At 41.3% G+C, this 144,179-nt stretch overlaps 3 protein-coding genes and 1 pseudogene across 5 annotated transcripts in view; 1 reads left to right on the top strand and 3 right to left on the bottom strand.

Annotated features, from left to right (window-relative positions):
- The first annotated feature begins 37,945 nt into the window (after positions 1–37,945).
- On the top strand, positions 37,946–61,621 carry sephs1 (selenophosphate synthetase 1). 2 transcript variants are annotated; one of them, XM_034176675.1, is made up of 10 exons: positions 37,946–38,011; positions 54,814–54,936; positions 55,042–55,138; positions 55,394–55,497; positions 55,665–55,772; positions 56,426–56,580; positions 56,699–56,789; positions 56,877–56,976; positions 58,621–58,833; positions 60,435–61,621. In XM_034176675.1, exons 2-10 carry the CDS (start codon positions 54,841–54,843, stop codon positions 60,647–60,649), a joined length of 1,179 nt encoding a protein of 392 aa, XP_034032566.1. In that variant the 5' UTR covers positions 37,946–38,011; positions 54,814–54,840; the 3' UTR covers positions 60,650–61,621. The 2 variants fall into 2 exon arrangements, with proteins under 2 accessions (XP_034032566.1, XP_034032568.1); XM_034176677.1 differs by lacking the exon at positions 37,946–38,011 and adding an exon at positions 38,052–38,131.
- Positions 61,622–72,489: 10,868 nt separating this feature from the next.
- Positions 72,490–116,041, bottom strand: cpt1b (carnitine palmitoyltransferase 1B (muscle)). The gene is made up of 19 exons (XM_034176674.1): positions 115,881–116,041; positions 113,331–113,471; positions 111,489–111,628; positions 109,053–109,224; positions 104,756–104,857; positions 98,489–98,626; positions 98,321–98,398; positions 92,230–92,337; positions 92,024–92,108; positions 89,662–89,857; positions 88,533–88,718; positions 88,349–88,454; positions 88,157–88,273; positions 85,078–85,242; positions 84,857–84,991; positions 82,470–82,622; positions 73,216–73,329; positions 73,035–73,127; positions 72,490–72,945 (listed from the first exon to the last, which is right to left on the bottom strand). The coding sequence occupies exons 2-19, from the start codon at positions 113,469–113,471 to the stop codon at positions 72,823–72,825; spliced, it is 2,352 nt and encodes a 783-aa protein (XP_034032565.1). The 5' UTR covers positions 115,881–116,041; the 3' UTR covers positions 72,490–72,822.
- Positions 116,042–122,006: 5,965 nt separating this feature from the next.
- Positions 122,007–127,005, bottom strand: LOC117515901 (annotated as a pseudogene).
- A 16,925-nt stretch (positions 127,006–143,930) lies between these two features.
- The window catches only part of LOC117515899 (kelch-like protein 42), a 5,880-nt gene continuing 5,631 nt past the window's right edge, over positions 143,931–144,179 (bottom strand). For both annotated transcript variants that reach the window (XM_034176672.1, XM_034176673.1), the window contains one exon: positions 143,931–144,179. This exon is cut by the window's right edge and continues 1,538 nt beyond it. The gene's annotated coding sequence lies outside the window, so the exon portion shown is untranslated.

Raw genomic sequence — 144,179 nt, 5'->3', positions numbered from 1 at the left:
ACAGTGGTACTACATAACTATGTGTTAACATACGTAGACCAGCCTAGTTTCCCAGCATGACTATTTCCTACCCAACCAGAACTATTAGACTTTATTTTACCATGCACCCAATATGGGTTTAAACAGATTTGGTAGGATGTGTCAGTTTATGACCCTGTAAATTTGTCCAATACCCCATAGATAATTGGAGATGCCTCAAGGTTAAAGGTAATTGTTCAACCTCTACCTGAAGAGCTGGGATTGATGATGCCTTGAAAGCTCCACAACATACACAGAGGGCCTGAGCTTGGATCACAGTGAGCTTTTGTAGATGAGATTTTGCAGTTGATCTGTATACAATACATGCATAATCAGATCTTATTCTGGCAGTATAGATTTACTTCAGAGACTTCATGCTACCTCCCCAGCTACTTCCTGCCAAATACCTCATTATATTTGCTGCCTTTTTACATCTTGTGACGAGTCTCTGGAGATGATTACCAAAGGTCAATTTACAATCCATCCAGACACCCAAAACCTGCACCCTTTGAACTTGCTTCACTGACTAAACTAAACTAATTAAAGATGAATTGGAATTGGTGGGTTATACACTTTTTGGAGAAACACATGGTCTGTGTTTTATCCACAAAAAACAAAACAAAACAAAACAAAAAAACAGAAACCCCACTTACTGTCCCATCTCTCCACTGTGCTGAGACCCACCTGAAGCTTTTTCCCAATAAATCAGAATCAGAATAGCTTTTATTCACCAAGTATCCACAGAATACAAGGAATCTGACTTTGGCTTGAGCTGCACGCTCTCTGTATGGCATGTATAAATATACATTAAACACTGAATAATTCACAGTAAAAAATGTGCAGTAACAGAAAAAAGAATGTGTGAAACAGACAACAGACTGAAGTTAAATTATACATGAGGTATATGAATTAGGGAGGTTTTTTTGGCAGATTAAATTGTTCATCAGTGTGATGGCATGTGGAAAGAAACTGTTCCTGTGTCTTGTTTTGAAGAACAGAGCTCTGTAACATTGACCACTACTGACCAGAGGGGAGGAGTTTAAACAATGTGTGTCCATGGTGTGAAGGGTCTGCAGAGATGTTACTAGCTTGCTTCCTCGCCCTGGACCAGTTTAAGTCCTGGATGACTGCACCATTTCAACCCTTAATCCACAATGCACTATCATCTGCATACAAAGACCGTCCAAGACTAACATCTACCTTTGAGAAAATATCATTCATCATGATGTTAAACGGTAAGGGACTGCACACACTTCTTTGTGGAACTCCACTGTCTATTGGATAAATCCTGGAGTGGGCGACTCCAACTCTTAATTCAATGGTTGTTCAAAAAAAAATATAATCCAGTTAAACATTCTCTCACCTATTCCCTTGGCTTCAAGCTTGATAAAGAAACAACATATCATACGCCTTTTCAACATCACAAGACTGCTCCTACCAGTTCCTTACTAGTTTGAGCTTTCATAAAAAAAAAAAAAAAAAAAACCCTCCAAGCACAGCACAGGATCCACGGTCGTCCTCCCTTTGAAAAAGCCACTCTGATTAGAACTGAGTAACCCTCCAGGAAAACAAAGTTGGAAAATAAATAAGAGACTGTCCCACTTATCTGACCAAAAATTGAATATAAAACAATTTTTTGGGAGGGGGTCAATTTTTTAACCACAATTAAGTTGTGTGTATTTTTGAAAATAAACAGACACTCAACACAAACACAAAGTAAATTAAATAGCACAGGTGTCGATGGCAGAGTTGGCTAAAAACAAATTATATTAAAACTAATGCTGGTGTGAGAGAGAGAGAGAAAATTTGAGGATAAAGTAGTGTTTATGTCATGTGAAAGAAACCCAAAAATTAACAACAAAAATAAACAGTTCCTATTGCCATTTATTTGTTTGTTTATTTATTACCTGAGTCCAAAATATGGCCGTGGGGTATTGCGAAGACTTTGCGTCTGTCTGTCCATCTGTCTGTACTCAGTATAAGTCTAGTCTTATTACCGCCAGGGTCTTCAAATTCACAGGGAACATTGTTGGGACATAGACCTTGGACAGGTTCAAAGATGGCTAACCTTGACCTATTCCAAGGGGTCAAAAGGTCACATTCTTTCTACTCTCTTTCATTGATTACATGCTCATACGGCTGAGGGCATTTTAGCATTGCATTATAGTTTTTAATGTGTGTCTTGAATCTTGAATCTTTCAATCACAAACAAAGATCAACACTTGCTGAATGGATCAAATCCCACTTTTATTGTCTCTGGTTGTTTTAACCAATGAGGCACTACAGGTTGGTTTGTCATCAGTCAGATCTGTTATTTTGTCAGATATTTTCCTGACAGAAACCCGATCACAGTACAGACACCACCAACAACACAAAGTCAGGATCTGTCAGTCTTAGATTCCATTTCCGTGTTAAACTGGCCTCCTGCTGTTATAGCTTTACTCGGAATCTTGATTCCTGTTTTTTCAAGTCTTCATCCATGCTCGCCTTCTGGGCTTCCAGTTTTTGGTGGAAGTTGGCCTCCTGATCCTTCAGATCTTGGTCATAATTGTTCCTCATGCCTTTAGTTCTTTCTTGAAGGTATTTTTTATGTCATCCAGCTCTTGCTGCAGATGTACTCGCTCTTCTTGAATCTTGAACAAGTCGTTGAGCTGAGCCTCTTCTAGGTCTTTGGTGGTTGTTGCTTTGTCATCCCTGGTCTTCTCGGGTTCCATGAGGACTTCAGGAGGACTTTGGCTCTTCTCTATTTCACCCGTCTGCTGTGGACCCACTGCCATCTCATTCTTTTGGACCTTCATTTCACAATGCTGTTAAAAACAAAAAGAAAATAAAAAATTAGCATGAAATGTTTCCAAGATTTACCAAAACATCCAGTCACACTGAAATGTTCAAAAATAAATTCTCAAACAAATATGCTATAATTTGACTTATGCACCACTTACCACTCAAAAAAAATTGTTTTTTTTTTATAGAAACTATGAAACAGAAACACGTCTGTAATGAACCAGTATTCCTGGATTCAAGTTAGGCTTCTGAAGGAGACAGTGAAACACTGCAGTGTTAAATCAAGCAGGAACAAAACCAGAGGATTAAAACTATCAAGCAAAATCACTCCATCATGCCAGAATGTTTCATAATGTTCAGTTCCGCCTCCTAAATTGTAATGCCATTTGTTCCAGCATGGAGAACCAGACTCACCGTCTCTGGATCCTGGTCCACAGTCTGCTACTCTGAAGGACACGAAGACACCTGGGCAGATTGGCTTCACTCTCCCACGATGACACCTGCCACCTGCGGATGCTTCACCCGTGACCTCTTTGGATGCCGTCCTTGACCAGAGAGCTGCTGATCAAAGGTCACCTTGGCCAAACTAGATGGGCGTGTCTGAGGAGGCGTGGCACTATGAGAAGTGGCTTCTGAAGGATTCAAACTGTGCTTGGGCTGCTTCACTCCATCACACTGAATTAAAAAAAAAAAAAAACAAAACATGGATTTATTTTTCGTCTGCTCTGTCGACAATCTGGTTTGTTTTTTTTAAATCTTGATAAATATGTAGAGTTTATTGATTCATTCATTTTCTAAATCCTCTTCACCCGCAGAGGAACCCACTCGATCACAGGAAGGACATGCAAAGTCCAGACAGAAAGGATCATGCTGGAAGATATCCCAGGGAGCCCCATATTGAACTGGCAAAATATGCTGGGCTTTACTTAATTTCGTTTTTTACAAGACCAAAATTTGTCCAGCAGATGGCAGTATTTAGTAGAAAATACAGGTTCGTCAGATGTATCAGGGAATCAAAAGGTGAAATTCGAAAACTTAGCTCTTTTATGAATCCCTGAGACATTTTGTCTGTTTGGTGATTTTCATAATTAATTTTAATAATAAATAGGTGATAAATACTGCACAAATGTTTTCTGAGATCCAAATCTAACATGTTTCTGCTGCGCAACACTGTGATATGTCCTTTGTTATCAATGAAGTAACAAACTTCCCCAAATCAAAATAAAGCAAAACACAGGAAGTAGCTTTTATATAACGGCTGAGTGGATCCTTGTCGTTTGATTGGTGCTTTGTATGTCACATGACATGGATTAATTCATCCCATTTGTGTTGCTTTGCATTTAGAGTGCGGCTTGGTTCCATTTAGAGTACAAATTTGGTTCCATACGTTTGGTACCATAGCACTCTGCACACAAACGCACGCCCGCACACTTGCACGTCCTCGTGCACGCGCACGCACATGTACGTGCACACACGTGCTTGTGCACACGCATGTACGTGCGCATGCTCACACACACACACACAAAATGCGCATGCACACACAAAACAAATCCACTGTGCTGTCTGGAGGCTGTTGGCAGGAAGTTGGAATGAAAAGCTGGACTAATTATGATGTGATTTTTTTTTCTCTGCACTGACGATGCACACAGTCTTCTTTTTGGTAGTACATGCGCGCAGAAGCGCCAACCAGGTTGCGTGTGCGCGCGCGTGCGGGGGACAACGACTCTACCGAGACATACTGGAAGCTGGAATGAAAAGCTGGACTCATTTCTGATGTGACTTTTTTTTTTTTTACTGCACTGAGAATGTACACGGTCTTTTTTTGGTAACAGTATTAAGCTGTGGTACCAGACTGAGATACAACTGTGTGTACATACAGTCAGATCCATAAGTATTTGGGCGGCAACACTGTATCTCACCTGTGTGTTTTTGCTATGAATTGAGGAACCCCAAAGCATAGGACTGGGGGATGAAGGTTTTTAATGACTCCATAATGTTTGCACGCCTCATTCAAAAGGTGTGACAGGAATGAATGATGAAAAGAGCCTTCTCTTATATCGATGAAGAATCTTCTTCTATGACAGAAGAGTTTTGTCAGGCCCTATCTTGAGTATTGTGTTCAGGCCTGGGCACCATATCTTGAGAAAGACATAAATGTGTTGGAAAAGGTTCAAAGAAGAGCCACTAAGCTGGTTCCCGAGTTGCAACATATGTCCTATATGGACAGACTTGCTGGACTCAGATTAACTGCTTTAGAAGAAAGACGCACTAGGGGTGATTTAATTGAAATGTACAAAATATTACACTGATATGAAAATGTTAATTTTGAAATTTGAAATGAGAAGATATGCTGGTCTTTGAGGCCATGGGCTGAACCTTGAAGTTGAAAGGTCAAGATTGAATATAAGAGAATTTTTTTCAGCAAGAGAGCTGTTGTGGAATAGTTTGTTTTGATATGTGGTTTCCTCACCAAGTAATGATGGTTTGTATTAAGGTAACACCACCAGGTTATATTATTTGTATAATATTTATATGTATGTATTTGTAAAATATAAACGCAACACTTTTGGTTTTGCTCCCATTTTGTATGAGATGAACTCAAAGATATAAAACGTTTTCCACATACACAATATCACCATTTCCCTCAAATATTGTTCACAAACCAGTCTAAATCTGTGATAGTGAGCACTTCTCCTTTGCTGAGATAATCCATCCCACCTCACAGGTGTGCCATACCAAGATGCTGATTAGACACCATGATTAGTGCACAGGTGTGCCTTAGACTGCCCACAATAAAAGGCCACTCTGAAAGGTGCAGTTTTATCACACAGCACAATGCCACAGATGTCGCAAGATTTGAGGGAGCGTGCAGTTGGCATGCTGACAGCAGGAATGTCAACCAGAGCTGTTGCTTGTGTATTGAATGTTCATTTCTCTACCATAAGCCGTCTCCAAAGGCGTTTCAGAGAATTTGGCAGTACATCCAACCAGCCTCACAACCGCAGACCACGTGTAACCACACCAGCCCAGGACCTCCACATCCAGCATGTTCACCTCCAAGATCGTCTGAGACCAGCCACTCGGACAGCTGCTGAAACAATCAGTTTGCATAACCAAAGAATTTTTGCACAAACTGTCAGAAACCGTCTCAGGGAAGCTCATCTGCATGCTCGTCGTCCTCATCGGGGTCTCGACCTGACTCCACTTTGTCGTCGTAACCGACTTGAGTGGGCAAATGCTCACATTCGCTGGTGTTTGGCACGTTGGAGAGGTGTTCTCTTCACGGATGAATCCCGGTTCACACTGTTCAGGGCAGATGGCAGACAGCGTGTGTGGCGTTGTGTGGGTGAGCGGTTTTCTGATGTCAATGTTGTGGATCGAGTGGCGGTGGGGTTATGGTATGGGCAGGCGTCTGTTATGGACGAAGAACACAGGTGCATTTTATTGATGGCATTTTGAATGCACAGAGATACCGTGACGAGATCCTGAGGCCCATTGTTGTGTCATACATCCAAGAATATCACATCATGTTGCAGCAGGATAATGCACGGCCCCATGTTGCAAGGATCTGTACACAATTCGTGGAAGCTGAAAATATCCCAGTTCTTGCATGGCCGGCATACTCACCGGACATGTCACCCATTAAGCATGTTTGGGATGCTCTGGACCGGCGTATACGACAGCGTGTACCAGTTCCTGCCAATATCCAGCAACTTCGCACAGCCATTGAAGAGGAGTGGACCAACATTCCACAGGCCACAATTGACAACCTGGTCAACTCTATGCGAAGGAGATGTGTTGCACTGCATGAGGCAAATGGTGGTCACACCAGATACTGACTGGTATCAACCCCCAATAAAACAAAACTGCACCTTTCAGAGTGGCCTTTTATTGTGGGCAGTCTAAGGCACACCTGTGCACTAATCATGGTGTCTAATCAGCATCTGGCTGGTTTGTGAACAATAATTGAGGGAAATGGTGATTTTGTGTATGTGGAAAAAGTTTTAGATCTTTTAGTTCATCTCATACAAAATGGGAGCAAACCAAAAGTGTTGCGTTATATTTTGTTGAGTGTTATTTTCACACAGTAAAATGAATTCTGAATGTTAACTGTAGAAATACAAACCCACCTCCCAGTGTCTGAATGTCTGAGGAAAAGGACAATCAAATCTTATGTCATCAGTTCAACTTCCTAAATTCTAATGTCATTGTTCCAGTATGGAGAACCAGACTCACCGTCTTTGGATCCTGGTCCACAGTCTGCTGTCTCTGAAGCTCATCAGTCTGTCTCTGATGTTCATCAGCATCTCACCATGTCATTTAGGTCCTGCAGACTTTATTCTGAGTAAATGCTTCAAGGGAGCATTAGCATGGCAAAAACCTTTCAGCTGCTGGGGTAGCTGCCCCCCCCCCCCCCCCCCGACCCCCGCCTTTTTAAGGATTTTTCTTTATTTGCCTGTCAAATGACTGGAAAAGCTCCTCGCCATCTAACCATGTCCTTTAGGTCCTTTAGACTTTTTCAGTAAAATTGTTCTTTGGAGCATGAGTATGACTAAAACCTTTCAGCTTCTGGGGGGCTCTGCCCCCTATACTCCCCACCTTTTTAAGCATTTTTCTTTTTTGGTTTTCAGCTGACACCCCAATTACAGCCATCTAGACCCCTGCCACTTTAAGCATTTTTTTTTAATTGTAGATGTATATTAATATTGACGTGGCTCGTCTTTAGTCTTCTCGGGATGTCTTCTTTTAGATAACACAAACTAACTGCAAGTGATATGCTAGAAAAGGACACAACACTTTAGAATAATTCAGCCTTAAGCAAGATAAAATGCACAGTTTTTAAGTTTATTTAAGCCTTCGACACAGAGCTTAGACAAACTGAGTCCTCTAGAGAGACTGAATAGGTGACAACCGCGCTCATCTATTTATTGGAGACCCGCGGGCATCGCTCCTCCTTCGACTTTTTTATTTATTTCATTCCCAAGACATGGTTTTCTATTGGAAGCGTCCTCTAGTGAACCCTAAGCAGGTGTTAGGCCATTATTTCAATGTGACAAACGCTCCCATTAAAACGTGAAGGATTTACAACTGATTTTTTTAAAAGACCTTCAGCCACAGGTGCAGCTGGCCTGAGGCCCCCCCCCCGCACGTGGCCTCAGCCACAGGTGCAGCTGGCCTGAGGCCCCCCCCGCACGTGGCCTCAGCCACAGGTGCAGCTGGCCTGAGGCCCCTGCACGTGGCCTGCGGGAAAGCACCTAAAAGGCCTTGGAAAGCCCCTGACAGACTGGATGACTAATAAAGCCCTTTTTTTGGGTTGAACACCTGCTAGTTCAACCAGAAGACATACAGTTCGGATCAGGACACTTGATAGTTTATCATAGTTCAAATAAGGACCTAAAAATTCTTCTACAGTCCCTCCTCTGGGACTCGAAAGAGTCCCATTACATCAATTATACTCTTGGGTTGTTTACTGACAAGACATCCTCATTTGTGCATTGCAATAAAAAAGAAAAACATATCACTCGAATTACTGATAACTCTGGTGCGGATATGAATATCAGTGATACTTCACACGGTAAATATATTGAAGTGCAGGTGAACCTACATACTAAGGCACAAGGTGATCAATTAGCTGGATTATATCAACGCAAGGTGACATTCAAACATTGAGTTTTGGTGTAATTCAAGGCACTTAAAATGGCCACATAAAACAAGTTACAGCAACCTCTTAATCATGGCAAAGTAAAGGCTTTACATTGACATCAGTGCAACCAATCATCTTCTGGCATCTATTGTCTCACTCAACCAGAGGCTCCAACCCATTATACTTGGTTCTACATATTATTTGTTAAAGAGGTCACACATTTATTACTTAAATGCATCAATAACCCCTACGTTACCACTATTTAGTCAACCAATCAAGAAACTATTCTAAGGTTAGCGCAGCTATGTCTAGTTAAATGATAAACACAATAAATGGTTTCCCTTCATGTCCGTCCTTAAGTCATTTGCCTTAGTCAATCATATAATGGTTTTCATTATAGGCCATTTCTCAACATTTTCCACTTTGTTTTTCTTCTTTTTCAGCTTGTTTTCTAATGCCCTTTTTGGCCAGACGCCAAATTTAGGCGATGCATGTCTCTTGAGGCATGCTATAATTTAAGAAAAAGGGGTCCCTATGGTGCATCTTTACTACTAAATCTACAAACACGCCGTGTAAGGGTCCCCTTTTTATAACTTTGCAATGTGATATCTATGTGTACGCATTTAGCTTTATCTGTGTTACGCAGATGATGGTAAGGACAGACATTACCCAACCTTCGTTACTAACATATATCCTTCTTTGTTTTTATTTACACTCAGATTTCTGAAACCAGTCCGCAATTCAAACTCAAGAACCAAGATCATAGTCCGTATTCAGTGCCATTACATCAGTCCGCGCTCCTCAGCATTTACTCAGCGTCTGAAGTTTTGGGAGAAGTTGGGGAATATGGGGAGGTTGGCCTTTCAGGGGTAGTGGGGGAAGGATCAGGAATTCTGGCTTTCAGACAGTCGTGCAGTTCTCTGATGGATCTTTCCAGCTCCTTGTGCTGCTTGGCCAGGTTGTACAGGGCCCCCAGAGAATTCTTGCCCACATTCAGGGTGGTGGTGGCCAGCCCTAGCTGTTCCCTCTCCATATGCTCCATCATACTGGCTAGCATGTCCATACTAGACTGAAGACCACACAGTTGAGTATGGAGGCCCTCCTGAGCACAAGAGATGTTGGCATTGTCACGGTGTATCCTGAACAGGTATGCAGCTGTCTGACTTAGTTGTGGCATGATTTCCTCAAATAGCTCATGGGGAATGTGATTTGTGAGGGGCAGGAGCTGCTCCAAGGTTTTTGGAACAGACTCTTGTGGAAGACGAAGCTCTCGAACCAAGATTGCCATGTCCTGTGGGGTGACCATGACCAGATTAAGGTTGTGCAGTCCAGGGGACAGGAAGTACAAGGGGGAGGCATTTCGTGTGTGGGGGGAGTATTGTTGATGTCGCACAGGCAAGTGGTTGGGACACTCTGGGCATTTAGCAGCCAGTACAAAGCTCCCCTCTGTCCTGGTGGGTGAGTTCGGCTAAGGTCCACCCCTGCTGATCCTCCTCCAGAGGTACTGGGCTGATCAGAATAACTCTCCTGCCTTGGGGGTGGAAAGCTGGGGACAGGTCCTAGCAGTGAATTGGGTCTAGGATGCACTCGGGCGGTTGCTGCATATGGCCGACCTTGGCTGCCTCCCCTGGAGGGTATCGTTGCCACTGGCACATGTGACTGTCTCCATGGCATCTGCGGAAGGGGTGTGTTCCTGAGTCCAAAGGGTCCTTCAGGTGATGGTGGAGTCCTTGGGCCGACTCTTGCTGCAGGCAGATTCTGTGAAGCCGTCATCGCCAGGTGCTGGAACGATGAAGATCCTTCTGTTGCCAACTGGTTTAGCTGCTGGATGGATGGCGGCTGTGGCGACCAATCATGTCTCGACCATCCCTCCTGTATATCCTCTTCTCCAAACAGTTCTGAGAGTCCAATCAGACTTGATAGAGGCAGATCAGGCATAGGTCCCTGATCAGGGGAGTCTGGTCTCTCAGCCATACTCCTGTGTCCTAGTAATATACATATACGTTCATTATTACAGCTCCATGTCATTCTTTCAGATATTGTCTATCCTATCCCTCATTTTTGTGGGTGCATGTGTGTGAATGTAAATGTGCGTGCATGTCTTCTTCCTCGTCTACAATATCACCAAGCACGGTCCATCCCAGTCCTCCCTATCTGAGGTATACGCCACAATATTAGGGAGCTGGGGGCTGTCGGGGAGGATAATTGGTATTTCATCCATTTCCATATATTCTGGTTCTCTGTCTGTTTCGTTTGAGCTTTCTTCTAGGGCTCGGATGGCTAACAGTGGGAGCTGTCCTACTGTGGATGAAATCAATTTATTGACCAGAAATTTTATCAAGGGAATACCACAACATATTACCAGCAAGACCGCCACCCCTGTTAGTGCCAAGACTACACCTATCTGGTATAACCAGTCTTTCCATGATATCCACCCTCTCCTTAGAGTCCCAAACAGTGAAAATAGTGGGCCAATATTCATTCCATTCCCTACAATGTATCCAGAATCGTCAGTTTCATTTCTCCCTCCTATGGAGTTACTTAACAGTTCCTGTTGCATCTCTTCAAGTGTGATTAAGAGCTCTGTCAAATTTCCGTCTTCCCCTGTACGCATGGGAATAGCTGTGCAACATTCGGTGGCTTTGATCATAATACAAACTCCTTGTTCATCAGCCATCATCATCTCGATAGCTAATCTATTTTGCATTGTCATTAGCGAGGTGGCGTGCAGTTGTTCGGTTAAGGCTCCTACTGCTGCCAATGTCCAGTTCAGGTATCTTTGCTGATTATACCACAAGTAATTAATCCACTGCACCTCCTGGAACCTAGAACGGATTTTTGGAGCAACCCCGAACAGAGCCAATGCCCATCCCCATTTATCCGCGTCTTCATCTGCTTTAACTCTGCTACTGTCTATGGCTTCTAACTGTCGGGGTATCCCTTCTGGTATCCCGTTTCTTACTGTGATGTTGTAGTCTGTTTTAAACGTCATTATTCCTCTTTTCTTACGAAGTTTCTGTGGCATGGGTTGTATTGAATTTGGCATTCAATTACTGTTATAGCTCCTGTGAGCATCACAGGAGCACAAAGGCCTTTCCAATTAGGGGACAGCGATGACAGGAGTTTCCTTCTTTGTCTGCATATCCAAAAGATGTCAGCTAAGGGTACCGTTCCCTTAGCTAAATTTGGAGTAGATACCCATGAAGCATGAGTGAGATTCAGTCCAATTACAGACCCCCCTGTGGCCGGTACTATTTGTTCACACTGTATGCCTGCTGCTGGCAGGGTGTGACAGACGGTAATGTTCCATGCTGTTTTGGCCGGTTTGTATTCTTGCTGCTTTTGCATACACTGTATGTGGTGTTTTGGCTGGGTCGTCCCTACCTGCCAATCGCTTATGTATTGTGCTACTAAGCCTTTAGATATACAGAATGGGTGTATCATCCCTTTCTCTATTTTAATCATAGGTGGAACAGTTCCTTCTGTACTTAGGGGCACTGGACAAAGTTTACTGTCGGCAGCATATTTTCATCACCTACTGCCATTTTCATAACACATTGTGTATAGCACTCTGCTTGGTCTGAGTTATGTTGGGGGCTCCTATAACAGTTGTTGATATCAGGTAGGGGTTTAGCCTGAGGTATCACACCTTTCCGGTGACAGGCTATGCAAGGCTTTTCACTGATCTGCCTAGCCGAAAATTTCAACCATTGGTAAAATAGATTTGTCTTCAACCCTTGTGTACGGGCTAGGTCTGTACTGGGATCCCATCTCCCTAAGTGACTGCTTGTTTCTAGGCTTCTAATTGTCCTCTTTTTCCTTGGTTTGATTTTTACCCATTTTGTGGCTTCATGTACTGTAACAGTTACGTCTTGCTTGGTTTCCCTGCATCCTCTTTTATCACAAATTACCTCTATGTTGAGTGTTCCCTCCTCTTCACATTTGATGCTAATGGCTTCGCCTAATATGTAATCCCCCAGCTTTCCCTGTATTCCTATGTTCTTGTAGGCTTTAGATTTAATGTATACCAAATTATATGTTTTTCCTGTGTTTAGAATGCCTTGTTTAGCTGCTATTGCGGCCATGGCCACGGCACAGTCCGTTGTATGTTTTGGATGTCTATTTTCTCCCATACTGACCACCAGTAGTATTGTCAATCCCTTGAATAATTCCTTAATCATTGTTCTGGTGACTGTTGAGATGTGCTACTAGATGTGCTACTGAGTGAGCCGTCACTAGATGAGCTGTCACTAGGGATGTGTGGTGTATCTGTGCTTTGTCTGGGTTGTACTTCCTGTGGTTCTTCTGTCGGTAAATCTACTAAGTTGCTGTCCGAGTCTGATGTCTCCTGTGGCCTGTCTATCTGTCGGTCTGTATTTCTGTCTGTCTGTTGGCCTGCGTCTCCAGTTGTTTCTGAGTCTGCATCTGAGTCTGTCACTGCTCTATCTGGCAGGGATCCACTACTCTCTGAAGCTGTGCGTCGTCTTTGTTCAATCAGTCTCTGTGAGCGCCTTGGCCGGTGTTCGCCTGGCTGCAGGGAGGCGTGGCCTTCCCTCGGTGCTTCTTCTGGCTGCAGGGAGGCGTGGCCGTCCCTCGGTGCTGCTGTAGGGTCTCTGGCTTCTCTTGCTTCCCCCCTTGGTCCGGCGGCTCTGCCAAGACGAGCTTGCCGAGGCCGCAGGGGCGCTGGGCCACCAACCCTACAGCAGTGGTTTAAATGAAACCAAGTGTCCTTACCGTCTACTTTGACTGCTGTACGTGAGGCAAGAATAACTTTGAAAGGACCTTCTCGGCGGGGCCTGTCCCACTTCTTTTTGAACACTTGACGTAAACCAGATCACCAGGCTGGATGCTCTGATTTTCGAGTGGAATCTCTGCTTCTCTGTCTTCTGTAGCACCTTTGACCTGCAAAAAGATAGTTTTGTGTATTTGGGTTAACTGTCTCAGATAATTATGCCATTCGTCTTGTAGCTGCTCCAGCGATGGTCCTTCGTAGGGTCCTCTCAGGTATGGAATAGGCATCGGCCGACCTGTAAGAGCTTCAAATGGTGTCAAATGGGTTAGTCGGTTAGTTTGTGAGCGCATTGACAATAAAGCAAGCGGCAACGCATCCAGCCAGGTTAGTTTGCCATTGCTGTCTGCTATGATTTTTGCTAGTTTGTTCTTTAAAATGCCATTAGCCCGTTCCACCGCCCCATTTGATTGAGGGTGATAAACACACCCAAACTTCTGTTTGATACCCAATTGTTTGAATGTTTCTTGTGTAACCTTGGCTACAAAAGCCCTACCGTTATCAGATGAGATAGTATCTGGAATGCCAAATCTTGGAAAGACATCTCGGCACAGAAATTTGGCTACCGTTTTATGGTCTTGATTTGCAGAGGCTACTGCCTCAATCCATCGGCTGAATCTGCATATCACTACCAAAACATATCTCATTCGTTTAACTCGGTTTTCAGCTCCCATGTCTATGAAATCCATCATAAGATGTCTAAATGGCCCATCAGGGTCCGGAATGTGGGCTAAAGGGGCTGTGAATGATTTCCGGACATTGTACTGTGCACATACCTCACACTCATTCAACAAACGGTCCACTGTAGCTGCCATATATGGTGACCACCAGACAGCTTTTAGTTTGTTCATAATTTGGACTCGCGAACAATGATCGGGTCCGTGGGCCCAAATGATTGCATGTTGTAATAAATTGGTGGGTAACACAAAATGTCCATGACTACTGCGCCACAGCTTGTCTGCTGGCCCCTGACTGCGTGTCTCAATAGCGCCTCGTTTAACCCACATTCGTTTTTCTTCTCCACTGGCCCTACTTTGAGCCACTATCAGTGCGTCAAGTGAAACCAGTGGGGCACAATCTTGGATGGTTAGCAGGGGAAACATATTTTCTCCTTGTGCTCCTTTGCGAGCTGCGTCATCTGCTAAGTTGTTACCTTGAGCTATGATGTTATTATTCTTTTGATGACCTGCACATTTAATGATGGCTACCTCAGATGGTAATTGGAGAGCTTGTAACAGTTGGGAAATCGCTTCTCCATGAGTGACAGGGGTGCCATCTGCTCTCAGGAATCCCCTTTGTTTCCAAATGTTCGCATGTACATGACATACGCCATAAGCGTAGGCTGAGTCTGTGTAGATATTAACACGTTGATCTTTAGCTATCTGGCAAGCCATAGTTAAGGCTTTGATTTCTGCCAGTTGGGCTGAACAAGGCTGATCAATTCCTTGGGACTCCAGTAATTCAAAGGTCTCGCCATCCGTGTTTAGTTTAACTATCCCCATACCCGCATGCAATCCCGCGGCATCCCGAAAGCATGAGCCGTCCACGAACAGGGTTAGATCTGCATCTATGGCGTGATTATACAAATGTTCTCTGGCTCTCAAAAATTTCTCTGTCTCTGCCACACAGTTATGTGGAGTACCATCTAACGGTGTGGTCAATTTGGTGGCAGGATTCACCGTGTGACAACGTTGTATTGTTATTTCTGGGGCGGACAACACAACTTCATATCCAGTGCGTCTAGCTTGTGTTAAGACAAAACGTTGACTGGTTAGCAGGGCATGTAACTGATGCGACGTGTACAACGTTACTGCATGTCCCATGATTATGGATGATGCTTTTTGAAATGCAAAGGCAGCTGCTGCTAGACCCTGATAGCATGGTGGCAATCCTGTTTCAATGTTGTCAAGCTTTGTACTATAATAGGCCAATGGTTGTTTTCCTTCATTTGTTTCCTGCATTAGTACAGCACATGCATATCCAGCTTTTTCAGTAACATACAAATGGAAAGGTTTCCCATAATCTGGGTTACCTAACGCGGGAGCAGATTGCATGTCTGTTTTTAGGGCCTCAAAAGCTCCCGTTGCCTCATCTGTCCAGACGAGGAGAGCTGCATTGCTTGTTTGCCCCACTGCTCTAATCATGGCACGCAAAGGTGCAGTTTTTATAGCATAATCACAAATCCACGGCCGACTGTACCCTGCCATCCCAAGGAATGAAAGCATCTGTCCCACTGTTTGGGGTTTGGGAGCCTTGATTATAGCCTCCACTTGGCTTGGGGCTATACATCGCGTGGTCCCACACAACTGTCTTCCCAAGTATTCTACTTGTTGTTTGCAGAACTGCAATTTGTCCTTACTTACTTTATGACCTCCATCTGCCAATGCATGCAATACAATTAATGAATCTTTTTCACACTGTTCTTGAGTCTCTGATGCAATAAGGAGATCATCCATATATTGCACCAATGTACTGGGTATGTCAAGGTGTTGTAAATCTTCAGCCAGGACTTTGTTAAAGATGGCTGGGGACAGGTTCAGTCCCTGAGGTAGCCGTGTATACGTTAGCTGTTGTCCCAGAAATGTGAATGCAAACAAATGTTGTGAGTCTGGGTGCACAGGCACACTGAAATAGGCTGAACACAGATCGATTACCGTGTACCATTTTGCTCCAGCAGGGATGCTTGATAGTATAGTATGCGGATCAGGTACTATAGGCGCATCCATTTCTATTATTGCATTGATAGGACGCAGATCATGTACCAGCCGATACTCTTCGGTATTGTTTTTAGGGATAGGGTAGATAGGAGTATTGCATGGGCTTGCAGTTTTTATTAAAACTCCAGCTGCCATTAGTCCCTTAATTACTGGTTTTATGCCTTCAATAGCCTGAGGTTTTAATGGATACTGCCTTTGGTGAGGCAGTTTTGCTCCCGGTTTTACTTTTATTTTTACTGGTAAGGCTGTTTTTACTAGTCCTACATCCGTTTTGCTTTTGGACCACACCACTGGTGGTATTTGCTCTAACAATTTCTCTTGTTGGGCCGATAACACCATCTGTCCCTCTGGTCTAGGATTGAGCTCCACTTTTTGAGCTATAGCCTCATCATTTACTTTTAAATTAATTCGTATAAACTGCTGGTCTTTTGACAGATGTACTTGTGGACTTTCCATGTTTTGCCATTCTTCAACTTCTGAGGCTGTCTTACCATTGGACCTAGGTCATGGGATTCGTACTTTTCTGAGACTAAAAGGGTCACATGAGGCGTGGCATTCGGCACTTGATACCATTGTTGTTCAGCTGAAGTTAGCTTGACAGAAGCTGCGGCCCCTTGGGGGCCTAAATAAATTTCTGTGGTGGTTATGTGAAACAGCCGTTGATTCATCAAAGCATCCCAGCAGCATGCATAGTCAGCCTGTTCTTGTTTGGCATCGAACATCAGAGTGACATGTAAAGGTAAACTAGGTGTATATACTGCTTCATAGTGTTGTTCTGCCCAGGGCTTCCATTTTTCCCATTCCAGTTGAAGATTTGAATTTTCTGGTTGTAACTTCAGCCAGTATACCATGGGTTGCACAGGTCGGCCCTTGTTTTCCATGTCCATAAGCACCATAATGTTGGCGAGTGCTTCGTCAGGAAAGTGTATTTGCAGTCCTTGATGGGTACACACTATCTGGGTTTGTAGCTTACATAAAATGTCTCTTCCCAGCAAATTCACAGGTGTATTTTGTGAGTATAACAGGGGTGCTTCAATTGTTTTTCCTGCAATCGTTACAGGAAGTGGGCGTGTAAAAGGTATTATTTGAGTCTTCCCAGAGAAGCCGATGGTCTTAATTACAGACCCAGAGAGGGGGAGATGAGCGCCCATTTTCCCTATGCAAGAGTATGTTGCCCCTGTATCCACCATGAAAGGGAAATCTCTGTTTTGTATATTAACGGTGACGGTTGGCTCTTCCTTAGGTATCATCGAAATAGCCAATGCCACCGTTTCCCCCTCTGTCTTCTCTAGGCCCCCCTATTGCCAATAGGCAGAGGGTCCAACCCAAGGTCGGGCCGGACAATTTCTCATTCGATGTCCAGGTTGTCCACAGCTCCAACACTCATTAGAGGGTTGATCCCCTATTGGGGGTGTTGATCCCATAGGCGGTCCCGCTTGACTGTTCCTGGGAGCTGAGTTTTGGAATCTGCTTCCAAATGAAGGTTGGCGAGATCCTCTTCGCCACCCTCCTCTTTGACCTTGAAAGTTCCGTAACTCTCCTCTCCACCCATGACTGTAGGTGGGTCCATTTCCGGGTGTGCCAGTGCTATGGTAGTGATAGTGATGCTCCACTGGTGCTGAGACTTCTCCTGTAGGAGTGCTTCCTGCTGCTCCTTGGGGGCTCTGTGTGGCTGTTACCACAGGTGCCTGTATGGTGGCAGCAGTGTTTGCCGTAAGGCCCGTGCTTGCCGGCTCAGAAGGAACAGGGGTCATCATTGGTGCCTGGGTCTTTGTTTTTTCTTTCTTAACTTTGGTTAGCTCTCCCAACTGCATCTGCACCAATTTTTTCGTCAGGGATTTTGCTGCATCTTCTTCTTTTTGTTTTTCTTTCTTGTAGATTTCAAGATGGTGACAAATATGCTCAGAGTATAAAGCCCAATTCATTTTTGATAGTCCCACGACTCCATCTAGGGCTTTCTGAACCTCATCTGGTAGAGCCTTTTTTACAGTTATTTTAAACAGGATTTCAGTTGCTGGAGAATGGTTCCATGCATTTCCTGTTTCCTCCGCCCATCTCTTCTGGAATCGGTGCAGGAACTTCTTTGGGCACTCTTCAGGTGTCCACTCCTCATCATCCAATTTAGAGGGATCCAAGACCTCAGGGTACTTTCTTCTCAGTCCTTCCCACATGGAGTTTCTATAGCGATTAAAGGGGACTTCATCATGTTGATTAGTGCCCATCATTTGTGTTAGTCCAACCTTTCCTGCTAATTCTTCAGTGTCATGTTTTTCCCATGACATGCATTAGCAAGGCTTTTATGTCACCTAAAGACAAGGTTACCCCTGCAGTGCCTTCTTCTAAGGCAGTTATCCATCTCCCAGCTCCTTGGGTGATGTCTGGCAGCCTGTTGGCCAGCCCCACCATGTCTGTCCAGCTCCATGGGGTATACACATGATGACCACCAATGGGCATATGAGGTCTTCGTCCTCCTCTTCTTCTGTGGGGGCTCCATACTGTCTTCCAGATCGAGTGCGACTGACTGGTTCCAGGCAGTCCATCCAGTTGGTTATATTCTGTTCTAAAGCCGCTATGTCTTTGGCTACACATTGTTGTCTTTGCCTGAGTCGGGCCTCTTTTGCACTCTCAATGATGATCTCACCAGACGTTTTTCGGGTGGGTGGCTCTATAATGTGATTCCCTTGATTGGGCGTCGATTGTTGTAATATTCTTCTTTCCTCGGCATCCCTATGTCTTTGTATTCTTTCCTTCGCTAGCCGAAGTTGCTCAGCTAGTTCTTCATTATCTCTTCTGGCCAGATCCAGTGTGTCACAGAAGCTCTTGTGCCACTCTTCGGAGCCTCTATAGCCTGTGAAGGTCCAGTCGGCTGACTTATGGTGGGAGGGGACGGTTTTCAGTGGACCTCGATGTGCAGGCGGAGCCTTCAGGTCTCTCTCTTTATCCTCGTCTGCCTCCGTGTCACTGTTATTTGTGGCCCCCCCTGCTGGTCGTGGTGAGCGACCACCTACTTTCGGACTTGGAGACCTTGTATGATCCATTTGACAGACTGAGGACCTGTCTCCTTGTGGCTCTCGAGCTTTTAGTGTCAGTGTGAATTTGCCCTCCACATCCATGCCTTGGTCCTCTTCACGAGTTCCTAATACAAATTGTCCAGCTGTCTTTCCCATATCATGACGTTTATATGGGGGTGGCTCTGCTTCCCAGCTCGGTGCACTGGCTTTAGTCTCTTTGGATCTTTCCTCTGTCATTTTTTCTCTTTTCTGCTGTAGCCTCTGTGCTTCCTGCTTGAACAAGGCCAAAACTTCTTTTTCTTCAGTGCGTTTTTTGTTGTTATTTACGTTCTTCTGCTGATCTGTAATTTCTTTTTTCTGTATTTCTACCGCAACTGCTTCACACATCACCGGATCAAATGATCCCTCCAAAGGCCATTGCCTGCCCCCATGTGACCTTTTGTGCCACTTTCTCATACATTGGTTGGCCTTAGTGCGTTTTCCTGGATATTTTCTTAGTACTAAGTCTAGCGGGGTACTTTCCCGACCTTGACCTTGAGAGTTACCCATGTAACCCTGACAAACACTATGTGAGGTGTTTCTATGGTGTTCTGGTAGTCCCTCAGGGGCTGTCCTGATCCAGACCAATAACTTGCTGGCTGTAACACCTGTTTTGTATTTTAAACCCTTAAAAGGATTAAATTTCCAACTGTTATGCCCGTCTTCTTTTTCTTTAACTAAATACGAAAATTTACCTGTTTCCCACCGAACCTTCCTTGGGACCACAGTCAGAGTCAACCTAGGAAACATTTCTTCACCTGGATCGGTTGGCAGTGTTATTAAATTATTTAATGGTATGCTAAGTTCTTTATTAGGATCAGCACAAAGCAGCTCCAGCCACGGGGTTAAACCCTGATGCCACAGACGTCTTATCAGCAGCTCCCAATTAATTAGAGGGAATTGTTCTTTCTTTTGCTTCAGATTGATTACCTTAGTAATCTGCCATAATTTCTGATTGATCTCTTGTTCGTCCTACCAATGTTCTGCTCCTACGGTGTCAAAATAGGTCCTTTCCAGCCAAAAATGTGTCCTGATTCCCTGGGTTTCGATGTCTCCGTCTGTCAAGTAATGTTCTGGGAGTATTATTTCATCATCACTTAAGTCTCCCATCAATGACTGTCCCAAGCATTGATCAGTCTGTCATCTTTTTCACTATAATCTAAGCTTTAACTCTTTTGATTTATAACCAACTTTATTTATTTAATCCTCTTACAACCCTAACACTTCCTAATGTCTTTGCTCCCGACTTTCTATTTTCCTTCTAATTTTTTAACTTTCTGCTTCTCGTCTTTTTCTGCTATGTTTGTTTATTAGTTTTCTTTCTTTGAAATAATATCTACCTTCTCTGTATTTACATAGCAGTCTCTTATCCTGTCTTTTTCTTCACTGTCTCTGTTTCACACTTTCCTTTCTGCCTGTCATGCTCCTCCCAAGTCCTTCTGTTGGGTCTAAACACCTCCTCCTCGTACTCTTTCACATTAATCTTGTATGTCAGCCAGCCTGCAAGCCCTCACAGCTTTACACAGATTACTCTCCACTCTCCCACACACCAATCTTCAAAAGCTTTATACACAAAAATTATTAAAAACAACTTTCTATATATCTCTATCTAGACTTCTGCCACTTTTCACTCCGCGGCTTTAAACAACCTTTTTAATCACTTAACACCAATGTGTTCTGTTTAAATATGTATCTCTTCTTCACGTTAGACAGCTTCTCCGGCGCTGCCAGCAACTTCATATATTATTTATTTACAAGCCCTCTTTGAGCGTACAATATTTCATTTACTTCTACGCCTTACCGCGCCTCGCGTGCGTATCCTGTGCTTAATATATTATTTTCACCAGCTCCTTTCTGAGCATACAATATTTCATTTATTTCTACGCCTTACCGCGCCTCGCATGCGTATCCTGTGCCTTTCTGCACTTTCTTCTACTTTTTTTTTTCACTTACTGAGCTCCTCGTGAGCTTAATGTGCCTTTGCACTGAAAATACTCTCTTTTTCTTTTCTTATAAAAAACTCATATTACTGTGTACTTAATTACTTATTCTTCTCCCACGCCCCACAAGTGTGTATTTGGTGCCTTACTGCACTATTTTCTGCTTCATTAATTCTCATGTATTCTGCACTAACTCTCTATTTATTTTATTTTTTTTTAATAGTTTTTCTCTTTTCTTAAAAAATGACGTCCTTTATTGAGCTCTTTTACTTACTGTCAGCTGTTCTACTTTGCACTTTTCTCTTTTTATCACGTACGGTATTTCTACTGCGCCCCCTCAGGCGCTTATCTTGTGCTTCCTCTGCACGTATTCTCTGTTAAACTCTTTTTCTCACTTATTTCACTTCAGTCTCTGTTAAACTCTTTAAATAACCTTGTATTACCTTGTATCTATTTGTCAGTATACTCCCCTAAATTAACCCCTACAGCGCATGCTATCAGCCGGCACGTTAGTAACGAATTTCAACACCAATTATTCCCCAAGCATCCAGGTTAATTCTCCACGCACTCTTTTCCGCACCAGAGTTCATGAACATTCCTGACCTTTCACTCACACAGACATTCTTTTTCCCGGGAACACACACACCTTCTGAGCATTTTATCTACAAGGCCTGATAATTTTCAATCTTATCTTTTTTTGGTCTCTTATCAATTTTCTTAGTCCAGGTTCTTTTGGGTAAGAGGCAATTAAAAATATCACCTGTCAACTTGGGCGGAAATCCCGACTCACTCCTCCAGATCGTGCAGAAGTTATAAAAGGTTTCTGCTTACCTTTTAGTCGTGATCACTGTTATTTACGGTCTGGAGGGATGAGCTGGACCGTCCCAGGCTGCCGGAATGCCCCTGGACCCTCCTGAAGCTGGCTCGCCAAGTTCTGACGTGGCTCGTCTTTAGTCTTCTCGGGATGTCTTCTTTTAGATAACACAAACTAATTGCAAGTGATATGCTAGAAAAGGACACAACACTTTAGAATAATTCAGCCTTAAGCAAGATAAAATGCACAGAGTTTTTAAGTTTATTTAAGCCTTCGACACAGAGCTTAGACAAACTGAGTCCTCTAGAGAGACTGAATAGGTGACAACCGCGCTCATCTATTTATTGGAGACCCGCGGGCATCGCTCCTCCTTCGACTTTTTTATTTATTTCATTCCCAAGACATGGTTTTCTATTGGAAGCGTCCTCTAGTGAACCCTAAGCAGGTGTTAGGCCATTATTTCAATGTGACAAACGCTCCCATTAAAACGTGAAGGATTTACAACTGATTTTTTTAAAAGACCTTCAGCCACAGGTGCAGCTGGCCTGAGGCCCCCCCCGCACGTGGCCTCAGCCACAGGTGCAGCTGGCCTGAGGCCCCTGCACGTGGCCTGCGGGAAAGCACCTAAAAGGCCTTGGAAAGCCCCTGACAGACTGAATGACTAATAAAGCCCTTTTTTTGGGTTGAACACCTGCTAGTTCAACCAGAGGACATACAGTTCGGATCAGGACACTTGATAGTTCATCATAGTTCAAATAAGGACCTAAAAATTCTTCTACAATATTCAGAGTTTTCAGCTAGTTGACAGTAGGGCTGTACAATATGGCCAAATTATCGTATCTCAATATTGTCCTATAAATTGTCATGTAAATGTCACTTATATACATGCTGTCCATATTGTTGAGCCACTTAGGTGGGTAAGGAGAGTTCCCATGGGATAAAAAAGCTTTTCAACCTACCATCCCTGGTTCTCAAGACCAGGCACCTAAGTAGCTCTACTGTCTCTCTCTCTTTTTTTTTTTTTTTTTTTTTTTTTTAAAGATATTTATACTCAACAAAAATATAAATGCAACACTTTTGGTTTTGCTCCCATTTTGTATGAGATGAACTCAAAGATCTAAAACTTTTTCCACATACACAATATCACCATTTCCCTCAAATATTGTTCACAAACCAGTCGAAATCTGTGATAGTGAGCACTTCTCCTTTGCTGAGATAATCCATCCCACCTCACAGGTGTGCCATACCAAGATGCTGATTAGACACCATGATTAGTGCACAGGTGTGCCTTAGACTGCCCACAATAAAAGGCCACTCTGAAAGGTGCAGTTTTGTTTTATTGGGGGGAGGGGGGGATACCAGTCAGTATCTGGTGTGACCACCATTTGCCTCATGCAGTGCAACACATCTCCTTCGCATCATCCGTGAAGAGAACACCTCTCCAACGTGCCAAACGCCAGCGAATGTGAGCATTTGCCCACTCAAGTCGGTTACGACGACGAACTGGAGTCAGGTTGAGACCCCGATGAGGATGATGAGCATGCAGATGAGCTTCCCTGAGACGGTTTCTGACAGTTTGTGCAGAAATTCTTTGGTTATGCAAACTGATTGTTTCAGCAGCTGTCCGAGTGGCTGGTCTCAGACGATGTTGGAGGTGAACATGCTGGATGTGGAGGTCCTGGGCTGGTGTGGTTACACGTGGTCTGTGGTTGTGAGGCTGGTTGGATGTACTGCCAAATTCTCTGAAACGCCTTTGGAGATGGCTTATGGTAGAGAAATCAACATTCAATACACGAGCAACAGCTCTGGCTGACATTCCTGCTGTCAGCATGCCAATTGCACGCTCCCTCAAATCTTGCGACATCTGTGGCATTGTGCTGTGTGATAAAACTGCACCTTTCAGAGTGGCCTTTTATTGTGGGCAGTCTAAGGCACACCTGTGAGATGGGATGGATTATTTCAGCAAAGGAGAAGTGCTCACTATCACAGATTTAGACTGGTTTGTGAACAATATTTGAGGGAAATGGTGATATTGTGTATGTGGAAAAAGTTTTAGATGTTTGAGTTCATCTCATACAAAATGGGAGCAAAACCAAAAGTGTTGCGTTTATATTTTTGTTGAGTATGTGTACCTTAGTAAACAATAGTAGAGTTCCACCTTAGATTTGGAATGTATAATAGAAGATATACCTTATTGAATTTTCATATCAATATGATATACAATATAACACGAAGTGCAGCAACAGTGAAAATTAAACATTCTTAAACAAAACAGTAATAATACCACACTCATTTTGCACTCATCATAAGGTTAGGATACTGTGCCCTCCAGAAGTATTAGAACACTTGGAATTTCACACGTTTTAATTTGTTTATGCCATTTTAAATACAAGAAATACAAAAAAAGAATTAAAATTTATAAAATTATCTTCCTCAAACTCAAACTGAAAACAAATCTCTACAACTTTTAAAACCTGTAAATAATAATCAGTTTTATTGCCAGTTTTCTTTAGACAAGTCAGGGGATAGAAACATGAACAATATGTCTTGGACTTTATTTACATCAATTATGAAGAAATACAAAAGTTTCTTTTACCAAAAAATCAAATGTTGACTTTCATCTGAAATGTACCCTCTGTCAAACTGTAGCTGAACTTACAGGTCTTCTTTTTAAGAAAATCCTCCTCTACACCACTTCATCAGGAAGCTAGATTTTATATTTTAATTCATTTATATCAAGTTGTAGAGATTTGCTTCCAGTTTAAGTTAAGGAAGATAATTTTAGGAAAAAAAATGTATTTGAAATAGAATAAACAAATTAAAATGTGTGAAATACCAAGTGTTCCAATACTTTTGAGGGCAATTGAGAAACACTGAGGAGCAGCATCTTACTTTTTATATATAGTGTAGCAGATAAGAGAATATTTAGAGTGGAATCATGCAAATGGTGATACAAACATCAAATGTGGCACAAATAATCCATAGACATGAACTCTTTAAAAAATAAATAAAACTGATTGGCCAATTGAATTTTCAATAGGCAGCCAGGTAGGGGGTCAACTGAAGAATTACACAGGGGTCAAAATCAGGGGTGGGCAACTTGTTCCAGAAAGGGTCAAGAGGGTGCAGGTTTTCTTTGCAGCCACTGACTCCACCAGGTGATTTCACTGATTAACTGATTCCATCTGCTCAAAGTGATATTAATCAGTGAAATCACCTGGTGGAGTCAGTGGCTGCAAAGAAAACCTGCACCCTCTTGGCCCTTTCTGGAACACGTTGCCCACCCCTGGTCTAAATTAAAAGATGCTCCAATCATATAGAAAACTACACATTATTTGTCTGATCATAAAGATTCCAAAAAAGGTATAGTTTGGTCTATCTGTGACTGAATGTTATGGAGTTATGAGGTAAAAGCAGTAAGAATGGTGGCAAAGCTCAGTTTCAGTTTGTACAGGGGTCAAAAGTTAAAGTTGCTCCATTAATTTTGCTCCAGCTGTATTTGTGCAGAATTTGATGCTTTATCATCATTCGAAGGATTGTTTCAGTTATCTGCTGCACTAATAAGCCAACATGAACAAGCTGCTGTCTTACTTTAAAAATGTGTACATAAGGCCACCCGAATTAAAGGAGAAATTGCTTTTAAAAACCTGGACCTCATTTCTGGCATAAAATACGGTCGTTTACTCATATAAGTTTGGTGTGATTAGAAGTCCAGAGTTCAAACGACATTTTCATTTCAAATCTGGAGCAAACATTTTCTTCTTCTAAGGTGGATTAGAACTTTTTGTGGTACACAGCACAAACTACTGGACAGGAGGAACCCAGCAGTCAATGTGACTCACTAATTTGAAAATGCAGCTCTTTCAACCAGACGTGTGGTGCCATGACATGTCAATCATCTGTGTCCAATCAGATTTCAGGAAAGTCCAGTGAAACCCCAGCCTCCGCTCTAGCTCCACCCATGCCAGGAAACGTTTGACATTTGAACATTTCCTGTTTCACTGGCCCAATCCAAATACCCACACTACACCCTATGCCCCTGTGTGAAGTGTACACTCAGAAGAAGTGTGCATTAGGGTTCGAGTGTGCAGGTCACGAGTGTCCAAAAATTGCAGGATTGGGACAGCGTGGGTTATGTCATATACCTGCGCCACTACGTCATTTCTGCGACATCCAACATGGCTGCACCGATCGCTATTTGCGCACTTTTGCTGCAAAAAATGTTTTTAAAACTGCAACAAGCAACAATTTCAATGCAGACAAAGCGCTCGAACCGAAGGAGATTCATACGGCAGACTCTTGCCGCCGGTCCAGAATCTGTTCGAACGGTAATTTTAAATATTAAGGCTATTAACTGCAGTGATGCTATTAATAACCCTGTAGTGTAGTCCAGTGGCGAGCCCGGAAAACCAAAAATATGTTTAAATCGGTGTGGCCAAATTATGTTGATGTATTTGGATGGAGAATATCTACAATTAAAGTATTTTCACTGTCACATATTTGTCAAATATGTCAGTTTTTGAATTCAATTTGAGCATTTCTTCCTATATAGCATGTATTAATTTAATGTTTAATCTACATGCATTTTAGACTGGAGGACTGCTCAGGTACACCAGGCTGAACAACACCATGCCAGCTCTTCAGGTGTATTTACATCCTGAGAAAGACCTGAAACCTGACTATCGCCTGTCAAGAGAGTCAATGAACGGCTTGATGAGGGTTTTGAAGAGGGACCAAGACCACGGCTGGGGGTATCCCCTGGAGATCTTAATTTTTGTTTATTGGCTTGCGCATGGCATCTCATACAGAGTTACAGCCAGGGCATTCTCTGTGCCAAAATCTACTGTTTGCCGGATTGTGCACAGAATTGCCCACTCAATAATGGACAGTGCACACAAGGTCATTTGCTATCCCAAACAGGACGAATTGGAGGACATTGGGAAGGGATTTGGACATTTGGCCCGCCACGAAGCCTTTGACAAAGCTGTAGGTGCGATTGATGGCTGTCTTATTCGAATTAAACCCCCAAATCAAAACAAAGAGGACTACTTCAGCTATAAGCAGTTCTACTCCATTCACATGCAAGCCATCTGTGACTCCAGCGGACGTTTTTTGAACATTTTTACTGGTTTTCCAGGCTCGGTTCATGACACCCGTGTTCTTAAAAACAGCCCAGTGTATGTAAATGCTGAATACCCACCACCTGGCTACTTTATTCTGGGTGATGGTGGATATTCCTGCATTCAGTGGCCCATAGCCATCATCACCCCTTACAAACTGCCTCTCCAGGGGCCGGGTTGAAGAAAGGTTCAACAAATGCCATTCACGTGCTCGTTCAATAATTGAACGAGCCTTTGGCATGATGAAAGCTCGCTGGCACACAACCATGTTTAAGGCAATAGAGGTTAAGGTTGCATTTTGCACTCAAGTGGTAACTGCATGTGCTTTCTTGCATAATGTCTGCGTGACCCACGATGATGTCCTTGAACCAGAAGATGTGGATGACCAACTCCCACTGCCACTGCCCCCAGGAGATGCATTTCAGGAAGCAAGTGGCAATATACTGCGAGCCAGACTCTCTGCCCAGGTGTCTGCACCACTTGCTTTACAAGCACACCTCTTTGAACATGATTACATTTAGTTAATTACATTAGTATTTCCTGTTAAATTTCATGATTTGAATTGTTCACTGTTATGTTTATGCATCAATATTGCAGATGAAGTATTAGGTCCATTTAGGGTTTGTTCTAGTGAGAATTTCAGTGTTTGAAGAAGCGCTTAGTTTACTTACTTAATTTAAAGTAAAAAAAGTAGCAACACATTTAGTCAAGTTCCAAAAGTATCATTAAATATGCACTTTAAAGTATTCACTTTAATATGGATTACACCAGGACTAAACCAGGTCCAGCTCTTTTGCAGATCTGAGGTTTTTGATTAGAAACATTTTTTTATTTATTATTTATTAATTAACTGGATTTAAATAAATAAAATATTAAATATGTAATAATTAAAACTTAACCCAATATGATAATCTGGATTACTACATAAAAAATATTACTTTTGCATGCTTTTAATTATTATGGCAGTGTTTATTATGCCTTGTTGTGACGTTGTTTTCTTTTGTTACTGAAGATATAAAAAATAAAGACATTTGATTTATTTATTCTGAAAGTGTTTGTTTTGTTTTTTTTTACAACAAAGAGCAAACATGCAAAAACATGTTGCTTACATTTTCAAGAACACAGAAAATGAATAGAAATGAACTTGTTTTAGTGCTGAAACTTAAGTCATCAACTGGACTGGGTTTATCGAGGTGAGGATGTTTCCCTTCTATCCACAGAATCTTTGACTGGTTTTTGTGGTCAGCAGTGACTAATAAAAAAAAAACTTTAAATAAAGTTAAACGTCATTTCATCTGTCCCTGTTGAATGAAAAAAACAATTGTTTAGGCAATGGCATCTTGACACACGTCTTCACAAATGTAAATTAGTGATTGGTCATTTATTTAAGGTAGTTGTTTAATTTTTTTAATTTAAAGGAGTGGGTAAATAACCGGTAAATGTTTTAAATAAATATTAATATTTTTATTTGGCTGTTAAATTGGTTGTTTTATGACATGACTACAAAAAGTAACGAAATTGTTTGCACGAATGTCCGTAAATACACATCAAAACATCATGGCAAAGCAAACGTCCATTGTAATTACACAAAGAATAAAATATTTACACTTGAAAAGACATTTTTTCGGCACATGAGCTCGATCGCCATCAATGTTTTTCCAATTTTCCGCCATTTTGTTCAAATACGTCACATGCAGCAATGAATTGTGGGTAATCGCCTTCGGCGAAGTTCGCATCGATGCGGACTTGGCCGAAGTGCAGACCAAGTACGGAAACGGGGCGGGGCGAACTCCTCTCCGGAGAATTGGGACACTTGAACCCCTAGCGGGAACGCGCATTTGAGGGGCACAAGGGTGGAAGTGTGGGTATTGGGACTGGGCCACTGTGAGTGAGAATTCGGCACTTCCTGTTTGTGTGAGCTTGCTACTGAGTTCCTGCGAGATTCCATGGGATCTCGTCTGTCAATCCAGGAAGTGTTTGACATTTGAACATTTCCTGTTTTACTGTGGATTTGAAAATTGGCACTTCCTGTTTAGGACGCCCCGTACCATGAGCGAGCTTCACGCCGCTGTGTGGCACTTTGCTCATATAAACAAACAGAAGTGATATTTTTAGTGTGTTTTGCTCTATTTCACCCATTAAACATTAATTCCTATATTGTAGGTATGAACTAAAAATAGCAGATTTTTGCCCTTGGATTTCACTCATACAATTAAACATTCATAAAGAAAATTTTCATGCAATGTTCCAATGATCTATGCATTGAATTTATGTGTGCCAGCCGTCTCTCTTTGTTTTTAATTACTTTGCAGTCTGAGGTGTGCCTTGCAGACAATTATGACGTGTTTATATCGAAGTCTCAGCTTGACTTCACTCTGGCAAACTATACACAGCAGCCTGCTTTTCCAGAAATTGGTTGGCATCTTTAACACAAACATCTGAGAGATATAGCCAGGGGCATGACTGAGAAATGGTATTAACCAACTGTACGTGTGAACTACACTGACTAAACATCAGCAGAACTTGACTTCCTATCTTCAGTGAACTATTCCAAAGTGTTGCTGTACAAAATAATAATAAGAAAAAAACTACAACCTGGCACATTTTTCTTAACTTTCAATCACCTGGCAAGAGTGGACAGATACAGACACATATTGGTTTTCTGGTGTCAACATATTTGTTCCAGTGTTACTGGTGATGCAGCAGGCAGATGGTGCTCTCTGTAGGCAACTTCAGTAACTTCCACAGAAGCCTATAACTCCTTCAGCGCCACCATGGGTGTCTTGCAAGGTCACTCAATCTTTGATAACTGTCTGCTTGACAGAATTAATGTTTTTACTTCTTGATGATTGATGTAAATGAAGACCAAAACACATTCAGTGACTTGGAAATGTTCTCAAGAAAACTGGCTGTACAAGTGATGATTTATTGCAAATTCATCGAAAGGTGCCATTAAGTCTATCAAGCACATGATTTATGTCTATATTGTTTTATTTCACTATATGAAAGCATTTTGTTCTACATTTTTGTTTGACCCTTCACATAAGTTACTGAGAAAAATGAAACACGAAAGTTGCAGTTTCCTCAGACTGGTTTGAGATTCAGAAGACACAACTTTTAAGCAACACAAAAAGCAACAAAAAGTTAATTGTGTTTTGTTTTGGCTGACATGCTTTGATGTCCTTAAAGGACATATAATCTTTTTCTCTTTTTTGTCAAAAATGTGTGCATAATGTAATTTAGATAAGTGTGAATGGACTAAATTTCTTGAGCGCTTTTTCCTTCTGTCACACTAACAGCGCTTTACAATGATACCTCACATCCACACTAGACACACACACACACACACACACACACACACACACACACACACACACACACACACACACACACACACACACACACACACTAGTCATGGCAATGAAAAAAAAAATCATAAATTACAAAGTTTACTGTAAACATACACCGAGCTAATGCATCAAATCTATTGTTAATTGGCATTAAAATGTTTGACGCCTTTCTTATTTCCTCTGCGTTTGCACATAAAATTGTAAAGACAACTTGATCAAACACAGAATACAGTTTGTAAATTATTGTTTGATTCATGAGCCTGAGCAGGTAATTTTAAAGTGTTACAGTGAAATCATAAGCTGAGGTGATCATTTATATCCAGTGGTGGCTCGTCAGGGCACAAAGTCATCCATCACTGAAACAGATGACCTTTAATTGAAGAATTTTCCTCAGTACTTTAATATGTGCTGGTGGAGCCTATGCTTCTTCTCTGAAAAGAAATGTGATGTCTAAGAGGATGCAATGGTGCCATATGTCACAGATAAGTGTCCCCCAGGCAGACAACCTGTTCATACCCATCTCCCATGTGACCTTTTCTACTTGTTAGTGTACTCAACACTGATGCATCTTCATGCTGGATCATGCCCAGAGAAATATGCCATGTTACTGAAATGTCTTAGCTCACGCTCTCGCTCAGTGAAAATGGCACACCCTAAAATTAACCGTTTGTTTGACTCAAACTAATTCTGGTGGCACCCATCGAGTTGTCACCTTTGGTCACTGATTAGCATACAGTCTCTCAATCATACAGCAAGACAAGAAGGACAAGGAACCTAAAAACTTGAACCTGTTCTCCTGCAAACATCAACAGAACAAAATACCTCTATCTAGTGGCCCATGGCTGTTTTTCAGGTTAGGTTTGATTGCTTAGTATGATAGCTGGGCATGATTATGTGACCTCAGAACTGTTGTTTGCAATGTTCAGTTGTGACTGCATTCGTCAATCCAAATTTTCAGCAAGCATTTACTTTACTCAGCAGATAATAGTTTCATTCACTGTCATGTAGGAAAATGACTGTTGCATTGTAATTACCTCACACCTTAAAGGACATGTCTCACGTTTTTTTAACATCCCAGTTAGTAAGACAGCATAAAGGTACTCATGATTGTAAGTGTCTCTGCACACTTATGGTAATAATTAGTGATCTCTGATGTATTTTATTCCTTTCGAAAGTGATGGCTCGGATTTACAGAGATGAGATGACAGGCTTCACCCTGAAACACTTAACTCTTCGGAGTGTCAGATTTTGGAATCTAAAGTGTGGTGACGTGCTGTTTGTGTGGATGCTGGTTCTGTACATGGATGTGGGGACATCTGACACTGTTTTTAACAGACTGCCTGGACATGGAGATGGATTTGTTACATTGGAAAAAGTCAGAATATATTATTTACAGGAATCAGTGGGTGTTATTTAACATGTCACAATCGTGAGAGAGGCTGGACCCAGCTTCGCGCGTGCATGTGCGCTGCTTTGTTCGTGTGGAGTTTACATTTGGAAAACAATATAACACGGTGAGTCTGGCATGTTCAGGATTTTACCTCTTTTGTGTTTTGTGGCAAGCTTCTTTTTTTTTTTTGCTTTGAGGAGCTGCTGTGTGTGTGTGTGTGTGTGTGTGCGTGCGCTGCTGCTGCTGCTGCTGTTGCTCGTTGCTCCTCTCAGGTCACTGCGAAAAGGAATGTCTCCAAGACGGTTTTTCCCCTGGCAGCAGATGTATTTTTTTTAGATTTTATTGATAATTAATCATGCACAAAGCTGCACCTGGAGTAGAGATGGTTATTGACAGGCTACGTTTATGACTCATGGCCATGCAGGTGCACAGAAACCTTCACAAAGCTGCAGCTTTTACTGTGACCACATCAAAATGAACAGTTTTCACTTAAAAATTAGTCGTCATAACACGACATCACACTTATGTAAACTTTGGAATGAATCTGTACTTGCATTCTTAACGTTATCAGCTACATTCCATTGAAGCGCACGCTGGGACGCTTCTAGTTGTGATGTCAGTTGTCGGAAACACCCGAGTCCTCACGAGTACTTTGTTTCCGGACATCTCCGTAGCTGTTTGCTGCAAATGCCGTACTTTGAAACCGGTCACGGAAGTGCACAAAGTAATCCTGGTGGATCATCAGATGGTCACTAACAGCCTAAATCTAAATTGTTATGATTTTGGTGCAACATGTCCTTTAAATAGAAGTCTACTTAATGTGTTTTAGACTATGTGTGAATTTGTGAATTCTCCCTAAGTATAGATCAACCATACTTGAGTCCACCTTTTCAAGTGTTGATCTCTGCTCAACTATGGTACACAGAGTTAAGACTACTGGACTTTAGTGTCAAGTGTATTTGACACTTAGGGGGCATGAAAGCCCCCTAAGATGAAGAAGCAAGTAAGGCACAGTGTTGATGTATGGGTTCTGGTTTACATAAATCTGCTTTCATGAAGAATGTAAGATGGCGGCGCGCATAGACACAGCGGCTCATGGCTCTCCACTCTTCGTGCTTTATTTAGTATGTTTGTATGTGTGTTGCTGGAAGAAGAGTACATTCAGTCGCCAGGATCTGCTGAGTCTGGGATTCCGCTGTGGAATGACAATCTCGATCACGTCGGACTACCAACGCTTTCACGACATACCGGAGGACATAGCCAGGACTCCGGGGTCTCCGTGGGTGGTCCTCCCAGACGGCAAGCCCAAGAGGAGGCGTAAACAAAGAAAGCAAAAGCGAGGCTGCAGGGCTGGCCCGCTAGCACGGCTTAAAAGACAACCACTGAAGCCGCCGCTCCCCAGCCTCTTCCTGTCCAACGCCAGATCCATTGTGAATAAGATCGATGAGCTGAGATTGCAGACTGAGGTAAACAAGTGTTTCCGGGACTGTTGTGTCACAATAATAACAGAGACTTGGCTGCAATCATCTGTACCGGACTCGGCTATTGAGTTAGCCAACCGCACGGCTCACCACTATGATAGGAACAGCGACTCTGGTAAGAGCAGAGGAGGGGGACTGTGCATCTATACCAATAACAGCTGGTGCAGAAATGCAGAGACTGTAGACAGCCATTGTTCCCCGGACTTGGAATATTTGACTGTGCGATGCAGACCCGTTTATCTTCCTCGCGAGTTTACCGTCGTCATGGTGATGGCCGTATACATTCCACCTGATGCTAATGCTAACTTAGCCCTGGAGGAGCTACATAGAGAGGTTAGCAGCCAGCAGAGCGCTTACCCTGAAGCCATGCACATCATAGCAGGGGACTTTAGCCATGCTGAACTTAAGTCAGTACTCCCTAGATTCCATCAGCATGTTAAATGTGCAACTAGGGGTGTAAAAACGCTGGACAAAATATATAGCAACATAAAGAAAGGCTATAGAGCAAGACCATTATCACATCTGGGACTGTCAGATCACTTGTCCATGCTGTTGATTCCTGCATACAGCCCCCTCAAGAGGAGAGCTCCCCCAACCATAAGGACTATAAAAACGTGGCCAGAGGGGGCATTACATCAGCTGCAGGAGTGTTTCGAGGGCACAGATTGGAGTGTGTTTGAACACCAGGACCTGGAGGAGTACACCACATCTGTGCTCTCTTACATCAGTTTTTGTGTTGACAATGTCACTGTTGACAAACGTTTCCGGGTGTATGCTAACCAGAAACCCTGGATGCCCTTACCAAAAAATAGTACTGATAAGTATATAAAAAGTAAACTAGAAGTATACTTCAAACATACTTGCATATACTACTTTTTGGTAAGGGTGACTAAAGAGGTCAAGGTACTACTGAGGCAACGTGATGTCGCTTTCAAGTCTGGGGATGGGGTGCAGCACAGCACAGCCAGAGCCAACCTTAAGAGAGGCATCAGAGAGGCCAGAACAACATACAAGATGAAGGTTGAGGACCACTTCAGCAATAACAACACACGCCAGGTGTGGCAGGGACTCCATCACCTCACCCCCTTTAACTCCAGCACTGCAATGGCGGAGGGTGGTGCTGTGCTAGCGGAGGAGCTGAAGGAGCTGAACCACTTCTTCGCACGCTTTGAGGTGGATAGACCTGAGGCAGCCGCAGATCGACTACTGAACAACAACAACAGCATCAGCCTCTTAGTGCAGGAACATGAGTTGAGGTGCACACTGAGAGCAGTGAACCCCAGGAAGGCCGCTGGACCAGATGGGGTGACCGGGAGGGTCCTCAGGGAGTGTGCAGATCAACTGGCTGGGGTCTTTACCAAGATCTTCAATGAGTCAATGTCTCAGTCTGTCATCCCACCATGCCTGAAGTCGGCCACAATCGTCCCACTGCCTAAAAAGACCACCATCAGCAGTCTAAATGATTACAGACCAGTTGCTCTGACACCTGTGGTCATGAAGTGTTTTGAGAAACTGGCCCGACGCCACATCATGCCCTGTCTCCCACCTACATTCGATCAATATCAGTTTGCATACAGAGCTAACAGATCGACAGAGGATGCCATCTGCACAGCACTCCATGCCACCATCTTCCATCTGGAATAGCAGGGGCGCTATGCCAGGAAGCTCTTTGTTGACTTTAGCTCTGCCTTTAACACCATACTCCCGGACAGACTGATAATTAAACTCATGGACATCGGGCTCCCTAACACCATCTGCTGCTGGATCAGGGACTTCCTCTCTGACCGTGTGCCGAGAGTCAGAGTCGGTAACCATCTCTCCATAGCCCTCAGCCTCAACATCGGCTCTCCACAGGGTTGTGTATTGAGTCCCCTGCTTTACACTCTGTACACCTACGACTGCATCAGCATCCACCCAGACAACGTCATCGTTAAATTTGCGGATGATACCACCTTATTGGGACTCATCTCGGAAGGAGACAAGACGGCGTACAGGGCGGGGGTTCAGAGGCTGGTCGCGTGGTGTGCAGAGAACAACTTGGTCCTCAACACCTCCAAGACAAAGGAGGTGATTGTGGACTTCAGGAGGAGAAAGACTGATCTGCAGCCCATCTGCATAAATGGAGAGTATGTGGAGAGGGTGCCCAGTTTCAAGTTCCTGGGTGTACAAGTAGATGCAGACCTCCAATGGAGATCTAACACCTCGGCGGTTGTGAAGAAGGCTCAACAGCGGCTCCACTTCCTGAGGATCCTCAAGAGGGTCAACTTGAAGGAGGAGCTGCTGACCGTCTTTTACCGCTGCTCCATTGAGAGTGTGCTGACCTACTGCATCTCTGTGTGGTTCTCCAGCTGCACCATGGCACACAGGAAAGCACTACAGAGAGTCATTAACACTGTGCAGAAGATTATTGGCCATCCCCTCCCCTCCCTACAAGATTTATACAGCACCCGCTGTCTCAGGAGAGCATGCAGCATTCTGGGAGATAACACACACCCCGGGCACGGGATCTTTCAGCTGCTGCCCTCAGGCAGACGGTTTGGGATGCTGAGGGCAAGGACAAATAGACTGAGGGACAGTTTCTATAACAGGGCCATCGCCCTGTTAAACAGAAATATCTGACATTGACATTATGTCACTCAATTACGGGCCAGGTGCAATTACAACCACACGTGCAATACATTTTTTAGAGTGCATTATTATCATTTTTATAGTATTAATATACAGTTTTGTTTTGTTTTATGTATGTTGTGTGTTATAGGTATGTATGTTGCACTGAGGAGAGGGCCGTGCCCCAATTTCGTTGTGCTGGTGTACACTGTATAACTGTGCAATGACAATAAGACTTTAAACTTAAACTTTAACTGGTGTCTGCTGAAGTAGTGGTGAATCTTCAGGTTGTGCTGTCACCACAACCACCACACCACAGAACTGAACTGGATCCTGGATGGCAACCACCCAAGCAAACAACTAGTTTATTAGTGTCCAAGTGTCACAACCATACAGTCAGACAGTAAGCAACAGGGCCCTAAAGACTTGGACTGTCTTTCTCTGATAAAGATACTGGCATCGGCAGGCAAACACCTCTGTACAATGACATCATAAGCTCTTCCAAGGCATTTCTCCCTTTCAAAGGCAGAGGACCCGGAGACATGAATATCACTGCCGAGATATGTGAATTGCTGTCCAAGTTCAACACTTTTGCTGCATACAGATACACTTCTGATGGCCTCGTCCAGGAAGTCACTGAAAGCACTCCTGAACGAGGATAATTACAACCCCAGTTCCAATGAAGTTGGGATGTTGTATGAAATGTAAATAAAAACAGAATACAATGATTTGCAAATCCTCTTCAACCTATATTCAATTGAATACACCACAAAGACAAGATATTTAATGTTCAACTGATAAACTTAATTGTTTTTGTGCAAATATTTGCTCATTTTGAAATGGATCCCTGCAACACATTTCAAAAAAGCTGGGACAGGGGCGACAAAAGACTGGGAAAGTTGATGAATGCTCAAAGAACACCTGTTTGGAACATTCCACAGGTGAACATGTTAATTGGAAACAGGTGAGGGTTATGATTGATTGGGTATAAAAGGAGCATCCCCAAAAGGCTCAGCCGTTCACAAGCAAAGATGGGGTGAGAATCACCACTTTGTGAACAACTGCGTGAAAAAAAATAATCCAACAGTTTAAGAAAAATGTTTCTCAGCGTTCAATTGCAAGGAATTTAGGGATTCCATCATCTACAGTCCATAATATAATCAGAAGATTCAGAGAATCTGGAGAACTTTCTACACGTAAACAGCAAGGCCGACAAACAGCATTGAATGCCCGTGACCTTCAATCCCTCGGGCAGCACTACATTAAAAAACGACATCATTGTGTAAAGGATCTTACAACGTGGGCTCAGGAACATGTCAGAAAACCATTGTCCGATAACACAGTTTGTCGCTACAACTAGTGCAAGTTAAAACTCTACCATGCAAAGCGAAAGCCATAGATCAACAACATTAAACGCAGCCGCCTTCTCTGGGCCCGAGCTCATTTGAAATCGACAGAAAAGTGTGCTGTGGTCTGATGAGTCCACATTTCAAATTATTTCAAAATTCACTGTGAAGAAATCAAAGACTGTCTGCACAATATTCCCTGTACTCCTGTATAGCCCGATTTATGTAAGCAATAAAATGAATAAAAACAAACAAAAAAAACACTCCCGCCATTTTTAAAAGATTCATTAATTTTCTGCCGAGTCCACTTAGATATTTACAATATAAAAAGTCAAATATACATTAAGGTGTACATATAAAAACGTGCTTCTTTTTACACTTGGAATCTCTTGGTTATGCACATGAGTGCAAATGGGAACTTTGCGTTTTTAATACTTTGCTTTTATTGTGCAGCTTTCATGAAAACACAATTGTAGCCACACTTAAATGTGGTTTCTTGGCACCTCTGAATTTTGTTTTAGCTCTAAAGCTCACCGTCAATACATGTTTAAGTCATGAGGTTTAAATATAAGATTATTCATGCCGCTTGGAGGGAAAACCTTAAATTAAAGGCACACACCATCGGAGAGATTTTGTTGCCAGACTTCAGCGCTCATTAAAGGGGATGTCAAAGCCGTCAGTGAGCACCCACAGGACCCTTTGCTATCTGGTGAGTTTCCTCTTCGCTTTTTAAATCCTACATCTTATTATGGAGTCGAAGTGGGACCTGATTCGTGTGATGGTTTAATTCTGTAGAACGCCACGTACTACTCTCGAATTATATCGTCTTGCTTTGAATTGTAAATCAAAGATATTTATGTTTTTTTCAGTCAGGCTTTCTCGAAGGACGCCCGATTATTGCCCCGTTGCATCCTGGTCTGTCCCCGCTCTTCTGTCAGGATCCGCCGCTAACGTGAAGCTGGTAAGCGCAATTAAAGGGGAAATGTTACAAGAATATAACTCTGCTTTGGTCCTAAAATCATCAGGAGAATGATTGTATGCGTTTTAGTTGCACCGCACGGTCACACAGCTCACATAACGTGTGCGTTTATTGTTGTTTTTGTCACATTAACTATGATGTTGCGCTCCTCGCGTGGCGCGAGACAACGAAGGGTTAATTTTTTCCGCCGCCGACATTTTTCGTTCGGCGCTCTTTTACTGCAACTTTTTTTTTTTTTTTTTTTTTTAACTGGCGTGTGCACTGAAGAAGCCACAGTTTGTTCCAGCCGTTTGATTAGTTGCAAAGTGTAACGTACATATTATGCGTTTTAATACGCGGTGATTCTGAGCTCTTTGTTGCGCAGAGAGCGAGCGGCTCGCGCACGAAGCCGCGTGTGCTAGACGGGGCTTGCAAGGAAACGTCTTCAGTTAAACAAAAGCAAAGGGTTAAGATGTGGTTGTTAATGTTTACAGTGTGACAACAGTTTGTACTGCAGTGTGCACTGCGTTTATTGGGCCACAACGGAAACAAGTGCATTTGTCGCTTTTTTGTGTTACCCTGTATTTTTTTTAGTATTTTTGTTTTTACATTTTATACAAGTCAAATCCAATTCAGAAAATATGTCTCGCTCGCTTGTCACATTAGCCATGATAATCTAAGGATCCAATGAGTTTGGCGGCATTTGTTGTCTTGAATGCTAACAGTGCATGCTTAAAAAAAACAACTCAGTTTGCATTATACTGTCACAATCCTGACGTTTGCAAATATGTGTTAACAGGTCCAGATTTTAACCTGTTAAAATTATAATTTCATTTTTAGCTTACGTTATTAATGTACCCCGAGCTGTGATACCATTTGTTTTGCAATTACTGCATTGCCCTCTTTCAATGAAAATACACTTTCCATCTGAGTATAGATTTCTCACATACAGTATTTCACACACTGATGTCAGGACCTTTACCTATTTAGTATCTTGGTGTGTATTGCCAATAATCAACTATTCATTAGTTAATGGACAGTGCACAAAAATCTTCAACACGTTATTGAATTTTATAGTGTTTCTTTCTATATGAATCTCAAAGCCCTTTCCAATGATACCCCACATTGTCCTGTTCACGGACATACTTAACATTGATGTTGCTGTGCTGAAAAGCAACGTGCTCAACTGCACATTGGTAGCAACTTTGGGATGAAGGACCCAAGGGCCCTTTGTGATTTTTTTTTTTTTTTTTACCTCCGCCAACGAAGTGTCGAAACCAAGTCTCAAAAAGCAATGGTTACCAATGTTCTTTGAAAATGATCTGAAAAAGAATTCAGAAACCAAAAATATTGGGGGGAAAAAAGCTGACACCACAAAAAACTTCGATTCAAGTACATGAACTAAATACATACTCCTGATATTTGATCACATCTAATTTAGCTTATGAAAAGCCACTTCTAACAGGACTTTGACCTTGAATTTTTTTTCCAAGGTAAAAAATTGTGGAATTGGAAACTAGTGTAAGCAGAGGTTTGCACTATATGAACGCAGTGCTCTAGTTTTTATTTATTTATTTTGGTCTGACAGGGATATTGAACAGAGGATCCTCTGGTCTCAAGCCCACTGTTTTAACACATCATCTCCCTGAAAATATGATGCCAAAATAATGGATAACTTCGAAGAAAATAACTAACAGTAAAGCATTAAAAACCAAATAAATGGCATCTGAGGGTATTCCATACCCTGCATTCACATATTTTAAGACCATACTTTCATAATTTCATGATGCCTTAAATATGACACAGTTTCACTTGTGCCATGTGTACACATGATTAGTTGATCCATATAATCTTTGGGTCATCACCCACCCTTTAAGTTGGACAATGTGATTTTTAAATAATTGAATTAATTTTTAATGATCTTGGCATTTCATTGATCTGCTTCAAAATGTAACCTTTCTGGACAAGTTTACCCAAGGAATATTCCTATCAATTTTGATAAAAATCTGTTCACCTATTTGAGTTATTTTGTACACAGGTACAGATAAGCGATTGTAATACCCTGCACCACCTGTTGTGCAGTTTAATAAATAAGTTCTTGTGAGTGCTTTATACATTTAAACTGAACTATTTTTAAGTCAGCCATCACATGATTTTCAAGAACATTATGCTACTCAGTTCATTAATCAGTGATTATTAGCCCCCAATTGTTGTGTTTGTGGAAACGTATTGGCCTGTAAACTTAGAAAGCATTTTTCTCAATCTGAAAAGGTTTGTCTTTGGCCTAAAGATTAGAGAAGCAGCCTTGTGATTCTGAGGTTGATAGGTTTTGATGACCAAATGGACAAAAATCAAGTGGGACAGTTGGGTAAAATAAAAACAGCAGTTTCTTTTGCAGTGTTCCTGAGCAAGATTCTTAATCCCCATATTGCTTGGGTGTGCATGGCATTTCATAATATCAGTTGGTGTGTTTATATGTTTTACATGGACAGTAATAATATGATTATTGCCCTTATTCCAAATAGGACCATAGCAAGTTGTTTATAAAAGTAAGTCCCTTCAGCTTCTGCCTTGTTTCACTCTGGCTCGCTACATTATATCCAAAAGGACATCATAGTCTGATTAAGGAGTGTGTGTGTGTGTGTGTACATGTCAGCACACTTCTGTAATCAGACTAAAACCAGAATTCTATACATATCTTAATTTGATGATTGCTTACTTGGATTATGATCTTATTAAGTTATCAGAAAATGCTGTTTACATGGCAGTGTCTTATTCAGAATATAGTTTTAATCGGGTTAAGCTTGTAATATTCTTGTCCATGTCAACGCAGCTATTGCAAAAGCACTTTGAATATCTGATCTCAAATCAATGTAGAAATATGGTCTATTTGTCACTCTTTAATAACACAATAGTCACCTAAAATAAATAACAGTGTCAAGTTTATGTAATCAAATGTTGGAATGGTGTTTACACCTTCAGCAGATTTTAAAATTGGGGCAAAAAATGGAAATGAGACTAGTTTCTTACTTTCCTCATACACTACTCTTATATGATATGGCTTTGGCTGGGATATATGAGGTGAGCATAAGCTGAGAAACCGTTGTACATTAAAGATGAACATTCCTGAATTTATGACTTAATAATCATATTGAAGCCTTATGAAATTGTGATCTTGTACTGCCTCTGGAATCTACATTTTTTATTATTATTATTTATTAGAGTTTGTACTGTTTTCATCACTTTGTCTATTTCAGAAATCAAATAATGGAGACAAACATTTCTTTACTGGCTATACAAAATATAGCCGAATGATGAAGTAAATTATTCCAATGGTGTAATCAACTCGCTGTTTTGATGTGTTGGGGTGGGGGGACTTTTCAGAGACAAAGATCTGATATCTCTGATTACCTCTGCCAAATCAATTATCTGATTGGATGTCTTATTATGGATTACATTATGAAACAAATGTACTCCATGCTAATATACAGTATACAGTTAGAATCGCAAGCTGTAGCTGCAGTGTTATTTCTTGCAATTTTATTTTATTTGTTCCATTTGTGAGGATATGGCCTTATGTAATCTTACACAATGCTGAATAAAAATTTTAACCATGTGTGGAAGATGGATGTGCTACGAGGTTGTATGTCCTGGTGTCAGATTAGCTGATACTCTTTGTTGGGAGTAGAAAAGTTACATGTCTATCCTTTGATAGAAGTGTTTACTGTGACTTTGTGAGTTTGCTTTTTGTCTTTAAAGGGCCTTTCACACCGAACTCGTTGGAAGCGTTAGAGGCATCACGAATCGGTCTAAAAAGCATTATTTTCAGTGAGACGCGTTGCTTTTTAGAGGTGTCAGAAACGTCACATCAAAAGCCGAACTAAACCGATGCTTCTGACGGGAGCGCGCATTGCCACTTGTTGACGGCCTGACATGGTCAAAGTTCAACCCAGTCCAGCTTTTGCCGGTCTGAGCTGTGACGTAGCTTCGTGCTGTCCAGTAGGAACGACGCGTCGGGCCAAAACACAGAGGACTAGTGGCAGAAACCACTGATCTCTACAAAGCAGATCAGTGCAGAAACAACTGATCGATACAAAACAAACGTGTCACAGGATTGCTCATTTATACAGCAGTTTTCTGAAGAAAAATCCTTGCAAATGTTTTTTTTACCTCAAAATTTCTGATTACTGTAAAAAATAAGTTGTAATTAAAATAGCTAAATAAATACATGGTTCTTTAGAAACCTTTCTTCATCTGTAAATTAAAACCACCTGTTATTTCAGATTAATTTCTTGTTTAACATAAGAAACCTTGGACATTTTATTTTTGGACAAATAAAATAACATGGAAATTTGTACATTTTTTTTTAAGTCTGGTAGATTGTTTATATCTCATTTCAACCAGAAACCAGACATTGTAAATAAATAGAAATGTTTATTATAAATGCAGCAGGAGATAATTTAACAATGACTGCAGTGTGATTGTAAAGTAGGATTTCTGTGACATAAACCTCATGATGAAATATTTTTTTTAATTGAGTCATTTCAACTTGTAATTACATCAAAATATGTGATTGCCTTTAATGTTGTGATCAGGACAGAGTCATTTCTAAAATATGAATTTGACTAGTGATTGTGAATGTTTTAAAATTGTGCACAATAAGGGGAGAGCTTCTACCAGTGCAAATGTCTTTTGACTTTGTTTTTGTGGACATTTTTAATGATACATTCATTTATTGTGAAAATATAAAATAAAACAGCTTTTTAAAAAAATAATAAAATAGTTGCTGTTTAAAGAGCCTTTTATTTAGAACCAGGTGATGTTATGCTGGATTCTTGGGACCATATGAAAATCTCTTCTGCAGCTTTGACCTCTGGTGTTGTTGAAGACACTTTTCTCCTATTTTGAAGAGCAGAGAGATGTTTCTTCTGACTGGACTTCATGGTGTTCAGCTCATCAATGGAAGTTTTTGAAGTGGATCTGTATTTAGGTTGTCTGCACAGCAAATGTGCCTGATTGGGACAAAGAAATATTTATTAAAATATAAAGAAACACTAAACAGTTTATATATATATATATATATATATATATATATATATATATATATATATATATATATATATGCAGTGGTGGGCACAGTTTCGCTAATCCGCTAATTAACGAAGCTGATGTTTTCATTATTGGATTAGCTTTTCAGATAACTTTGAAAACCATCATCAGACCAATTACCTTCCGATAAGTTTTGGTCTGATAATTTTTAAACCGCTAACATATTTTTGCAGGCGTGGTGAACAAAGCTTAACAGTTACAAACATCTATTAAGTCTAAAATCAGTTGAGTACCTACATGTTAAATGTTTTGTAGTATATGTACAATTATATCTTCTGCAAACAGAGAACTGGTTCCAAAACAAAATCGCTCTATCCTCTGTAGGCAAAGGAGAACTGGTCACAGAAAAGAAAAAAGCTAATTTCTTTTGACCACATCCTGTTACGCTGGCAATATCACCCAAGTCATCTAGAGGCATACAGTTTTAACTTATGGTTAAAATTTTAACCAAACTAATTTCGGACAAGTTATTTAAATTAACGTTATGGCTGAAATTTTATAAGGTGAAAATATCAGATACATGTTTTAGTTTTAAAGTAATGCACTAATTTTGAAGGTTTTAGTGTGGACATGCTGTGCCCAGGTGCATTATGGGTAATCTCTACATTCAAGACAGAAGAAATGCATTTGAGATGCTCTGATCAGGCTCCACAAGGACAACAGCATTAAACTCTTTTTATATTGAGCCTAAAATTCTCGTCAATATATTCTCTGGGTTTATAGACGTTGTTACTGTGTTTTATGTAAAAATGCCAGAAGAAGCCCAGGTTGCTTTTCCATTATTTTCAATTGGAATCATTGCAATTGATTCCTGTTTGGTATTTAGAGTCCTGTTTACTTCAAACACTGTCTGTCATCTTTGTTCCAGAGTAATATATATAATGTCTGAAATTCAGTTTGTGTTTATTAATTTCCACGCATTTTAAATGTAGCAGACACATATTATCTGGAATTTTGTTTTGGCAGGTTTTCACGGTCTCTACTGCCATCTACTGGCCAGTAGTGTTCGTGGCAGTATGAGCATCTGGGCGCCAGTAGATGGTGGTGTTCTATTTATTTTGACCCCGGTTATATCAGACGGTTGTCAAATCAGTTCACAACTTGACTTTTTGGCTTTTTGCAAATGGCTTTTTCTTTTTACCAATTAAAAAAAGGCATATTTTACAAAAGCACATTTATATGTAAACACCAACACACACATTAACGTGTTGGTTTTTACATAGAATGAATGAGTCAACCAGTCAGTGTTAGTGGAGGGACATTTTACCCATAATTCCTTTGGAATCTGTCTGTGTTTGTTACAAAACTTCAGAAATAGTGCATTATTTAAAATGAACAGATATGTTATATTTTAACTTTGTACAAATGACAGAATTGACATAAATGTAGTAATTCTATTGGTATTAATTTTATTTATAAATCAAAACCATAAGTCAGCACTGGTGGTTGGCTCTCACTGCGGTATTGTATCACTTCCTGTTCCGGAGCACAGCGGTGTTTTTCTGTATCTGTTAGCTGTTTAATCTGCGCAGTTAGATTGATCTAGTTATCTAGATTACGATTTGTTTCCCAGTGTAATCTTTACGTGCCTTAACTAAAGCACTCCTTCTGCTGAATCACCTCTAAATTATTTACACATTATTCACTTTGCGTGTTTTTAGGAATCCGCTAGCTTAGCGTAGCTACTAGCTCTTAGCCGATTTAGCATGGCGGCTTCTCCTGTCTCTCCCGCACTTTTCTGCTCTGGGTGTGAAATGTTTAGTTATTCCTCAGCCTCCTTTAGCAGTAACGGTACTTGTAATAAGTGTAGCTTATTCGTAGCTTTGGAGGCCAGGCTGGGCGAATTGGAGACTCGGCTCCGCACCGTGGAAAATTCTACAGCTAGCCAGGCCCCTGTAGTCGGTGCGGACCAAGGTAGCTTAGCCGCTGTTAGTTACCCCCTGGCAGATCCCGGGCAGTCGGGAAAGCAGGCTGACTGGGTGACTGTGAGGAGGAAGCGTAGCCCTAAACAGAAGCCCTGTGTACACCGCCAACCCGTTCACATCTCTAACCGTTTTTCCCCACTCGACGACACACCCGCCGAGGAACAAACTCTGGTTATTGGCGACTCTGTTTTGCAAAATGTGAAGTTAGCGACACCAGCAACCATAGTCAATTGTCTTCCGGGGGCCAGAGCAGGCGACATTGAAGGAAATTTGAAACTGCTGGCTAAGGCTAAGCGTAAATTTGGTAAGATTGTAATTCACGTCGGCAGTAATGACACCCGGTTACGCCAATCGGAGGTCACTAAAATTAACATTAAATCGGTGTGTAACTTTGCAAAAACAATGTCGGACTCTGTAGTTTTCTCTGGGCCCCTCCCCAATCAGGCCGGGAGTGACATGTTTAGCCGCATGTTCTCCCTGAATTGCTGGCTGTCTGAGTGGTGTCCAAAAAATGAGGTGGGCTTCATAGATAATTGGCAAAGCTTCTGGGGAAAACCTGGTCTTGTTAGGAGAGACGGCATCCATCCCACTTTGGATGGAGCAGCTCTCATTTCTAGAAATCTGGCCAATTTTCTTAAATCCTCCAAACCGTGACTATCCAGGGTTGGGACCAGGAAGCAGAGTTGTAGTCTTACACACCTCTCTGCAGCTTCTCTCCCCCTGCCATCCCCTCATTACCCCATCCCCGTAGAGACGGTGCCTGCTCCCAGACTACCAATAACCAGCAAAAATCTATTTAAGCATAAAAATTCAAAAAGAAAAAATAATATAGCACCTTCAACTGCACCACAGACTAAAACAGTTAAATGTGGTCTATTAAACATTAGGTCTCTCTCTTCTAAGTCCCTGTTGGTAAATGATATAATAATTGATCAACATATTGATTTATTCTGCCTTACAGAAACCTGGTTACAGCAGGATCAATATGGTAGTTTAAATGAGTCAACACCCCCGAGTCACACTAACTGTCAGAATGCTCGTAGCACGGGCCGGGGCGGAGGATTAGCAGCAATCTTCCATTCCAGCTTATTAATTAATCAAAAACCCAGACAGAGCTTTAATTCATTTGAAAGCTTGACTCTTAGTCTTGTCCATCCAAATTGGAAGTCCCAAAAACCAGTTTTATTTGTTATTATCTATCGTCCACCTGGTCGTTACTGTGAGTTTCTCTGTGAATTTTCAGACCTTTTGTCTGACTTAGTGCTTAGCTCAGATAAGATAATTATAGTGGGCAATTTTAACATCCACACAGATGCTGAGAATGACAGCCTCAACACTGCATTTAATCTATTATTAGACTCTATTGGCTTTGCTCAAAAAGTAAATGAGTCCACCCACCACTTTAATCATATCTTAGATCTTGTTCTGACTTATGGTATGGAAATAGAAGACTTAACAGTATTCCCTGAAAACTCCCTTCTGTCTGATCATTTCTTAATAACATTTACATTTACTCTGATGGACTACCCAGCAGTGGGGAATAAGTTTCATTACACTAGAAGTCTTTCAGAAAGCGCTGTAACTAGGTTTAAGGATATGATTCCTTCTTTATGTTCTCTAATGCCATATACCAACACAGTGCAGAGTAGCTACCTAAACTCTGTAAGTGAGATGGAGTATCTCGTCAATAGTTTTACATCCTCATTGAAGACAACTTTGGATGCTGTAGCTCCTCTAAAAAAGAGAGCTTTAAATCAGAAGTGCCTGACTCCGTGGTATAACTCACAAACTCGTAGCTTAAAGCAGATAACCCGTAAGTTGGAGAGGAAATGGCGTCTCACTAATTTCGAAGATCTTCACTTAGCCTGGAAAAAGAGTCTGTTGCTCTATAAAAAAGCCCTCCGTAAAGCTAGGACATCTTTCTACTCATCACTAATTGAAGAAAATAAGAACAACCCCAGGTTTCTTTTCAGCACTGTAGCCAGGCTGACAAAGAGTCAGAGCTCTATTGAGCTGAGTATTCCATTAACTTTAACTAGTAATGACTTCATGACTTTCTTTGCTAACAAAATTTTAACTATTAGAGAAAAAATGACTCATAACCATCCCAAAGACGTATCGTTATCTTTGGCTGCTTTCAGTGATGCCGGTATTTGGTTAGACTCTTTCTCTCCGATTGTTCTGTCTGAGTTATTTTCATTAGTTACTTCATCCAAACCATCAACATGTTTATTAGACCCCATTCCTACCAGGCTGCAGAAAGGAAGTCCTACCATTATTTAATGCTTCGATCTTAAATATGATCAATCTATCTTTGTTAGTTGGCTATGTACCACAGGCTTTTAAGGTGGCAGTAATTAAACCATTACTTAAAAAGCCATCACTTGACCCAGCTATCTTAGCTAATTATAGGCCAATCTCCAACCTTCCTTTTCTCTCAAAAATTCTTGAAAGGGTAGTTGTAAAACAGCTAACTGATCATCTGCAGAGGAATGGTCTATTTGAAGAGTTTCAGTCAGGTTTTAGAATTCATCATAGTACAGAAACAGCATTAGTGAAGGTTACAAATGATCTTCTTATGGCCTCGGACAGTGGACTCATCTCTGTGCTTGTTCTGTTAGACCTCAGTGCTGCTTTTGATACTGTTGACCATAAAATTTTATTACAGAGATTAGAGCATGCCATAGGTATTAAAGGCACTGCGCTGCGGTGGTTTGAATCATATTTGTCTAATAGATTACAATTTGTTCATGTAAATGGGGAATCTTCTTCACAGACTAAGGTTAATTATGGAGTTCCACAAGGTTCTGTGCTAGGACCAATTTTATTCACTTTATACATGCTTCCCTTAGGCAGTATTATTAGACGGTATTGCTTAAATTTTCATTGTTACGCAGATGATACCCAGCTTTATCTATCCATGAAGCCAGAGGACACACACCAATTAGCTAAACTGCAGGATTGTCTTACAGACATAAAGACATGGATGACCTCTAATTTCCTGCTTTTAAACTCAGATAAAACTGAAGTTATTGTACTTGGCCCCACAAATCTTAGAAACATGGTGTCTAACCAGATCCTGGTTCTGCTGGAGGTTTCTTCCTGTTAAAAGGGAGTTTTTCCTTCCCACTGTAGCCAAGTGCTTGCTCACAGGGGGTCGTTTTGACCGTTGGGGTTTTACATAATTATTGTATGGCCTTGCCTTACAATATAAAGCGCCTTGGGGCAACTGTTTGTTGTGATTTGGCGCTATATAAAAAAATTGATTGATTGATTGATTGATTTATTTTCCAAGACCTCCACCTCACGGCGACACTACTATTGAGTAGAGAGTTGAGCTTCGCTGCTCCTTTCACCTGCTTCACTGCTGCAAGTTATGTAGTAAACAGGAGCTTCCAGCAGTGGGCAGGGCGCACAAAGACAGAAGTGCCGACTCATTGTTTGGGTCTGTGGTCACCTTTGATGCTACAGAAGCAATCATGGTGTTAAAACTCAAAATCAGCTTGTTAGTAGTTGTAAGTGTGCCGTAGACAATACAGGAAGTTATCAGTTAGCTGTAGCTTCTGATAAATTTTTGGGTGGTTTATCGGTTCAGCTCTATAAAAGATAACTTTTCAGTTAGCTGATTATCTGTTATCAAAGCTAACTTTTTGGTTAGCTGTGCCCACCACTGTGGGTGTGTGTGTGTGCGCGCGTGTATATATATATATATATATATATATATATATATATATATATATATATATATATTAGGGATGTCCTGATCAGGTTTTTTTTGGCCCGATCCAATTCCGAGTCATCTGATTTTGAGTATCATACCGAGTCCCGATCCGATACTTTAAAAACTGAATGAACAATGAACAAATGCTAAATGTATAATATTTTCATCTTAATCACCTTATATTATTATTCATCACTTAAACAGTGCACTTCTCCTTGAGGTAGCTTGAACAATCAAGTAATAATCTACCAGACTTAAAAAAATGTACAAATTTCCATGTTATTTTACAACCCCTGGCAAAAATTATGGAATCACTGGCCTCGGAGGATGTTCATTCAGTTGTTTAATTTTGTAGAAAAAAAGCAGATCACAGACATGACACGAAACTAAAGTAATTTCAAATGGCAACTTTCTGGCTTTAAGAAACACTATAAGAAATCAGGAAAAAATAATTGTGGCAGTCACTAACTGTTACTTTTTTAGACCAAGCAGAGGGGGAAAAAATATGGAATCATTCAATTCTGAGGAAAAAATTATGGAATCATGAAAAACAAAAGAACGCTCCAACACATCACTAGTATTTTGTTGCACCACTTCTGGCTTTTATAACAGCTTGCAGTCTCTGAGGCATTGACTTAATGAGTGACAAACAGTACTCTTCATCAATCTGGCTCCAACTTTCTCTGATTGCTGTTGCCAGATCAGCTTTGCAGGTTGGAGCCTTGTCATGGACCATTTTCTTCAACTTCCACCAAAGATTTTCAATTGGATTAAGATCCGGACTATTTGCAGGCCATGACATTGACCCTATGTGTCTTTTTGCAAGGAATGTTTTCACAGTTTTTGCTCTATGGCAAGATGCATTATCTTCTTGAAAAATGATTTCATCATCCCCAAACATCCTTTCAATTGATGGGATAAGAAAAGTGTCCAAAATATCAACGTAAACTTGTGCATTTATTGATTATGTAATGACAGCCATCTCCCCAGTGCCTTTACCTGACATGCAGCCCCATATCATCAATGACTGTGGAAATTGAGGCAGTCATCTTTATAAATCTCATTGGAATGGCACCAAACAAAAGTTCCAGCATCATCACCTTGCCCAATGCGGATTCAAGATTCATCACTGAATATGACTTTCATCCAGTCATCCACAGTCCACGATTGCTTTTCCTTAGCCCATTGTAACCTTGTTTTTTTCTGTTTAGGTGTTAATGATGGCTTTCGTTTAGCTATTCTGTATGTAAATCCCATTTCCTTTAGGCGGTTTCTTACAGTTCGGTCACAAACGCTGACTCTAGTTTCCTCCCATTCATTCCTCATTTGTTTTGTTGTGCATTTTCAATTTTTGAGACATATTGCTTTAAGTTTTCTGTCTTGACGCTTTGATGTCTTCCTTGGTCTACCAGTATGTTTGCCTTTAACAACCTTCCCATGTTGTTTGTATTTGGTCCAGAGTTTAGACACAGCTGACTGTGAACAACCAACATCTTTTGCAACATTGCGTGATGATTTACCCTCTTTTAAGAGTTTGATAATCCTCTCCTTTGTTTCAATTGACATCTCTCGTGTTGGAGTCATGATTCATGTCAGTCCACTTGGTGCAACAGCTCTCCAAGGTGTGATCACTCCTTTTTAGATGCAGACTAACGAGCAGATCTGATTTGATGCAGGTGTTAGTTTTGGGGATGGAAATTTACTGGGTGATTCCATAATTTATTCCTCAGAATTGAGGGAGTCCATATTTTTTTTCCCTCTGCTAAACAACTGACTGAACATCCTCCGAGGCCGGTGATTCCATAATTTTTGCCAGGGGTTGTATTTGTCTAAAAATAAATGTCCAAGGTTCCTTATGTTAAACAAGAAATTATAGAGGTGGTTTTAATTTACAGATGAAAGGTTTCTAAAGAACCATTTATTGATTGACCTATTTTAATTACAAGTGTTCTAAACTTTAAACAGTAATCAAAAATTTTGAGGTAACAAACAACAAAAAACATTTCCAAAGATTTTTCTTCAGAAAACTGCTCTATAAATGAGCAGTCCTGTGACACGTTTCTGTTTTGTAGAAATCAGTGGTTTCTGCACCGATCTGTTTTGTAGAGATCAGTGGTTTTTGTCACTAGTCTTCCGTGTTTTGGCCTGACGCGTCGTTCCTACTGGACAGCGCAAAGCTACGTCACAGTTCAGAGCCTCGAAAGTTGGATTGGGTTGAACTTGTTATCTTTTTTCTTTTGTTCAATTAAAAAAAAAGATTGGGTTGAACTTTGACCGCATCAGCCTGCCGACAAGCGGCAATGCGCACTCCCGTCAGAAGCGTCGCTTTAGCTCAGCTTTTGACGCGACGCTTCTGACGCCATTAAAAAGCAAAGCGTTTCATTGAAAATAATGCTTTTTAGACCGATTCATGATGCCTCTGACACTTCCGACGCGTGAAAGGCCCATTAATCTGCAGTAATGAGCTTGAAATAGTGCTGATCAAAATAATGAGGATAAAATCTGTATCGGATTCCTGATCGGGATGCAGCGTCCGATTTCGATCAAGTCTGAAACCACGTGATCGAGCCTGATTTCCGATCACGTGATCGGATCAGGACGTCCCTTATTTTATATATATACACAGTGAGGAAAATAAGTATTTGAACACCCTGTGATTTTGCAAGTTCTCCCACTTAGAAATCATGGAGGGGTCTGAAATTTTCATCTTAGGTGCATGTCCACTGTGAGAGACATAATCTAAAAAAAATAAAATAAAATACGTAAATCACAATGTATGATTTTTTAAATAATTTATTTGTATGTTACTGCTGCAAATAAGCATTTGATCCCCTACCAACCAGCAAGAATTCTGGCTCACACAGAAGCCCTCTTATTCTGCACTCTTTAACTGTATTTAACTTTAACTGTTCTGATTATTTATTAGAAAGTGGGAGAAACACAAGATGACTGTCAATCTCCCTCGGTCTGGGATTCCACGCAAGATCACACTTTGTGGGGTAAGGATGATTCTGAGAAAGCTCAGAACTACACAGGAGGACCTGGTCAATGACCTGAAGAGAGCTGGGATCACAGTCACAAAGATTACATTAGTAACACATGATGCTGTCATGGTTTAAAATCCTGCAGGGCAGCAAGGTCCCCCTGCTCAAGCCAGAACATGTCCAGGCCTGTTTGAAGTTCACCAGTGACCATCTGGATGATCCAGAGGAGGCATGGGAGAAGGTCATGTGGTCAGATGAGACCAAAATAGAGCTTTATGGAATCAACTCCACTTACCATGTTTAGAGGATGAGAACAACCCCAAGAAAACCATCCCAAACATGAAGCATGGGGGTGGAAACATCATACTCTGGGGGTGCTCTTCTGCAAAGGGGACAGGACGACTGCACTGTACTGAATGGAGGATGGATGGGGTCATGTATTGCGAGATTTTGGCAAAGAACCTCCTTCCCTCAGTAAGAGCATTGAAGATGGGTCATGGCTGGGTCTTCCAGCATGACAATGACCCCAAACACACAGCCAGGGCAACTAAGGGGGGGGCTCCATAAGAAGCATTTCAAGGTCCTGGAGTGGCCTGGCCAGTCTCCAGACATGAACTCAATAGAAAATCTTTGGAGGGAGCTGAAACTCCAAACCTGAACGATTTGGAGAAGGTCTGTATGGATGAGTGGACCAAAATCCCTGCTGCAGTGTGTGCAAACCTGGTGAAAAACTACAGGAAACGTCAAACCTCTGTAATTACAAACAAAGGCTACTGTACCAAATATTAACATTGATTTTCACAGGTGTTCAAATACTTATTTGCAGCAGTAAGATACAAATAAATTATTAAAAAAAAATCATACATTGTGATTTCCGGATTTGATTTTTTTAGATTATGTCTCTCACAGTGGACATGCACCTAAGATGAAAATTTCAGACCCCTCCATGATTTCTGAGTGGGAGAACATGGAAAATCGCAGGGTGTTCAAATACTTTTTTCCCTTACTGTATGTATGTGTGTATATATATATATATATATATATATATATATATATATATATATATATATATGTGTGTGTATATATATATCAAATCAATTTCATTTATATAGCGCCAAATCACAACAAACAGTTGCTCCAAGGCGCTTCATATTGCAAGGCAAAGCCATACAATAATTACAGAAAAACCCCAACTGTCAAAACGACCCCCTGTGAGCAAGCACTTGGCGACAGTGGGAAGGAAAAACTCCCTTTTAACAGGAAGAAACCTCCAGCAGAACCAGGCTCAGGGAGGGGCAGTCTTCTGCTGGGACTGGTTGGGGCTGAGGGAGAGAACCAGGAAAAAGACATGCTGTGGAGGGGAGCAGAGATCAATCACAAATGATTAAATCCAGAGTGGTGCATACAGAGCAAAAAGAGAAAGAAACACTCAGTGCATCATGGGAACCCCCCAGCAGTCTAAGTCTATAGCAGCATAACTAAGGGATGGTTCAGGGTCACCTGATCCAGCCCTAACTATAAGCTTTAGCAAAAAGGAATGTTTTAAGCCTAATCTTAAAAGTAGAGAGGGTGTCTGTCTCCCTGATCCGAATTGGAGCTGGTTCCAGAGGAGAGGAGCCTGAAAGCTGAAGGCTCTGCCTCCCATTCTACTCTTACAAACCCTAGGAACTACAAGTAAGCCTGCAGTCTGAGAGCAAAGCGCTCTATTGGGGTGATATGGTACTATGAGGTCCCTAAGATAAGATGGGACCTGATTATTCAAAACCTTATAAGTAAGAAGAAGAATTTTAAATTCTATTCTAGAATTAACAGGAAGCCAATGAAGAGAGGCCAATATGGGTGAGATATGCTCTCTCCTTCTAGTCCCTGTCAGTACTCTAGCTGCAGCATTTTGAATTAACTGAAGGCTTTTCAGGGAACTTTTAGGACAACCTGATAATAATGAATTACAATAGTCCAGCCTAGAGGAAATAAATGCATGAATTAGTTTTTCAGCATCACTCTGAGACAAGACCTTTCTAATTTTAGAGATATTGAGCAAATGCAAAAAAGCAGTCCTACATATTTGTTTAATATGCGCATGGAATGACATATCCTGATGAAAAATGACTCCAAGATTTCTCACAGTATTACTAGAGGTCAGGGTAATGCCATCCAGAGTAAGGATCTGGTTAGACACCATGTTTCTAAGATTTGTGGGGCCAAGTACAATAACTTCAGCCTGAAAAAAGTTATAAATAATAATAATAATATATATAATAAAAAAGACTGAACCATTTACAAATTAAAGCATTCACTCAGATCAACTGTGCTAAAAGGCTAAGCTAACGTTAGCCGATCATTAAACCTTCACAGCAGTGCAGTAAATGTCACATTTTATTTTTATATTATTCTCACCTTGGTAAAGCTGCAGAACTAAGCTCCGTTGGTCAAACTGGGAGTTTGCATATATCCAATAAGTGGGAGATTTCGGAGTGAGTGGGTCTGCTCCATCACCCGGCTGCCTGCCTCACTCTGCCCAGGATGCCTGAACGCCGGCTTCTCCGTGCGGGTCGGCCCACTGTCGCAGTTCGATCAATATCCCACCAAGTTGTCAGTTCTCCCTCGGTCTGTGTCACTCCGAAAAGTAGCTGGAAAAAAGCTTCTCCCAGCAGGGTGAAGGGAGAATCGTTCTACTGTTGTTTTTTTAAAGCTTTTTTGTGGTGTAGGCGAAGCAAATTCAAGATGGTGATCGCTCAACTTTTTTCGGGTTGTGGAAACAAGCAATCTCCGCCCCCGGCCGCTTCAGAAGCGAAGCGTCGCATCTGACGTCACAACGCATTAGGAAGCATTGCCTGACGCGTGTAAAGTGCAATGTGAAAGGCCCATAAGACGTCTGTGAAACACCTGTCGACACATGCCAAATGTAACGTAAAATATTGTGGTATTGTTTCATCTAACAGACTTGTACTTGGGTTTTCGTACTTATTTTAAAGTTTGTTGTTATTATTTATTTATTTATTTAGGATTGTTACATTTGCATGTTGTAAGTCACACCTGCATTGTTTCTGGCTACTGCTGTTCTAGTGGCGAGGACCAGAACTTTCTCCAGACATGTCCGTGAGAGAGTCCTTTAACCCCGAAAGCTATGAGCTGGACAAAAACTTCAGGCTCACACGCTTTGCTGAGTTAAAGGGCACAGGCTGCAAGGTTGGTTTTCTTTGAGGACTGGTTCTTTTTTAACTATAGAAATAAATTGTTTTTCATTCATCAATAAGAATGTGTGGAAATGGGAGCTGCTGTTTTTGGCCTTAGGTGCCCCAAGATGTGTTACATAAGCTGCTGGAGTCTCTACAAGAGAACCACTTTCAAGAGGATGAACAGTTCCTCGGAGCAGTCATGCCTCGATTAGGTAATTTATAAGCTGTGTATAGCATTTAAAAATTGTTAATATAGCGTGTGCTTAAATGCACCAGCAGTGGCATAAGGGTGTAAAAGGTTGTGGTCATTTTCATTTTACAGCCTTGTAGACAAATTGTGTACATGTTGGTGCCACATGACAGGGGTTTGCTACTGGAACTTTTTTGTACAGGGTACTAAATCACATAGTTAATAAACCTAACTGCAGCCTTGAATTCCTGTAAAATATCACACTTGATTTTTCCAGGTATAGGTATGGACACTTGTGTGATCCCCCTCAGACACGGAGGCCTTTCTCTGGTCCAAACAACTGATTACATCTACCCTATTGTGGATGACCCCTACATGATGGTATGGTTCTTTGCTTTCCTGAACGTAGTGCTATCATTTGCAAATATGTATCAAGTAAATTGAAGCATGCACTGTATTATTTTGTTTTTCCTCTGCCTTCTTGATGTCTGATGTAGGCTAAATGCCAACATTTTATTTGCTTAGTTTTCATTGTTTTAATCTCGTAGGGTCGAATTGCATGTGCCAATGTTCTCAGTGACCTGTATGCGATGGGAGTGACGGAGTGTGACAATATGTTGATGCTTCTTGGAGTCAGCAACAAAATGTCAGAAAAGGTAAGATATATTTCAGTTTATATTTGGAAAAAATTACCTGAACAACTGAACTGTTTTTAATAAAATATTGTAAAATGTTGGACCTGGTGTGAAGATGTGTATTTTGACAAAGGTGATGTGTCCATTTTATAGTTATGTAGTTCACTTTTGAATCAGATGTGGATTGATAGAACACAGTAGGATTCCTGGAATGCCCAATCGTGGACTGCTGATCAGTTTTGTGCTTTTTCTAAAGGTTGCTTGTCTTGTCATATGCAATTAACATGGCGCTTATTGGAACATTTTACTGTCCATTAGAACCAGATTAATATTTTGTATACATAATTTGCAAATTCATATTTAATCCCTTATTTAAAGTCATCCCCTCCAACATTGGCTGTGTTTGAGGACAACTCAACACAATTAATGTGAACAGCATTGTAATTATGTCATGATATTGAGTTGTGGCAGCTGTATCGTGAGCTAGTGTATTGTTCCACTCCTACATAATAGCTTGTCACTGCAGCTGTCCTATTTCAAAATTTCTCAAAGGATTTAGGGATATGGCTAATCTGTTGCTAATGGTTACTGTTTTGCATGAAATGATCTCAATCAAAGGATACATATGGTTTTTGTCATAGTCAATATATGCTCTCTGTTGCTGCTATTTTCAGGAGAGAGACAAAGTCATGCCACTCATCATCCAAGGATTCAAAGATGCATCGGAGGAGGCGGGCACGTCTGTGACAGGAGGACAGACTGTACTCAACCCCTGGGTGGTGATGGGAGGAGTTGCCACCACTGTGTGTCAGCCCAATGAATTTATCATGTAAGAATAAGCTGCTGTAACATTTCACAAGCTTTGCTGTTGTTATGCCAGTCACAGCTGCTTCAAGACAAAAACTTTTAACACTAAAAAAGGTGATGATGACGCATTTTTGTCTCAGGCCAGACAATGCAGTGCCAGGAGATGTGTTGGTGTTGACCAAGCCCCTGGGAACACAAGTGGCTGTTGCAGTGCATCAGTGGCTTGATATTGTGAGTCTGCCTGCTCTCTCACAAGTGATTTTGGTTCAAGTTCTCATAATCTGATTCTGACTAATGCATCTGTTTTTAATAACTTAGCCTGAGAAGTGGAATAAGATCAAGTTGGTGGTAACCCAGGAGGATGTAGAGTTGGCTTACCACGAAGCCATGATGAACATGGCTCGGCTGAACAGGACAGGTAAAAATATTGTAAACTGGTGTGAAATCTTTGCCACATTTCCTAAGGATTAAGGTTTGGGGGGGTTGGTGTAGTTAAAGAAAGGCCAATGCTGATTTATAAAGTTGGGCTCCTATGATTACCTTTTTTGTGTAATTAGTGACAAAGTGGAGTTTAATTAAGATTCGCTATGAATACCTGCTTGTTTTTTGTAGGTCACTATATGTCTCAGTGGGACACATTCTTTAAACACAAGAATGTAGCTGAAACCTGGCCCCACTGACCAGTCATTAAAACATTTTGTCATGTGGCTTATTGCCACAAGTCTCATAGAATACAGGGTTCTCCCCAGAAATTTTTAGTATAGTGGTGCTGTTGGGAACTATCACCGCGCGCAACACTTCCACTCGGCGTCCTATCTGACCTTGTGTCCTGAAGCCCAAAGACGAAAATAAAAATCTTTTAGTACTGTTTCTGGTCTGATTCTGTGCTCAGTTGTTGATTAGTTAAATTAATCTAAAATGTTTGTGTTTCATTGACACACTGTATGTAACAAATGTTCAGTAAACTTATTTGAAAGAAAAAAATGTACAGAAAGACCATTTAAAATGTGGACAATTTCACACTTGTTTTTACACTTTTCCCCTGCATAGTTTTCAATTTGAAAAGTTTGAATTCCCAAGCCACAATATCACCAGGCTGGGGGCATTCACTTCAAAGTGTTAAAATTTTACCTTGTCCTTGTGGTTCAGATTTTGACACCCCTCTATACTGTCAAAAAATAGAAAAACAAAAGGTCCAGCTTTCCCCTCCGAGTCAGCAGGTGCATTTCTGGAAAACGTCTTATTACTCTGACTTTGGAAATCATAAGTGGATGACTGATCAGGTTTTTTTTTTTTCCTCCCTCAGTGGAGCTGGTAGGGTTTATTTTTAATTTACCTTGAAAGTCTGTCTTGATGTGAGACGAGTCATCATAACACCATAGCACACTTATATAAACTTTGTAATTAATCTGTGGTTTCGTTTTTAACGTTAGCAGCATTTCATTCGAGTACGCGGTTTCCTCTAGGAAACGCTGTCGGAAACACTCGGGAACGTTCTGATTTCTGTACATGTCCTTTAAAACATAGAAGAATGGAAATAATGCACGCAGCTGTCCAGCACCAAAATCTCACAGTGTGTCTCAGTACCGGAATAATTTCGAATTCCGTTCTGCTGTTTTCTTTATAAAAGCCTCCCTGTTCACTGTCACAGAGGCTGCAGCATCGTTCTTAGCCTCTGATCTGATCGATCCCACAGCAGACAGCGTTATCACGAACCAATAGATTAATGGATATTTCATGCTGCTGAATCACAACATGCCGTGAGATATGATTGCGTTGCTTGAGTCGGCTGTGCACCTGCCTCCGTGACGCTCTGTGCCGCTGTGCCTCCTCCCCAGACGGTCCGGGGATCGCTGCGTCCCCACCAAGACGAAACAAAACATGCGGGTGGAAATTTGCAGTACCAGGCGGGGCTGCCCACCATGGCTAGAACCCTGATATATATGTATGTCTGTGTTTATAAAACTATGTTCCTGCTTTAGATTAATTCAAAATTAATGTCATTTGCCTTTGTTAATGCACTGTTTTATCCTTAAGTAACGAAAACTCACTTCAATTGCAGCGGCTGGTCTCATGCACACCTTTAATGCCCACGCAGCCACTGACATCACAGGGTTTGGAATCCTTGGCCATGCTCAAACGTTGGCACGACAGCAGCGAAGTGAGGTGTCGTTTGTTATCCACAACCTCCCTGTGCTGGCCAAGATGGCTGCGGTGTCCAAGGCCTGTGGCAATATGTTTGGACTCATGCATGGCACGTGTCCCGAGACATCAGGTGTGTGTGTTTCCCAGCACGGTCCACGGTTCTTCCAAGTCTCTTGCTGTCCGTGAATATAACTTTTTATGTTGAGTTTATTGAAATTATTTTGTGCTACATTCTTATTAAAACAGTAAAAACTCAATAAAGGAGAAACTGGCTGTTCAGAAGCGAGGGGTCACAGACACCCCCAGCTCTGCAGTTTAGGTCAAGAGGAAGTCATTATCTCAGGATAGACAACCTCAATATGGAATAAGGTAGGGCTGCCTGAATCTGTTCCTGGAGGGCACTTGCCCATGTTTTTTGTTTGTTTTGTTTTTTTGCACTCTCCCGGCTCCACTCGTACGTCATTAACACTGATGGGGTGTCCACAGTCAATACGTTGCTGGAAAACACTAGAATTATATAATCGGGGGTGAGTAGAGCAGATAGACATGAACACATGCAGAGCAGGTGTTCTCCAGGAGCAGATTTGGGCAGCCCTGGTTTAAGGCATTGAGATGCTTAAGATGTTCAGTTAAATCTTAGAATTTGATCATGTCATCTACAGACACAATAAAATTTAGTTCATGAGAAATGTGAACATGAAAAACATGTAAAACGTAAAAGACAACTGTGTCAAATTGAATCAGAGCACCTTATGGCTGTGTCACTTTGCCTTTTTTAATGCCTCTGCACTCGGACATCTCACTCTGTTTTGATCATAAAGCCGTATTGAAAAATTTATTAAGTCAGTACTTTACGAATGATGATGATTGTTCCCGTTCATATCAGTAAAGTGGAATAATGCAGTTACTATCAATGGTGCTGCTGGGGTGAATATCATTGTAGAAGAAATGAGTTGCTTACTTACTGTACATGTACACAACTCTTAAATTTGTTGTTTTACTCATGTTGCCTTGGTCAAAATGGTTAACAGTTTTTTTTTTTTTTTTTTTAAGAAGATCCTGGTTTATGGTTACCATTTCAGTGTTGTGTAGTTGTACATATCTTAGCAGTAGCTGTACCATGGCTCTGCTTTTAAAGCTACAGTCACCTGCATAGACTTAGACTGCTGGGGGGTTCCCATGATGCACTGAGTGTTTCTTTCTCTTTTTGCACCACTCTGCATTTAATCATTAGTGATTGATCTCTGCTCCCCTCCACAGCATGTCTTTTTCCTGGTTCTCTCCCTCAGCCCCAACCAGTCCCAGCAGAAGACTGCCCCTCCCTGAGCCTGGTTCTGCTGGAGGTTTCTTCCTGTTAAAAGGGAGTTTTTCCTTCCTGCTGTCGCCAAGTGCTTGCTCACAGGGGGTCGTTTTGACTGTTGGGGTTTTTCCATAATTATTGTATGGCTTTGCCTTACAATATAAAGCGCCTTGGGGCAACTGTTTGTTGTGATTTGGCACTATATAAATAAAATTGATTTGATTTTGCAGGACTGGAATAACGCAACAAATGGCAAAATGCACAGACATTTTGAATAAAAGGCAGTCTTTTATTTAAACTTTTACATACATTTTTAGATCATTCAACTGCGAAACTTTGGATTTTAGTAAAACTGCCACAAACACCAACTCTCCAGCATGCATATTAAATTTGACACTCCTGTGACTAACCGGATCTCCTTTCACCTGTAGGGGGTCTGCTCATCTGTTTGCCTCGGGAACAGGCCGCCCGATTCTGTGCAGAGATAAAATCCCCCAAATACGGCGAGGGCCACCAGGCATGGATCATCGGGATTGTAGAGAAAGGAAACCGCACTGCTCGTATCATTGATAAACCACGGATCATTGAGGTGGCACCACAAGCCGCCACTCAGAATGTCAACCCAACTCCTGGTGCAACTTCATAATCTTCCTTTTGGTGCATCATAGACCAGAACGTAAAAATCGCTGCTGAGTGGTTTTTAGACACAACCTACCAAACCATCCCAGAGTGTTTAAATATATAAACATAATAGGTATGTACACAAAACAGACTGGGTCGACGTGTATCTACATGGAAAACAGTCCCACCCAGTGGTCCAGAGGGGCATCTTCTCACTGAGTGGACTCAGCCTACAGTGTCCCCATGGTAAAGATCAGTAAGAAATAGAACATATTTCAATTCATTTGCTGTTCTGTCTGCTGTCTCCTGTTACGTTAAATGTACTTGGATGGCAGGAAAATTCAGTTGAGAGTGTGAAGATGATACAGATTTAAAACCTGACACTGTTGATTCAGTTTGAAAGGATGTGTGGTGTCTGTTGCCTCATTGCCCTTTTTAAAAATTGCTCTAATGCAAATGATGATAGGATAGTGTTTTTTTTGTTGTTCTGTTCACTTTGTACAGTTATAAAGCTTTGTTTTTAGTTCATGACTTGATGCCTTGAAAGAAATTTAAGTGTGACTTCAATGGGTTGTTTTTTGTTTTTATTGCTTTGACTTTTTCTACAGTACCTATATGTAAATTAATACTCAAACAGAAGCTGGTTTGTTCCTGGCCATGGTTTTGGGGTGTTGCACCATTCAAAATCAGTCATTAAGAGGTTTCTTCTTTTTTAACATAGACTTGTCAGGTTTAGAGGTAAATCATTGATTTAAAAATATGAGAACCTGCTTCCATATTCCCAATCAAATGTCACAGTTAATCATTTTGGCAGAAAATGCTTCAAGCACTCATTACTGTTATAAAGCATCCACATAATTAAACTTGACCTTTTTTTGTTCATCTTGGTAGCTGCGATGAATGTTCATGTTGCCATATGGAAAGCCTTTGTAAATCTTCAAATGGGTAATGGAAACAAGATAACCCCCACCTATTCGAATAAATTTCTTACAACATATTGATTTTCTGTGTCTTTTTCAAGTTACAAAATTCATTGTAAACTGGAAGCACTAGGAGAGTGCAAACCTCCGCCAAGGCCATGGGGTCACTGACACCATAACATCTACACGCCGTGGAATCATTGAACCTAAAAAAGTCTAACGATGTTTGCTCAGTAGTAAAAAAAAAAAAAAGAAAGAGACAAAATTCAATTTATTATTCAACTAAACTGCAAATATATGAATTTTTTTAACATTTATGAAACACTATCCTGCAATGGTGAAGAATCCTTTAAAAAATTCCTGGATCCGGATCACCATTAAAATATAATCACTTGTTCCTCTTGTCATTTCCAACCACTCCACAAAATTTCATCAAAATCCGTTCAAAACCTTTTGAGTTATCCTGCTGACAGACAGACAAACAAACAAACTCGATCGAAAACATAACCTCCTTGGCGGAGGTAATAAATAACAGTAAATTCTGAAATAGAACTATTTTTAAGTGTTGCATGTGCTACACAAGGCCATAGGGTCACTGACCCTAAAGAGATTCCCTCCTTGGCACAGTGATCTATTCAACAATTCAGTGTTACAACCAAAACTATGATACATACACTTTTCTTTCCTTTATATTTGACATCCTTGACCATGAAAGCATACCACTAGAACTTGGAATCACTTTTATGTCTTTATTAGTTCAAAAGTTATTGTATAAAAACTATTTTTCGGTAATGGCGGTTTTCTTCTGGATCTAGCTCCATAACATTTGAAGCTACATCAAATCTGATGACACCTTACTGAATCAGTACAGATTCAGCTACAATTTGGTGTTAGTTGTGCACCTCTAGCTTCATTTGTCACCTCACACTGACACATTTTCTATTTTCCTTATATTTTTGCATTATTCTGGATCACCAGATCCGGAATCCGGAGCTGATCATCACCAAACTTTGAATGAATGAAAACTGTTTATTTCGAACATTTGATACAACAACAATTACAAGATAGATCAGTAAAGACAACAACAAAAAAATTCCTACTGTGTACCCAACATGTCCGAAAAGGGGTAGGGTGAAGCATCAGCTTATTTATCCCTACCCCTTCTTCCCCACAACCAGTAATACCCTTTGCCACATATACACATAGATTCCTACACACCTAAACCGATATCAATATATATATATATATACATACACATTCACATATATATATATATATACATATACATATATACACAAACATAAATATACACCTACACATACCTACTTACATACAAAATACTATATATTTACAAGCCGAAGCAAAAAACAAAAACACCCTAACCCTCATTACCCTTCCTCCTCCCCATACCTAGAAAAAAACATATTTTTGTACCGCTGTTTGAACTGGTTCATGCTTGGACATTGCTTGAGCCCCACTCCCAATCTGTTCCACATCCTCACCCCACAGACAGAAATACAGAAACCTTTTAATGTTGTTCGTGCCCACTGATGCTTTAAATTAAATTTCCCCCTCAGACTGCAATCCCCTGATCTGTTAAAAAACATATTTTTAATATTTGCTGGAAGTAAATTGTTTATTGCTTTATGCACAATTTGTACTGTTTGAAAATGAACCAAGTCTGTGAATTTTAAGAATTTGGATTGTAAAAATAGTGGATTTGTATGATCTCTATAGCCAGTATTATGAATAATTTTTATAGCTCTTTTCTGCATTACTGATAGTGATTGTGTTGTACCTTTATAAGTATTACCCCATACCTCTGCACAGTACTGTAAATATGGTAAAACCAGTGAGCAGTAAAGAATGCGGAGTGAGTTGTGGTCCAGAATATGTTTTGCTTTGTTTAGAACTGAAACGCTTCTTGACAGTTTACTTTGTATATGTTTTATATGAGTCTTCCAGTTTATCATCTATTATCACCCCCAGAAACTTATTTTCATGTACCCTTTCAATATCTACCCCCTCGACTTGTAACTGAACCTGTATGTCTGTATTACAATAGCCAAATAACATGTATTTTGTTTTACTTAAGTTTAATGATAATTTGTTTCTGTCAAACCATATTTTCAATTTTCCCATTTCTATACTGATCCTCCTCAGTAACTCCTGCAAATCCCCCCCTGAACATCTGCAAATAATACTAATTTTAATATTTTGGAAACATTGACAATATCATTTATATAAATTAGAAACAGTTTTGGACCCAATACTGACCCCTGTGGGACGCCACAAGCATTGTCCAAGCATGATGATGTATATTCCCCCAACTTCACAAACTGTTTTCTGTTACTTAAGTAGCTTCTCACCCAGTGCAACACCAACCCCCTAATCCCATACTGTTCAAGTTTATTGATTAATATGTCATGATTGATTGTATCAAAAGCCTTTTTAAGGTCTATAAATATTCCAACTGAATGTAATTTGTGGTCTATGGCGTTTGTAATCTCCTCAACTGATTCTATTAATGCAAGTGATGTTGAACTATGTACTCTGAATCCATATTGACTATCAGTAAGTAATTTATGTTTATTTATGAATTTGTCTAATCTATTATTGAATAACCTTTCTAATAATTTGGAAAATTGTGGAAGCAAAGAAACAGGTCTATAATTTGTGAAGTGGTGTCTATCCCCAGTCTTATACAGCAGCACAACCTTAGCTATTTTCATTTGATTGGGAAATTTACCGGTTTGAAATGATAAGTTACAGATATATGTTAATGGTTCTACAATCCATTCAATGACCTGTTTTACCACCACCATATCAATTTCATTTAAATCGGTAGATGTTTTATATTTACAATTATTCACAATGTCTATAATTTCTTTTCCATCCACTGCTGTGAGGAACATTGAACAGGGATTTCTTTCTATGAGATTATTATCCCAATCCTCAGGTTGGGAATCGGGAATTTGTTCTGCCAAGCTTGGTCCAATATTTACAAAAAAAATTATTAAAACCGTTGACTACCTCATCCTTATTTTCCTTCTTGACATTATTATCAATGAAATACTGAGGGTAACTCTGTTTTTTATTACCATTTTTGATAATGCTATTTAATATATCCCATATTCCTTTAATATTGTTTTTGTTATTATATAATATGTTACTATAATATTCCTTCCTACATACCCGTATAATATTAGTTAATCTATTTTTGTATTTCTTATATCTATTTTCTGCCTCTTTAGTCTTTAGTTTTATGAATTCTCTATACAGTGTATTTTTCTTATTACATGCATTTCGTAACCCTTTCGTCATCCATGGTCGAGCTTGGATTTTTTGTTTTCTGTAGTCTTGTTTAATTGGACAATTTTTATCATATAATGATGTAAATATTTGTAAAAAAGTTTCATATGCACTATCAACATCACTTTCACTGTATACCTTTTCCCAGTTTTGCTCCTGTAAATCCTTCTTTAGTGTGTTCATGTTTTCCTCTGTCCGCACTCGCCTGTATTTTATTTTCTCCTCTGGCTGATTCTGCCGATGGTTTCTATTATAAACAATGAAAACTGGTAGATGATCACTAATGTCATTGATTAATAATCCACTCAGTGTTATTCTCAATATCATTGCTGAATATATTATCAATTAAGGTAGCACTATGGGATGTAATTCTGCTTGGCCTGGTGATTTTTAGATATAAACTCATACTGTACATTATACTGATAAATTCATCTGTTATTTTATGCTTATTTGGATTGAGCAGATCAATATTTAAGTCACCACAAATTAACACAGTTTTTTGATTAGTTTTTGAGAACATTTTTCCCATACAGTCAGTGAATGTTTCAATACTAGATCCTGGTGCTCTATATATACAGCTGACTAATACATTTTTGCTTTTTTCTTCACATATTTCAATAGTTATACATTCTAATAAGTTATCAATCACAGTTGTCATACTGTCTACTATTTTATAATCCATGTTCTTATCCACATACACAGCCACTCCTCCTCCACTCTTATTCTTTCTGTTTACACAATTAAATTCATATCCATCCAGTTCAAAATCCATTCCTTTATCTTCATTGATCCATGTTTCTGATATAGCAATTATGTTAAATATTTTTTTAAACTGACTTAAATATTCTTTAATGTTGTTAAAGTTTGCATATAGACTTCTGCTGTTGAAATGGATTATTGATAATTTGTTATCCGTTTTAATGATCCGATTAAACTGTTCATCTGTATAATAGCAACAACTGTCATTGATATTTGAGAAGAAATTATTGTCCGGGTCTATATCGTGCTCCAAGTCCAGTACATTGTGGTCTGTGTATTTAAATGTTCTCAGTTCTACTTTTCCATGATCAGCAATCCTTTGAGTTATATCCTTCTTGTCTCCAGATGTAGATGATGTAATAGATGAATAGGTTCCTCTGGTCTGTGTCATGGTGTTGTGATGTGTTTGTGTCCTCATACCTTATTGGTCGTATTTGTCCAGTTCCTCGATGTTCCTGATTACCATAACCTTCGCTTGTTCTGGTGTTCCATTCAATTTGATAAATGTTTTGCAGTTGGATGTCCATGTCTGTTGAATTTTTCCCTGCTTTTTTAAGAAACGAGCTTTCCTGGCGATGTCTGCATTTCTTTTGGTCAGATGTTCATTGATGAATACGTTTGTTCCTTTAAGTTTCCGTCCCTGTTTTAACAATGCCATTTTATGTTTTCTGTTGACAAACCTCATTATAACTGCTCGCTTGTCTCCATCCTCTCTCCTGGGCAGGGGGTGGCACGCTTCAATGTTATTACAGTCCATTTGAATATCTTTAGATTGCAGGAAGTCAGCCACCTGTTGTTCCACTGATCTGGCCTCCTGCTCTTTGGCCTCCCCTCCGCTGTCTTCTGACACCGCCCGTGCATAGGATCGAGGTTTAATATGAATTCCTGTAATAATAAAGTCGTTCATCCTTGTGTACTGTTCCAACTCCACAACATGGTTCTCCAGGTACACCAGACGCCGGTCTTTCTCGGCATTCTGGATCCGGAGAGCCTTCACTTCTTCCACCAGCTCCATAATGGATTTCTGCTGCATTTTAACCACAGAGATTTCCTCAGACAAAAAGTCCAGGGACTTCTTGATATCGTCTCCCTCCTCCGCCGTCAGTGCCTTCTTCGGACCCATGGTCAGATAACTCCGCGCTGGCGCCTCGGGCCTCGGTAAAGCCGCGCCGGTGGAAAACAATCCTGCTGTGGATCAGCGAACTTCACACTCCGGTAGCCTCTCTGATGAGTGATGAGTTGTATGATAGTCCATTTCTCAAAAAAGAGAATTCTCACACTTGTTTGAAACACAAGCAAACACAAGCCTTTCTGCCTTGTTTTTGTGGAGTTAGAAACTACAACCCCTGGCAAAAATTATGGAATCACTGGCCTCGGAGGATGTTCATTCAGTTGTTTAATTTTGTAGAAAAAAAAGCAGATCATAGACATGACACAAAACTAAAGTCATTTCAAATGGCAACTTTCTGGCTTTAAGAAACACTATAAGAAATCAAGAAAAAAAATTGTGGCAGTCAGTAACGGTTACTTTTTTCGACCAAGCAGAGGGAAAAAAATATGGACTCACTCAATTCTGAGGAATAAATTATGGAATCACCCTGTAAATTTTCATCCTAAAAACTAACACCTGCATCAAATCAGATCTGCTCGTTAGTCGGCATCTAAAAAGGAGTGATCACACCTTGGAGAGCTGTTGCACCAAGTGGACTGACATGAATCATGGCTCCAACATGAGAGATGTCAACTGAAACAAAGGAGAGGATTATCAAACTCTTAAAAGAGGGTAAATCATCATGCAATGTTGCAAAAGATGTTGGTTGTTCACAGTCAGCTGTGTCTAAACTCTGGACCAAATACAAACAACATGGGAAGGTTGTTAAAGGCAAACATACTGGTAGACCAAGGAAGGCATCAAAGCGTCAAGACAGAAAACTTAAAGCAATATGTCTCAAAAATTGAAAATGCACAACAAAACAAATGAGGAATGAATGGGAGGAAACTGGAGTCAGCGTTTGTGACCGAACTGTAAGAAACCGCCTAAAGGAAATGGGATTTACATACAGAATAGCTAAACGAAAGCCATCATTAACACCTAAACAGAAAAAAACAAGGTTACAATGGGCTAAGGAAAAGCAATCGTGGACTGTGGATGACTGGATGAAAGTCATATTCAGTGATGAATCTCAAATCTGCATTGGGCAAGGTGATGATGCTGGAACTTTTGTTTGGTGCCGTTCCAATGAGATTTATAAAGATGACTGCCTGAAGAGAACATGTAAATTTCCACAGTCATTGATGATATGGGGCTGCATGTCAGGTGGGGAGATGGCTGTCATCACATCATCAATAAATGCACAAGTTTATGTTGATATTTGACACTTTTCTTATCCCATCAATTGAAAGGATGTTTGGGGATGATGAAATCATTTTTCAAGATAATGCATCTTGCCATAGAGCAAAAACTGTGAAAACATTCCTTGCAAAAAGACATATAGGGTCAATGTCATGGCCTGAAAATCTTTGGTGGAAGTTGAAGAAAATGGTCCATGACAAGGCTCCAACCTGCAAAGCTGATCTGGCAACAGCAATCAGAGAAAGTTGGAGCCAGATTGATGAAGAGTACTGTTTGTCACTCAAGTCCATGCCTCAGAGACTGCAAGCTGTTATAAAAGCCAGATGTGGTGCAACAAAATACTAGTGATGTGTTGGAGCGTTCTTTTGTTTTTCATGATTCCATAATTTTTTCCTCAGAATTGAGTGATTCCATATTTTTTTCCCTCTGTTTGGTCTAAAAAAGTAACTGTTACTGACTACCACAATTTTTTTTCCTGATTTCTTATAGTGTTTCTTAAAGCCAGAAAGTTGCCATTTGAAATGACTTTAGTTGTGTCATGTCTGTGATCTGCTTTTTTTCTACAAAATTAAACAACTGAATGAACATCCTCCGAGGCTGGTGATTCCATAATTTTTGCCAGGGGTTGTAGAATGTCAAAATTCCCCCATCCCGCAATGGTGAAGAATCCTTTAAAAAATTCCTGGATCCGGATCATGATCCGGATCACCACTAAAATTTAATCCCTTGTTCCTTTCCAACCACTCCACAAAATTTCATCAAAATCCGTTCAAACCTTTTTGAGTTATCCTGCTGACAAACAGACAGGCAGACAAACATACAAACTCGACCGAAAACAAAACCTCCTTGGCGGAGGTAATTAGGACCCACAGACTGCAGCCACCCTGTTTTACCGAACAAGGTAAAATCCAGCCTTTTCACTTGGTTTTGTGAAAGTCAAATTTTGAGAGGGGGGGCAAAAGTACTGATAACAACAAATGGTCATGGAATAAAACTTCATTAGAGTATAAATCTGCAAGTTAGCAGAAGGCTGATTTTGTGTCCAGAGTTGATGCATGCACACACACACACACACAGGAGTTGCAGGTGATTATATACATATACATATATACATACATATACATATATACATATATACATACATATACATATACATATATACATACATACATACATACACACATACATACATATATACACACATACATACATATATACACATATATATACACACATATACATACACATATACACACATATATACACACACATATATACACACACACATATATACACACACACATATATACACACACATATATACACACACACATATATACACACACACATATATACACACACACATATATACACACATATATACACACATATATATACACACATATATATACACACGAGGTCTGTCCATAAAGTATAGGTCCTTTTTATTTTTTTCAAAAACGATATGGATTTCATTCATATGTTTTTACGTCAGACATGCTTGAACCCTCGTGCGCATGTGTGAGTTTTTCCACGCTTGTCGGTGATGTCATTCGCCTGTGAGCACTCCTTGTGGGAGGAGTCGTCCAGCCCCTCGTCGGAATTCCTTTGTCTGAGAAGTTGCTGAGAGACTGGCGCTTTGTTTGATCAAAATTTTTTTCTAAACCTGTGAGACACATCGAAGTGGACACGGTTTGAAAAATTAAGCTGGTTTTCAGTGAAAATTTTAACGGCTGATGAGAGATTTTGAGGTGATACTGTCACTTTAAGGACTTCCCATGGTGTGAGACGTCGTGCAGCGCTCTCAGGCGCCGTCTTCAGCCTGTTTCAAGCTGAAAATCTCCACATTTCAGGCTCTATTGATCCAGGACGTCGTGAGAGAACAGAGAAGTTTCAGAAGAAGTCGGTTTCAGCATTTTATCCGGATATTCTACTGTTAAAGGAGATTTTAATAATGAAAGACGTGCGGACGGGTCCGCGCGTCGGGACGCAGCCGACGCGGTGCGGCGGCACAGGAAAAACACCTCCATGTTGATAACCATTTGTAAAATCCAGGCAGCTTTTGATGGCTTTCAGTGGAGTGAGTATATGAGAAATTGTTTAACAGCTGGACATGTTCCAACTTGTCCTTAAGGCTTCCAACAGAGGTGTTTTTCCTGTGGCGGAGCGTCGCAGCGGCTGCGAGCCGACGCTGCAATCTGCCCGCACGTCTTTCATTAAAAAAAATCTCCTTTAACAGTGGAATATCCGGATAAAATGCTGAAACCGACTTCTTCTGAAACTTCTCTGTTCTCTCACGACGTCCTGGATCAATAGAGCCTGAAATGTGGAGGTTTTCAGCTTGAAACAGGCTGATGACGGCGCCTGAGAGCGCTGCGCGACATCTCGCACCGTGGGAAGTCCTTAAAGCGACAGTATCACCTCAAAATCTCTCATCAGCCGTTAAAATTTTCACTGAAAACCAGCTTAATTTTTCGAACCGTGTCCACTTCGATGTGTCTCACAGGTTTAGAAAAAATTTTGATCAAACAAAGCGCCAGTCTCTCAGCAACTTCTCAGACAAAGGAATTCCGACGAGGGGCTGGACGACTCCTCCCACAAGGAGTGCTCACAGGCGAATGATGTCACCGACAGGCGTGGAAAAACTCACGCATGCGCACGAGGGTTCAAGCATGTCTGACGTAAAAACATATGAATGAAATCCATATAGTTTTTGAAAAAATAAAAAGGACCTATACTTTATGGACAGCCCTCGTATACTTGTATAAATAAATAAAATAAATGATATTCACGTTTTGTGAGACCTGCATTCACGTTTTGCAATTTGCAGCTGATTCATGTTCAAAATTTATTTTTTCAATCTTTTTTTATTTTCAGATTACAAAACTTTTTGTCTTGATTTAGTTCCATGTATGGGCCCCTTCTGCACAAAAGAGGAATTGCATGCCATGCGTGAAAAATGAGATCTGTCTCCAACGCCTTGTACACCTGTTGCTACAATTATTCGTGCATACCAGCGGCCAAAAGACAGAGAGTGCACTGTGAGAACACATTCGGTCCCTCTTGTGGCAGGTGTTGGCCAAATTCCAGGTGACACAGACAAACATCCGACACGGCTCGCTTGACACTTAGAAAATGTGTGGCCCTTTGCGCTGTCAGCATGAAACCAGTGAGCAGACGATCAATTTCGAATCGGATGTGAAATTTGTCTAAGTGCCCCAACACGTGTGGCATTGCAAAAAGCAACACATGTGGCGTGCATGTGTATCGCACATGTGGGGGGGGGGGCACTTACATAAAATGTAAGTGGAAATACATAAAACATCTTTCGCCTTTACACAGAGCTGCAGCGGCCACACACAGCGCACCTCGGCAGGCTGTGGGCCAGCCTGACGTGTGTCCATATAATGTCTAAGCAATTGTAGCACAGTGGTAAAGTTTCCATCTGTTGATCAGAGCTTTGGTAAATTGCAGGTTCGAATCCCGTGAGTGGCATTTATTTTTTATTTAACCAGGGTTATTTAACTGAAGGGTTCTGTATTGGGTCCCCATTTATTTATGTTTTATATGCCAATTCAACATGCAGATCCACCTTGGATTTGCTGTGGCGACCCCGAGTGCAAACAAGGGAGCAGCTGAAGGGACTTACTATCAACCCAGTGATTTTCACTAATTATACACCTATATCTCATCTGTCAGTGTCCGGTGAGTGTATTAATTATTTATATACCTGGCTGGACATAATAAGACATAACGAGAGCACACTGCTTCATTCATGTCATTTCATGACTATACATCTACGACGAAGGGTCATCTACAGAAGAACAGACGGTTCATAGTTGTATTGTCTGCTTGATAAGAGGGATTCAATAAAATGCAGTGTTTTTTATGGTGTGTGGTTTTTATTTTATTCTCCACAGCAGAGGCGCGACGTTCCAGCTGCCCGCATTGTGTTTGTGCAAGCACACGAGTGTGCAGAAAACTGTCGCTGGTGTGTCCTGCATGCCTGTTCGACCATGCGTCCCTCACGACAGCTGGTGGAATGTTTTGTGGTTCCCCATTTCATGTTTGGTTTGCCGATTTTCTTAAAGTTTCTGTCTTTCCTGTTAAGTGTGAAGGAGCCCTAAAGAATGAATCAACTGAGCCACTCAGATCCAATGGTGCTCACAGATCAAAAATTATCCTGGTAAAGATATCCTGTCCCCCACCAGAGCAGGAACACCCTCCAAACACTTCATCATAGTAAACAGGATTTGTCACAAAATGTAAATGACTCAAAAAGAGGAAAGCTGGAAGAGGTGCTCCTGTCAAAAGTAGGACATATTAAAAAAAAAAAATCCAGTTCTGGAACAACATCCTGAGGACAGACAAATAAGTGGAGAAGGGAAGGAGGTTCTATGCATGGTGGAGGGTGTGGCTCCAGGACCTCGGTGTTACCCCCACCAACCAACGGATGAGGGCTGAGACTATGTGACCACCCCCCCCCCCCCCTGTCTGATTATAAACCTTCGGGAGGAGTGATTATGAGTTCAGTTTTCCCTTTATTGTGTTACACTGGAAGACAGCTAAGAACACTCCAAATTTGTCAATTCCAGTTATTGTAAAGCCTTTACACTGACAAAAGTGTTGAGGACAAAACCACAAATGTCTTAAAAACAAACAAATAATAATAAAAAAAATCCTATTTTTCTATTTACATCTTTCCCATATCATTAAAGGAGAGGAGCTCATGAAAGTACAGTATAAAAAAATAAAAAATAAATTAGAGAACAGGGTGGAATGAATGACCAGCCGATAAAGTTCTGCAGGAATTTCATACTGTGGACATTTTTATGAAGTGTGACAAAACAGTGTCTACATCTGCTTTTTACCATTTTCCAGAGGCTTAGCTTGCTCTAATGTGTGATTTTTAAGTTTGAAAAGACTCTGGATATCAACCATGGCCTTCTGAATGTTCTGACCAAAGCGGTACGAGTCCTGTAAGTGGAGAAACAATTCGTTGTAAAAGCCATATGGACAGTTGGACAACATGCATGGTGTGTGTGTGTGTGTGTGTGTGCTCTTACTGTGTCTGGGCTGGAGAACTTGCTGGAGATGTGGAATGTGATGAGGTTCTCTCCCACAATGATGTAAGACACACCATAACCATCATCAGCCACCTGGTGGTGAAGACAAAAAGCACATTATTAAAAGTGTAAAACTCCCAGATAACGCATAGTGATTTTTTTTCCCCCCCAATTAACTCACTGGGCCAAACCCACCACCGGCACCCACATATTTAGGGAATTTGTTGATGTCAACTAAGTTGAGTTGCTGTTGAGGGGTCTGGCTGGTGGACAACTTCCATGGCTCTGAGAGGACCTAGAAATAGAAGGCAAAAGCAAAAGTCGGACAAACTGATTAGAACAGTAGTAAAAATCTGGTACATAAAGTATAAGCCAGAAAGGCTGAACAAAAAACTGCTTTTAATGCTTATATTTAAAACTACAGTATGTATAATTTACCCCAATCTCAATTCTCTTTTGTACCCCTTCCCCTTGGCCCTACCCCTATGCCTACCCCTTTAAAACAAGGGGTAAGGCGAAAGGATATGCCTCTAGCCCTATGAATTGAGACACCCCTCCGCCTTAGGAGAAAAAAAAAACTGCCCGTGTCAAACTGCCATCTTCACTGTTTGTTAACAGTGAAGATGGCACTGTGCTCCGGAACACTTCCTGTTCCGAAGCACAGCGGTGTTTTGCTGTATCTGTTAGCTGTTTAATCTGCGCAGTTAGATTGATCTAGTTACCTAGATAACGATTTGGTTCACAGTGTAATCTTCACGTGCCTTAACTGAAGCACTCCCTCTGCTGAATCACCTCTAAATTATTTACACATTATTCACTTTGTGTGTTTTTAGGAATCCGCTAGCTTAGCGCAGCTACTAGCTCTTAGCCGGTTTAGCATGGTGGCTTCTCCTGTCTCTCCCGCACTTTTCTGTTCTGGGTGTGAAATGTTTAGTTATTCCTCGGCCTCCTTTAGCAGTAATGGTACTTGTAATAAGTGTAGCTTATTCGTAGCTTTGGAGGCCAGGCTGGGCGAATTGGAGACTCGGCTCCGCACCGTGGAAAATTCTACAGCTAGCCAGGCCCCTGTAGTCGGTGCGGACCAAGGTAGCTTAGCCGCCGTTAGTTTCCCTCTGGCAGATCCCGAGCAGCCGGGAAAGCAGGCCGACTGGGTGACTGTGAGGAGGAAGCGTAGCCCTAAACAGAAGCCCCGTGTACACCGCCAACCCGTTCACATTTCTAACCGTTTTTCCCCACTCGGCGACACACCCGCCGAGGAACAAACTCTGGTTATTGGCGACTCTGTTTTGAGAAATGTGAAGTTAGCGACACCAGCAACCATAGTCAATTGTCTTCCGGGGGCCAGAACAGGCGAGATTGAAGGAAATTTGAAACTGCTGGCTAAGGCTAAGCGTAAATTTGGTAAGACTGTAATTCACGTCGGCAGTAATGACACCCGGTTACGCCAATCGGAGGTCACTAAAATTAACATTGAATCGGTGTGTAACTTTGCAAAAACAATGTCGGACTCTGTAGTTTTCTCTGGGCCCCTCCCCAATCGGACCGGGAGTGACATGTTTAGCCGCATGTTCTCCTTGAATTGCTGGCTGTCTGAGTGGTGTCCAAAAAATGAGGTGGGCTTCATAGATAATTGGCAAAGCTTCTGGGGAAAACCTGGTCTTGTTAGGAGAGACGGCATCCATCCCACTTTGGAAGGAGCAGCTCTCATTTCTAGAAATCTGGCCAATTTTCTTAAATCCTCCAAACCGTGACTATCCAGGGTTGGTACCAGGAAGCAGAGTTGTAGTCTTACACACCTCTCTGCAGCTTCTCTCCCCCTGCCATCCCCTCATTACCCCATCCCCGTAGAGACGGTGCCTGCTCCCAGACCACCAATAACCAGCAAAAATCTATTTAAACATAAAAATTCAAAAAGAAAAAATAATATAGCACCTTCAACTGCACCACAGACTAAAACAGTTAAATGTGGTCTATTAAACATTAGGTCTCTCTCTTCTAAGTCCCTGTTAGTAAATGATATAATAATTGATCAACATATTGATTTATTCTGCCTTACAGAAACCTGGTTACAGCAGGATGAATATGTTAGTTTTAATGAGTCAACACCCCCGAGTCACACTAACTGCCAGAACGCTCGTAGCACGGGCCGAGGCGGAGGATTAGCAGCAATCTTCCATTCCAGCTTATTAATTAATCAAAAACCCAGACAGAGCTTTAATTCATTTGAAAGCTTGACTCTTAGTCTTGTCCATCCAAATTGGAAGTCCCCAAAACCAGTTTTATTTGTTGTTATCTATCGTCCTCCTGGTCGTTACTGTGAGTTTCTCTGTGAATTTTCAGAACTTTTGTCTGACTTAGTGCTTAGCTCAGATAAGATAATTATAGTGGGCGATTTTAACATCCACACAGATGCTGAGAATGACAGCCTCAGCACTGCATTTAATCTATTATTAGACTCAATTGGCTTTGCTCAAAATGTAAATGAGTCCACCCACCACTTTAATCATATCTTAGATCTTGTTCTGACTTATGGTATGGAAATTGAAGACTTAACAGTATTCCCTGAAAACTCCCTTCTGTCTGATCATTTCTTAATAACATTTACATTTACTCTGATGGACTACCCAGCAGTGGGGAATAAGTTTCATTACACTAGAAGTCTTTCAGAAAGCGCTGTAACTAGGTTTAAAGATATGATTCCTTCTTTATGTTCTCTAATGCCATATACCAACACAGTGCAGAGTAGCTACCTAAACTCCGTAAGTGAGATAGAGTATCTCATCAATAGTTTTACATCCTCATTGAAGACAACTTTGGATGCTGTAGCTCCTCTGAAAAAGAGAGCTTTAAATCAGAAGTGCCTGACTCCGTGGTATAACTCACAAACTCGCAGCTTAAAGCAGATAACCCGTAAGTTGGAGAGGAAATGGCGTCTCACTAATTTAGAAGATCTTCACTTAGCCTGGAAAAAGAGTCTGTTGCTCTATAAAAAAGCCCTCCGTAAAGCTAGGACATCTTACTACTCATCACTAATTGAAGAAAATAAGAACAACCCCAGGTTTCTTTTCAGCACTGTAGCCAGGCTGACAAAGAGTCAGAGCTCTATTGAGCCGAGTATTCCTTTAACTTTAACTAGTAATGACTTCATGACTTTCTTTGCTAATAAAATTTTAACTATTAGAGAAAAAATTACTCATAACCATCCCAAAGACGTATCGTTATCTTTGGCTGCTTTCAGTGATGCCGGTATTTGGTTAGACTCTTTCTCTCAGATTGTTCTGTCTGAGTTATTTTCATTAGTTACTTCATCCAAACCATCAACATGTCTATTAGACCCCATTCCTACCAGGCTGCTCAAGGAAGCCCTACCATTATTTAATGCTTCGATCTTAAATATGATCAATCTATCTTTATTAGTTGGCTATGTACCACAGGCTTTTAAGGTGGCAGTAATTAAACCATTACTTAAAAAGCCATCACTTGACCCAGCTATCTTAGCTAATTATAGGCCAATCTCCAACCTTCCTTTTCTCTCAAAAATTCTTGAAAGGGTAGTTGTAAAACAGCTAACTGATCATCTGCAGAGGAATGGTCTATTTGAAGAGTTTCAGTCAGGTTTTAGAATTCATCATAGTACAGAAACAGCATTAGTGAAGTTACAAATGATCTTCTTAAGGCCTCAGACAGTGGACTCATCTCTGTGCTTGTTCTGTTAGACCTCAGTGCTGCTTTTGATACTGTTGACCATAAAATTTTATTACAGAGATTAGAGCATGCCATAGGTATTAAAGGCACTGCGCTGCAGTGGTTTGAATCATATTTATCTAATAGATTACAATTTGTTCATGTAAGTGGGAAATCTTCTTCACAGACTAAGGTTAATTATGGAGTTCCACAAGGTTCTGTGCTAGGACCAATTTTATTCACTTTATACATGTTTCCCTTAGGCAGTATTATTAGACAGCATTGCTTACATTTTCATTGTTACGCAGATGATACCCAGCTTACCCAGATATCCATGAAGCCAGAGGACACACACCAATTAGCTAAACTGCAGGATTGTCTTACAGACATAAAGACTAATTTCCTGCTTTTAAACTCAGATAAAACTGAAGTTATTGTACTTGGCCCCACAAATCTTAGAAACATGGTGTCTAACCAGATCCTTACTCTGGATGGCATTACCCTGACCTCTAGTAATACTGTGAGAAATCTTGGAGTCATTTTTGATCAGGATATGTCATTCAAAGCACATATTAAACAAATATGTAAGACTGCTTTTTTGCATTTACGCAATATCTCTAAAATTAGAAAGGTCTTGTCTCAGAGTGATGCTGAAAAACTAATTCATGCATTTATTTCCTCTAGGCTGGACTATTGTAATTCATTATTATCAGGTTGTCCTAAAAGTTCCCTGAAAAGCCTTCAGTTAATTCAAAATGCTGCAGCTAGAGTACTGACGGGGACTAGAAGGAGAGAGCATATCTCACCCATATTGGCCTCTCTTCATTGGCTTCCTGTTAATTCTAGAATAGAATTTAAAATTTTTCTTCTTACTTATAAGGTTTTGAATAATCAGGTCCCATCTTATCTTAGGGACCTCATAGTACCATATCACCCCAATAGAGCGCTTCGCTCTCAGACTGCAGGCTTACTTGTAGTTCCTAGGGTTTGTAAGAGTAGAATGGGAGGCAGAGCCTTCAGCTTTCAGGCTCCTCTCCTGTGGAACCAGCTCCCAATTCGGATCAGGGAGACAGACACCCTCTCTACTTTTAAGATTAGGCTTAAAACTTTCCTTTTTGCTAAAGCTTATAGTTAGGGCTGGATCGGGTGACCCTGAACCATCCCTTAGTTATGCTGCAACAGACTTAGACTGCTGGGGGGTTCCCATGATGCACTGAGTGTTTCTTTCTCTTTTTGCTCTGTATGCACCACTCTGCATTTAATCATTAGTGATTGATCTCTGCTCCCCTCCACAGCATGTCTTTTTCATGGTTCTCTCCCTCAGCCCCAACCAGTCCCAGCAGAAGACTGCCCCTCCCTGAGCCTGGTTCTGCTGGAGGTTTCTTCCTGTTAAAAGGGAGTTTTTCCTTCCCACTGTCGCCAAGTGCTTGCTCACAGGGGGTCGTTTTGACCATTGGGGTTTTTATGTAATTATTGTATGGCCTTGCCTTACAATATAAAGCGCCTTGGGGCAACTGTTTGTTGTGATTTGGCGCTATATAAATAAAATTGATTGAAATTGATTGATTGATTCACTGTTTGTTAACATGGCAACCGAAATGCAACTTGTTGCAGTAGCCTGTTTGCTCTTTTTATTTTCTCGCCTTTCTGTGTAAATGCAAAGAAACAGAAGTCACATTTCTTTGACGCATCGCAATCATGTCATGTTAATGTAATTAATTTGTAATTTATAATATATATATATGTTAGGGGTGGGCAAACATAAAAAATCTTAATCGCATTGATTAATCGCATGGTATATGTGAAACCCAAAAATGAATTCAAAAGCTGCTTAAAAGCACAGTTTTATTTGAAAATGTAAATGAACATTGCATAAATTTGAAAATGTAAATTTCAACTGAAACACACTAATGAAATCAAATATAAAACCACTGGCAGGTCATTTGTTATCCTGTTTCATATCAAAATAACAATATTCATGTCCATGACTAAATGTACTAAAACAAATACGTCACAATTGTACACATACCACAATTTGATATGTCTACAATTGTGATGTATTTGTTTTAGTATATTTACATTTTGTTGTGATTTGGCACTTTATAAGCTGATTGAATTGAAATTGAACATTTTATTGAGTCTTAAAGTAAATAAATATGAATTTGGTCACTGGATCCTTAAACGTTGTACATAATGAACTCTACATGGTGAATCCTTGATCTCTGGTCATAAATAGGAATAAACAAAATCTGTAGTTTTTGTCAAAAGCGTTTCCTTTCAGACATTGGCATGAATGTGTTTCCATATATCTGAGCTGATCTTACAGCTGCTGTGCTTCACTTCAGGATGTAATTTGAAAAGAAAACACAGCACGTTTCATTTTGGGAGGAAAAAAAACAAAAACGTTTTAGTCGATTGTAGTTTCTTGTCTGTATTACATTTGGAAAGAGGTGTCATTTTATTTAAAGCGGCGATTCATTGTGAAGTTATTACTTCCGACCGGACTCTGTCTCAGCCGCACAGCGTTTCGAGCTGTGTGAACGGAACGGAAGACGATTCTCGTTTCTTGACAGCAACAAGACAAGAGTCCCAGTTAGTGACTTTAATCCACACAAAAGTGACTGACGATATTTTAATGGCTTTGCGAGGGGTTAAGAAGCGGCTTGCCGTTTCTGAAGAGCAGTGAATCAAAGAACCAACGAGCTACTGGATCGAAGCATTGCTTCAATGGTTCATGGTTTCAAAGTGGAGCCGCGCTGCAGAAATAGTTTATTACAGACAAAACCCTGAATATCCGACTTTATTTGTACGTCCATATGACTCTGAAACTCGGAAAAATCCGTATCATTTACGGACTATAGGTTGACATGAAAACCACCGAAAAGCTGTATTCACCGCGGGGACACGTTCGGCTATTCGAGATTATTCAAGATTTTTTTTTTACCGATGAACGATGCGTAAAAAAAATTTGACCGATGCAGCTGCATCTGTCCAAACTGGTCTGGATCCAGGCCTGATCCTGTAGAACTTTGTACCTAAAATGTCCATTCAAAAGTTCGGCGTCTTTCTGCATTTTGTCGGCGATAATGACCTCAATAATTAACGCAACGTTAGCGCGTTAACGTTGCCCAGCCCTAAATAATAATTAATAGTATCAATAATTAATTAATTAGTAATTAGTTAACGTTAATAATACTAATAATAATTCATCAATAATAGTAATAATTAATATTGTTTGATTAATCATTAATTGATTGATTAGTAATTAATTAATTAATTAATTAAAATAAATAAACACTTGAAATATATCAGTCTGTGCAATGAATGTATACAAGTTTCACTCTTTGAATGGAATGACTGAAATAAATCAACTTTTTCATGATATTCTAATTATATGACCAGCACCTTTGTGTATGTTATGGGCTGCATGCAGTTCTGTTAACCTTATACGAGGTCTGTTAGAAAAGTATCCGACCTTATTATTTTTTTAAAAAACCATATGGATTTGAATCACATGATTGTGTCAGACAAGTTTGAACCCTCGTGCGCATGCGTGAGTTTTTTCATGCCTGTCGGTTGCGTCATTCGCCTGTGAGCAGGCTTTGAGTGAGGTGTGGTCCACCCCTCTCGTCTAGTTTTTTTCATGGAAAGAAAAGCGGAGGGACGCGCCACGGAGCCGTTCATTATGCGGGACAAAACCACCTCGGTGTTGGTCTCTCAGGACAGCTTTCAGGTGGATTTCAGACGGCTTCCGGTTGCTTTCCAGTTGTGTGAATATCCGATTGTGATTGTGCATGAGCTGGACATGCCAGAACATGTCCCGTGAGGCTTCATCACGGCGTTGCTTTGCGCCGAGCGGCTGCACCGCGACGCGCGGTGGAGCAGCTTCTCTTTCCATGACAAAAACTCCTGTAACAGTGAAATGTGCCATTCATTTTTAAACTGGACGCTGTCTTGATCTGGTATGTCATCTGACTAGCACAGGAATTGTGAAAAGACATGGACATCAGCACTTTTCCAGCACATTAAGACAGACGTGCGGAGGAGTTCCGCACGTCGCGGTGCAGCCGCTCGGCGCAAAGCAACGCCGTGATGAAGCCTCATGGGACATGTTCTGGCATGTCCAGCTCATGCACAATCACAATCAGATATTCACACGACTGGAAAGCAACCGGAATCCGTCTGAAATCCACCTGAAAGCTGTCCTGAGAGACCAACACCGAGGTGGTTTTGTCCCGCATAATGAACGGAGCCGTGGCACGTTGGAAAATGATCTGGTTGTTCCAGCGGGGTGTTAGCCTGTCGATGGGGGCTGGGAGCGCGCCGCGCTCTCAGCAGTTGTGGGCCGTCCTTAAAGCGGCAGTAACACTCCATAATCTGTTTAATCCCCATAAAATCGTCCCTGAAAGCCATATTAATTTTTCGAACGGTGTCCACCTGGAGGTCTCTCACAGTTTCTGGAAAAAAATTGATGCAGCAAAGCTCCAAATCGTTCAGACATTTATTTGCAATAAAAAATAGATGAGAGGGGTGGACCACACCTCACTCAAAGCCTGCTCACAGGCGAATGACGCAACCGACAGGCATGAAAAAACTCACGCATGCGCACGAGGGTTCAAGCTTGTCTGACGCAATCACACGTGATTCAAATCCATATGGTTTTTTAAATAAAAAGGTTGGATACTTTTCTAACAGACCTCGTATTTCTTTTTTAAATCCTCCCATTTTTTGCATCCAGCCCTAATTCCTTTAGAAATTTCATTGACAAATAATATCAGTCTATTAGGACGTCAGGTTATGTGTTACACATATACATGTGTTTGTATATATTTTCCAACTTACTCCCATTGGTGAAACTTGGTGAGACGAGTGTGCTCAGGGCTCCGTTTACAAAATACACACGTTACAGACCTTGAAATCCAACAGCAGGGATCACTATTATCCAAAGATTTATGAACATACAAATTAACGTGCTTATCCTTTATCGTGATTTTCTCCGTTGTGAGACATAAAAGTGTCTTATCGTAGCGTTCGTGTGTATGCGCATTATAACGCCTCAGCGCACGAGCGAAGTTACGATATTCTTCAGAACAACAATATACGCAACATGCATCCAGCAGCATACATGTTGCTGTCATAGACAACTGCATGTAAAGTTTTTTGGCAAGTTATAACTTTCTAAACAGCGTAATTTGTAATGAAAGCCGCTTTCATTTGTGTGGCTCTTTCAGTGCCATGTTTGTTTTTTCGGAGACAGCAGTAAGCTCCTCCTACCCCTCCAAACGGAGTGTGCATCCAGATTCACTCCAAACGGGGGAGTTTGAAGCCCTCCGCCTTCCCCTCCGCCTCGCTCCAAAAAGAGAATTAAGACACCCCTCTGTCTCTCATGCCCGCGCAAAACGGAGGGGAAGGGGTAAGGGGAAGGGCCGAGGGGTAGAATTGAGACTCAGCCTTAGTGTCCTCTGGTGGTGAGGTTGCAGATTGGATTATGCAGTCACTGGTCCCAATTTTTTTTCGCTATTCATGTTTTTAATTTTTTGGCAATATGGACTTATGCCACCTTGCCTTCTCTTTGTTAAAAAGCAATATATATATATATATATATATATATATATATATATATATATATATATATATATATATATATATATGAACTTCCATCTCACAAAAACGAGGGTTCTCAAACTGGTTAGGATGCATGAGCAAATCCTGCACACTGTAGCTTTAAATCCTCATAGAACACATCCTCACCTGCTTCAGAAATGGTGACTCAACATCCAGGTACTTGGACATGATGTAGAGACAGAAAAGGTGACGGTCGATACCAGAACCGGTCATGGCCAGACGGTACATGTGTTGATGCTTCTCCGCTGCTTTCTGAAACAGGGCGAGTCTCTGGGCATTCTGCTCACAAATACATTAAAAAGTGTGAAACCAGTGACTTGTCCCCAACTCCACAACACCTCATCTTGTCACAAAGGCTCTGAATCCAGGCCTGTGTTTATCACAGCAAAATGACATTAAATTGACCCTGTCTGTGGCCATGCGTTACCCCACTCTGTGCTAGAACAACACATTGTTGACACAGAGAGGCACACTGCCATCAGGTCTTGATGACTAAGACCCAGAATGAACAGGTTGACCTCGAAATGTTTGACATTTGATATTTCTGGGAAATGTGTACACAAGGTCACCATGAAAATGTAAATACAGTGCATCTGGAAAGTATTCATAGCTCCTTACTTTTTCCACATTTTCTTATGTTACAGCCTTATTCCAAAATGGATGAAATTAATTTTTTCCTCAAAATTCTACACACAATATCCCATAATGACAATGTGAGAAAAAGTTTTTTTTTGTTTTTTTTTTTTTAGATTTTTGAAAATTTATTAAAAATAAAAAACTAAGAAATCACATGTGCATAAGTATTCACAGCCTTTGCCATGAAGCTCAAAATTGAGATCCACTGATCCACTGAAACTTGAGATGTTTCGACAGCTTAATTGGAGTCCACCTGAGGTAAATTCAGTTGATTGGACATGATTTGTAAAGGCACACACCTGTCTACATATAAGGTCCCACAGTTGACAGTGCATGTCAGAGCACAAACCAAGGATGAAGTCAAAGGAATAGGGCACCGCAGTCTCATTTGAACCCTGTGTGATATCACAGGATTTGACCACTTATGGGGACCTCAGCTCCTGTTGTGCAATACACAGCATAACTTCACATGGACAAATGGTGTACTGTTTTGTTCTCGGCTGCAATCACCAAAGCAGTCGGGAAAAGTGTTTTTTTCCGGTTCCCAGTGGAGAAGGAAAAACCATCTCAACACGTTTGTGCTCCGGGTCATAAACAAACCGCAACACATGTCCATTTTCCCACCACATCCTCACTTTTTCTTTGCATTTTCACGTTGTTTACATGTAATTTGCCCAAAAACCCATTGAAAATGCTGTGTTTTTTTTCCCCCCGGAAGTAGAGAATTTACGTCATATGCATCATATTTTACCCTTTTAGCACCTGCCCTAAAACGAGACTGCGGTACCCAATTGCCTGTAGACCTCCGACACAGGACTGTCTGGAGGCACAAATCTGGGTAAGGGTACAGAAACATTTCTGCTGCTTTGAAGGTCCCAGTGAGCACAGTGGCCTCCATCATCTGTAAATGGAAGAAGTTCGGATCCACCAGGACTCTTCCTAGAGCTGGCTGCTCATCTAAATTGAGCAACTGGGGGAGAAGGCCCTTAGTCAGGGACATGATCAAGAACACAATGGTCACTCTCTCAGAGGTCCAGCATTCCTCTGTGGAGAGAGAAGCTTCCAGAAGGACAACCATCTGTGCAGCAATACACCAATCAGGCCTGTATGGTAGTGGCCAGACGGAAGCCACTCCTTAGTAAAAGGCACATGGCAGCCCACGTGGAGTTTGCCAAAAGGCACCTGAAGGACTCTCAGACTATGAGAAACAACATTTTCTGGTCTGATTAAACAAAGATTAAACTCTCTGGTGTGAATGCCAGCCGTCATGTTTAGAGGAAACCAGGCACCATCCCTACAGTGAAGCATGGTGGTGGCAGCATCATGCTGTGGGGATGTTTTTTAGCAGCAGGAACTGGGAGACTAGTCAGGATTGAGGGAAAGATGAATGCAGCAATGTACAAAGACATCCTGGATGAAAGCCTGCTCCAGAGCGCTCTTGACCTCAGACAGTGGTGACAGTTCATCTTTCAGCAGGACACAGCCAAGATATCAAAGGACTGGCTTCAGGACAACTCTGTGAATGTCCTTGAGTGGCCCAGCCAGAGCCCAGACCTGAATCAGATTGAACATCTCTGGAGAGATCTGAAAATGTCTGTACAATGACGCTCTCCATCCAACCTGATGGACCTTGAGAAGTGCTGCAAAGAGGAATGGACAAAACTGCCCAAAGATAGGTGCACCAAGCTTGTGGCATCATATTCAAGAAGACTTGAGGCTGTAGTGACTTTATACAGTTATTTTATGCAGTTACTTCATCAGAAGCTTTATGCAATTACTTTATTAGGAGCTGCAAACAACTTTTTTCCAATCACCATAAATGTATCAAATGATGAGCAGCTCAGCTAACTGATCCATTTGTACACTCATATGCTTACTGTTGCATGTTTATCCTCCATGGCTCTGACAAATCCAACAGCTTCAGAAGTGCATGATCGTACTGTCTCCGTCCGACCGGCTCTGAACATTCGAGTCATTGCAGACTCATAGGTCAGGCAGAACTCTCCCTGGTCCTGTACAGCAGATCCAACAACAGTCACTTATTAACCAACGGTGAAAAATCTGAATATCATTCCTCAACAGACAGCTGCTATTTTACCCTGAACTGAGCCAGCTGAAGGGCCATCTGAATGAAGGCGTCGGGGCTGGTTCTGCACTTCTTGATCAGGCCTTTCCCAAACTCGGTGAACAGGTAGCCGTGGAAGTCCACATCATCTGCAATCTGCTTGGCTGATAAGTATGACATCTCAATGACTGCTTGACACTAAGGAGGGGAAAACGCCAATAATGCAGCTTTGTGAGTGGAAGCACACCTGGTAGAACACAAGCAGCTGTTGCCAAGAGATTAATGCAGTGCTTTAATTGTTTTTCATGCTCATGTGTTATCCGTTAGTTAGTTTGAATGTTATTTTGTACTTGTTTTTAGTGTTTTTACTTTTTTCCTATTTACAGTCAGAAATTTTGTCAGATTTCCTTTTTTTTCTTTTGAATTTACTTGCCCACAATTCACATTCACTGCCTTATTTGTTGTGAAAGTGTCGTGACACGGACCCACAACAGGGGGCGTTAATGAACGGACAATGGATAAGCCAAAAAGTAACAATTTAATGATGTGAATCGCACAACGAAGTACAGACAATAACAATATGGTGGAATGTCAATTATACACAAGGTGACGTGTGGGCAGGCTCGACGATAGAAGACGTCTGGCGAGAGAAGAGCCGGATCCCACACAGCTTCCACCACCAACGGATCTGAAGAACACCGGAGCCGCCAAGCCCTGCGCCCCAGGTGGCCACTGTCTTCAGCAGTCAGACCCGGTACTGCTGGCAGAGAACAGAGACAGTACTGATGAGTGTGAGTTCGCACACTCAGTAATCCCACAGTCAGTGTTTAGTTAGGAGGGAGAACCTCCACCTCCGAATCACACACTCGTGCAGCTCCCGAGATAACCACTTATCTGGGTGGGGTGGGAGGCGAAGCCGTCGCAGTCCACACCAAACGCCAACTCAGCAGACAGGGTATCCGTCCCATGAAAACGGCTGCAAAAGAGATCAGACTAATGCTCGAATTAAGGTTCAGCAGAGAATTACCTGAATGGTAGCTGATTTCTCGGCAGGGAGGTGGAGTTACAGTCCGGCCTTTATGGTGGTGGTGATGTGTAGTGGATGAGTGACAGCTGGTATGGATGATGAGTGACAGCTGTCACTCCCGGTCGCGCTGACGTCCTCTCGTGCTTGAAGCCCGCACTTCAAGCAGGGCGCCATCTTGTGGTGGTGGGCCAGCAGTACCTCCTCTTCAGCGGCCCACACAACACTTAACGCTTCAGCCACATGTGATTTCACACCATCTCTCTGTATGCCCTGAAAGTACTGTGCATGAGTTTGTGCAGCAGAAAGGAACACAGTATCACAATGTACACAATCAGGGTTTTTTTTAAACCTTCTATTTTTTTTTATTTTTTTTTTTTTTAATTCATACAGCTCTTTGTGCTTCCTTTTCTGAAAATATATCTTCGATGGCTTACTCACATTGCTATGACTGGTTGGCTTTAACCAGGACTTCTCACTAATTTTATGAAAATGTATTCAATGAAAAATTCTCAAGCGCTCAGCTGCAGGTGAGAAATCAACTGCATCTGACACATGTACAGTGCAGATCTTCAAATCAAGTGTTGCAGGGAATGTGGCGTGTGTGCAGCTTGATGACATGGCACCCATTAAACAGAAATTAATTACAGACATGCAGATTTTTAGCTGTTGTAACTTGCAGTTGGAGTGTAAACTCAGGAATGCAAGGTTTATTAAAGTGACCACATTTCTTTGGTTAGAGCCCACAGCTAGACATTTTTATGTCAGCTTGGCGTGTATTTGATTATTGATGCGCTGTATTAGTACAAGCAGAGCACCGTGCAGAGGTGCGAGGCTCGCTCTATAGTAGACGAAGGCACAAACCAGAAATGGCACAAAAAATCTCAGCAGTAAAGGTGTAAAAAGCTACAAACCGACGTAGACTAACAGACATTTTACAGAGGAGTAGATGCCGCATTGGTTGCTGAGGCGCAAGAAATGTGGCCACCATCTTGGAGTGGTCATCGTAGTGATTCTATCACAAGGCACAGTGAAGGTTTGATTTTATAATCTTATTTTCTTTTTTAATCTTTCTAACATAATATGTATATGTCGCAGACATGACGAGCATCTCACCATGTCATTTAGGTCCTTCAGACTTTTTTTTTTTTTTTTTTTGAGTAAATGCTTCGGTGGAGCATGAGCATGGCTAAAACCTTTCAGCTTCTGGGGGGCTTCTGGAGGATCTGAGGTGATTCAGTGGTGTGGTGGATACGGTGACGCACGGGACCAGCGCACGTTGGACTTGACTTGTGGTTGATAATTAACCTTGACACTATTGTTCGGACTAACTTCTGTTAGCATTAAACCATATCATCCTAGCCACTGACAGGGACACAAACCATTAGCACTAACTGATAGTTAACATTAACAGTTAGCAAGACCTACTGTTAGCATGATCTGCGGTTAGCGCTTTCTTAAATATAGCCTATCGACAAGTCAACACACCATCGTAACATAATGTCTGGGATGAACAGTCTAAATTAGGGTTGCCAACTGTCCCTTGAAAAAAGGAATAATCTCATATTTAGAAACAAAGGTATGAGTCAAACAGTTTAAAAATCATTTAACACACACAAAAAGACACCCCCCCCCCCCCAAATTCCAACCTGCCAACAAAGTTTCCCGTATTTATTTGTCAGGCAGTTGGCAACTCTAACATCGGCGCACCTCACATCTGTTAATTTCTGGAAAACATCTGTTAAAAATATACACAAAACACTTGAGTTCTCTGCTGACCAAAACAAAAACATGATGCTAGTTGGCCAGAACTACAGCTGGACCACTGTTAATTTCAGACTCTTGAGTTATGTTTTTGCTGGCATGTGTTTGTTTGCCAGCACGGTTAGAAAATGCTGAGGCCTAGATGGGTGTGTGACAACTAACAAATAAATGCTGCTCTAGATCAACGGCAAATTCCTTGTTATGTTGAGCAACTGGCACTTTTAGGATGCAAAGCATATTTCTGGGGAGTCACAACAGGTAATTATTGTGGGGCATATAAAAATATTCATATTAATTCAGACAGTTAATGTGCAATAACTGGACCTCTTTTGGAATTTGCCACTGTAGGCGAGTGGGACAAGGCAGGCCTTTGTTCACGTCTCCTTTACTGTGTCCTTCCTCTGTGTAGCCAAGGTGGAAGCAATCTGTTGCAAGGACAAACTCCACAGAAACACAAGAACAATGTAAGAAAATACAAATCTGAGTTGTTAATGTTGATTTGCATATGTTATGTACCTCCCACATATGGCCTAGAATTGGTGCATCAGCCCAAGAGTGTTCAACATTAACACCCATTTTCCCATTTGGATAAGAGATCAAGGTGAAGGACTTGTCAAACCACCTGTTAAAGGGGTGAGGGTGGGGGAGAAAGTGAGTATTTGAAAAACAAGCAATCAAACTGCTGGGGCTTTGTCTTCACCTGTCGTGACATTTCCCATGTAGCAAGGACTTAGCGTAGCTGTCAAGTGAACGGGTCCTTCCAGGTTCATAACCCTGCACCTCATCATCTAAGACCAGGAAGAAGGCAGCTGACTCCACTGCATCCAGGGAAGCTTTGTTCACTCCCTGACTGAAATATGTCATCCGAGCCCGAGCCCATAGAACTCTAAAGAGGGATTAATACACATGTCATTCTGTAAGTTCTCCTCTATGTCCACATACAGGCAGCAGAGAAAGTGCCAAATAAACAGAGGTTCCAAAAAAGGTTTAGTAGACAAGGATCAGACGATGATCAAAATGCACTTAAATAATTAAATGAACAAATGAAATTAAACAAGTTTCCATTCAACATACAATTTATTCACAGTACAGAATGTATTAAATGCATAACAAATATTAAGAAATAAAAATACTCATTGAAAATAATGTAATCATCTAATTTATGCATTTACTCAAGCTTGACCTCCTGCTCCTCATCCCCTCAAGGTGATGTTTGTTGCCTTCGTGTGGTATGCAATTTTGCTTTTTGGATAAATATGTGTAAGGTCCAATAGCAACAAATATCTATGATTTTATGGTTTACTTTTTGTCCATTAAATGTTATTCAAATAAATCAAATTAAATATTGGCTGACTTGAGTGGAAGCCAATTGGTTTGTTAATAAATTAGCTGAAAAGCTAACCCACTACCACCCCCCCCCCCCCAAAAAAGCTTTACTAATTAGCTGCAACATAGGAAAATTTTACAGGAATTCCAACACTGGTGCCCCATTTGTACGGAACCAAAAGTAACTGCAGAAGTGGCTGATGCACTGTGTTCCCCCAACATTAATTTGCCAGGCAGGAGGTAGAAGATAGAGCTGATCCTTTAAACTGTAGCGTAATCGATTAAAACCCTAAAAGCTTGGTGCATTCTGGTAAATCTGTTGAGTACAGGCCATCGTCAAAAAGCAGGAGACAAGTGAGGGAAACCACTAACTCACCCAAGACAAAACTGAAAGTGCTACGTGTTTCTGCAACTCCAAATGAAAGACAACAGTCTTCACTATGCAGTCATCTTCAATGTTCACATTTCTACAGCTATGAAGGTATGCATTTACATGTATGTACCTGTCTCCTGCTGTCAGGGCAGCTAATTTGAGTTCTCCTGGCTGGGGTTCTGTTGTGTCATTTAGGATCCTTTCAAACTGCATTTCAAGTTCACTGGGCAAAAGGTGGCGCCCCCCGGTGTACAGCCACACTTGGAAGAAGCGACCCTTATGGTAGACGACCAAGTGCTTACAGTCAGTCAGGTGCTGAACAAGATCTGCAAGGAAAATGTCACCACAAAGGAGAGAGCTCAGATGTAGAAGTAACTACAGCATTACGCTCATAAGGGCAAACCTCTACTAACACTAGTTTCCAATTCCACACATTTTTACTTTGGAAAAAAGTTTCAAGTTCAAAGTCCTCTTAGAAGTGACTTTTAGTAAGTTAAATTATAATACAAAATGTAGGGCTTTTCCATGTTAAAATCAAACATCCCCTAAATCCGCAATACAGCTCAGATGCGTATCAAACTTACTCTGTTCATTGACAGTGCCAGTTTGCACCTCACTGTCACAAATGAGAGTGATTGAGGCACTTTTAGTTGAGATAATGCAAAATGTAAACCAAGTGGGCTTTTCAATGTTAAATTAAAATGTCCACATAATCCACAATCCAGATCAGATCCAGATCAAACTTTGTCAGGCGAAAGTGAGTGCCATTCTGCACCTCACTTTCAAATATGAACGTGATTGGGATGTAATGAACACTGGGATATAATGTAAAATATACATTAAATTGGGTTTTCAATGCTAAATTTAAATGGCCACAAAATCTGTAACCCGGATCCGATCCAGATCAAATTTTGTCATTCGATAAAGGATACCATCTGACATAACGTTCTTAAATAGGAATGAAATTTGATTTTTTTTGACAGCGTTATGAATTTTTGAACATGTTTTTATATATTTGAATATTTTTCCAGACTTTGACCATTGACCTTGAACATTTTTCTTGCCTAGCAAGATATGAATCCTTTGTAAAAATGTCATAGCGATATATGAAAAATTGTGGGTTCCAGGATGTTCATAAAGGATGTTCATAAAGTTAAAGGCTAAACTGGCCTACATGTCGCTGCAGCCACGAGCCTCGAGCTCTCTTTAGCTGTGAGTGGTTCCACCTCTTTATCCTTTCACTAAGGTACTTATATCATTTCTATACATTTCAGCACGCTTTAACTTTTTCTTGTTCTTCTTTTTCATATTATTATATTAATGATAAAAATGGAGGAGTGGGGTACAAAGTTATACCTAACAGCTAACATTAGCTTATCTAGCCAACTGTAGCACCGTTTATCATAGCTAACAATATAGTCTTCTTTTCTGTTTGGGAAGCTAATGTTAATACACACTTTGTTTACATTTGTTGTTATATGTATTTGTTAATATCATTATTGTAGGGTTAAACTATGCTATTGTACTTTTACGCTAGCTACCAGCTTTGTTTATCTTGATAGCTAGCTAGGTATGGTTGGCTTATTAACGGCTAATTTAGCGGTAGCTCTTCTAGCTATAGTTGGGTTATTTTCATTTTTTACATTTTTATGATTCTTCAGTTTATGGGTTCTTTAATAGATATCAACATATAGTACCTAGTTTGGGCTTTCCATTAGATAGCATATAGAATATGTAGTTTGTCTTCCTATAGTAAGCAGGGTTAAGTTTATATAGATACCTAAAACATATTACATCATAGCTTCTGTTTCTATAATAAAATAACCATATTTATAGCTTAGCCTACTAGCTATAATTTAATTTTACTACTAGTGTACAGACTAGGTTTACGTGTACTATAATCTTCTCCTGTATTAATATTTAGGTTTTAGAAGCTAACTCCTATAATATTATGTAGTCACTATATTTCTTGTATATGTTGTTTATTACTCTTATTATGTTAATATCACTTATATACATGATGTCTATTTTCTTATGATATGTGATTATGATATGTCCATTTTCTTGAGCCGCTTAGGTGGGTATGGAGAGTTCCCATGAGATAAATAAGCTTTTCAACCTACCATCCCTGGTTCACAAGACCAGGCACCTAAGTGGCTCTACTCTACTCTATTCTACTCTTCTTTTTTTTATTTTTTTTTTTAGATATACCTTAGTCTACACTAGTAGAGTTTTACCTTGGGATAGGAATGTATTATAGAAGGCATACCTTACTGAATTTTCATAAACAAACAAATGGGTGAAAATAATAACAGAAACTATGCAAATGGTTCACATGTCATTTGTACCAAAAGATGGACAAAAATACTTCTTGCCAGCCACACTTCTAATTCCAGAAGTCAAATCAGGCACTGAGCTTTTAACAGCTGACAGAAAATGCATCACTGAAGTGCAACAGTATCAGGGTTAAGAAGTAAAGTTGGTGCTTTTACCTGTTTCCACCCCAGGGATACGGGTGGTGTTAAACATTCTCTCCATCTGAGTGGAACACATCGGAACAGTCCCCAAAGCCCGTAACTGAAAGGAAGGAAAATTATTACATCATCATCTCTGAGGAAGATGTCCATTATTCAGCACAGCTTGTTGTGGAATAAAAAAAGTGTGAAAAGTTTGGAGGCAAAGTCAGTGCAAATGTTACCGGTGCATGTTCCCCTCGCTCCAGTTTGCGTCTGTACTGAAGCATGGCGTGGACCACATTGCCAGCTCGTGCAGCCTGTCGGTGAGTCGGGGTCACATACAACAGGTCCTTCACATAAAAAAAGCATTAATGTGGACACGTTTACCACACAGACATCAAAATGAACAGACAAAAAGCAGAGCACCAATACAAAACACATACTGTGTGAAATATTCTTCTGGTTACAAACGTTTAGGAAACACCATCATGTTTTACTGTGCTGTGAATTTTTCAGGGACCAAAATAATGATAAATGCATTTTTTTCCCTGCTCATATTGTTCTATCCACATTTTTCATAGGAAATTCCTATCATTACTACACAAAGGTTTTGGTCAAAAGTTAGCAAAAAATTGTTGTTTTTCCTCATCAGTGGGTTAATTTAAATAATAATAATAATTTGAGGAACTTAATGAATTATCAATACATAAGCCTTGTTTTCCAGTAAGTACGTAAATAAATTAATAAAGATAACACTTTATTTCTTCACTGGTGTACTACCCAGTACATGACAACAAAAGAGTCATTAATCAAAGTCAGAGTATCTTTATTTGTCTCCCTAAGGAGAAATTTGCCTTGGACAGAGGGGTCTGCTGCACAGCAACACATCTGGTACATAGCACCCATACATCAAAAACAACAACATAATAAATCAAAGTTAAAATATAAATACACAACATTATTAACATCTTTGTGCAAATTCTGCAATACGTAACCTTATGCTATCTTCCCTGAGCTATCTGCTGATTTATGAGCTTCACTGACAAAGGAATAAATGAATGTTTATATCGATTATATTTACAAAGAGGAACCCTGTACCTCCTTCCTGAGTTAAGTAAAATATATTCAGAGTGCAGTACATGAGACGCATCTGTTAAAATATTGTCTGCACATCTGAGAACTGCCTGCTCAAACAACTCTTGGGGAGTTACAGGTACCACCATACCCATGATTTTGCCAGCTATCTTAATCAGATTTAATATTTGAGTTTTTGATTTAACCATTAAATTACAAAACCAGCCACTAATACCATACCATAACACGGACTCAATCGTTGCTCTGTAGAAAATCAACATAATATTCCTGCATACACCAAACAGTCGGAGTCGACGAAGAAAGTGCATGCGCTGGTGGATTCGGGCACAAACACTTGACACTTGCATGTGCCAGCTTAAGTTGTTATCGATGTAAACCCCCAGATATTTATACGAATCCACCTGCTCAATGTTACGTCCATGTATGGTGACCACACTACGGTCTCCAATAGCCCGAGGGTCCACCAACATCTCCACTGTTTTATTAACATTAATCTGCAATTGATGGACATCACACCAGTTCACAAACCTGTCCACTCCAGATTTGTGACAACTTGAATTAGTACTAGTGTTGAGCAGACTGAGTATTACAGTGTCATCTGAAAATTTAACAACATACTGGTTTGGCTGATAGCTGATGCAGTCATTGGTATACAGTGTAAATAAAAAAGGTGAACTAACACAACCCTGAGGGGCACCAGTGCTACTTAATGCAATATCAGAGCAGACAGAATTGACCTTCACCTGTTGTGACCTGTTTGTCAGAAAAGAGTGATACCACTTAATTAAAATTGGGTTCACATTCAGCTGAATAATTTTTTGAAGAAGGATATGCGACAGGATACAGTTAAAAGCAGAACTAAAATCAATAAAAACTAATTTGGCATATGCAGAGGAACTCTCAAGATGCTTTAAAACCAAGTTCATTATAGTTAAAATGGCATCACTCGTACTCCGCTTCCTTCTGTACGCAAACTGATACTGATCCAAGTGTGGCTCCACCTCTGCAGTAAGCTCCTGAATTAACAGTTTCTCCAGTGCTTTCATTACATTAGAGGTTAGGGCCACTGGCCGAAAATCATTGTTCACTTTGGGGCATGATTTCTTGGGGACTGGAATAATAACTGATCTCTTCCAAAACTTAGGTACCGAATAAGTATCAATAGCGAGCTGGAAGAGTTGATGCCAAGCTGGAGTGAGCTCCTCTGCAAATGTTTTTAAAAGAAAAGCAGACATATTGTCTGGCCCTGTGGCTTTATTAGTATACATTGATTTAAAAACTTGAGTAACTGATTGTGGGTCAATTAAAATTCTGCCCTCATGCAAATTACACCTAATCTCTTTTAAAATTTCCCTGCACTCTTCCTGGTTATCACTCTCAAAACGCAAATAAAAATAATTTAGCTCATTGGCTTTTGCAAATTAATTACTGTTAATTACAAGTTTCTTTTTTGTGTCCATGTGTGTCATGCCACAAATAGAATCCCACAGTCTCTTGTTGTTTGCCCTGGAAAGGTCATGTTCTGCACACTCCTTATGCTGCAGTCGAGCATCTCTCATCTTCTGGTTCAGGTCTTTTTGTGCGACCCTAACCCCTGCAATGGCCCTTGATTTAAAAGCTGCTTTCTTCACTTCCGTAATACAATAAAAAATAATAATCATAATAAGAAAATTAAGTAATAAAAAGCAGATTACTTAGAAATAATAATAAACATCCCAGATTTCCTTATTAACTGTAGCAGACCATTTAAAAGAAATTTTGTAATTTTATTACTTAAAATAAATTATGTAGCACATTGTGGCACAAAGAAGGCTTTTCTTTAAAACAAGATGTGAATTTCTAAATTACAAAATGCCAGAAGGCACATGGGAGACCCCAGCTTCTACCTGATTTGTTTTCTTTAATTAAAATCCTTCTCTGTGCCACTCCACCATGAAGCTGTGACTGGACAACAGTGACAGACAAACTGATGAAGACTTTCGTCAATCACATCCTGTAACTATATACTCCTATAACTTATTCAAAATTGTCATAGGTGTCTTCCTTCATGAGTCTCATTCTTGTCACTCAATTTTATATATATATATATATATATATATATATATATATATATATATATATATATATATATATATATATATATATACACACACTCAACAAAAATATAAACACAACACTTTTGGTTTTGCTCCCATTTTGTATGAGATGAACTCAAAGATCTAAAACTTTTTCCACATACACAATATCACCATTTCCCTCAAATATTGTTCACAAACCAGTCTAAATCTGTGATAGTGAGCACTTCTCCTTTGCTGAGATAATTCATCCCACCTCACAGGTGTGCCATATCAGGATGCTGATTAGACACCATGATTAGTGCACAGGTGTGCTTTAGACTGCCCACAATAAAAGGCCACTCTGAAAGGTGCAGTTTTATCACACAGCACAATGCCACAGATGTCGCAAGATTTGAGGGAGCGTGCAATTGGCATGCTGACAGCAGGAATGTCAACCAGAGCTGTTGCTCGTGTATTGAATGTTCATTTCTCTACCATAAGCCGTCTCCAAAGGCGTTTCAGAGAATTTGGCAGTACATCCAACCAGCCTCACAACCGCAGACCACGTGTAACCACACCAGCCCAGGACCTCCACATCCAGCATGTTCACCTCCAAGATCGTCTGAGACCAGCCACTCGGACAGCTGCTGAAACAATCGGTTTGCATAACCAAAGAATTTCTGCACAAACTGTCAGAAACCGTCTCAGGGAAGCTCATCTGCATGCTCGTCGTCCTCATCGGGGTCTCGACCTGACTCCAGTTCGTCGTCGTAACCGACTTGAGTGGGCAAATGCTCACATTCGCTGGCGTTTGGCACGTTGGAGAGGTGTTCTCTTCACGGATGAATCCCGGTTCACACTGTCCAGGGCAGATGGCAGACAGCGTGTGTGGCGTCGTGTGGGTGAGAGGTTTTCTGATGTCAATGTTGTGGATCGAGTGGCCCATGGTGGCGGTGGGGTTATGGTATGGGCAGGCGTCTGTTATGGATGAAGAACACAGGTGCATTTTATTGATGGCATTTTGAATGCACAGAGATGCCGTGACGAGATCCTGAGGCCCATTGTTGTGCCATACATCCAAGAACATCACCTCATGTTGCAGCAGGATAATGCACGGACCCATGTTTGCAAGGATCTGTACACAATTCTTGGAAGCTGAAAATGTCCCAGTTCTTGCATGGCCGGCATACTCACCGGACATGTCACCCATTGAGCATGTTTGGGATGCTCTGGACCGGCGTATACGACAGCGTGTACCAGTTCCTGCCAATATCCAGCAACTTCGCACAGCCATTGAAGAGGAGTGGACCAACATTCCACAGGCCACAATTGACAACCTGGTCAACTCTATCCGAAGGAGATGTGTTGCACTGCATGAGGCAAATGGTGGTCACACCAGATACTGACTGGTATCCCCCCCCAATAAAACAAAACTTCACCTTTCAGAGGGGCCTTTTATTGTGGACAGTCTAAGGCACACCTGTGCACTAATCATGGTGTCTAATCAGCATCTTGATATGGCACACCTGTGAGGTGGGATGGATTATTTCAGCAAAGGAGAAGTGCTCACTATCACAGATTTAGACTGGTTTGTGAACAATATTTGAGGGAAATGGTGATATTGTGTATGTGGAAAAAGTTTTAGATCTTTGAGTTCATCTCATACAAAATGGGTGCAAAACCAGAAGAGTTGCGTTTATATTTTTGTTGAGTATATATATATATATATATATATATATATATATATATACACACACGAGGTCTATTAGAAAAGTATCCGACCTTATTATTTTTTTCAAAAACCATATGGATTTGAATCACGTGTGATTACATCAGACATGCTTGAACCCTCGTGGGCATGCGAGAGTTTTTTCACGCCTGTCGGTTACGTCATTCGCCTGTGGGCAGTCTTTGAGTGAGGAGTGGCCCACCCTCTCATCGATTTTTTCATTGTTTAGGAAAGGCTCAGAGACTGCTGCTTTGTTTGATCAAAATTTTTTCAAAACTGTAAGGCACAACTGAGTGGACACCATTCGATAAATTCAGCTGGTTTTCGGTAAAAACTTTAACGGCTGATGAGAGATTTTGCTCTGTAAGTGTCGCTTTAAGGATGGCCCACAGCGCCTGACGGCGATCTGCGCTTCGAGGCGGCAGCGTCTCGCCGTTTCAAGTTGAAAACTTCCACATTTCAGGCTCTGTTGACCTAGTAAGTCGTCAGAGAACAGAGAACTTTCAGAAGAAGTCGGCATGAGGAGTTTATTCAGACATTCCATTGTTAACGGACATTTTGTAATGAAAGAACGTGCGGGCAGAGTCACATGTTGGGCCGGACCCGACCGCGGGGGGTCGCGACAGGAAAAACACCTCCGTGTTGGAAACCTTAAAACCTGAATTTTACAAATGGTTTTCAACACGGAGGTGTTTTTCCTGTCGCGGCGCACACAGATTCGCCGAGTCGTCACGGAAACGACTCAGCGAATTTGCGCGCACGTCTTTCATTAAAAAATGTCCTTAAACAGTGGAATGTCCGCATAAAGTCCTCATGCCGGCCTCTTCTGAATCTTCTCTGTTCTCTCACAACATCCTGGGTGAATTAAGCCTTAAATTAGGATGTTTTCAGGTCGAAACAGGCCGACGACGGCGCCTGGAAGCGCTGCGCGACGTCCCGCTCTATGGGAAGTCCTTACAGCGACAGAAACACCCCGTAATCTCTCATCAGCCGTTAAACTTTTCACCGAAAACCAGCTGAATTTCTCGAATAGTGTCCACTCGGATATTCCTCACAGGTCCAGAAAAAATTTTGATAAAGCAACGCGCGCCGTCTCGAGCAGCGTGTGAAACAAAGGAATTCAGCCGAGAGGGCTGGACCACATCTTACTCAAGGCCTGCCCACAGGGAAATGACGTCACCAACACACGTGAAAAAACTCACGCATGCGCACGAGGGTTCAAGCATGATTGGTGTAATCGCACGTCATTCAAATCCATATAGTTAAAAAAAAATAAAAGTGTCGGTTTCTTATCTAATAGACCTCGTATATATATATATATATATATATATATATATAAATATCTTTTGGTGTATAACTGCTATATTAAAATAAAATAGTGTTTACATAAAATAAAAGCAAAAACAATAAAAATAACTTATCGTACTTCAGTAGTGTCATTATTGTTCCTACCATTATGTAGAAGTTGCTGTTGACCATAATTGGACTCCTGCTCCTGAGGTAGATGTACTCCTCCCACCAATCACTTACCTACAGAACAACACATTATAACACCGGAATAAACTCAAGTGATTATTAGCCTGAATGTTGTGGTCAAACACTTTTCTTTGGATGACTCACATAATTTGTTGCCCACCAGGATTTCAGGATCAGGTATCTCTGGAGCTGAGCAGCACTAGAGTCTTTAAATTCATTGGCTAAAATTTCCATTTGCTTGTACTTTTTGTCATCAAGCAGAGGATGAACAGACTCCAGATACTGTGGGGGAAAGTGATGTGGAAAGTGATGTGTGATGTCACAACATTCTATGAAAAATACAAAAGATATAACAAAAATAGAAGAGGGACATACAAACTTACATGAAGTGCAGAGGTACACTGAACACTAGATGGCAGTAGAAACAATCAGATAAGCTAGTTAAAGTTACTAAGTGCCTACAAAAAGTACTTACCACTTGTGCCTTTTTTGCTTTGTGTCTTCAAATCAAACGCTAAAAGGTTTCTGTCTATCATTTTAGACCATTTTGAATACTTGTTTCCATTTGACATTAAAGGACCGGCTCAGTTGTTAAGAGCTCAACAGTGACCGTCCCCTTTTAAGCGCTCCATTTCCGGAAGTAAGAAACCCATTGATGTTCTCCATTGACGTCTCAGAAGATCCATATATAAAGCGTTTTATGCCTTGAACCAAGCCAATCAGCTACAAGATGAATTGTGGACATAAAAAGATTTGATTTGGATTTTTTATTTATTTATTTTTTAAGGAAAGTGGTACAAAACTGTGTACTGCTGTGTACACAATTACACGGAAGTGTGAAGGAACTACTTATCCCATAATGTTTTGCAAATGCCATTGTTGCACACCGTCGTACTTCTTCATGAGTCTATTTTGGATGGTTACAAGTAGCCCGACAACCGGCCTGAATTGGGTCTGGTACTGGCCGTCATTTAGGATGTTAACAACACAGTCGATAATATTCTTCATTGAAAGAAGCAACAGAGTTTCAGCATTTTGCACAACAATATATTAAAACAGTAAGCCAGTAAGTTAAAAGGTTAACTTTTTTGTGAGGTTATGTGAAGGCAGCATATTGCCACCTGTTGCTTTGGCATCTTCTTGACAGCACTTTTCAGTGTCTTTTGCATATTCATGTGGACAGAGACAATTTTTTCCCCTCAAAACCAAATACAAAAAATAACCATTTTCAAAAAAAAAAAAAAAATGTATAGACATAGCCATGTGTACATGTAGTCTAAAACACTGTTGGCACTGTGGGCAGTCTAAGGCACACCTGTGCACTAATCATGGTGTCTAATCAGCATCTTGATATGGCACACCTGTGAGGTGGGATGGATTATCTCAGCAAAGGAGAAGTGCTCACTATCACAGATTTAGACTGGTTTGTGAACAATATTTGAGGGAAATGGTGATACTGTGTATGTGGAAAAAGTTTTAGATCTTTGAGTTCATCTCATACAAAATGGGAGCCAAACCAAAAGTGTTGCATTTATATTTTTGTTGAGTGTACTTTGGAACATTAGCAGTACAGTGTCATCGCTGAGAAATATGATCAGCTTAGGCATGGGCAATATGACCTAAAATTAATGTCACAGCATTTTTCGCTTTTTATAGCCACACAATGCAATTACAATATCTGGAAAAAAAAAAAACACGTATATTCTCCAGCAGGTGTCCCATTCCCAGCTGGCCACGAGAAGGTGCCGCTTCTTCAAGATACTGTATTGAGAAAAGAAAATCTTCTACAACATAAATTAATAAAAAAAGAAAGAAGTTTGATTTGATTAGAGTCAGCTTGCACAAGTGCCTGTCAGTGCCAGTATGTGTCTAAATATGTTCTAACCCTTCATTTCAACATTTTCATTTCATTTATTTAAGAGTAAAGCCCACTTCCTGGTTGGGTCACAGGCCATATGAAAACCTGTGGAAGGTTGTAAACTTTTCACAATCATGTGACCTGATGCTGAGTTTTAATATGAGAATCAAACGTTCTCTCATGGATGCTGCTCTGTGTCCTGGACAAACTGACATTGATTTTCGTGTGTTTTTTAAAAATCTATTTAGACTGGACAAAGGACAAATCACTCACACCCAGCAAGAGAATTTCACTTACCTGTCACTCTGGTTGTAATTCCCTGAAAAACTATTGTGCATCTATGCCCGCCATGGCCTTTGTGTTCTAAGTCCAACTTTCAGTTGCTTTTGTCATATTTTGTCTGTGTAATTTTGTAAATGTCACACAACATCACACAATTCAAAACAAATATTGTATTGCAAAGCACTCTTTGGAATCTTCTAAGCTTTGAGTCAAAGCTTTTTGCAGGCTGAATTCCAAACAAGAAGCCAGCTGTGGTCAGATTAAGCTATAATACCTAGTTATTGATTGATAACGCTACATGTCAAGGTAACGTCACACGACATCACATAATTCAAAGTAAAGATTGCAGCTGAAGCAGTGTGGAATATTTAAAATTTTGAACTGAAGCTACTCTCACAGGCTGAATTATAAAACAGGATTAGTGGGTGCATGTCAATTTCGACCATGGAAAAACTGCGGAGAGCTGACATTTGCAGTTTGGTATGCTTATGTATTTTGGGTTAAGGATGAATGCCGCTAAAACGGAACAGTGATAGGATTAATATTTTTAGAGAAATTACAAATATTAGCTAACAGAACAATGGGCGGTGATAATTACATTCTGGACTCACACGCCAATCCAGTGGGGGGGGGGATAAATCATCTATATATTAAAAGCATGCACGTGTGCATGATTTTATTTAGTAAGTTCAATGTAAGTAAGTAAGTCCCTTCGGCTGCTCCCTTGTTTGCACTCGGTGTCGCCACAGCAAATCCAAGGTGGATCTGCATGTTGAATTGGCACAGGTTTTACGCCGGATGCCCTTCCTGACGCAACTCCACATTACATGGAGAAATGTGGCAGGGGTGGGATTTGAACCCGGAACCTTCTGCACTGAAACCAAGCACATTACCCACTTGGCCATTGTAAATACATTAAAAATACATGAATGCACAAGAAAGTGAAAACAGGTATTTCCATTGTAGTCCATTTAAAAATCAAATGACAAAATAGAAGTAATAACAAAATAATAATCATGATAATACTGATAATAATAACAACAATGATAATAATAATAATAATGTGTATATGATAAAAAGAACCTAAACAATTTCTAAATACATTAAGACAGTAAATTAACATTAAAAAATTATGTAATTAACAGGAAATAAAAGGGTAGATTTCTTTGTCTAAAAACTGATTCTAAAAACATTCTGAACTCACACGCCATTCCAATTCATTATAGAGACTTTGCATAATTTATTATCACCCTTGAGCGCTACCTATTTTATAAACACTATCCAATCTAGAGCCTGTGGATCCCCACAGGCAACATGCCAGTATGTTTTATTTATTTCAAAGTGAGGTACCTCTTATTTCATTCTTATTTATTTAAAAAATAAACTTGCACATGCCTATGTATTTTTTTCTCTTCTTTATAAGAGTTTGGTGTTTACATTTGTTCCACAAAATTTAAAAAAAACAATAAAATGTTAACACATTTCTTTATAGCAGTTCTGCAATTACAGAAATGTAACATAACCACAAATCAGAAAAAAATATTTGTCTGTTTACACATTTTAAAATTCTGGGACTTGGTTGATTACACCACAATTCAAATCATGTATAAAGTCAAAAACAAACGTTTTCATTAACATGTCCAGGATCTGTCTAAAATGAGGGAGCCCAGTTACAATTTGAGAGGAATGCTAGTATATGAGAAGGCAAACATTTGAATTACTGTAAAAAGTCACTGCATTTCTGTTAAAGGTGTTAACATTTGGAATAATTGTCCCGATAACATCAAATTATCTTGTACATTAGTCGACTTTAATCGGCTCTATAAGAACAATATGATTGCTTCTTATAATCTGATGAAGTAGGTTTATTGATTTTTGTTACTGTTTTTGGGGATTGCGCACTGCGTTTGTCTGGTTGTGTTTGGAGATTTTGTTTTGTTTGTTAGTTTGTTTTGTTTTTGTTTATTGATTCATTTTATACTGTCTGTGCTGGCATTTGCTGTAGGACGTATGCCTATATATGTCTGTATGTACGTACAGTAGTGTTCAGAATAATAGTAGTGCTATGTGACTAAAAAGATTAATCCAGGTTTTGAGTATATTTCTTATTGTTACATGGGAAACAAGGTACCAGTAGATTCAGTAGATTCTCACAAATCCAACAAGACCAAACATTCATGATATGCACACTCTTAAGGCTATGAAATTGGGCTATTAGTAAAAAAAAGTAGAAAAGGGGGTGTTCACAATAATAGTAGCATCTGCTGTTGACGCTACAAATTCAAAACTATTATGTTCAAACTTCTTTTTTAGCAATCCTATGAATCACTAAACTAGTATTTAGTTGTATAACCACAGTTTTTCATGATTTCTTCACATCTGCGAGGCATTAATTTTGTTGGTTTGGAACCAAGATTTTGCTCATTTACTAGTGTGCTTGGGGTCATTGTCTTGTTGAAACACCCATTTCAAGGGCATGTCCTCTTCAGCATAAGGCAACATGACCTCTTCAAGTATTTTGACATATCCAAAGTGATCCGTGATACCTGGTACGCGATATATAGGCCAATACCATAGTAGGAGAAACATGCCCATATCATGATGCTTGCACCACCATGCTTCACTGTCTTCACTGTGAACTGTGGCTTGAATTCAGAGTTTGGGGGTCATCTCACAAACTGTCTGCGGCCCTTGGACCCAAAAAGAACAATTTTACTCTCATCAGTCCACAAAATATTCCTCCATTTCTCTTTAGGCCAGTTGATGTGTTCTTTGGCAAATTGTAACCTCTTCTGCACATGTCTTTTATTTAACAGAGAGACTTTGCGGGGGATTCTTGCAAATAAATTAGCTTCACACAGGCGTCTTCTAACTGTCACAGTACTTACAGGTAACTCCAGACTGTCTTTGATCATCCTGGAGCTGATCAATGGGTGAGCCTTTGCCATTCTGGTTATTCTTCTATCCATTTTGATGGTTGTTTTCTGTTTTCTTCCACATGTCTCTGTTTCTTTTTCCCATTTTAAAGCATTGGAGATCACTGTAGATGAACAGCCTATAATTTTTTGCACCTGCGTATACGTTTTCCCCTCTCCAATCAACTTTTTAATGAAACTACACTGTTCTTCTGAACAATGTCTTGAACGTCCCATTTTCCTCAGGCTTTCAAAGAGAAAAGCATGTTCAACAGGTGCTGGCTTCATCCTTACATAGTGGACACCTGATTCACACCTGTTTGTTCCACAAAATTGACAAACTCACTGACTGAATGCCACACTACTATTATTGTGAACACCCTCTTTTCTACTTTTTTTTACTAATAGCCCAATTTCATAGCCTTAAGAGTGTGCATATCATGAATGCTTGGTCTTGTTGGATTTGTGAGAATCTATTGAATCTACTGGTACCTTGTTTCCCATGTAACAATAAGAAATATACTCAAAACCTGGATTAATCTTTTTAGTCACATAGCACTACTATTCTGAACACTACTGTATATATAAGGGGTGCAAGGTTGGGTAGGATTACTTTGAAATGTAATCCAAATGTATGTACATACATACATGTAATCCACATGTATTCTTTCAAAGTAATGCTACCCAACCTTGAAGGGGTGGGTGTTTATAAGCTTTGCTTCTGCCAACATCCTTCGGATCACACATGTTCACTGTTAAACTGTATTATTTATGAGTTTTTTGTTATTGTGTCTGTGTGCCAAATAAATTCATTCATTCATTAATTCAAAAAGTTGGGACTAAAATGAAAATAAATAAGAAAAAAATGGTGCACTATTCCCAGTTTCCCCACTCACATCCACAGAAGCCAAAAATTATGTCAGAGTTGTGTCTTGGTGGCTTCCCTAGTTCCCTCACTCGTCTTCTTCCAGCATGGCAATTTTTTTTTTCAGAACTGCCTGACAGATTTACCATATAATACCATACGGTTTGTATTTCTGAATGATGTAAATGGTCTGACAAGTGTACAGTGACTTGGAAATGTTCATGTATTCATTCTTTGACATTTGTCAAGAGAACTGGCTGTAAAAATGATTAATTAATTCTTGCATTCAGGATAAACTGCTCTTTCCCAACCTTATATACATGAATCTGATGTTGACAGAATACTTTTTTGTCTTTTTTTTGTTAAAGAAAGAAAAACAAACAACAACTCAAATCGGCAATCTAACAAAACATGGAATGAGAAAGCATAGTGAATTTTGGGCATATACTGTGTGAAAGCTGTGATTTTACTGGTACCCATTTTGTTCTCACCCCACAAATGGTTTCCTCCACAGCTGGCACAGGGAGCCTGGGTAAGGAGGCCTGGAAACTATAGAGCAGAGGTCTCCGTCCAGAAAACATCTTCACCAGACTCTGACAACAAACAAAGCACATCAAAATAAAACGACAGATTGCATTTGTTAGCAGTTATCAAGCACATCCGAGGGCCATAAAGGGATGAGTGTTGTATGGCTGGGGGGGCTTGGCTGCCTTTTTGTTTCTGTCTTTTGTCCTGTCTTTTGTTTTTCCTTCCAGGTGGCTTGCATTTGGGACTGAGTGGCTGTGTAGCTGAGTTTATCAGGACCTCACCCTGATCACCTGAGGCTGATCACCTGCGGCTCGTCAGGACTCACAGCTGTGGTGCATCTACATGGATTGGAACATGGTGGCATTTAAGACTGGAGTACACAGTGTGTATTTGCCAGAGACTCGACCTTGTGACCAGACGGGTGAGATCGTCGTCTCGGGAGCCATCTCATCATCAGTGGATGCAGAGAACGTCCAGGTTTGATGCATGGTCTGTGAAAGAGGAGGGGTGAGGTCTCACGCTCGTCAGCACACTTCCTGAGGTACGTTAGATTTTGTGACTAACATTTATACAGTCAGTAAATGTGGTGTCCCTCACACCTTATTATATTGAGCTGTATGTTAGTCGTGTATTCAGCTTCCTCTGCAGTGGAGTTTTGTGAACTGGGTGTTCCATGCCTGCAGGGTGGGAAGCTGATTAGTAATTAAGCCAGGAAGTGTTTGCTGTTTGTGCACCTTTGAGCGTTCTCTCTGTGTGTTGAGTGTGGACTCACATAATGATTCCTTCTTTCACAGACTCGGTTGGTCGCGGCCACCTGGGGGGTGTCGGCGGGATCCTTGGGTCCGGGTTGGTTCTGGCTCCGGACCGTTGGCGCTGCTGGGAGCGCACCGCAAAACCACCACGCCAGACCGCGCACTTTTATATTTTTTCACAGCACTGTTATGTTCATTAAACTCTGTTATCCTTTGTACCGTGCTCTGCTTATTTTATACTGGGTCCTTCAAACGCTGGTCGGTTCTCCGGGCTGCGTCCGACACATAACAGTAGTCTCTGGCCAAACATCGCGGACCCAGCGGTAGCAGAGACGGTAATGCGCCGGCAAGGCGGCAGCAGACGTTCAGAAGTTATCCGGATCAGTTGCGGGTGCTCTCCGCCCGGATGGTGCGTGTTTGAGAACCCATTATCGAATACTGATTTGAGCTCTCTTGCAGCCGTGTTCCTGTGTTGTGCCTTATCCGAGGGTCATGGTGGAGTGTGACTGGCGACGGCTTCGCGTCACGCTCCGACCGGATGAGAGGTTTAAATGGGAGCTGCAAGAGTGTGTCTGTAATGGGTGCACGCGCACGGCGGAGCTCTGTGGCACGGGTCGCTGTGCTTCCCGTGTTACAGTTGTAGCCCCGTTTCCCCGGATGAAGATAACTACTGCGTCTGTTGTGTCAGCTTCGGTGTTATTTAGTTAAATCACATTTTTTGGTTGTGTGTTACACACAGCTGCGCACAGAAGAGCAGCTTGAGTTTGTTTTCTCAGTTACCAAAGGGGGTTTTTCATTTTTAGCACTCTGGCTCCCTCTTGTGGTGACTGAGTCGCATTACCGTTAAGCTCTTAAGTTGGAACAGGTGTATTCGATTTGTTTGAGCTTGACGGTATAAACCACTGATTAGTTTTGTGTTGGTTCATTTCTTGTGGGTGTTTTTTGAGTTGGTTTTTGTGTGGGATTTTATTTTATTTTTTTTCCACTATTAGTGTCTGGGGTTGTGACCCTGCAGCCTGTTTGGAGCAACGAAACAGGACCCAAGCAACTTTATGTTAGTCTGTTAGTCTTTCTTTTTATTTTTTTAGTTTCACCTCCCCAGGGTTTGATGGGACGGTCCCCTGGGGGGTGATGGGGTGGTACTTGGGTTGTTTTTTCTTTTTTCTTTTTTTTGTTTGTTTTTTGTTATGCCCTCTCTTCTCCTCTGACTCCAGCCGGGTGTGCCATACGTGTCGGCGTTGCTGGAGTGGTGCAGTTTGGTTATGCTGGGCGTTTCCCAGGTAACCTCTGCACCCGGGAGGGGGGGGGGGGGTTTGGGGTATTTTCTTTTTGTTCCCTCTCTTCTCCTCTGGCTCCAGCCGTGTGAGCCGTAGTGTCGGCGTTGCTGGAGTGGTGCAGTTTGGTTATGCTGGGCGTTTCCCAGATAACCTCTGCACCTGGGGGGGGGGGGGGGGGGGGTTCAGGGTGTTGTTGTTTTTTTTTTTGTTTGTTGATTCCCTGTTCCACCTCCGGCTTCAGCGCGCCTTTGAGCCGTCTGCCATCGGCGTGGCTGAGGTTTGGGGCAGTGGGATATACCCGCAGCTGGTGGCTGGTTTAGAAGTCGGAGGAGTGGCGCCGTTTTGTGCCGTCTGCCATAACCGCTGTTCCACTCCTCCCGGTTGGCTTCTGGGGTATAGTCACGGTTGGTGACACTGGATGTGCTTCCAGTTTCCACTGCGCCAAGGGGGTGGGGTTGGGGTTGTTTTGTTTGTATGTTTTTTTTTTCTCCTTTTGTTTTTCCCCCCAGTTTCTGCCCTCAGGGTTTGACTGTGGTGTCCTCTGGGGGGGAAGGGCTGTGGGTCCATCTAGCCGTAGACGGCCGGGGCTGGGTCCGTTGGTCATGAGGGGAGGCGTCTCCTGGGGTTGATGGAATGGTCCTCTGGGAGGCACTGGGAGTCCCCGTGGGTGACATTGGATCCCGGAGGGACCTCGGCTGTGGTTATTACTCCTGGAGCTGGCGGGATGTCCTCTGGGGGGTGTTGGTCCCTACATGTCGTTAGGGGGGGGGGGGGGGGGTGTTAGTGTTTTTATTTGTTAGCTTAAGTTTGGGTTGTTTTTCTTTTCTCCCCTTCCCGGGGTTTGATGGAATGGTCCTCTGGGGAGGGGGAGGGGGGGGGTGTTAGTATTTTTATTTGTAAGCTTAAGTTTGGGTTGTGTTTTTCTTTTCTCCTCTTCCCGGGGTTTGATGGGACGGTCCCCTGGGGACGGGGGGGTGTTTTGGTTGTTTGTGTTTGTCTTTTTTGTTTTATGACTAATCAGACTGTGAACATGGTTGGACAAAGGCTGACCGCACAGGTTCAAGAACTCCTGGCCACACCTGTGCTAATTGACTGATAGAAACAAGGGCAAAGATGCAGCCAGAGGAGAAGACATCAACCGTTCTGTTAGATGAAGATTCTGTTGGAAGATGAATGCGGATACGGTTTCCAGCCATGGTCCCTGGAGGGGGGTGTTTCTCCTGGGCCAGGTTTGTGTGGTCGCCGGGAGGCTTCCCGTGAGGGTGGGGTACTGTTGTATGGCTGGGGGGGCCAGGCTGCCTTTTTGTTTCTGTCTTTTGTCCTGTCTTTTGTTTTTCCTTCCAGGTGGCTTGCATTTGGGACTGAGTGGCTGTGTAGCTGAGTTTATCAGGACCTCACCCTGATCACCTGAGGCTGATCACCTGCGGCTCGTCAGGACTCACAGCTGTGGTGCATCTACATGGATTGGAACATGGTGGCATTTAAGACTGGAGTACACAGTGTGTATTTGCCAGAGACTCGACCTTGTGACCAGACGGGTGAGATCGTCGTCTCGGGAGCCATCTCATCATCAGTGGATGCAGAGAACGTCCAGGTTTGATGCATGGTCTGTGAAAGAGGAGGGGGTGAGGTCTCACGCTCGTCAGCACACTTCCTGAGGTACGTTAGATTTTGTGACTAACATTTATACAGTCAGTAAATGTGGTGTCCCTCACACCTTATTATATTGAGCTGTATGTTGGTCGTGTAATCAGCTTCCTCTGCAGTGGAGTTTTGTGAACTGGGTGTTCCATGCCTGCAGGGTGGGAAGCTGATTAGTAATTAAGCCAGGAAGTGTTTGCTGTGTGTGCACCTTTGAGCGTTCTCTCTGTGTGTTGAGTGTGGACTCACATAATGATTCCTTCTTTCACAGACTCGGTTGGTCGCGGCCACCTGGGGGGTGTCGGCGGGGTCCTTGGGTCCGGGTTGTTTCTGGCTCCAGACCGTTGGCGCTGCTGGGAGCGCACCGCAAAACCACCACGCCAGACCGCGCACTTTTATATTTTTTCACAGCACTGTTATGGTCATTAAACTCTGTTATCCTTTGTACCGTGCTCTGCTTATTTTATACTGGGTCCTTCAAACGCTGGTCGGTTCGCCGGGCTGCGTCCGACACATAACGAGTGTGTCGAAAATGCACTTGGCATACTTATTCTGATTAAAAACAAAGACAGACTGATGGAAAGACGTACCAACCACACTTTGGTAGATGAGCTCATTTTTCCATGGGGCTCAAAAATCCATCCATGGTATGACAGCAGAGTTTTGAGAGTGTATCTCAACAGGTAGATGAGGAACAGCCACAGCCCGGTGGCAAATAGGATGGCACTCAGCACTGCTCGGACCTGCGTCGACATGTGAGCTCTGTTCACAGAAGACAAAACTCATGATACATTGTGAAAACTAGTTCAAAGCACACTGCACTTCAGTTTGTTTTTATCCTTTTTTTTTAATGTACCACTGGCCTTCCTGTCCTTGGAAAAAACAAGTGATGCTTCATGAGACCTCATTTGGCCATCCCTATTGGGCACCGCAGTGTTGTTTGAGGGCGGGTGCTAAAGGGGTAAAATATGACACATATGACGTAATTTCTCTACTTCCGGGAGAAAAAAACCACTGCATTTTCAAAGGCTTTTTGGGCAAATTACACACATGCGTGGACATGCGTTGCGGTTTGTTTATGTCAAGGCGGTTTTGCAGATGAGAGAACGCCGCTACTCTGGTTAGCTGTGTAGACTAACACCGACACGATGTCTCCCACTTGCTTTGTCTTCTCGTCTCCACTGGGAACTGAAAAAAAACCCCACTTTTCGCGACTGCTTCGGTGATTGCAGCCGAAAATAATACAGTACACCATTTGTCCGTGTCAAGTTATGCTGTGTATATACTGCACAACAGGAGCAGAGATCCCCATAAGTGGTCAAATCCGGCGAGATCATGGAGGGTTCAAACAAGACTGCGGTGCCCTGTTGTCTAAGGCTGCCGCGATTAGTAAATATAATTGATTATGTTGAAGCTGAAAATACTTTGATGTCAATATTATAAACAGACACATCATTTTTAAAAATTATTTTCAAGAATTTAGTTTTTGAAGTCTACTATGCTTCAATACAAGTGCTACACACAGATACCTGAGAAGGAAACACGCAATTCTGATGGTCAACTGCCAGAAAAGGAAAAAGCATGATCAGTCATCTATTAAAATTTTTTTCAATAGCTACTTTTGGCTGTTACCATTAATTAGGTTTCTTTACAAAATGAGATGGTAACTTCAGTCAAAAAATGTTTTTGGAGCTAAAATACACAGTAATACAATTGATTGATAAATCCTGTAGTGTATAATTTATTATGCTAACCACAGGAGAGGCTGCGAAGGCTGTAAAAGTTTTTAAAATAATCCACTAAGTCAATAATATTTAAAACCCCATTATTGTAGTGCAAGAGCAGAACACAGCAGGTTTTATGCAGACTTGGTGTTGTGTGTTGGGGGGTGTGGCTGGATGTTTTGGTGTTCTTTTCTTTTCTTTGCTCTTCAGGTGGCATGAGAACTGATTTGTCTGTGGAGAAGGTGCTGGCTGAAGAATCCTCACCCTCATCAACATCATGTGAAGCACCTGTGACTGGTGCTCACATGCAACCTTAAAGACTTTCAGCTGAAGCAGATAATTGGATGGCGTTCTGCATTTAAGGCATGTGTGATTCAAGCAGAACTGCCGGGAACTCGACCTTGTGATGTCCGTTTGTGAGACGCTGAGGACCGCGCCTGGGTTTGACACATCGAGCCCGTGAAGCAAGGAAGGGTGAGGACCCATGCTGTCAGCACACATTAAAGGTGATTAAGTGTTCGACTAATTGTTGATAGTAACTTGGTGTTTTGTTACGCAGTATACTGGAATTGTGATGAGAATTGTGCAGTTTGCTTCTCACTGCTGTGGCGTGCAGGATAAGTGATCCTCCACTTGTTGTGAGAAGCTGCTCATTTGCATAAAGTTAAAAAATACAGACCTGAATGTGTTGCTGATAGCGTGTGTCTTTTGAAAGATATTGTGGTAACTGCTGACTTACCTCACCTCTTCTTTGCTTCACAGAGAGTCAGTTTGTCGTGTCCACCTGGGGGGTGTTTGTCTGGTGGTAGTGGGTCCAGGAGCGCCGGGCTTCTATCCTTTTGGGCGCTTAAGAGCGCGCCAACAGTCACTCCACCAGAAGGACGTTCTTTTAGTTTTGTACACATTATTATGCACAGGTGAAAAATAAATTGTTTCTGTTGTTGGAACTGCTTTCTGGTTATTTTTAGCGCTGGGTTCTGTCTGACGCAGGTCCGCTCCTCAACTCGCGTCGACACATAACACTTGGGCTATCATTGATGTGTTACAAATTATAATTTGATTTTATCTTCATTTTTTTTTTTTTTAATTGATCGTTTAAATGCACCAATTGATAAATAAAAGTGAAAAAAATGTCAGGTACACAGTACACAAAGAAAAAGACGTGAAGGCAATTAATGCAAAAGAAGATCACTTTAGTGTTATTCCCATACAAATGAGTGCCTTGTTTATTAAAAGTGTAAATTTTAAGAGTGATGTGGATAATACAAGCATTGTCACTGCAGCCTGTGGAGGATGTCTGACCTTTGTGGTAAGTTTTCCTTAATGCTGTCAATCATTCCCAGAGAAAGGTCAATCTGGGTATACAAAGTGCTCATTATGGCAATGACAACAATCAGCCAACTGGATGGACTGGCAGGATAGACTCCAGCTAACACACCATTCTGCACAAGAAAATCAGTGAATCAAAACTAATTTCTTCAACCTAAACACTCATCATTTTTATATCACACAATTTTTATAGCAATGCTTTTTGTGTTTTATTTTTGCTGTGGTATGTGCATGGCTGTGCACGTAGCTCTGACACTGCCCATGGTTACCACATTGGTTCCAATCTTATATGTGTTAATGCTACATTTTGTGCTGCAGAAGTTAAATTTCCATGACTTTGGACAATCACACTGTACAAGGTCTGTTAGAAAACTATCCGACCTTTTTATTTTTTGCAAAAACTATATGGATTTGAATCATGTGCGCTTGCATCAGCTAAGCTTGAATCTTTGTGCGCATGCACGAGTTTTTTCACGCCTGTCGGTTGCGTCATTCACCTGTGAGCACGCTTTGAGTGAGCAGTGGTCCACCCCCTCGTCGGATTTTCATTGCGAGGAAAATGTCTGAACCATTTGGAGCTTTGCTGCATCAAATTTTTCCAGAAACTGTGAGAGACAGCCAGGTGGAAACCATTCGGAAGATTCAGATGGCTTTCAGGGACGATTCTATGGGGATCACACAGATTAAGGAGTGTTACAACTGGTTTAAAGACGGCGCACAATGGCGGAGGGCGCGCCGCGCTCTGAGCAGCGAACGACAGGCTGAAACGACCAGATCATTTCCAAACTGAATGCTGTGTTGATCCGGGACGTCATCTGACTACCAGAGAAATGGCAGAAGATGTGCACATACCACTTTTTCGCCACATTCCACAGTTACAGGAGTTGTTATCATGAAAAGATGTGCGGAGGAATTTGCGCGTCGGGACGGAGCCGCTAATGGCGCGGGACAAAAAGCAACACCGTGATGAAGCCTCACAGGACATGTTGTGGCATGTCCAGCTCGTCCACAATTTCTCGGATAGTCACACGACTGAAAAGCCACCGAAAGCCATCTGAATCTTCCGAATGGTGCAAGAGCTGGGCATGTTACAACATGTCCTGTGAGACAAACACGGAGGTGCTTTTGTCCCGCGCCATTAGCGGCTCTGTGGTGAATTCCTCCGCTCCTTTTTCCATGACAAAAACTCCTGTAACAGTGGAATGTGGCGAAAAAGTGCTATGTGCACATCTTCTGCCATTTCTCTGGTAGTTAGACGACGTCCCGGATCAAACACAGCATTCAGTTTGGAAATGATCTGGTCGTTTCAGCCTGTCGATTGCCACTTGGAGCACGGCGCGCCCTCAGCCATTGTGCACCGTCTTTAAACCGGTTGTAGCACTCCTTAATCTGTGTGATCCCCATAGAATCGTCCCTGAAAGCCGTCTGAATCTTCCGAATGGTTTCCACCTGGCTGTCTCTCACAGTTTCTGGAAAAATTTGATGCAGCAAAGCTCCAAATCGTTCAGACATTTTCCTCGCAATGAAAATCCGACGAGGGGGGGTGGACCACTGCTCACTCAAAGCGTGCTCACAGGCGAATGATGCAACCGACAGGCGTGAAAAAACTCATGCATGCGCACAAAGGTTCAAGCTTGACTGATGCAAGCGCACATGATTCAAATCCATATGGTTTTTGCAAAAAATAAAAAGGTCAGATAGTTTTCTAACAAACCTCGTATTTGATCATACTGATGTTAAGAGTATGTTCAGCCTCAGATGTATCACAGCTTTAAAATCAATCCAGTCAGAGAACTGAAGTGCTGCCTATTGTACCTTGAATTTTATGGCTTTCTTTTTCCATGACGTCAGTCCTGACAGGTAAATGTTTTTGATGACCTCTTGACTCAGCTTAAGGTCCACACCATCTGGGCTCACGGTGAACTGGAAGCCCACTGCTTGATGTGCCTCTGCCATCTAAGTATAGAAATTCAACAGAAGACACTGTTGTAACAAGTCAAGACTGGGAGCATGCACTGCCACCATGCTCAGCTGCATCCACCAGAAAGAAGAACCACCTCAGTTCCTGGATGGCAACAACTCAGACAGATAACCGATCCATTCCCACGTTTCAAAAGTAACCATCTGGCTTCCGCAGCCAGTGAATCGTGGGTGTCCCCTTGGCCTTCTCCAGCCAAATCACTGAGGCACATCCATGATGGCATTCACAGAGAAATTAATTAAATGTCCAACATGTTGTAGCTCACACACCCTCACAATGCAAGTAATACTCCTCATCTGAGTTCCCCAAAGTAAGCACTTGTTTGACACCAAGTAATTCCAGCAGTACCCAAGGATCCTCTGAAGAGACCTAATATGAAAGACATCCAGTTGTCACATTAGATCACTGGTTAGCGTCCAAGTCTCACAACCAAACCATAAGACAAGAAACATTAGGACCATTGTCCTCGTGCAGAGATATCAGTATCACCAAACACCTGTCCACTGACCTTGTGACTCCGTAAACTTTAAATGTTGCATAACCAGTAGAAATAACTTTGAAAGAAGGTAAGGGACTTGACCAGATTTAAGTGTTAACAACTTGTACATAAAGATCACTCCAACAGCACAAATCTCCACCAGCTATCCAAGGAACATTTGCAGAAGACATAATGGTCTTTGGTACCAAGCTATAATATTAAAGATGCCAAGTCAGATTAAGTCTGTAATGCAGCAGATAACAGAATATTTACAGAGGAATCCTGTAAATCGTGATACGAGCACCAAAGCACGAAACACACTGTAATCACAGGTGACAATCTGGTATGGTGAATTATGTCACCACTTTCCTATGCATGAACCACATTATGTGCCACAACCACATTATTTGTCTGAACATAAAGATTCCTAAAAGCTATAGTTTGGACTATCTATGATTCAATGTTATGGAGTTATGGGGTAAAGGTCAATTTCAGCTTATACAGGGGTCAAAAGTTAAAGCTTCTCCAATTTAGGTAAAAAGTGATGCAAATTATTGGTTAATAGGGTTTTAAAAAGGAAAAGTTTGCACCATATGTTATGTTAGTTATCACTTTACGGGGTAACAGGTTACATGTCATAGAAACCAGTGGACATCGATATTGTTTGACCTTTACTTTGGAGACCAAGCATTCAACATTCAAAACTATCCTAGTTATTAATCCTATTAGCTCAATCAATATTTTGGCCCTCTTTTAACCAAAACTGGAACAACTTTAACTTTTGACCCCTGTACAAGTACCCATATATCTACTGCAGCCAAATGTAATGCGGGCATCGCCATGCCTATTTCAAATTGTTGAGGTCCTCAACAGTGAAGCACCCACTTACACACACTCACACTCATCTTCAACCGCTTAGTCCAATTAAGGGTAGCGGGGGGCTGGAGCCTATCCCAGCAGTCATAGAGAGTGAGGTGGGGTACACCCAGGACAGGACGCCAGTCTGTCACAGGGCCACAAACAGACAAACACACACATACACACCCACAGACACACCTATAGACAATTTAATATTTTTTTTTTTTTTGGAATAGCTTTGACTGTGTTGAATGCTTGGTGTCCAAAGTAAAGGTCAAAAAAGGTCAATGTCCATTGCATTCTATGACATATGTTACCCCATAACATGATAAATTTTGACCCTTGTGTAATTCTTTATTGACCCCTATAGTTTATTTGAGGTCATCTCTAAAATGGCTCCATATCTGAAAATAAACATTCATTAATTTAGAATATGTATGCCAAATTCTATGTTTTTAATCACAAAATGCACAATTGTTATGGAAATTTTAAGCTAAGCTGCACCAGTAATGGGGTATTTTTGGCCACTAACATTTCATTAATTACAAGGCCCTTGTGGGGGGGATATCTGCAGCATTAAAGCACAGGGGATTTTTTGTTGATATGGCTTATGTACAATAAACTTTGACGTTTGTCTCCAATATTTGAGTGTAATGTATAATAGATATTATAGACACTGATAAACAATGACAATTTATTGTCTTTACAAATTATTCTGTAATGTTGTCATGATGAGATGTCTAGGGTTTCTTTTTCCATGTCATGGGACTAAACAGCCATCAAAGTGGGACAAAGTTCATTGTCCAGATATAGCAGTGCACTGGCTCAGTATGAGTGCACAGACCTCAGACAGCCATGAAATTACATACACAGAGTGAAAACCACCTGACTGTCAATTTATTTTGTATTGCGGAATACTAACCAACTGCTCTAACACCATCCAAACTTTTAGAAACTGAAAGGTCTTCGGTTTTAAGAAATACAGCCATTAACCAGCGAAATCTACCCAGTTACATAGAATTAAATAGGACTGAAATAAGATATTTACCTCTGTCAGACAAATAATCCACTCAGATGGCAACTGCGAATTTGGCTTCAGTCCCTAAGCAAATAAAATTTCCGTTTGCACAAGCTTGTATGCTCGTTGTGACTGCTGTGCCCTTGAAGGGAATTTCCGCAGGTATAACAGCTGTCGTCTCCCTCTCTCTCTCCCCCATATCTTGGTTTCTCTGTCATACCATGTTTCTTTATGCAACAAGATACCAAACAGCAACATCACGTGCCGTCATAGGATATGTAACTGTTACCACTTCAGCTCTGTATTAAGATATGACAAGCTCATTGCCCGTGGGGATCCACAGGTTCTAGATTGGGTAGTGTTTATAAAATAGGTAGCTGACATTTTTCAAGGGTGGTAATAAATTATGCAAAGTTTCAATAATGATATGGAATGGTGTGTGAGTGTTGGTCACTGTTGTGAGCTAATATCTGTAGTTTCTGCAAAAATATTCATCCTATCAACGTTTTTTGGCGCTGTTCATCCTTTACCCAAAATCCCTAAGCATACCAAACGGCAAATGTCAGCTCTCCTGTTTGAACTGTGATCAAAATTATATACACACGCATATATGTGCACAAAGGCCACTTGTCTTTTAATATATACATGATTTACCACCCCCTGCTGGAATAGCATGCGAGTCCAGACTTTAATGATTAACATCCACTGTTCACTGCTGTCACCTAATATCCATAATTTCTCCAAAAATATGAATCCTATCAACTTTATGTTTTCACAGTGTTCATCCTTGACCCAAAATACATAAGCGTACCAAATGGCAAATGTCAGCTCTCCCCAGTTTGTCCGTGATCGAAGCCATACACACTTACACATGCATGCACATACACAGAGGCCACTTGGCTTTTAATATAAGAGTATAAATTGAGAACAGTTGTGGTTATTTATGCAATGTACAGTATACAAATAATGAATGTTTATGAGTGCAATGGTAAGAATATTTCATTTAGAAAAAAAATGGAACATTCCATCTTTCAAATGAAATATTCTTCCATCGCACGATTGAAAAAATTCATTATTTGTTTAATAAAGCCTAAAATAGATCCTTCTTATTTGATATATTATTAATTTATAAACAAGAGAACTGGGACACATTTTGTGTGGTTCCAAACAGTCCAACACAAGCTTTAAATAGCAATCTAATCCAAAATTGTTTTCAGTCAACTTGCAAAAACAGTCATATACGTAGTTCAAAAACAATCTTGCCAATAGTCCATAGCTGGTGCCATGCATTGACTTCTTCGTGTACAGACTGCCATCTGCTTTCCTCTGACCAGCAAAAAATCGTGACACAAATTTGTGGAGTTCTTCATCTGACAGTGTTTCTACTTTAGCTAGAGACGTCCCAGCATACTGTAAATGCCTCCAGACAGCTTACAGTGTTGTGGATGTTTTTTGTGTTAGAAAAATGAGCGCCATCCATAAGCTCGTTCATATTGTCATCTGTCACCAAAACAAACCCCGCCATGCTTGTTTTTAAGCTAAGCGCCGTTGCTGCTAGTGTGCGCGTGAAATGGAACAAAATGTATGGAACCAAAATTGCATGCTAAATGGAACCAAATTTGAATGTTAAATGGAACATAATGGCAAATGGGACAAATGATCAATATCACGTGACATACTAACCACCAATGAAATGACAAGGATCTATTTAGGTGTTATATAACTTAGGATAACTATTCAGTGTTCATCTGTAAATTGTGTTTGTGACTTCACTTAAGCTACCAAACTGTTTAGCTTTTGGAAGCTAATAAAATGTGCACCTTTGACTTCATTTATAGACTAAGCTGTTAGTTTCAAATTCAGAAAGCAAAGCTACGTCTTTGATTGCACTTAATTATTAGACTGTTAGTTTTGAGAAGCAAACAGTAGCTTGTATTTGACTTAATTTTGTTAGCTTCAAGTTTAGAAACAAATTAACATCAGTTAGCTATCAGACGGTTAACTTTTGAGGTTGGAAAGCAAAGATGTATGTTTTAGAAAACAAATTGATGCTTACCTTTGACTTCAGCTAGCTACAGTACCAGATAGTTGGCGTCAAATTCAAAGAACAATACGAGGTCTGTGAGAAAAGTATCCGACCTTATTATTTTAAAAAAAAAAACCATATGGATTTGAATCACGTGTGATTACATCAGCCAAGCTTGAACCCTCGTGGGCATGCAAGAGTTTTTTCACGTATGTCGGTGACGTCATTCGCCTGTGAGCACGCCTTGTGGAAGGAGTGGTCCAGCCCCCTCGTCGGAATTCCTTTGTCTGAGAAGTTGCTGAGAGACTGGCGCTGTGCTTGATCAAAATTTTTTCAAAAACTGTGAGGCACATCCGAGTGGACACCATTCGAGAAATTCAGCTGGTTTTCGGTGAAAATTTTAACGGCTGATGAGAGATTTTGGATTGTTTCTATCGCTGTAAGGACTTCCCACGGAGCGGACGGATTGGCACGTCGGCTCGCAGCCGGCGCTGCGCGCCCGCCACAGGAAAAACACCTCCGTTGGAAGCCTTAAGGACAAGTTGGAACATGCCCTGCTGTTAAACAATTTCTCAGATACTCACTCAACTGAAAGCCACCAAAAGCTGCCTGGATTTTACAAATGGTTATCAACACGGAGCTGCGAGCCGACGCGCCAATCCGTCCGCACGTCTTTCATTAAAAAAATCTCCTTTAACAGTGGAATGTCTGGATAAACTGCTGATTCCGACCTCTTCTGGAAGTTCTCTGTTCTCTCACGACATCCTGGGTCAACAGAGGCTTAAATTTGGAGGTTTTCAGCTTGAAACAGGATGACGTCGCATCGGAGCGCTGCGTGACGTCCCGCTCCGTGACGTCCCGCTCCGTGGGAAGTCCTTATAGCGATAGAAACAATCCAAAATCTCTCATCAGCCCTTTAAATTTACACCGAAAACCAGCTGAATTTCTCAAATGGTCTCTACTCGGATGTGCCTCACAGTTTTTGAAAAAATTTTGATCAAGCACAGCGCCAGTCTCTCAGCAACTTCTCAGACAATGAAAATCCGACGAGGGGGCTGGACCACTCCTTCCACAAGGCGTGCTCACAGGTGAATGACGTCACCGACAGGCGTGAAAAAACTCACGCATGCGCACGAGGGTTCAAGCTTGGCTGATGTAATCACACGTGATTCAAATCCATATAGTTTTTTAAAAAAATAAAACTGTCGGTTTCTTTTCTAATAGACCTCGTACATGGTCATTTTGGTTTCAGTTAGCTAAAAGTCAACTTCGAGTTTAAAAAGCAAATACGTGCTTCGTCACCGACTCCAGTTAGCTTCAAGTTTAAAGGGCATATGCTTGTCTCGACTTTGCTACCAAGGAACCAAACTGATTGATATATATATATATATATACACACACACACCTGTGAGGTGGGATGGATTATCTCAGCAAAGGCGAAGTGCTCACTATCACAGATTTAGACTGGTTTGTGAACAATATTTGAGGGAAATGGTGATATTGTGTATGTGGAAAAAGTTCTAGATCTTTGAGTTCATCTCATACAAAATGGGAGCAAAACCAAAAGTGTGTTTATATTTTTGTTGAGTGTAATATAAAACAGAGATAAACTATTAATACCATGATTTCCTGCTTTTGATAAAGATGACAGTGTTTGTGGTTTTATTTTTTCGTTATTCCATGAACAGCTGGCTGACTGCTGCACACAGACGTCAGGTGTCTTAACAGAGGTAAATTTCTTAACTGTTTAATGAATTGTCGCTCAAAATTAAAAAAGAAATTCTGAAACGTTAAAACCATGATGAATATGCACAGCCTTTGGATTTAGCCCTTCTTGCTTGTATTTCTTGCCGCCTGTGCCAGAAGTCCCACTAGGGAACAACTTTTCCAACTTTAATTTGGCATTGTGTAATTTGAGTTGTGTTGTTACAGGTCAGTCCTGAGCCTACTTGTGCTTATCCTTTGCACATTTACTTCAATAATGCATTATTATTGTTAAAACTACTTGTGCCAGGAAATTGTATTATTAAATTGCGGCTACTCTATGGCGTTCGAAACAGCTTGATAGATCTTGATACACTGTCAGCTTTAAAAGTAGGTCTTGGTTCAAAAAAGGTTGGGCACCCCGCGCTAAGTAGGTGATCCATATTTGTCTCAGAGGTAATCTCATGAATGCACTTTTTCTTGCATAGGGTTTTTTTTTTATGTGGGGTCTTTCCGAGCTTCCGAATGCATCAACTATCCAACATAATTTCCCATGCATTTTGGATCAATTTACAGAGCATTTTTGTCCCATCCATTTCACTCCATTGGACCACTCCACTACCTTTGTGTAAGAATGTGTCAGTGATATAAGGACGCTCAATGCAGGACACCATAAGCACAATGTACATAGGGACAACCTTTGTGGCCATTGAAGCGCTATCAGATGAATTACTGGACAAGTTCATATGTGATTTTTCACACGATGGAGGAAAGCAGACATGATTCACCCTCTGGTTTGGTATTTAGTGGTTAAGGTCAGTGGTGTCCAGGTGGCTTGCCTGCCAGACAGAATCAACTGCTTCCTGTTTCTGAGAAAAAAAAGACCTAATTTTAAGTAAACTAACAAATGACACAGATCTATTTAGGTGTCATATAAAACAACTGTTTTCCATTCATGCAATGAACCAATATTTTCATTCGTTGAAAGCCAGAACATTCCAGTCAGCTATGCGTCGCCTTTCAACTCATGCTATTATTCTTACCACTGCACTCAGACCTGTATTATTTGTATCATTAGAGTTTTGTTGTGTGTGATCACAAAATACCCTCAAGTTATGTTTCTGTCATACAATCCCTGGATGAATGCAACTGGGCATTGATCTGCACTTAAGAGGTTAAAAAGAAAGGACAATACCAAACTGATTGGGAAAAGTATTTAATTATCATGTATACAGACACACAATAACTTTTTTTTTTTATACATGCAGCGCTAAGAAACTAGAAAACAGCAAAAACCTTTGTTTATTTTTTACACTTCCCTTATTTGCTGTTATACAATGTTCTAAGATAGATGTAATCATCTACTGTTTCTAATGTATGACTGCTGATTTGAAGGGTTGTCCATAATGGACATGTCCTCTTTTTCTGTATTAACTGTGGGCTGCTATGATGCTGTTATTCTGTGAAAAGAGGCTGTGAAAATACTCCAGACTGTATCCAAGGCAGAGCCCTGGAAGTAATAATAATAAAAAGCCTAGCATGGCTCCATAGAGGGCAAAACAAAACAAAAAAAAAGGCCGAGAAGTGTGGATGGCAACACTTTCACTGATATAAGTGACATGCCTGTTGCGTCTCAACAATACACTATATAAAACTGCAGATGAAAACAAAAGATAGCATTAAACATTCCATTGTGGTCCTCAATACAAATAAAATAAGAGGATAAATCTGGATCTTGCGCCACTCCTCGGCTGCTGTAAAGGTGTTGTTTAGCCCGTTGACTGTGCGTGCATGGCCGGGCCAATGCGTAAACTATTTCCACAGTGGTCCTCAAAAATAACAGGATAAATCCGGATTGCGATTCCTCTGCTAACAGACAGAACTCTTCCAGCCCTCTGACCATGCATACACGGCGAGTTGGAGCTGGGCCAGCTGCAGAGCTGCGTGGTTGGAGGCTGCTGGACTCCCTCGACCACTTCCAGAAGCGCCGTTCCTCTCCAATATATAAAAAGGAAAAGTGTGTTGTCAGCCACTCACTCACACATTGTCTCACATGTTGCACATTTTCTGACTGTGGCAAACTAAATCAAGAAGGGTTCTACTGTAGATGCCCATGAGGACTTTGTGACAATTTAGAGAGAAAATCTGTCACTGCACAATTTTTGAAATTTGTATTTATGGTTGTTCTTTTTTAATGTTTGTGTTTTGATGTCATATTCAGCACTTGAAAATTTTCTGACTAGAAAGTGTTATTAAAAAATAAACTTGAAGATTATCATTGGTTAAGCCAATACCTTTGCAAGCAATGGAAGGTCCAAGTCTTTAGGGACCTGGTGCTTCCACTAACACTAATTGTTTTGAGACCTGCATGGAGGCTAACCAGTGATCTAAGGCAATGACCTCAATGTCCTCGTTTGTACTACATCTTTACAGACAATTGTTGAATCAAGGATTACTGATTACTCAAATGTGGTGTGCTATTTGCGTTGTAAGGGAACCTCAGCTACAGTCTTGTGGCCAAATGGTGTATTTCTCCGTATATACTCAAGCATGCAGGTGCCTCAGTGCTGATGACCTGACTGTGGCAGATGGCCATTTTCAAGCGTGGGATGTATCAATTGTCTCCCTGGGTTGTTGCCAACCAGGATGCTATGTGGTTCTGCATTGTGGTAGATGCAATAATGCGCAACCAGTGCATGCTGTCAGACCTGACATAGTTGCAGAGAAATACCAATTGTTCATAAACATCGACTTCAAAAATGAAGATGAAAGATGGCCTCATAGTGGGCAGAGACAGGAAAAGGAGGAAGGAACGACATGGAGAGAGTTGGAGATCCATCTTTGCAACTGTGTTGTGCTCAATACTTGGCATAAGGACTTGGTCACCTAAAACTGTCCCCTGGCCTGCAAATGCTGCTTTGTCAGCTCTGTGCACCTGAAGGAAACATAAAATATGTTTTACTTACATTAAATGTGAGGTAAAAATAAGAGATTCTTTTCTAGGGTACATATAACAGTTTGTCCTAAAGCATGCATTTGTTTTTCCACACAGTACGTACGTATGCTGTGGTACACAACTGTACTACTTCATTTGCACCAACCCCTTATGTATCCATCCATTTTTTATACCCCAATTAAGGGTCATGGGCCAATTACATCAGTTCTTTTGATTTCCTCACATTAGTAATATTACAGAGATAGCTTGTTATCGAATACTACTCTATTTTGAAGTTGCTTTCATTAATTAATAATTTATTTACCTTCCCCATTTTTGTGTCGCACACAGAATGATGTCAGCAGAATCTCAGCATTGTTTCCACCAATTACAAACAGCCTGTCAGTGGCACCCAGGAAGTAAAGATACTGAGGTTAGCATCTGTCCTGGTTAGGGTGGAAGCAGTTCACACCACGAGTCTAAAGGACAGGGAATATGAGACCGTTTTCATATTTCCAGAAAGTGACAGCACAAAACTATATGAACAAACACATAATGATACCACCCACTCTGCCATACTAGTTTTTTTTGCATGCATCAAATGCACTGGTGGTCGAAAATTGGTTCAGATGAAAAACCTGAATTAACAAACTGGTCAACCTGTGTAACAATGAGCCCAACATGTCTGTTTATACATGTGAAGCAGCAGGACCTTCGTGGCCGGGACGACGGTGGGGATCGAACCCACGCGGCTCGCACAAAGACCGTTCCTCTACCAGGTCAGCCAAAGGGGAACTCCCCATTAGCCAAGCTAGCGGGAACGTCTTTTCAATTGGGACCCGGGACTTTCATCCCGCTACACATCTCCCCACCATTTTTGACTTCGTCCCGAAGTCACAGGTACATGTTAGCATACTCTCTGATCCACATCCTGTTCGTGACGCCAGATTGAAGCAGCAGGACCTTGTGGCCGGGACGACGATGGGGATCGAACCCACGCGGATCGCACAAAAGACCGTTCCTCTACCAGGTCAGCCAAAGGGGAACTCCCGTTAGCCAAGCTAGCGGGAATGTCTTTTCAATTGGGACCCGGGACTTTCATCCCGCTACACATGTAATTGATAAAACAATGTGATTGCCATCAGAATTATTTCCTTCATGCACATTGTCATCGGGTCCATTATGTGGACTTTCAATTAATCCACCAGCTGCTTTAGAGGAGTTGCACACTACAACTCACAGACAGAGAGAAGGACTCCTATATACCCTTCAAAGTTTTGTTTGCGGGGTATAGTACTTAAAATCTACATCCAAACAGGAAGAACAACATTCCACTGGACAAACAGTGCTGTGCTGCCTAACCTTGCCTTGTGTTATACTGCAGTAGCCGTTTTTCCCAGTCCTCTGGATGCTTCCTAACACATAGACACAGTGTCCGAGGCTAGTGGCAAGTGGCACATCATGGGACAAGGACATGGTGAACTGGAAGTCTGTGATTGGCAGTGAGGAGACAAATCTGAGGATAGAGAATATATTGTGTCACTTTCTTCAAAGTCCTACATACGCCAAGAGGCCCATTAGTGTCTTAACCCGATTCCATAATGTGAAGCAGATGAGAATCTTGGTCTCTGCCTGGATGGGATGCCAGCCATCACTGGTTACTTTTCCAGACAAGGCCGGGTACCCATTTACAGCCAGGTGAACTGAGACAATGCAGATTAAGCGTCTTGTTCAAGTACACAAACAGGTAGTCAAACCGGAGCCGAACCCATGTTAACATATTGGTAGCCCAACTCTTTCCCCATTGAGCTACCTAATACCAGTTACTTAGCAACTATCCGGCGATTTTCTAAAGCAAAACTAAGAATGGCGTTTACTACAAATCTACCAGCTTCATACGTAGTAGCACCACAAATAACACACACCTCACGTGTCAGTCCATGGATTGTAGCATTCTACTGCAGTATAGAGCGCTGTGCTGGAGTCTGGAGTTACAAGTGAGCCCAAGTACCAGCCTCCCAAAGCATAAATGCAGCCTTCACATGCCACGGCGCTGAAGTGCCTTCTGCGCTGCAGAGGGAACACATTGTACCAGTTCAGGTTTGTGTTTCTAAGTAAGAAATGCAAAGTAAAAGAAGTTTAATTTCAGATTAAAAGTACTGGTGATCCACCTCATATTTCATACCTTTATTAGAGGGGCTGTGGCCACCACGTGAGAGTGAACGGATTATACCTAAAGGAAGCCATTTTGAACTCCCAGGCTTTCCTCACATGCTGTCTGTGTCCTCCTATAATGTACAGGTAGTTAAAGAGGACCACTGTGGTGAAACACCATTTATCAGCGTGGAATGGAAGCTCGGACACAGGCTGCCAATGGCTGCCGATCTCCGACGTGTTCAGGGTGAAAATGTATCGGGCGCGTTCCGTTTCTGGGTCATCCCAAGAAGTCAGATTCTCCTTTCTCAAGCTGCATAGACACTGGTCTCCTTGTGTCCTCAGACGGACTAAGTTCCTTCACATTGTCACTGTCCAGACAGCTGAGGTGTGATGTGAGTGAGTTAGGGTTATCCTCCCGGGAAAATAACAACATAACTAGTAATCATTAATCTGAGTATACCTGATAAGGTTGAGGCAACTCCAGTAAATTTCTACTCAGGTAGGTGAACACTGTGGCCCTAAGTTCCTCACAGCAGATCTCTTGAGCCAGATTCAGGTAGAACAAACAATTATCGGGGCTAAGTTTGCTTTGCCAGGACCTAACAGGCATTTTGAGAGGAAAGCCTCAGCCAGAAGGTTAGCTGCTGACCTCAAAAACACAAAAAGGGCAACGCACGACAGTGGTGTATTAAAACACAGCATTGTATCAGCACAGTCCACATTGAAATTTGATTCTCTTACCTGGATGTGTGCACCAATTCTTCCTGAGGAACTTTAAATCGATTATGAAAGAGAACTCCAGGAGATGGTAGAAGATTGAGGAAGACACGTGATCCAGGTGAATGAGGTTTTCAGATGTTTCCTTCATTGTGGACTGAGACAAGGCTTGGAAGTACTCACTGCAGTCTGAAAGTTTTCTAAGGTCTACCTTAAACGTAAATATCAATACCAGTGTTAATACATTTCCACAGTGGCAACAGACTATTGTCATGCCATCTTGCACCAATATCTCCAAAAGTGAAAGAGCAATTTCAAATTTGGTGGACGAACTCAGGGGACAGTCGCCTGACAACACAGGTCATGTCAAGGTTATAGGGGTCATTGTAAGAAAAAAAAAAAATCCAAACAAAAAAGGAATATATCTCAGGAACTAAATGAGAAGTTTTCTACAGGCATCTGTTCTCCTGGTACTAACAAATGCATCACAGCTCTCACATCATCAAGAAAAGATGAACAATTATTTGGCTTTGGCAAGGCACTGCAAATCTCTAGGTTAGGTAGAGTGATGGCCATTTGTTAATTGGTTAGGAAAACTTAAGTTTTCTTACATAGAAAGCATGGGTGCTGGTTTGGACTGTAACCATGGTTACATCTTTGTCTCCAAGGATAAAAGTGCGGCGTTCCTCACTGGTTTTCCACTCCTCTGATTCTGCTTGATACGAAACTTCATTGGTGACACCTGATGTTGCTGTCCAAGGGCTGAGTGTTGGAAAAACTCTCCAAACTCTCATGAGTCCACGCTTCACCCAGAAGCTTATCCACTCAAAAAATATCATTAAACTCTGGCAGAGGAGATTCATTCCACTGAGATGGTCTATGATTTTGTCTGTGTAACTGCAATGATATCAATTGAAATAAATTTTTTGTCAGCCCACAGAGTTATCCATTTAGAATGCCATTGTTAATTCCCCATGTGCGAGAAAAAAAATAATTCCAAGACATATTCCAAACAACGACTGAGATGGAAAATAAACACTAACTACAGTCCATATATGGCATGATCTTCTCTCACATGCTTTTTAATCAAACAATGAAACAACTGTGACCACTCACTTAAAACTAAAAACAAACAAAGCTTACACCAGTTTCACATTACAGTGCATCAGTCCCAAATCTTCAATTTTTAAATTCTTGGTTGTCACGCAGAAGATCCCATCAATTCAAAAGTCTTCTTTCATTTCTGAGCAGTGCCGTTCTTTTGGTCTATTCCTGGCACAGAGGAGGACCAAACATCTCACTCTGCTCTGTACGTCATTATGGAGAGCTCAGGTTACTTTGAGGCAGTGGTGTCCAAAGACATTCCAGAAAGGGCCGAGAGGGTGCAGGTTTTCTTTGCAGCCACTGACTGTAGCAGGTGATTTCACTGATTAACATCACTTTGAGCAGATGGGATGAGTTTGTCAGTGAAATCTTACGTGATTTGAGTTGGCTTTGTTTAAAGTATGAACAAAGATATTACAAGAATCTATATTATAATAGCCAAGTGGCCTCTGTGTATGTATGCGTGCATATGGTTTAGATCACGGAGAAACTGGGGAGAGCTGGCAGATTGGTATGCTTACGGATTTTGGGTCAAGGATGAATGCTGAGAAAATGGAAAGTTGATAGGACTCATTTTTTTGAAGAAATTAGAGATATTAGCTGACAACCATGAACAATGGATGTTGTGCTGCAATGCACCATTGGAGTTTGAAATGTTATTGTGGTTCATGTTTGTGTCATTTATTGTGGTTTTGTAGCTCAATTGGTTTATTCAGTATAGTTAAGTGTCATGTTGCCTGTTAGAGATTTTGTATACATGTTATCACTGTTAAACGTTTGTACATTTGCCTTCTTTCTCATGAGAACGGTGTTGTGCTGTTTTGCACTTCACCCTGAGAACGTACGTGTTATTCAACCTTTTTAGCTTTGTCTTCTTTCTCATGAGAACGGTGTTGTGCTGTTTTGCACTTCACCCTGAGAACGTACGTGTTATTCAACCTTGTTTAGCTTTGTCTTCTTTCTCATGAGAACGGAGATGTGCTGTTTTGCACCTGTCTTAATGCAATCCTGAGAATTCAATTTTGTTTTGACGTTTGTGATGTGGTGTTTAGTGTGAAGGAGTGTGGAAGACAGGACACTTCAGGCAGATGCAGAACAGCTGATACCTGCAACAGACGAACGAGATGTGCTGACCTGAAGTGTTCTTCCTTACAGCTGCACTTATTGACGTATGCGTTTATGTTATGGGAAGAAACTTGTCTTGCGTCATTACCCCCACCCTTAGGACAAGTTTCTTGTTTATGTGATGAGGGCGTCTCTTAATAAAAAGAGCGGAAAAGCAGGCCAGACTTTAGTGTAGCCTTGGTGTACAGCCTGGCCGCACTCCGCGCGTAATATTTGACTTTCTGTCTCACTGGTGTTTCTTGACTCTGTTTGTCTTGTTAAAGGTTTTAAAAATGTTTGGAGGAGAAAATACCCAACATTGACTGGGGGCTGGTCCGGGATCCAACAACCCCGGAGGTGTCCGGCGGAGGTCGTCAAGTCCAGACGTAAATCCTTGGCCAAGGTCTGATCGATCGATTGATCGTGTCTGCAATTGTCGACCACCGTTGGCATCGTCTGGTTGACGAGATTTTCCCGAAGAAGACAGACAGGAAGTCGAGTCAGTGAGTAAAATTTCTTTGTAAACAGTACTGAGTGAGTGGTGATCAGATCACATAAAACAGTTAAATTCCGCAAGCGATGATACAGAATCGCCTGTTAATGCAAAGCAGTTAAACTCTGTAAGGAGGGTGCGGACTCCTCTGTTTATATACGCGTACCGGTAGGGGATAAAAGTGATCACATAAAACAGTTAAACTCCGTAAGCGATGATACAGAATCGTCTGTTAATGAAACACAGTTAAACTCTGTAAGGAGGGCGGACTCCTCTACGGTTGCGAGGGACGCAAGTAGTTAAATTCCGGAAGGAGGATACGGACTCCTCTGTTTTAATACGTACAGGAAATCCCGGGTAGAAATATGTGCACTGTAAAAAGGCAGTTAAATTTGGCAGGGACGGCGGAGTCCCCTAAGGCAGGACATTAGTTAAATTTCACGGGAGGGCGAGCTCCCCTGACATAAGAATACGCGTACGATTATTAGGAGTGTTTCTATGTGTAAATAGTGTTTTGCGCAAGTGTAAATAACTGTGTGAAAGTGTAATACTTTGGACAACGTTAGTGACAACCGTGCGTGTGGAAGCAGCAGGCAAGTGATTCCGCTTCCTACGGGGAGGTGAAAGGAATCAACCACACGACGGCAAATTAATTGTCACGTCCAAAGAAAGTGTGAAAACTTCAGATTTAGAACACCCTAGGTGTGCCCCCGTCTGAAGTCCAAATTATAACAAGGGATAATAAAAATGGGGGGTAAGACGTCTAAAAATAAGGAAAATTTATCAACTGACGACTGGAAAGTTATGGAGGCAAAAAATCCAAAAGCAACAAAGAAATTGGAGACCTGGATAAATAAACATGACTTTGACGGACGACTGAACCTGATCAGCATACAAAAGCTGAAGAAGGAGTTAGAACGGGAACATAAAGGTGATGAGAAAAAGATGCAGAAAGTAGGGGCAGATTTAGTGGCATTTTGGGAGGAAGAAGCAGAGAACAGACAGAAAGGAGCAGAGAAGCGACGATTAGAGAAAGCAAGGAAAAAGAAAGCTGTAGGTAAGGCAGAAGAAGATGTGATAATTCAGCACAGAGAGCCAGAACAGCCTCAACAATCACCGCCGGCTGGATCGTCGGTGACAAAGAGACCTTTATCTCCTCTACCAGAGGATGACGATGTACCGCCACCACAGTATGATTTGGCGGTAAAACCTAAGGTAAAAAGAGAAAAAACCAGAAAAACCACAAACACGCAGTCAAGCGAAAGTGCCTACAGCCCCTCCCATGGTGGAACATAGTGATCAGGGAGGTGCCTATCCTATGATAGAAGTACCAAATCCTCGTGCAGGAACAGCAGGACAGCTACCAACCATGCTCGTTTATCGGACATGGAATGCTGATGATATCAAAGCAGCAGTCGACATGATACCATCGCCACATGTCGATATTGAGGGATTTATGCAGGATATAGAAAACATTAGAACATCTTACCACCTTAATGGACCTGAAGTCCAACAGGTGTGGATGAAAGCATGTGGCCCTAAATGGAGTCAGGTACGCGGAGACTGGAATCCTGCAGATCACAAGGCGTACCACTGACACATGATGATCTAGTCTTGAAAACAAGAGTGGAAGCTATGATTACACGTGCAAAAGGAGTGTTAGGACCAAAGATAAATTATACTGAAATTACCAGGACAACTCAGAAAGAAGGAGAGCCATGGACAGAGTTTAGGTGCAGATTTGAGAATGTGTTTAGGGTCCATAGTGGCATATTGCCAGAAACACCTGTGTATGAACAACAATTGAAAAACGCTCTGATCCAACATTCCAATAAGGATATAAAAGCTTGGATACAGAAACATTGGATTGGATTGCCTACAGGCACATTGGAAGACACACATACACACTGCTGTCATGCAGAAGAAGTCTTAAAACAGAAAAAGACAAGAAACAGCGACAAAGGAGTGTATGTAGCACATGGAGATGATGAAATATATTACCAGCAGGGCAACTTAAGACAGCAGAAGCAGTGCAAACGCCCCAAAAAGCCATGGCAAAATAGACAAGGTGGACAGCCACAACGTCAAGGACCATGGCAACCACAACAGCAGGGAGGGCCACCACGTGGTCCCCTGATTTGTTGGAACTGTGGAAGAGAGGGACATATGTATAGAAATTGTCCAAATCCACCTACTGAGGGAGCAGCAGGGAGAATTCCACGCAGTGGGATATACCCGCAGCTGGTGGCTGTTTAGAAGTCGGAGGAGTGGCGCCGTTTTGTGCCGTCTGCCATAACCGCTGTTCCACTCCTCCCGGTTGGCTTCTGGGGTATAGTCACGGTTGGTGACACTGGATGTGCTTCCAGTTTCCACTGCGCCAAGGGGGCGGGGTTGGGGTTGTTTTGTTTGTATGTTTTTTTTTCTCCTTTGTTTTTCCCCCCAGTTTCTGCCCTCAGGGTTTGACTGTGGTGTCCTCTGGGGGGGAAGGGCTGTGGGTCCATCTAGCCGTAGACGGCCGGGGCTGGGTCCGTTGGTCATGAGGGGAGGCGTCTCCTGGGGTTGATGGAATGGTCCTCTGGGAGGCACTGGGAGTCCCCGTGGGTGACATTGGATCCCGGAGGGACCTCGGCTGTGGTTATTACTCCTGGAGCTGGCGGGATGTCCTCTGGGGGGTGTTGGTCCTACATGTCGTTAGGGGGGGGGGGGGGGTGTTAGTGTTTTATTTGTTAGCTTAAGTTTGGGTTGTTTTTCTTTTCTCCCCTTCCCGGGGTTTGATGGAATGGTCCTCTGGGGAGGGGGGAGGGGGGGGGTGTAGTATTTTATTTGTAAGCTAAGTTTGGGTTGTGTTTTTCTTTTCTCCTCTTCCCGGGGTTTGATGGACGGTCCCCCTGGGGACGGGGGGGTGTTTTGGTTGTTTGTGTTTGTCTTTTTTTGTTTATGACTAATCAGACTGTGAACATGGTTTGGACAAGGCTGACCGCACAGGTTCAAGAACTCCTGGCCACACCTGTGCTAATTGACTGATAGAAACAAGGGCAAAGATGCAGCCAGAGGAGAAGCACATCAACCGTTCTGTTAGATGAAGATTCTGTTGGAAGATGAATGCGGATACGGTTTCCAGCCATGGTCCCTGGAGGGGGGTGTTTCTCCGGGCCAGGTTTGTGTGGTCGCGGGAGGCCTTCCCGTGAGGGTGGGGTACTGTTGTATGGCTGGGGGGCCAGGCTGCCTTTTTGTTCTGTCTTTTGTCCTGTCTTTTGTTTTTCCTTCAGGTGGCTTGCATTTGGGACTGAGTGGCTGTGTAGCTGAGTTTATCAGGACCTCACCCTGATCACCTGAGGCTGCTCACCTGCGGCTCGTCAGGACTCACAGCTGTGGTGCACTCTACATGGATTGGAACATGGTGGCATTTAAGACTGGAGTACACAGTGTGTATTTTGCCGAGACTCGACCTTGTGACCAGCGGGTGAGATCGTCGTCTCGGGAGCCATCTCATCATCAGTGGATGCAGAGAACGTCCAAGGTTTGATGCATGGGTCTGTGAAAGAGGAGGTGGGTTGGGTGAGGTCTCACGCTCGTCAGCACACTTCCTGAGGTAACGTTAGATTTGTGACTAACATTTATACAGTCAGTAAATGTGGTGTCCCTCACACCTTATTATATTGAGCTGTAGTTGGTAGTGTAATCAGCTTCCTCTGCAGTGGAGTTTTGTGAACGGGTGTTCCATGCCTGCAGGGTGGAAGCTGATTAGTAATTAAGCCAGGAAGTGTTTGCTGTGTGTGCACCTTTGAGCGTTCTCTCTGTGTGTTGAGTGTGGACTCACATAATGATTCCTTCTTTTCACAGACTCGGTTGGTCGCGGCCACCTGGGGGGTGTCGGGGGGTCCTGGGTCAGGGTTGTTTCTGGCTCCAGACCGTTGGCGCTGCTGGTTGAGGGCACGCAAAACCACCACGCCAGACCGCGCACTTTTATATTTTTTCACAGCACTGTTATGGTCATTATAACTCTGTTATCCTTTGTACCGTGCTCTGCTTATTTTATACTGGGTCCTTCAAACGCTGGTCGGTTCGCCGGGCCTGCGTCCGACACATAACGAGTGTGTCGAAATGCACTTGGCATACTTATTCTGATTACAAACAAAGACAGACTGATGGAAAGACGTACCAACCACACTTTGGTAGATGAGCTCATTTTTTCCATGGGGCTCAAAATCCATCCATGGTATGACAGCAGAGTTTTGAGAGTGTATCTCAACAGGTAGATGAGGAACAGCCACAGCCCGGTGGCAAATAGGATGGCACTCAGCACTGCTCGGACCTGCGTCGACATGTGAGCTCTGTTCACAGAAGACAAAACTCATGATACATTGTGAAACTAGTTCAAAGCACACTGCACTTCAGTTTGTTTTTATCCTTTTTTTTAATGTACCCCTGGCCTTCCCTGTCCTTGGAAAAACAAGTGATGCTTCATGAGACCTCATTTGGCCATCCCTATTGGGCACCGCAGTGTTGTTTGAGGGGGGTGCTAAAGGGGTAAAATATGACACATATGACGTAATTTCTCTACTTCCGGGAGAAAAAAACCACTGCATTTTCAAAGGCTTTTTGGGCAAATTACACACATGCGTGGACATGCGTGCGGTTTGTTTATGTCAAGGCGGTTTTGCAGATGAGAGAACGCCGCTACTCTGGTTAGCTGTGTAGACTAACACCGACACGATGTCTCCCACTTGCTTTGTCTTCTCGTCTCCACTGGGAACTGAAAAAAACCCCACTTTTCGCGACTGCTCGGTGATTGCAGCCGAAAATAATACAGTACACCATTTGTCCGTGTCAAGTTATGCTGTGTATATACTGCACAACAGGAGCAGAGATCCCCATAAGTGGTCAAATCCGGCGAGATCATGGAGGGTTCAAACAAGACTGCGGTGCCCTGTTGTCTAAGGCTGCCGCGATTTAGTAAATATAATTGATTATGTTGAAGCTGAAATACTTTGATGTCAATATTATAAACAGACACATCATTTTTAAAAATTATTTTCAAGAATTTAGTTTTTGAAGTCTACTATGCTTCAATACAAGTGCTACACACAGATACCTGAGAAGGAAACACGCAATTCTGATGGTCAACTGCCAGAAAAGGAAAAAGCATGATCAGTCATCTATTAAATTTTTTTCAATAGCTACTTTTGGCTGTTACCATTAATTAGGTTTCTTTACAAAATGAGATGGTAACTTCAGTCAAAAAATGTTTTTGGAGCTAAAATACACAGTAATACAATTGATGATAAATCCTGTAGTGTATAATTTATTATGCTAACCACAGGAGAGGCTGCGAAGGCTGTAAAAGTTTTTAAAATAATCCACTAAGTCAATAATATTAAAACCCCATTATTGTAGTGCAAGAGCAGAACACAGCAGGTTTTATGCAGACTTGGTGTTGTGTGTTGGGGGGTGTGGCTGGATGTTTTGGTGTTCTTTTCTTTTCTTTGCTCTTCAGGTGGCATGAGAACTGATTTGTCTGTGGAGAAGGTGCTGGCTGAAGAATCCTCACCCTCATCAACATCATGTGAAGCACCTGTGACTGGTGCTCACATGCAACCTTAAAGACTTTCAGCTGAAGCAGATAATTGGATGGCGTTCTGCATTTAAGGCATGTGTGATTCAAGCAGAACTGCCGGGAACTCGACCTTGTGATGTCCGTTTGTGAGACGCTGAGGACCGCGCCTGGGTTTGACACATCGAGCCCGTGAAGCAAGGAAGGGTGAGGACCCATGCTGTCAGCACACATTAAAGGTGATTAAGTGTTCGACTAATTGTTGATAGTAACTTGGTGTTTTGTTACGCAGTATACTGGAATTGTGATGAGAATTGTGCAGTTTGCTTCTCACTGCTGTGGCGTGCAGGATAAGTGATCCTCCACTTGTTGTGAGAAGCTGCTCATTTGCATAAAGTTAAAAAATACAGACCTGAATGTGTTGCTGATAGCGTGTGTCTTTTGAAAGATATTGTGGTAACTGCTGACTTACCTCACCTCTTCTTTGCTTCACAGAGAGTCAGTTTGTCGTGTCCACCTGGGGGGTGTTTGTCTGGTGGTAGTGGGTCCAGGAGCGCCGGGCTTCTATCCTTTTGGGCGCTTAAGAGCGCGCCAACAGTCACTCCACCAGAAGGACGTTCTTTTAGTTTTGTACACATTATTATGCACAGGTGAAAAATAAATTGTTTCTGTTGTTGGAACTGCTTTCTGGTTATTTTTAGCGCTGGGTTCTGTCTGACGCAGGTCCGCTCCTCAACTCGCGTCGACACATAACACTTGGGCTATCATTGATGTGTTACAAATTATAATTTGATTTTATCTTCATTTTTTTTTTTTTTAATTGATCGTTTAAATGCACCAATTGATAAATAAAAGTGAAAAAATGTCAGGTACACAGTACACAAAGAAAAGACGTGAAGGCAATTAATGCAAAAGAAGATCACTTTAGTGTTATTCCCATACAAATGAGTGCCTTGTTTATTAAAAGTGTAAATTTTAAGAGTGATGTGGATAATACAAGCATTGTCACTGCAGCCTGTGGAGGATGTCTGACCTTTGTGGTAAGTTTTCCTTAATGCTGTCAATCATTCCCAGAGAAAGGTCAATCTGGGTATACAAAGTGCTCATTATGGCAATGACAACAATCAGCCAACTGGATGGACTGGCAGGATAGACTCCAGCTAACACCCATTCTGCACAAGAAAATCAGTGAATCAAAACTAATTTCTTCAACCTAAACACTCATCATTTTTATATCACACAATTTTTATAGCAATGCTTTTTGTGTTTTATTTTTGCTGTGGTATGTGCATGGCTGTGCACGTAGCTCTGACACTGCCATGGTTACCACATTGGTTCCAATCTTATATGTGTTAATGCTACATTTTGTGCTGCAGAAGTTAAATTTCCATGACTTTGGACAATCACACTGTACAAGGTCTGTTAGAAAACTATCCGACCTTTTTATTTTTTGCAAAAACTATATGGATTTGAATCATGTGCGCTTGCATCAGCTAAGCTTGAATCTTTGTGCGCATGCACGAGTTTTTTCACGCCTGTCGGTTGCGTCATTCACCTGTGAGCACGCTTTGAGTGAGCAGTGGTCCACCCCCTCGTCGGATTTTCATTGCGAGGAAAATGTCTGAACCATTTGGAGCTTTGCTGCATCAATTTTTTCCAGAAACTGTGAGAGACAGCCAGGTGGAAACCATTCGGAAGATTCAGATGGCTTTCAGGGACGATTCTATGGGGATCACACAGATTAAGGAGTGTTACAACTGGTTTAAAGACGGCGCACAATGGCGGAGGGCGCGCCGCGCTCTGAGCAGCGAACGACAGGCTGAACGACCAGATCATTTCCAAACTGAATGCTGTGTTGATCCGGGACGTCATCTGACTACCAGAGAAATGGCAGAAGATGTGCACATACCACTTTTTCGCCACATTCCACAGTTACAGGAGTTGTTATCATGAAAAGATGTGCGGAGGAATTTGCGCGTCGGGACGGAGCCGCTAATGGCGCGGGACAAAAAGCAACACCGTGATGAAGCCTCACAGGACATGTTGTGGCATGTCCAGCTCGTCCACAATTTCTCGGATAGTCACACGACTGAAAAGCCACCGAAAGCCATCTGAATCTTCCGAATGGTGCAAGAGCTGGGCATGTTACAACATGTCCTGTGAGACAAACACGGAGGTGCTTTTGTCCCGCGCCATTAGCGGCTCTGTGGTGAATTCCTCCGCTCCTTTTTCCATGACAAAAACTCCTGTAACAGTGGAATGTGGCGAAAAAGTGCTATGTGCACATCTTCTGCCCATTTCTCTGGTAGTTAGACGACGTCCCGGATCAAACACAGCATTCAGTTTGGAAATGATCTGGTCGTTTCAGCCTGTCGATTGCCACTTGGAGCACGGCGCGCCCTCAGCCATTGTGCACCGTCTTTAAACCGGTTGTAGCACTCCTTAATCTGTGTGATCCCCATAGAATCGTCCCTGAAAGCCGTCTGAATCTTCCGAATGGTTTCCACCTGGCTGTCTCTCACAGTTTCTGGAAAAATTTGATGCAGCAAAGCTCCAAATCGTTCAGACATTTTCCTCGCAATGAAAATCCGACGAGGGGGGGTGGACCACTGCTCACTCAAAGCGTGCTCACAGGCGAATGATGCAACCGACAGGCGTGAAAAAACTCATGCATGCGCACAAAGGTTCAAGCTTGACTGATGCAAGCGCACATGATTCAAATCCATATGGTTTTTGCAAAAAATAAAAAGGTCAGATAGTTTTCTAACAAACCTCGTATTTGATCATACTGATGTTAAGAGTATGTTCAGCCTCAGATGTATCACAGCTTTAAAATCAATCCAGTCAGAGAACTGAAGTGCTGCCTATTGTACCTTGAATTTTATGGCTTTCTTTTTCCATGACGTCAGTCCTGACAGGTAATGTTTTTGATGACCTCTTGACTCAGCTTAAGGTCCACACCATCTGGGCTCACGGTGAACTGGAAGCCCACTGCTTGATGTGCCTCTGCCATCTAAGTATAGAAATTCAACAGAAGACACTGTTGTAACAAGTCAAGACTGGGAGCATGCACTGCCACCATGCTCAGCTGCATCCACCAGAAAGAAGAACCACCTCAGTTCCTGGATGGCAACAACTCAGACAGATAACCGATCCATTCCCACGTTTCAAAAGTAACCATCTGGCTTCCGCAGCCAGTGAATCGTGGGTGTCCCCTTGGCCTTCTCCAGCCAAATCACTGAGGCACATCCATGATGGCATTCACAGAGAAATTAATTAAATGTCCAACATGTTGTAGCTCACACACCCTCACAATGCAAGTAATACTCCTCATCTGAGTTCCCCAAAGTAAGCACTTGTTTGACACCAAGTAATTCCAGCAGTACCCAAGGATCCTCTGAAGAGACCTAATATGAAAGACATCCAGTTGTCACATTAGATCACTGGTTAGCGTCCAAGTCTCACAACCAAACCATAAGACAAGAAACATTAGGACCATTGTCCTCGTGCAGAGATATCAGTATCACCAAACACCTGTCCACTGACCTTGTGACTCCGTAAACTTTAAATGTTGCATAACCAGTAGAAATAACTTTGAAAGAAGGTAAGGGACTTGACCAGATTTAAGTGTTAACAACTTGTACATAAAGATCACTCCAACAGCACAAATCTCCACCAGCTATCCAAGGAACATTTGCAGAAGACATAATGGTCTTTGGTACCAAGCTATAATATTAAAGATGCCAAGTCAGATTAAGTCTGTAATGCAGCAGATAACAGAATATTTACAGAGGAATCCTGTAAATCGTGATACGAGCACCAAAGCACGAAACACACTGTAATCACAGGTGACAATCTGGTATGGTGAATTATGTCACCACTTTCCTATGCATGAACCACATTATGTGCCACAACCACATTATTTGTCTGAACATAAAGATTCCTAAAAGCTATAGTTTGGACTATCTATGATTCAATGTTATGGAGTTATGGGGTAAAGGTCAATTTCAGCTTATACAGGGGTCAAAAGTTAAAGCTTCTCCAATTTAGGTAAAAAGTGATGCAAATTATTGGTTAATAGGGTTTTAAAAAGGAAAAGTTTGCACCATATGTTATGTTAGTTATCACTTTACGGGGTAACAGGTTACATGTCATAGAAACCAGTGGACATCGATATTGTTTGACCTTTACTTTGGAGACCAAGCATTCAACATTCAAAACTATCCTAGTTATTAATCCTATTAGCTCAATCAATATTTTGGCCCTCTTTTAACCAAAACTGGAACAACTTTAACTTTTGACCCCTGTACAAGTACCCATATATCTACTGCAGCCAAATGTAATGCGGGCATCGCCATGCCTATTTCAAATTGTTGAGGTCCTCAACAGTGAAGCACCCACTTACACACACTCACACTCATCTTCAACCGCTTAGTCCAATTAAGGGTAGCGGGGGGCTGGAGCCTATCCCAGCAGTCATAGAGAGTGAGGTGGGGTACACCCAGGACAGGACGCCAGTCTGTCACAGGGCCACAAACAGACAAACACACACATACACACCCACAGACACACCTATAGACAATTTAATATTTTTTTTTTTTTTTGGAATAGCTTTGACTGTGTTGAATGCTTGGTGTCCAAAGTAAAGGTCAAAAAAGGTCAATGTCCATTGCATTCTATGACATATGTTACCCCATAACATGATAAATTTTGACCCTTGTGTAATTCTTTATTGACCCCTATAGTTTATTTGAGGTCATCTCTAAAATGGCTCCATATCTGAAAATAAACATTCATTAATTTAGAATATGTATGCCAAATTCTATGTTTTTAATCACAAAATGCACAATTGTTATGGAAATTTTAAGCTAAGCTGCACCAGTAATGGGGTATTTTTGGCCACTAACATTTCATTAATTACAAGGCCCTTGTGGGGGGGATATCTGCAGCATTAAAGCACAGGGGATTTTTTGTTGATATGGCTTATGTACAATAAACTTTGACGTTTGTCTCCAATATTTGAGTGTAATGTATAATAGATATTATAGACACTGATAAACAATGACAATTTATTGTCTTTACAAATTATTCTGTAATGTTGTCATGATGAGATGTCTAGGGTTTCTTTTTCCATGTCATGGGACTAAACAGCCATCAAAGTGGGACAAAGTTCATTGTCCAGATATAGCAGTGCACTGGCTCAGTATGAGTGCACAGACCTCAGACAGCCATGAAATTACATACACAGAGTGAAAACCACCTGACTGTCAATTTATTTTGTATTGCGGAATACTAACCAACTGCTCTAACACCATCCAAACTTTTAGAAACTGAAAGGTCTTCGGTTTTAAGAAATACAGCCATTAACCAGCGAAATCTACCCAGTTACATAGAATTAAATAGGACTGAAATAAGATATTTACCTCTGTCAGACAAATAATCCACTCAGATGGCAACTGCGAATTTGGCTTCAGTCCCTAAGCAAATAAAATTTCCGTTTGCACAAGCTTGTATGCTCGTTGTGACTGCTGTGCCCTTGAAGGGAATTTCCGCAGGTATAACAGCTGTCGTCTCCCTCTCTCTCTCCCCCATATCTTGGTTTCTCTGTCATACCATGTTTCTTTATGCAACAAGATACCAAACAGCAACATCACGTGCCGTCATAGGATATGTAACTGTTACCACTTCAGCTCTGTATTAAGATATGACAAGCTCATTGCCCGTGGGGATCCACAGGTTCTAGATTGGGTAGTGTTTATAAAATAGGTAGCTGACATTTTTCAAGGGTGGTAATAAATTATGCAAAGTTTCAATAATGATATGGAATGGTGTGTGAGTGTTGGTCACTGTTGTGAGCTAATATCTGTAGTTTCTGCAAAAATATTCATCCTATCAACGTTTTTTGGCGCTGTTCATCCTTTACCCAAAATCCCTAAGCATACCAAACGGCAAATGTCAGCTCTCCTGTTTGAACTGTGATCAAAATTATATACACACGCATATATGTGCACAAAGGCCACTTGTCTTTTAATATATACATGATTTACCACCCCCTGCTGGAATAGCATGCGAGTCCAGACTTTAATGATTAACATCCACTGTTCACTGCTGTCACCTAATATCCATAATTTCTCCAAAAATATGAATCCTATCAACTTTATGTTTTCACAGTGTTCATCCTTGACCCAAAATACATAAGCGTACCAAATGGCAAATGTCAGCTCTCCCCAGTTTGTCCGTGATCGAAGCCATACACACTTACACATGCATGCACATACACAGAGGCCACTTGGCTTTTAATATACGAGTATAAATTGAGAACAGTTGTGGTTATTTATGCAATGTACAGTATACAAATAATGAATGTTTATGAGTGCAATGGTAAGAATATTTCATTTAGAAAAAAAATGGAACATTCCATCTTTCAAATGAAATATTTCCATCGCACGATTGAAAAAAATTCATTATTTGTTTAATAAAGCCTAAAATAGATCCTTCTTATTTGATATATTATTAATTTATAAACAAGAGAACTGGGACACATTTTGTGTGGTTCCAAACAGTCCAACACAAGCTTTAAATAGCAATCTAATCCAAAATTGTTTTCAGTCAACTTGCAAAAACAGTCATATACGTAGTTCAAAAACAATCTTGCCAATAGTCCATAGCTGGTGCCATGCATTGACTTCTTCGTGTACAGACTGCCATCTGCTTTCCTCTGACCAGCAAAAAATCGTGACACAAATTTGTGGAGTTCTTCATCTGACAGTGTTTCTACTTTAGCTAGAGACGTCCCAGCATACTGTAAATGCCTCCAGACAGCTTACAGTGTTGTGGATGTTTTTTGTGTTAGAAAAATGAGCGCCATCCATAAGCTCGTTCATATTGTCATCTGTCACCAAAACAAACCCCGCCATGCTTGTTTTTAAGCTAAGCGCCGTTGCTGCTAGTGTGCGCGTGAAATGGAACAAAATGTATGGAACCAAAATTGCATGCTAAATGGAACCAAATTTGAATGTTAAATGGAACATAATGGCAAATGGGACAAATGATCAATATCACGTGACATACTAACCACCAATGAAATGACAAGGATCTATTTAGGTGTTATATAACTTAGGATAACTATTCAGTGTTCATCTGTAAATTGTGTTTGTGACTTCACTTAAGCTACCAAACTGTTTAGCTTTTGGAAGCTAATAAAATGTGCACCTTTGACTTCATTTATAGACTAAGCTGTTAGTTTCAAATTCAGAAAGCAAAGCTACGTCTTTGATTGCACTTAATTATTAGACTGTTAGTTTTGAGAAGCAAACAGTAGCTTGTATTTGACTTAATTTTGTTAGCTTCAAGTTTAGAAACAAATTAACATCAGTTAGCTATCAGACGGTTAACTTTTGAGGTTGGAAAGCAAAGATGTATGTTTTAGAAAACAAATTGATGCTTACCTTTGACTTCAGCTAGCTACAGTACCAGATAGTTGGCGTCAAATTCAAAGAACAAATACGAGGTCTGTGAGAAAAGTATCCGACCTTATTATTTAAAAAAAAAAAACCATATGGATTTGAATCACGTGTGATTACATCAGCCAAGCTTGAACCCTCGTGGGCATGCAAGAGTTTTTTCACGTATGTCGGTGACGTCATTCGCCTGTGAGCACGCCTTGTGGAAGGAGTGGTCCAGCCCCCTCGTCGGAATTCCTTTGTCTGAGAAGTTGCTGAGAGACTGGCGCTGTGCTTGATCAAAATTTTTTCAAAAACTGTGAGGCACATCCGAGTGGACACCATTCGAGAAATTCAGCTGGTTTTCGGTGAAAATTTTAACGGCTGATGAGAGATTTTGGATTGTTTCTATCGCTGTAAGGACTTCCCACGGAGCGGACGGATTGGCACGTCGGCTCGCAGCCGGCGCTGCGCGCCCGCCACAGGAAAAACACCTCCGTTGGAAGCCTTAAGGACAAGTTGGAACATGCCCTGCTGTTAAACAATTTCTCAGATACTCACTCAACTGAAAGCCACCAAAAGCTGCCTGGATTTTACAAATGGTTATCAACACGGAGCTGCGAGCCGACGCGCCAATCCGTCCGCACGTCTTTCATTAAAAAAATCTCCTTTAACAGTGGAATGTCTGGATAAACTGCTGATTCCGACCTCTTCTGGAAGTTCTCTGTTCTCTCACGACATCCTGGGTCAACAGAGGCTTAAATTTGGAGGTTTTCAGCTTGAAACAGGATGACGTCGCATCGGAGCGCTGCGTGACGTCCCGCTCCGTGACGTCCCGCTCCGTGGGAAGTCCTTATAGCGATAGAAACAATCCAAAATCTCTCATCAGCCCTTTAAATTTACACCGAAAACCAGCTGAATTTCTCAAATGGTCTCTACTCGGATGTGCCTCACAGTTTTTGAAAAAATTTTGATCAAGCACAGCGCCAGTCTCTCAGCAACTTCTCAGACAATGAAAATCCGACGAGGGGGCTGGACCACTCCTTCCACAAGGCGTGCTCACAGGTGAATGACGTCACCGACAGGCGTGAAAAAACTCACGCATGCGCACGAGGGTTCAAGCTTGGCTGATGTAATCACACGTGATTCAAATCCATATAGTTTTTTAAAAAAATAAAACTGTCGGTTTCTTTTCTAATAGACCTCGTACATGGTCATTTTGGTTTCAGTTAGCTAAAAGTCAACTTCGAGTTTAAAAAGCAAATACGTGCTTCGTCACCGACTCCAGTTAGCTTCAAGTTTAAAGGGCATATGCTTGTCTCGACTTTGCTACCAAGGAACCAAACTGATTGATATATATATATATATATACACACACACACCTGTGAGGTGGGATGGATTATCTCAGCAAAGGCGAAGTGCTCACTATCACAGATTTAGACTGGTTTGTGAACAATATTTGAGGGAAATGGTGATATTGTGTATGTGGAAAAAGTTCTAGATCTTTGAGTTCATCTCATACAAAATGGGAGCAAAACCAAAAGTGTGTTTATATTTTTGTTGAGTGTAAATATAAAACAGAGATAAACTATTAATACCATGATTTCCTGCTTTTGATAAAGATGACAGTGTTTGTGGTTTTATTTTTTCGTTATTCCATGAACAGCTGGCTGACTGCTGCACACAGACGTCAGGTGTCTTAACAGAGGTAAATTTCTTAACTGTTTAATGAATTGTCGCTCAAAATTAAAAAAGAAATTCTGAAACGTTAAAACCATGATGAATATGCACAGCCTTTGGATTTAGCCCTTCTTGCTTGTATTTCTTGCCGCCTCAGTGCCAGAAGTCCCACTAGGGAACAACTTTTCCAACTTTAATTTGGCATTGTGTAATTTGAGTTGTGTTGTTACAGGTCAGTCCTGAGCCTACTTGTGCTTATCCTTTGCACATTTACTTCAATAATGCATTATTATTGTTAAAACTACTTGTGCCAGGAAATTGTATTATTAAATTGCGGCTACTCTATGGCGTTCGAAACAGCTTGATAGATCTTGATACACTGTCAGCTTTAAAAGTAGGTCTTGGTTCAAAAAAGGTTGGGCACCCCTGCGCTAAGTAGGTGATCCATATTTGTCTCAGAGGTAATCTCATGAATGCACTTTTTCTTGCATAGGGTTTTTTTTTTATGTGGGGTCTTTCCGAGCTTCCGAATGCATCAACTATCCAACATAATTTCCCATGCATTTTGGATCAATTTACAGAGCATTTTTGTCCCATCCATTTCACTCCATTGGACCACTCCACTACCTTTGTGTAAGAATGTGTCAGTGATATAAGGACGCTCAATGCAGGACACCATAAGCCACAATGTACATAGGGACAACCTTTGTGGCCATTGAAGCGCTATCAGATGAATTACTGGACAAGTTCATATTGTGATTTTTCACACGATGGAGGAAAGCAGACATGATTCCACCCTCTGGTTTGGTATTTAGTGGTTAAGGTCAGTGGTGTCCAGGTGGCTTGCCTGCCAGACAGAATCAACTGCTTCCTGTTTCTGAGAAAAAAAAAGACCTAATTTTAAGTAAAATAACAAATGACACAGATCTATTTAGGTGTCATATAAAACAACTGTTTTCCATTCATGCAATGAAACCAATATTTTCATTCGTTGAAAGCCAGAACATTCCAGTCAGCTATGCGTCGCCTTTCAACTCATGCTATTATTCTTACCACTGCACTCAGACCTGTATTATTTGTATCATTAGAGTTTTGTTGTGTGTGATCACAAAATACCCTCAAGTTATGTTTCTGTCATACAATCCCTGGATGAATGCCACTGGGCATTGATCTGCACTTAAGAGTTAAAAAGAAAGGACAATACCAAACTGATTTGGGAAAAGTATTTAATTATCATGTATACAGACAACACAATAACTTTTTTTTTTTATACATGCAGCGCTAAGAAACTAGAAAACAGCAAAAACCTTTGTTTATTTTTTACACTTCCCTTATTTGCTGTTATACAATGTTCTAAGATAGATGTAATCATCTACTGTTTCTAATGTATGACTGCTGATTTTGAAGGGTTGT

This window comes from Thalassophryne amazonica, chromosome 8 (assembly GCF_902500255.1).
Source record: "Thalassophryne amazonica chromosome 8, fThaAma1.1, whole genome shotgun sequence".
In the NCBI taxonomy this organism is placed as follows: domain Eukaryota; kingdom Metazoa; phylum Chordata; class Actinopteri; order Batrachoidiformes; family Batrachoididae; genus Thalassophryne; species Thalassophryne amazonica.
This window is presented reverse-complemented; position numbering and strand designations above follow the sequence as displayed.

Bases quoted from the DNA above. Each gene is read 5' to 3' on its own strand.
- sephs1 (XM_034176675.1), top strand. From the start codon at position 54,841: ATGTCCGTGAGAGAGTCCTTTAACCCCGAAAGCTATGAGCTGGACAAA. The intron at 56,977-58,620 runs GTAAAAATATTG...CTTCAATTGCAG, and splicing joins GGCTCGGCTGAACAGGACAG to CGGCTGGTCTCATGCACACC. The intron at 58,834-60,434 runs GTGTGTGTGTTT...TTTCACCTGTAG, and splicing joins CACGTGTCCCGAGACATCAG to GGGGTCTGCTCATCTGTTTG.
- cpt1b (XM_034176674.1), bottom strand. From the start codon at position 113,471: ATGGCAGAGGCACATCAAGCAGTGGGCTTCCAGTTCACCGTGAGCCCA. The intron at 88,455-88,532 runs GTGAAGACAAAG...CCCCTTTAACAG, and splicing joins CATGGGAAATGTCACGACAG to GTGGTTTGACAAGTCCTTCA. The intron at 84,992-85,077 runs GTAAAATAGCAG...TCTGCTGTACAG, and splicing joins TTCAGCTGGCTCAGTTCAGG to GACCAGGGAGAGTTCTGCCT.